A 144,179-nucleotide genomic window follows, 5' to 3' on the forward strand; every position below is an offset into this window, starting at 1 on the left:
GGTCGGTACTACCGAGTATTTGCATAAAATCAAACGGTACCCGGAATTGGTACTTGAACGCATCCTTGTAACATTATTAACATTATACATTGTATACATTTGATGCACTTTTTCTTATAAATGCCATACATGTGATGTATGTGAGGTTTTTGTACAGATTTGATGCACTTTTGTAGGCTAAAAGATGCCATGTTTCAGGGACAAATGTAAATGTTGTTAATTGTTATACACTGTGCTCAGGTATAACTGAAATAAATGTTGAACTGAGCGATAGTATTGTTGAAATTTCACATACTTTTCTTAAAAATTCTTAGGCTGTTCATGATATATTTTGTAAAAGAATAATTCATTTAATACATAGAATTTTATAATTCTTCTTCTTCGCAGTAATTAATACAAAGAAAAAAGTGGACTTATTATTACTTCGATGTTATTTTGCGATGAGTTTACTGGTCCGGCCCCCTTGAGGTCGGATAAAGCTGGATGCGTCCCCCGGACCAAAATGAGTTTGACACCCCTGGATTAGAATAAGGCCACATGTGGACCCCCAATCGATCACATACAGCCCCCCACTTAATATCAAGTTATAATGAAAACATGGCCCATGACCTCACCGTCTTTTAAAAACAGTGTGTTGCTGAGGCACAGCTGCCAGCGAGGTGATTGAATATAATACATATTTGCTAGCAATGTTTTTTATAACAGTAATAATAAGACATTTGGTCATAATTATCCCATTATTAAATGTAAATTACATATATAAATTTGGGCGAAAGAGCTCCAAGTATGAATTTTAATTACAGTTGTCCACACTATTATTTATGTAATATAAAATAATTGTAATTTTTTGATATTAATACATTAATTTTGCATCATAAATAGTATTAGTAAGTATACATGTGATATCATGATGCAACATTGTGAATAGTTCTTTAGGCCGGCCCCCTCATGACAATGATAGATGCGCATTGGCCCCCAGGTCATTTGAGTTTGAGACCCCTGTCTTACGACAACAAACTATTTTTTTGTTTTAAAGCTTATTTTACACACCATCTATGGGTAGTATACTAAATTTCGGCCAATAAAGTGCCATAAATCTTATACATCGGTCTTTTAAGCCAGAGTATGTCAATGACAGCAGTTGGTTAGCGTAGCTTAGCACAAAGACTGGACATAAGGAAGAAAATGCTAACATGGCTCTTTTCGCCAACTAGAACCTTGAGCCAGAACTTTATTGTTATTTTTATGTTGATTTGATGATCATTGAAGCCTGATTATAAGGTAATATGGCTAATACAACGAGAACATGAACAGAATGTGGTAGTAGAATGTAGTAGAAAGTAGAACTAGATCAGAAGGTTGATACCACATGGTCGTACTATGGTCGTCTTCACATACTCTGTATGTAGCCTGTATGCACAAAGCAAGGTTTTTACCTATAAATTATATAACAATGGTTTATCTTAGGGCAACAATAACCAACGGTTTTTTATTTGAAAGCTTATTTTACACTTAATGTATCCGTAGTATACTGAATTCCTGCCTCCTAAATGTTATACACCTGACCTTTAAGCCATGGATTATGTCAAGCACGTTAGCATAGCTTAGCTCAATCACTAGCACAACAGCTAACCTGGCTAACCTTTTTTTTCCAGAAACAAAACCAAATTGTGAAAATGACACCACAGGTTTTTCATGTTTAAATGTCAAACTATTTTGACCTGTAGGGACCGGCAGACACTCCAGGAAGTACACATCTCCTTCCAAAATGACCTCTAAATTGCCAGTGTTACCTTCCAGTTTTATACAAATAAACAAATCACATTACATTCTTATATTTGGACACAAGTATGGCAGCAGTTTCCCCCTATTTGTGTCAACTTTTTTATTTAAATTTAAAATAGTTACAGCTACTACTTTTTGTAACGCAGTGAGGTGTGCGAAGGTGTGTTTTAATGCTCTTGTTCATGTATGTGTCCTCACCTGCTGAATACTGGCTGCAGAAAATGCATTTCCAAGCTAGAAATAAAATGTGGCCCACCTGAGTTTGTAATTGAATAGCCCTGCTCTTTGTCTCATATCTCAAAAGTGTGTGCAAACCATTATATCAATATATATCGATTCATTTTGCAAATGAAGACCATTGTACTGTGATAGTTTTTGCTTAGTGCACTCCTCATAGAGATGAGAGCTGTATCAATTTTCTGATCTGAGTCTTGAAAAGAAAGTAAATAATCATGTTGCCTCAAATCCTCATCCTGTCATTGGTCTTCTAAACGTCACACCTGATATGTGCCACAAAACCACGTGGTTGTTGTGTCCACTTGGAAGACTGAGTGGTCAAACAGGTTGTAGCAGCTGTTTTGGACACACCAGTTGAGCTAACGTTGTGGGGGAGAAGCATCCGAGGTGGTATCCCAGCCTGTGCATCCCCTGCTGGGCTTTTTTTTCCCTCACCAGCAGGAGGTCACATCGGTGAATGGAGACCTCAAAACAAAGTGCCTTTAAAAGGTTCTGGTTTACAGTGGTTCACCCCTCACTCAGGGCTGCAGGGACACCCGGGTCCCCACAGGTTTATGGTCCAACATTAACACCTGTCGTTGAGTCTCCACCTGGCTGAATTCTCCAGTTTCTGACACCACCACCATCAGCACAGTTGACCTCTGTTTTGTGTTTGACATATCAGATTATAAAGCCCGCCGCTCATCAGGCAAAAACTTTCATCCATCTTCATGACAAGTAGCACTCACCCATGATAACAGATCAGCAAAACTATCACGTGGAAACATCTGGGCTCATGACTCAACCCGTGTTTGCGAGGAGGCGTGCGTTTGTGTGTTTGTAGTAGTGGCTTCAATTGTGTGTGAGTGTGTGTGTGTGTTTATGCGTATACCCTCAGCACATGCCCTATGCAGTATGCAGTGCTACCCCTATGGAAAATACTCACAATGCTAATGGGGGCATAGCAAAGTACAGTCTGATGCAAAAAAAGATCCTTGTGAGAAACTAGGCCACCACGAGTCTCCACCTGTTGTTTGCTTGTGCATGTGTGTTGTTCTTTTTTCCTTTTCACGACCTTCACATGTGTTCAAGTTGCAATAAAGCGTGTGTAAAAGAATACACATATGCATATTTTACAGCATTCTTTATTTATTAAGAACGCTTTATTGTTAAGTGTTCACTTGCAAGACTCGTTTTATGAACACATTTGTCATTCGCTCACTGTTCGTGTCAAGGTTTAATGCATTTTGGCAGCACACGTTATAAAATCAACATAATAAAGATGATTGTGGGAGAGAGATGGACAGCAGCCAGTCAACCAAACCACTGAGCTGCTTTCATGTGCCATCAGAATCACGTCTGAGCTTCACCTGACACCTGGTGGTCAGTCGCAGTATGACTTCACTGAAACTGAGGCTTTTCCTTAAAAAGTACACATTAAATTAAATTAAACTTGGGGCTAACATTGTGTAAAAACAACATAATTAATGCTATTATTATAGTTTCAAACCAAATATATGTTCGATTATATAATGAATCCAACTAGACACATTTTTTTAATCATTGAAATGTCATGAAGAGCATAACAAAAATATTTAAATGCTGGGATGTTAGAACTTTGTCATACTCCTTAAGGTAAAAGTTTCTATTTAATACAAATTCAGCCACGGATTAATCATTTATCACTCGAGTCTTTGTTGTTTTGTTCAGATTAGTATTTTAACCTCATCTCGATTGTATTAGGTATTAGGCCTGTATGGTTTCTATGGTTACCATGAATTGAAACGTAAAGGGACATTAAAGAGACAGATGGCAATCCTGCCTAATCATAATCCTCCCATTTATAATCTGTAGATGCAGATGTGTGGCAGGGAAGGAGTTTGTGTGTGTGTGTGTGTGTGTGTGTGTGTGTGTGTGTGTGTGTGTGTGTGTCCTTGTGTCGTAGCATTTTTCTTTTCCAAAACACAAATAATGGCAGGAGTATGAGATTATGAGTACCTCTTTATTTTGTTTTTAAACTCATCTTGAAACAGTGGTGATGTGATATAGATTAGTACCTCGAATCAAAGTAAAGCTTGGAAGACAGAAAAGTATAGATTTACACTCTTGCTATTTAGATAAATCATATTTCGTTCTACTATCTTATGTCAGTTAGAAGTATTTTGCATGCTGATTTCATCATGTCACCGTCTTCTGTTTCCATCGTCTTCTTTTACTTCACACTGTAATACTGACATGTCAGGAGGGAAACCAGTGAAATGAGAGCTTTTAAACCGACTATCTGATTTGATTGAAAACATGGCAAATCCCACGCTGGCTCAGGCATTCATCTTTGCTAAGGCACTGATGTCCCATAAACCCACTTCTTAATCCCAAAGCCTTATTTTATTTTGTGGTCAGTGTGCCACTCATTACAACAAATCCTCCACTGCCTTGCTTTCATCCTGCCTCCACACTCCCCCTCTGTGTAATACTCATGTTGTGGGGACATAAATCTGTTGACACAGTCACATCATGTGGACTTGTCTCCCTTCCCATTGTTGCATTTTTAAGAAGAGCACATGTTGTATGGTTAGGATGAGGCTGGGGTCACTCTAAGGTCAATGTAATGTCCTCTGAAGTCATGGTGTCTATGTGTGTGTGTGTGTGTGTGTGTGTGTGTGTGTGTGTGTGTGTGTATGCTGAGCGTGCTTCATCATCATGTAAACCTGTTCTCCTCTGGGCATAAATGTGAGTGCACTGGCATGAAGTGAGTACCTGGACAAGGTCAAACAGGGAAGCAGTCCGAACTGCACCGCCTGCTGGTCTGTTGTCACTGCTGTGACCTGCAGTTCTGCAGCTGGTGCAAGATTTTGAAGGACTTTCATCCTATTTCTGGGACAAGTTCAGGTCTGCGTTCTTGGAGGAAAAGAAGACGAACTGATTAACAACCCCATCTTAATGCAGCTGCACATTTGGCCAGTTGGCAAAGTGAACCAAAGGAGGATATAGGACATTCCAGAGGGGAGGATAAGAAGAGGAATATCCTTTTTTTTTTGGACCCAGACAACTTTTTTTTTTTATTATTTAACTTGTAGTTGTCTTTATAAAAAAAAAAAAAAATACGATCGACTGTGGACGTGAAAGTTTTTTTCCCTCCTCTGCGTCTAAAAAAATCCCAGACTCCTGCAGATTGAAGCAACGCAACAACATTTTTTTGCTCTCAGCTCATCGACAAGAACCTAAGCTACAACACGCTGAGTGATAAGCCACAGCCTCGCATGACAGACATGTAATAAAGCTGTACATGAAAGAATAATCACAATTATATTGAGAGGAATTGCGCGTTCTCGGGGCGCAGCATCAGCACCAGCAGCATCCGATGCGCGTCCCCGCCCCGGTAGAGGCTGCCCGCCATCCCGGGAAGAGGAGTTAAAGTTGGGCTTGAAGAAGGGTGTGAGGAGAGGATGCTGCAGAACCATCTACCGTCTCATTAACACAGCCTGTGCGGAGAAACGTGTCCTGAGTGAAGGATGACTTGCAAAATACTGAGCCTATGCCTCTTGTTTTTGGGTTTCCAACACTGCTCATCACGTAAGTCCTTGTCAAACAGCATTTATTCATCTGTTATATCTGCGAGACTCTGATTCAAATTCTGCCGAGGTGTTTTAGACATTCGTTATATTCAGATTGTTAGAGAAAAAGAGAAAAGTTGGTTATAAGTGGGGGAAATGTATCCCATAATCCTGAGATGTTGGGCTCTTTGAAGGGCAAGCACGTCTTAATCAGACATAATCTTTATTTGACACGGTTCTTTAAATGTCACTGTTTGCAATTTTCACTAATGCACTGTTGTGAGGGAACACGCCAAAAAAAAGTGCAGCATCAAACTGCGTCGGTCCCGCAGAAGGTGCGCACGATGCTCCACATTGCCCTGCGCTGTCTGCATTGCAGTGCTTTCTCTGTCTCAGCCCGGATACAAGTTTCTGCAGCGCACACTCTCTGCAAAGCACGAGCTGCTGCCGCCGTGTTCACTCTCTCCTTCGTGTTCCTGTGATTTGTGCATGTTGTTCATGTCGCTGAAAAGACACATATTTGCAAAGTGACCACAGAAGCGAGCATGCAGCAGAGCTCAGTGTCCTGACCGGGACCAGCCCACTGCAGTACTTTTTTTTTTGGGGAAGCCTGCTGTGTGTTCGCATCACCTGTGTCCAAGATGCGCTGCGCCATGCCCACGACACGCGTGGAATAACCTGGAAAATCATTACGCACTCCTCATCAATGAGGCAGTAATGATGCGGTGGCTTTAGTTCAGGACACGCATAGGTGGGGGCTGCAAAGATGCTGTTAATCCATCAACATTAACATTATTAATATGCATTGGTGCATATTAATAAGCTTCATATAGATGATGTCAGTGTGGGTTGACCTCAGGAGATCTTCCATGTTCATTAACCCCCCCGACAGTGAGTGCATTTCATGACGCATGGGTTTTTGACTTTGGGAGGGGACGTCATCATGTGACTTCTGGATAGTTTTGAATGGCAAATCCTGAAGGAGAATCAAAGTAACAGCCCTGATATTTGCCACTGTGGATTAAAAGCAGCAATTAAAGACATGAGTTTGAGATCCACAAACCTTAAATAAGATAGATGTTTCACAAAGTGTAAAGAGAGATGTCCGGCACAGCTGTTGTGTTATAGTTACTTGGTAAATACATCAGCACAGAGTTAAATTGTACTGATATTGGTGTGAGTAGATACTCATATATCGGTATCATAACTTTGTAAGATCTCTGCCACAAGTGATCTGTATCCTGTTGTAATAGAAGATTTAAAAGCAAAATGGAGAAGCGGTTGCTCTCAAGTAGAAGTTTGATAATGGATCCCACCATGAGTTGAAGCTCATGGTTTTTGTTTTGCAGTATATCCGACACTTTTATTGCAGGCCCTGTGGCCAATTATACACTATATATCTGATCTGTATGAATGTGCATGATGGAGCCATGCCAAACTAAAATGGAGCCTCCCATCACTGTGACCCAGTCTGGGGTGGGGCTGTGATTCCCTTGTGTGTGTGTGTGAGAGTTATGAAATAGCAGGGTGTGATGCACGGGCATACAGTAAATCTCAAGTTTTTTCGGCTTCGTGAATTCTGTCACGGTTGAGCAGCAGGGGGAGACGGTCTGAAATGATTTTCTTTTTCCCACAAGGAGAGGTGTTGTGTTGCTCTGTGCATCCGCCAAAGGAGGCTGCTGTTTTTGAGATCCAAATTTAAACCTGAATGAGATTCTGCTGTGCTGTATGGTTTAGGTTTTCATCCCCTGACATGCATCCAAACACCACCTACTGCGTCTGCCTGCCGGTGTATTAATAATTCAGTAAAATTGCTTTAATAGAGAAAGCTACATCGTCTTAGCCATATTTCCTGCTGCAGTATTTTGTATATATATATATATATTGATAGTGAACATGTGCACATATTATGCTGAGTGTCAGAGTCAGGATGAAGTGACAGCCCGAGGAGGATCTACTCTGCGTCACCTGCAGTAATACTGTGTCAGCCCAGACAGGCCAGCAGCATCAGGCTGATGATTCAGCAGAAATCATGCAAGTGCCACACACAGTTCCCCCACAGCTCTTTCAATGATACGTGTAAAGGAAAATTTCTGTGTGTGCTGCAGAGAAGGGAGGGCTTACGGTATATGCTGGATCTCAAGAAAAAAAAAAAAGGAGTCTGTGAATGCACTTTGGGCACACTTTAGCCACTGCAGCATGATAATGCCCTCTTTGGGAGAGCACGGTAGACGAATGATGATGAGAGAGTGTGTGAGGTAACAGGAAGAGTTGGTTTCACTGAGTCGGGATGGAGATAAAAAAAAAAGGGAGAGGCGTCAGAGTGAGGGAATAGGAGGCAAGAACGCTGAGTAATTGTGGGTGCAGAGTGCGTGGCATTTTTTACCATGAGGAGGAGCTGCAGAGCTGAAAAGCCTGGGTTAATCTGCTGCGTTCAAATCTAATCCTCACATTTATGGTGCAAGTCTTCTGCCTTTAATGAAGGAATGAAAACAAATCGATATGTTTTAAGCTATGAGCAGAGGGAAAACATAAAAAAAAGAGCTGCAGCACCAAGCCTGCAAATGTTATTGTTTGAATGCAGTGGACGACATGTGACGACATGTGACGACATGCTCCTCCTGTACACTGCTGGAATGACACAGCAGAGATCTGCTGTTATATGATCATCTGGCTGAAACACATTTCTGTGTAAAAATAGCGAGAAAGACAGACCGAGGTACATTGTCAAGGTCAAATTTCCTTTGCTCAGCACGTTTCTTCCACCTGAGTGTTCTTGCGTCAAAGCTAACAGATCTCATGGTCGTATGAATCATGGTACATTTGTGGTGTATAATGGCTGGCATACAGTGTGTTTCACAGGGCATTTAAGGTAGAGTGAGGGGTGAGAATGGATAGAGGGAAGATTTCTACTTGCTTCGTCATATTTCTTCACAACAGGGCCCAGTCCTCTTTTCTATTATTTATAATTCTGCTCCATCAGGACCTGGGAAGGGGGCCCACAGTTGGTGCAGTGGTTAGCGCTCTCGCCCGTGTGGCTCTGCGATGGCCTATCGCCCCATGTCAGCTGTGATAGGCACACAACCCAATGGATGGAGGACCTGGAAACGACAGGTCATACAAACCTCAATGAGCCCTAACACTGTCATTTACTGTGAGGAGGAGGTGAAGAAGATGATTCCGACTGAGGCGACAGTCAGATCAGATGAGAAGAGGCGATGTAGAGGAAAGGTATCCGGTACTGGGACATGATCCAACAAAGTAGGGACAAATGTTGGCAGACATGGCTGTTTCCAGCCGAGTTTGGCTGCATGGGGAAAAATGCTATGCTTTGAAATATAGAGGAAAAAGCCTTTTGTTGGTTTTGGAACAGATGAGAAGAGTTGTGCTATAGATGCCGTCATCACTGCCGAATCACGAACAAGGGCACCTGACATCTCAAAGCCAAATGTAAAGCTTATCCACATGTGTCAAATAGTGGCTTTAAACCAATTTCTGCAACTGTCTTTTGCATTTTATCTTGTATGATCTCCATGACCATAAGAACAGATCGAAACAACAGAACACCTGTTTAGGTCATACTTAAAGCCGCTTTATTCAATGATTTTTAACACATTTTCCTTCAAATAAAGCCCAATTTATCTGTATTTTTAGCCTGTTTACGTTTGAAACTCTGGGTTTATTAAACGCATACTAAAAGAAGACGTTTAGTTTATCGTGCAGCTCAACGTAAGGGCATCGCACATTTTCCCTCTGCATGGACACAAGCGAGATTAGGCCAGAAAATATCGTTCGATTTAATGGCCCCAGAAGCTGAAGAACGACACCCAGCAGATGGGCGATGGTCTTATCAGTTTAATAACCCCCATTCAGAATAATAACTCACAGTGACACTACAGCCACGGTTTGACTTACCTGTCCACCAGAAATGCATTTAGACTTAGCAGAAACACAGAAATACACAAACAAGCAAGCAATAAAGGGCAGATACATGCACACAAACATGTATGATTCTGTGTCTGCTTCACTGACCAACATACTGTAAGACCACTCCTTAGAGACACAGCAGCTGTTCATCTTTTAGTTAAAGGTGCATTACGTAATAAATCTAAAGCAACTGGCCATAAAATCCTCCTAATATGTCACAGAGACTCAGGAATAATGTTCATATAACAAACTGAACTCACCAACAACAACAGTACAGCCAAAATATTTGCATTAAAAAAAATATTTTGCAGACTGCAAATCATGTTTTGGCATGTGGCGCCACCTACCACCGTCTACCAATCATTGCAGTCAGTAGCATCTCAGCTGCCGAGCAACCACGGGTTGCCAGTTACGTCAGAAAACGAAACCTAAAAGACCTCAGTATTTTGAATTTGAATGTAGTAACCGTTTGGCCACATTCTTACATATGGCACCTTTAAGTGCTGTTCCCACCCAATCTGTGAAGAAATGAGTAGAACTCAACATTTGTAAATTGTGGTCCACCTGCTTGTAAAGAGGCTATGCTGCATCACAATGTGGAAAATGAACATCTCTTATGTTTTAACTGGTAAAAAAAAAGGTGTTTGTGCTGTGATTTGAATTCAATTGGATTCTTTTGAGTGAAACTGTATTTGTTTTTAATTTTTGTCTCATGGATGGTGAAACCTCTAATTAAACTCAGGTTACACTGCCAAGAACTGCCTTGTTTGCAGAATCTGTCGTGAATGCTGCATTAATTAATAACGCCTGATATTTCTTTCTTTTTTTTTCTTCTTTTGACTGCAGAAGAATGTGTGGATCCCCTGGTGTCGGGGCTTTATGCCTCCTCTTTCCTCGCTTCCTCCAGATACAACTTTCTGTACTCGGCCAATTTTGCCAAATTGTACGGTAAGTACTTACTATGTTATACTAGTTCATGCATAATTTTTTTATGCTCTTCTTCTTTTTTGACACCTCACTTTTTGGGATATGCGAAGCTGTTGTAATAAAAAGCACCCAAAGCAACACACTAGGGCTAAAAGTGGCAGTTGAGGTGCATTGTAGGTAATGTGGGTATCAGTTTTTGACAAGAAACAATAATTGATCTTTGATTCTACTACACAAACTGCAGACCACTACAGTGGTGTTGTGTGGTCAACAGCTTCAAGTATACTGTCAATATGCAGACTTACCATTGGATGTAACTAGTTCTCACATACTGGACCGTTAAATTTGATTTGATCTCAAAATGGCTACCATACATACAGTTAATAATCATGTTCAGTTGTGATCTCATTGCCATCAAAGTTTATCTTTTGTCCTGAAATCAAATCCCCTCTTTCTCCACTTTAGGCAGCAGCGGCTGGTCGCCAACCCCTACGGACAAGCAGCCATGGCTGCAGATTGACCTGCGCAGGAAGTACCGCCTGCTGGCCATTGCCACCCAGGGGACCTTTAACTCCTATGACTGGGTCACAAAGTACGCACTGCTCTACGGAGACAGACCGGATTCTTGGACACCGTACATCATGAAAGGAGGAAACTCTGTAGGTTGAGAGGTCGGGGTAAGGTTGGGGGGATGAGTCGAGGATTCACGAGTCAAACACAATCTTTACAGTGGATTCTAACATTCGCTGGGTGTCCCGTTTCATTGATTGTCACTTAAAACAGTGCAGCTTGTTATCTTCAACACGGACGGCGCTAATCTCATCATCAGTTCATTTTGAGTGTATTAATTAAGTGTTAACATCATTACAGCGTCTCAGTAGTTCTCTTTCTCTCTCTTTGTCCAATCCATTCACAGACGATGCCTGGAAACTGGAATTATTATCAGGTGAAGAGGAACGTCTTCCATTACGAATTTACTGCTAAACACATCCGTCTGCTCCCTCTGGCATGGAACACAGAGAATGGAGGGAAGATTGGTGTGCGGCTGGAGCTGTTTGGCTGCCCATATGGTAAAAAAAAATGGCTGAAAAATGGCGTTGTACTGGCTCTGATTTAGATCTGAGAAGATTCTACAATTGCACTGCTTAATTTTAATTGGACAATTAAATGTCACAACATCTGCGTGCCAATTATACTTCAATGGACTGAGATCAGTATCGCCTGATTCATTGCTCTCACTAAAGCTAAATGGTAACACATGTGAGATACTCCACATGCATGTGAGATGCTACATTAGGCATTTTAGGATGCATTTCTTAAACCTTATTACAATCAAATTACTATACTTTTGTAAAAAAAAACAAAAAACAAAAGTATAATATGAGACCCAAAAGCAGATTCAGACAGATAAAGATGAAACCGTCTCTTGAGTGGAATGAATTCCAAAAATAGGAAATAATTAATGATGACTGAAAAATACAAAGACATGAGCTGGGCAGGTAACAGATTTTGCTCCCTGTTTCAGATTCTCACGTGCTACAGTACAATGGGGACGATTCGGTGTCCTACTTGTACCCAGAAAAGAGGTCCCGCACTTTGCACGACCAAATCTCCATCAACTTCAAGACTCTGGAGCAGGACGGGCTGTTGTTGCACAGCGAGGGGATACAGGGAGACATTCTCACCCTGGAGCTGAAGAGAGGCCGTCTCTTCCTGCATATCAGTCTTGGTGAGTGGGGATGAGTAGCTCTCCGATAAATTGAAAACATTTTGTAGATTTGGGCTAAGCTTCTCTTACACAGGTAGTGGAGGGCTGGAAGGAAATGAAAGAGAGAAACCATCTATAAAGACCCTGTCCGCACCTCATTTCCTAAACCACACAGAGACATGATAGAATTTATGGAGAGGATTTTGTTGTATAGTTGTGGATAAAGAATATTGACCTTTTTGACAGTCACATTCATCTCAGAAATAAGCAGGCTTCTCACAATCCTGAAATCATTATTACTGTTTGTTTGACTTCAACAATTCATCTTTTTCTCTCATTTAATTTTTTTAGGAAGCAGTGTTTTGCACAAAGTGAATGGTCGGACTACTCTCATAGCCGGCAGCCTCCTTGATAATCTACACTGGCACTATGTCACCATCAAGCGCTATGGGAGACAGGTGAACTTCACGGTGGACAGTCAGAAAGTAACAGCCATCTGTAACGGAGAGTTTACACACCTGGATTTGAACACAAAGGTAAGTCAGCATTAGGGTTAAAATATCCAGTGTGTAACATTACATTTTTACTGTATTTCCCTGACGGACTTGGGTAAGAGAAGAGTGAGCGGAGGCATTCTGTCTTTTAATTTCATTATCCTTTATTATTGAATAAGGAATTTGGATTGTAACTGCTCTTACTTCTTAGCTGTATGTAGGAGGAGTAATAGAGGAAAACCTCCCGCACCTCCCTACCACACCAAATTTCCGCGGTTGCCTGGAGAACGTCTTCTTCAACGACGTCAACATCATCGACAAGGCCAAGAGAGAAGACACTGACGTCCACATACCAGGAAAGGTTAGGATACAAACCCTGTCATGACATAATCACAATCGCTGGAAATGTTTCCCCAAACAAATCAAGCATTTAATGTTTTGTTTACATGCAGAAAAAGATGCATTTTGCCTGCCGTGACATTCTCCTCCGCCCAATGACCTTCGCTGGGCCCAACAACTTCTTGCAAGTGCCGGGCTTCTTCAGAAGGTCTCGCTTGGCTGTCAAGTTCAAATTCCGTTCTTGGGACTACACGGGTCTGCTCATGTTCACGCGCTTCGCCGATGACCTCGGTGCCCTTGAGCTGGGTCTGAGTGAGGGACAGATCAACGTGACGATATTCCAGCCGGGAAAGAAGAAAATCCAGTTTGCTGCAGGTAGTCATATACACACGTTGTGGGCCTTGTAACATGCAGTGTTCCAATTACTCTACTAAACTACTAAACATGCAAAAAAGGACTCAAGAGTCAGGGTCAAAACAGAAGTTGGTTAAATACCACCAGAGTTGAGTACATGGAAAAGCAGTTCAAAATAATGAAATCAAGTCATACACTAGAAACCTGTTAAGAGGAAAAACAGTTGGAACCCTCCTTGAAAACAGATCAGACACTCACTGATGAACTGACCGACAAAAACACACCACTTAAATATACATGGGTTAACGAGACACAGGTGTGGCTCGTTAGGGCGGGGCAGACAATCACACACAGATGGAGAAGACAGGAAATCACAGGAGGGCAGGAAGGGAAGTGACCTGCAATGAGACACAAAACAGAACACAAAATACACAAAAACAGAAACTCAAACATGAGCTGTAACAGCAACAATTGTCCCTCACTACAAGTCTCACTATTTAAAGCGGACCTAGACCGGAAGTTCCATTTAACGCTGTTTTTTAGTGTGTATCTGCATCATTACCTTGTTTACGAAGCCCTGAAGGTTCTAAACAAACAGTTCAGCCACTGCTGAGAACGCTGTGTTTTATTGTAATCTCGGGCTCAGCGAGATTTCTGAAAAAACCCGATCCGGTTACGTAAAAACACCGGTTCTCCGGAACAGCAGATCGTCCTGCTCCGGGCACTAGTCCGGGTACATCCGGTTGCGTACATTGAACCACAGAAGAAGAATTACGTCCGTTGTGGAGGTGTTTCACGAGCGACAGTGTCTTCTGACTCTGGGTCTGACTCCGGGTCAAAGTCATAAAAGGGACTGCGGCGGGGAGTCGTGACGAAGCTGTTTTTAAACATTGTTAAAACAGTGTTTTGATGATGAGGAGCAGTGCATCCACCGTTCCAGAGGGGGGAGCTGCTCTTCTAAGAGCGGGTGTGCTGATTATGTCACTTCCGGGTATTGGCCAATCACAAGACAGTTGGGAAGGCTCTACGCTGGCTGGCCAATCACAACACAGTCTGTCTTCTGAGAGTTCAGTCTGAAATATCGTGGCTGAGGAACAGCATTAGAAAAGAGAGATTTCTATCGGCTCGTTTACAGCAAATAGGAGGTTTTTTCACCATAAAAACAAGTTAATGTATGTTAGTAGACCTCCATAACTAACATATATGTGGAACAGGACTCTATGTGAGCTTTAATGAATTCCTACGTATGAGACTTGTAAGACTAGAGATACTCAGTCTTGCTTCTACCTCTATTTCTACAAACCAAAGCTCAATAGACTGCTTAGAAGAGTGGAACAAGTTGAGAAATACTGTTTGCACGCTATATCACATAATGTGAAGGACGCTTTACTTCCCCGACACATTTAGGAAAGGAAGGGGTGAACGAAAGGAGTCCTGTATTTGTTGCAATCTGAGTCTCACCATTAGATGTCACTATTTCTTACTCACTGGACCTGGATATTCAGCCAATGATTTAGCCACATTGGTTACATTTGTTTGACATAAAAGTAATTTCTCCATTCTCTAGGATACCGGCTGAATAACGGGTACTGGCATACAGTGGATCTGGCTGCCAGAGACAACCTACTGACCCTCACAATTGACGAAGAGGAGGGCTCTCCACTGAAGATCACCAACCCCTTCACAGTTAGGACAGGGGACCGCTACTTTTTTGGAGGTACAGTGATGACATTTGCACATTTGCTGACCCAAATAATAATATTAATTAATTCTGTTAACTTCATACACATTTCCTTACCTTCAATCAGGTTGTCCAAAAACCAATAACACAATAAGGAAGTGTGAGACCAAGCTGAACCGCTTTCACGGTTGCATACAGCACATCTTCATAGACGACGAACAGCTTGACATTGATATAATTCTGGAACGAAAGTGGGGGCGCTATGCTGAGCTGCTGTTTGGAACCTGTGGCATCACAGACAGGTAGGAAACATCACCTGTGATAGTCATGTAATCATAGAATTCAAAGACTCACTTTCGGCATCTGTTTTTCTTCGCAGGTGCACTCCAAATCCATGTGAACATGAAGGCCGATGCATTCAATCGTGGGATGATTTTATCTGCCTCTGCGAGAACACGGGCTATAAAGGAGAAGTGTGTCACATGTGTACGTGCTGGCTGATGATCTGATTGAATGACATGTTTCTTTCACAGTTAATTACCCCTGATTCATGCATGGTTTTTTTCTTGACAACAATAATAAACGAGGTATCTCTCTCCCTCGTCAAACAGCTGTTTACAAAGAGTCGTGCGAAGCCTACAGACTCAGTGGCAAGTATTGGTCTGGAAACTACACCATCGATCCTGATCTCAGTGGACCCCTGAAGCCATTTGAGGTGTACTGCAAAATGAAGTGTAAGCAAGCACAGGCACTAATAAAATACAGCTGCAGGGTTTGCGCGATCCTCTGAAGGATTGTTAATTAAACTTGGGACAGCAAGATGTCAGGCTATCACGCTCCTGTAATGAGAAATGTAGAGTGAAGTTTCATGGGAAATCAAAAGGATTAGATCAGAAATTGCTTTTTATTCTTTTTATTTCTCTTTTCGTTCTTGACAGCTTACAAAGCTTGGACGGTGATTATGCACGACCGAGTAGATGGCACCAAGGTGTCAGGGAGTTCAATAGACCGGCCGTATATCGGTGACGTCAAATACTGGAATGCCTCCTGGGATGAAGTCACTGCTCTGGCCAACACCTCCATGTACTGCGAACAGTGGATTGACTACTCCTGCTACAAGTCCCGTCTCCTCAACACCCCGAGTGAGTTTGTAATAAGAACATTATAACACATTTTTACACTTAGAGATGAAGATTTACCTGCTGCCTCCAAAATGTGAGTTGGCATGAGTCTCAGTTGTCTGTGGATTGGTCAACATTTACAATCAATCAAGACAATGAATAATTATCAGTATAACTTATCAATTGCAGTTTATTTTCCAGAAATTAACCCTAAGTTAAACAGGGTATCCTATTTTCCTGTGAATGGGAAACGTATGCACTAAAACACCATTTCTTCTCTTAAAATAGATGGAAGACCTTTTGGTTACTGGATCGGTCGCAACAACGAGACTCACTACTACTGGGGTGGCACATTCAGAGAGGTCCATAAGTGTGGATGCTCCGTAAACCAAACCTGTGTCGACCCCAAGTTCCAGTGCAACTGTGATGCTGACTATAGACAATGGTGAGAGAAAAGGAGAGAGAGAGAGATACATGACGGAGGTTTAGCTTGAATCTGCGACATTGATGTTTTAAGCGCATCCCTCTGTGGCTTTTCAGGTACTCAGATAAAGGTTACCTGGACTTTCGAGACCATCTGCCTGTGAGGAGAGTGGTGGTCGGGGACACCAACAGAACCGGCTCTGAAGCACAGTTTACTGTTGGGCCCCTCCGCTGCCATGGAGACAGTGAGTTTTATTGCAATTGGTTCTGTTCGCACACAATTATTTGTATTAATGAAGGGCGAGAAGTTGTTTTACTTCATGTATATTACGAAATTATTCCACAGGAAACATCTGGAACACAGTAGCCTTCACCAAACCCGCCTACATCGCCTTCCCCACCTTCAGGCCAGGATCCAGCGCTGACATCTCCTTCCACTTCAAAACCTACCGTGGTAACTGCGTCTTCTTGGAGAATTCGGACGAACATCTACGAAACTTTATACGGATAGAGCTCAACAGTGAGTTGGAATGAGACTGTTCTCCTCATACTGTTAAAAGATTTATTAAAAGATCGTTATTTTTATTTTATTTTAACCAGAACCTCCTTCCTTCTCCAGGTACCCATGAACTTGTATTTATATTTATGGTCGGTGATGGCATCCTTAATGTGACCCTACACTCTCCTGTGGGGCTCAATGACAATGAGTGGCACTTTGTTCAGGTTGAGATTAACGTGAAGTTGGCCAGGATTAAGGTCGATTATCAGCCCTGGGCTGTGAAACGTTTCCCTGGTCAGACCTTTATCACCATGAACTTTACTCATCCTCTCCTAGTAGGTAGGTTGACCTCCTAAGTGAATTTGGTAGCATAACACTGGCAATATTTATTAAGTCCTTATAACTTTGACTTAAGCACTAATGAAAGTATTCTTTGTATTAGGTTCAGCGAATCGCACGCTGAGACCGTTCTTGGGGTGTATGAGAGGGTTACGGATGAATGGTGTAACTCTGGATCTAGAGGGTAGAGTAAATGAAGAACAGGGTATAAGGAGGAATTGTACAGGAGAGTGCCTCAACGCTACCATACCTTGTCGAAACAGTGGACAGTGTATTGAGGGTTACGCTTCCTACACGTGTGACTGTAACAACACAGCCTTTGATGGTTTCTACTGCCATAAAGGTGAGTTCCTGACACGATCCATCCATACTTTGAAACAAACTCAGGTTATCTTAACCCACAATGATCTTTTTTTCTCAGACATCGGAGCCTACTTTGAAATCGGTTCCTGGTTAAGGTACAACATACGAAAGAAGCCCACATCAGACGAAGCGGTGTGGGCCAACTGGATTGACCCACACTACGACAATTTCAGCCTCGGTTACAACGACACAGCAGATGACATAGAGTTCAGTTTCAGCACTGTCCACGTGCCGGCTGTGTTGCTCTACATCAGCTCCTTCGTTCAGGACTACATCGCCGTCATCCTGAAGAAGGATGGTAGGAGAAGCTCAGAGAGCGCTACATTTGTAGGGCTGTGGACGTTTCAAAAACTACCTCCAACGATCGATGCAATGCTTTGTTGTGTGTCTTCTTTACAGGAACCGTTGACCTGAGGTATAAGCTGGGACTTAGGACACAGACGTACCAGTTGACTTACCGAAACCTGGCAGATGGATACCCCCACTATATCAACATAACCAGACACAACAGAACCATCAAAACACAGGTTTAAGCTCTCACTGCTGCTACTGTGCAAAACATCCAAGACTAGAGGTGTTACATTGTCAGGTTGTCCATCCCTTTTTTGTTAACATGATCTCTGAAGAATGCCATGAGGTAATTGCATACAAATGTGGATGCAGGTTTACTCAATAGATTAGAATTTGCTAATTATAGGTCATTTAAGGAAATTATTAAATATGACGTCCTAGAAGAGGAGGCCATTATGCAACATATCAGATGCAAAGTTCTGTGAAACACCAATGAAGAAGAACAAGACATTTTCATTGCATTTACTTGAATTTAAGGTTGACCTGATTAGGAATTGTTGGTCAAAGCTCAAGGACCCTGTGACCTCAAATAACCCACAAATGAAGATTGTCTCAATAGAGTCCTTTCAAATTTGGCACAAATGTTCAGCAAGACTCACAGATTAAAGCTCACATAGAGTGGTCCTGTTGCACATTATGTAAGTTATGGAGGTCTACTTACATACATTAACTTGTTTTTATGGTCAAAAACCTCCTAGTTGCTGTAAACGAGCCGATAGAAATTCTTTTTTCTGACGGTGTTTCCGTGCCGCGAGATTTGAGACTCAACTCAACAATGTTTAAAAATAGCTTCTTCACGACTCCCCGCCGCAGTCCCTTTTATGACTTAGACCCGGAGTCAGACCCAGAGTCAGAAGACACTGTCGCTCGTGAAACACCTCCACAACAGACGTTATTCTTCTTCTGTGGTTCAACGTACGCAACCGGATGTGCCCGGACGAGTCCCCGTAGCAGGAGGATCTGCTGTTCAGGAGAACCGGTGTTTACGTAACCGGACCAAATTTTTCAGAGATCTCGCTGAGCCCGAGATTACAATAAAGCACAGTGCGTTCTTATCAGTGGCTGAACTGTTTGTTTAGAACCTTCAGGGCTTCATAAACAAGGTAATGACGCAGATACACACTAAAAAACAGCGTTAATTGGAACTTCCGGTCTAGGTCCGCTTTAAGTATTTAGTACTATTTTCATCAATTATGTGTGGTAAAGATGAAGTGTATAAAGGATTATTCTGCCTACAGGTGGATTATATGGAACCCATAGTGGATAAAATAACCTTAGTGGAGGATGCCAGGTTTGACTCTCCAAAGACCATGTTCCTTGGCAGAGTTATGGGTATGTAAATCTCTACAATTGCCATGTTGTGTGTTCATCTCAGTGCCAGTGTTATTCAGAGAGCTTATGCTTAATGTTTGCGCCTGTCCCTTCAGAGGTTGGTGACATTGACTACGAGATTCAGAGGCTTAACGCTCCAGGCTTCATTGGCTGCATATCCGGGGTGAGGTACAACGTCTATGCCCCTTTAAAGGCCTTCTTCCGTCCAAATGAAACAGATCCTCCGGTAACGACACAAGGCTACGTCTCTGAGTCCAACTGTGGCGCCTTCCCTCCTGTCTTGGGTTATGTACCATGGGAGGTAGATCCTTGGTTTACGGGCATAGGTGAGTTTTCTTGAATTCATGGCCCATTATTTGAAAAAATAAAAAGATAAAAAATTAAAAAGATTTTCCATTTATCCACTTTACTTTGTATCTCTATCTTTCAGAATATATTTATATACATGATGATCTTGGCCTGTTTTGGATAACAGGTAAGATTATATTTTAACATGTCTTCTTTCTTCATGAATTTGCTGCATGAAAAGTAAAAGCTGTTTTATTTTTTGACAATTCTCACTGCCATCACGGCTGTTTTACTCACTTTCTCCCTTTCCCAGGCAAAACAAATCAGAAACTCTCTGCCATTTTTTCACCCCGTAAAATCCCATAATCCTAAATTTGAGCAGGATTGTCTCGTTCCACTGTGAGCTTTTAGGTGTTTACTGAAGCATTTCACTGCAGACTCAAATGGGACAAAACAGAAAAGAAGAAAACTAAAAGAAATTAAAACAAGGGGCATTTCTAATTCACTGTTTTCATACCTAAGATTATATTTGATTTCTTAATCTAGTATTCTATAGTAATACTAGTGTAGTAGTGTAAGGGTTAGGGTACTTTATTTTAAACACAATATATCATATAATTCAATAACATAATATACAGTGCTGTGAACAAGTTTTGCCCCCTTCCTGATTTTTTGTATTTTGCATGTTTGTCACACTTAATTGTTTCCGGTTATCAAACAAACATAACCCAAGTAAAGACAAAATGCAGTTTTTAATTTAGGATTGTATTTATAAAAAATAATAATAAATAAAATAAATCCAAACCTACATGGCCCTATGTAAAAAAAGTAATTGTTTGCGATAACTGACAATGAGTCTTGGCCCACTCTTCTTTGCAGAACTGTTTTAATTCGGCCATATTGGAGGGCCATTTTTACCAAGTCTCTTTCTTATGGTTGAGTCATGAACACTGAGGGAAGTGAGGCCAGCAGTTCTTTAGATGTTGTTCTGGGTTCTTTTGTGACCTCTTGTATGAGTCGTCACTGTGCTTCTGGGGTAATTCTTGTAGGCCGGCCACTCCTGGGAAGATTCCCCACTGTTCGTGTTCTGTTTTCTTCATTTGTGAGTAATGGTCCTCACCGTGGTTTGCTGGAGTCCCAAAGCTTCACAAATGGCTTTGTAACCTTTTCCAGAGTGATAGATTAAGTCAATTACTTTGTTTCTCATCTGTTCCTGAATTTCTTTAGATCGTGGCATGATGTCTTCCTTTTTTGGGATATTTTGGCCTACTTCACTTTGGTGAAGACAGGTTCTATTTAAGTCAGGGTTTCCTACTTCTGGGCCTGTGGAGCCACTGTCCTGCATGTTTTTGATGTTTCCCTGTTCAAACACACCTGATTCAAATGGTCAGCTCACCAGTAAGCTCTGCTGAAGCCTGATAACGACCCATTTATTTGAATCATGTGACTTTGAGCAGGGACACACATGAAACACGCAGGACAGTAGTGGCTCCCCAGGACCAGGACTGAGAATCCCTGCAGTGATCCCTTGATTCAAAAGGTCTGGCAGTAATCAGGCCTGGGTGTGGCTCGTGAAATTGCACTCAGCTTTCCAGAAAATGTGATTAACCCCAGTTACTTCATGATTTTACAAGGAGGACAGTTACTCACATAGGCCATGTAGGTTTGGATTATTGTTTCCCTTAATAAATAAAAACTGCATTTTGTCTTTACGTGGGCTATCTTTGTCTAATATTTAAATTTGTTTGATAATCTTAACATTTAAGTGACAAACATGTAAAAAAAAAAAAAATCAAGAAATGCCAAATACTTTTTTAATTTGATATTATTTAAAAAATATTCTGTATTATTATTAAGGCTGTATATGGCACTCTAATGTCAGAAACCTCCTCGGTATGACAAGAATGTATTTTATTATTTCTGTACTATATCAGTTCTGATAAACATCAGTAATTCATACACCACATTTCCTCATGATAATATCACACCTTATTGCATGAGGGTATGCTCCTCCTGAGATGTTATAAGCACACAGTGATGCACATAGATGACGGCGAATCGTGAAAATTAGAGCAGGAGTCTCAGGATTAAAGAGCAGCACAGACTCTGTCCCTGTCTGAGACCTTTACCGGATCTGATATATTTAGTCTGCATGGGCTCAGGCTTTACTCTTCATCATTGATGCCTCAGCTTATTAGATTTTTCAGCTTCGGGGATATTATGCTAATGCTGGACATCAGTGTGTCATCAAAGATTAGTTCACCATTCAGGCATCGCAACAATGTCCCCCCCCGCTGGTTATGGACCAGTCTGAGGCAATAATCGTCTTTTGAATGCAGTTTGTGTGCAAAAAATATATATTTTTTTGCCTTCATTTGGGTTAAAACAATAACACCTGCAGCTGCAAAAACTCTGTTAGCTGCAGAAAAAGCTTTCCTGGGAAAAGAAAAATAACAGTGGATTTTATGTCTTGCCAGCAGCAGCAGCAGCAGCAGCAGCATTGACCCACTCTCTGTCTATTTATTGAGTGTATGAACCTGAGGGGCAGAGGCCTTTCGCCAGCATGTATTGGCGCATAGGCGAAACACTGCCGGTTTTGTCGGTCTATTACACACTGTAAACCCTGACTATTAGCCATTGACACACCTGCAGGAATACAACTATAACCTGTATGTTAGTGGACTGAAAGGTGGGGGGGGGGGCTTTGATAGTGGAGGTCATGTTACAGTTAGGAACAGCCATTTTGTGTGCCAATGCTCCACAATTCAAATCTAGGACACATTTTGGACATTTGGGAAACTTGACCAGATAGTTGTTTACCATGTGAAAAACACATGCAGCTCAAACATCAGGACTCCTCGGTGAATGAAAAAGTCTTACTGACCAGGCTCCACATGTTGTGTTTATCAGACAATCATTTCCATTGACAAAGCCAGCAGACCTTTTAGGTCACACCACACCAATTCCTTTCATTTCCTGAAAGCCGACTCAACATCTGAGATTATATTTACGGACTAAAACCATGGAGTAGCTGCTGATGATAATCTCTTTTAGCCTAATTTGGCAGTAAATATAGAGACTAACAGGAAACATGGACAGAGCGGTGGATGAAACGAAACTAGGTTTTTCCAGATGAGTCATAAATTCCATTTATATGACAGTTGTGTGTATATATGTGTATATTAACCATTAGACTGGGCTTCACAACACTTGTAAGTATACTTTCATGTGCAATAAAGAACAGTTTTAACTTAAAAGTAGGCAGATAGCATGAACATTGGTACTGTAGTGGTCAAGTCCCATTTTCAGCCACTACCGATTGCTAATTGGTAGATTGTTCAGACATGTAACTCGAAGAAACTGATACCGAAACTTTCTTATACCTTAACTCAAAATGCTCTGTTGCGACGTTACTTTTAATACGTTTTAAACCATACCATTCCCCAAAATTAGCAACACCTGTGATCAGTGACATGAACTTAAATTTCTTCTCGGCCTTTAACATTATGCCCCCTGGTGTTCAGGAGGAAAACCCCAGAAAATACAAATGAATATATGGTGCCTACAGGTACCATGGATGGACCGGAAAAGACACACACTAATATGACACTGAACATTGAACAGTTGAAGTGTTACTTCAACTGTTCAATGTGCAGACTTTTGGCTCAGTGCCTGATATGTACTGTATGTGTGCATACACAGTGTGTGCAGTTTAGACTCATGCTTAATATGAATCCTGACTTTAATATTGCAGAATAAAACATATATCAAGTAATTCATTATTCCTGAACCTACAGACATTAAAATTGTATGAATTAGTAGACCTTGTTATGGCCTCCCTTAAAGAATATAAGCATGTCAATAGGAGACCGAACATAAAAGGATGCCACAAAATGACCCAATTAATATTTAGATTGATTTATCAAACTCTCTCAGTCATTCCAGACAAAGTGAACAAAAAAGGGTTGGAGATCCCAGCAAAAGTAATAAAAAAGTGGCTGGTGTCTGGGCCAACCCAGCAATTGTCCGTAAGAACTGAAATGTGAAATGACAACTGAGAAAATCAAAGGCATTTCTACTTTAGCAAAATCATCTGCAGAGGGAGGACAGGAAAACAAAAAGTCCTTCAGCTGGCTGCCCATTCTCCTCCTGCTCTCTCTTTCCTCCTCCTTTTAAACGTCCCTCCCCTCGATGACACTTTCTACCAGCACAGGGATGCAATCACTGAAATGAAGCACGGAATGTGCGTATCTGGCTGAACAAAGTCTGGATGTCAAAATGACTCAAAAGCACAACTCAACAACAGTCTCAGTGTGAAGGAAAAACTAAATCTTTTACTGATCTTGAACAAAACAGGGTTCCAAAAGCACAAAGCAACAAAAGATCCAAAATTACAAAAGGCTTGTAGTAACTAATCTTTAGATGAGGGCAAGAACACTTGCTGGACAGCAGATAAGACAAACTGTAGAGTATCTTTTATCCTATTTTTAGCACAATGCAATCTGATGAAAAAGGAATTTCATTTTCATCAACTATAAACACACCTGAGCAAAAAGTACTCATAATGTTTAAAATTGGAATTGGAATTTGAGAAATGTGTAAAAACGTCACAGTTCAAAGTTCAACTTACTAATTTTTATTTTGTCATTTCTGCAGAATTATTGCTACAGTATATCACAACTAAAATGCCTTATGAAATGAATAATAACTTTGACTCAACAGCACAAGACAAAAAAAGAAACACATTTTATAAAGCCTTAATATGTGGCCTATGAACTCACCCCCCCAGGATGTCCATATAAGGAGTTGTGTAATATTCCCATGGCAAATTACCATGGGTGCACCTGCCGCACAGATCTGCATGAGCACTAAGGGTTAATGAAGTCACTCTTGTCAGTTCGGCTGCTATAGCAACAACATAAAAAAAACATACTAACCCAGCTTGACGATGACTCTGCTACTCTCCTCTTTCAGTCATTGTGATCCTGGCGCTGCTGCTGCTCTTTGCGGGCCTGTACAGCATCTATGTGTACGCGTATCAGCAGAAAGGCAGCTACCGCACCAATGAGCCCAAGAACCTGGAGTCTCCGAGCAGCGCCCGCCCTCTGACCGAAACCCTGAGAAGAGAAAAAAAGAACCTTCCACAAATCGACGAGGACTTCAGGAGTGACTAGCATCACAGGACCTGTGGGACAGTGTGGGTGGGGTTTGACCAGGGGTCGGGCAAGAGGGAAATAGATTTAGTAAATTTACAACAACCACAGATACCTGTATTAATTTTCTCTCTATTTTATTTATTTTTTTGACATTTCAGTTTGTTTTCCTTGCCCCGTGTTGAGTGGGATCTGATGCCTGGTGCTCTACTGTATATGTATTTTTGGTAAGTTCTAGTTATGTTGGGTTCAGAGTTCAAATCAAGCCCCGTGCTGCGTGGCACGTGAAATAATGAAGTGCCTCATCTGAGCAAGCTGGATCTGAAGCGACCGCAAACGCTTATTCGGACAGGGTTGTGGATCGGAAGGTTTTTGAGGTGTGTCGGAGTACAACATCGGTTTCGAAGTATTCGCGCATTTTTTCGGTCGTGTTTCTTTTCTGAGCCGTTTTTTTTGAGAGCAACTAAAGCCGCCGATACATATATCACTGCATAGATTTACCTTTTGATGACAATCTCTCATTCTTCTGTAGCTCTGAACACACCTGAGAGCTGCTTCACCAAAACAAACAAAAATTAACCCGGCGTTCCTAAATAACAACCAACCGACGAGACAGCAAACTGACAAGCATGGAGCTTTTGAGATGTTAAGCTTTTGAGATGATACATATTAAGATCGTAAAAAGGTTATATGCTTATATTTGTTGTATTCCAGCCTATAGCAGTGCATTACCTATACACAATGGCACTCGTTGAAATGACTCAGAATTGCCATATAATATAGTGTCAGTAGATAGCAGCTTTGCCAATTACAGTGCGCTCACATTCTCAGATGCTTCGGAAATGAGAGTGTGACGAGTTGTCGGATACTGTACCTCTGGGTGTGACAGTTAACAGACTGCTGGTGTACTGCAGAGTCATGCTGTGTTCCAGAGCCCATCCAAACAAATGGGATGCGGGACTTATCCTACCTGAATTGTACTAGCTCCTACTTCAAAACGTTCCAGCAATTAAAGTCGAATGTTAGAAAACAGTGACGATCGCGGTGCCTTAGATTTATGTTTGAAGAGGCATTTTGACTGTCAGCAATTCAGTCTACTTACATACACAAGCGAGCCATATATGTAAAAGCGATACATATCGACATGTAACGTCATGAGTGTACTTTTACCGTAGCCCTACATATTTTCATGCTAACGGATAACTACGACGCCATAATTTCACGCAATAACATGAAAAACAAGTTGTGATAAAATGTGTCTAAAACAAGTCTACAAGTAAAGTAAAGTTTATAGCCTATTCATGTGACAACATGGGCGCCGCCATTATTCTCCGACGTCATTTTGGTGAAGTCGGGGTAGGTCGATCAGCCCCGACTTCACGAGTAGGAGGTCCCACTTTGAGAGGCATTCCAGTGCACTTTTTCTAGTTGGAGGTTAGGAAAAGTCCCACGTCCTACTGGTTTGGATTGGCTCTGGAACGCAGCATCAGAACAGAAGAGAACGAAGAGGTGGCGCAAGAGGTCGCCAGGGACCGAGTGAGCCACATATCCAAGGTCTCGTTTCCTATTCTCTCGTCTTACTTATATCAAGAATCAAGCTGCCAATAGCTCGGTGCTACAGAGTGTTTGACTCAGCAGACGTTTTTGCTGAAAAGAGTCACAAATCCTTTTCCTGTGACCCCGATAACTGAGAAAAAAAGACAAATCCTCCAGGAAACAGCTGCTCCCTATTGCCATGTGGAGACACACGCACACACACAATAACATTATGTACAGAGGACCACACGTGTAAATGCTTGTCTTCTACTTCAAACTCACAGTGCTTGAATGTTTTAATATAACGCTGTAGGGACAGTCGCTGTCTTTGCTGCTGCTGCTTGTTTAGCTGCTACCAGTGGAAAAGTCTCGATATCGTTTTATTTTATTGGCAAGATGGCGTTTAATTTTGACGTGTGCGGTGCAACCAAAAGCGTACTGTAGTCCCACCATCGCTCACCACTAATACACTGTTGTGTTTGTGAAAAAAAAAGTTGTACATTTGCAACACATGTAGAGCATGAACGCACTTTGCAGAAACACGCAATAATACGAATACTTTCTTTCAGCCTCCAATGATGTTAACGTTTAAATTGCACATGCAAAATTAGCACATAGGATGTGACGCGTGTATATGTGAATATTGTGTAAAGCAAATTTTCTTTCATTTCTACAGTTTATACAAAAAAAAAGAAAGTGTTAAACTATGAAAAAAAAGTGGAGGTGTTTGAATGTAAACTCTGCATTGTTAGCAGTTTTGCTGTTTTCACTGACGAGCTCCTTTTTGGCGCAAACTACTCATGCTAGCTTTTAAGAGAACGCTCAGGATACAGAAAGTGCAGTACTTGTCCTCCGTAGCACGAATATACCTCCAAAATCCAACACGGTGGTGCAAACAGGGAGGATTGTTCAAAATTGTACAGCGACAGGATGTATAGTCGATGTAAAAAATACAAGATGACTGTAAAGGCACGACTTGCTAATAATGTATGTAAATGTACACATTTAGCCTCTGCTGGCAATTTACAGACTATATTTTTAAGAATGCGCTGTGAGGAGATGAATGGAAGTGAAAAAAACTGAGCATATGCAGTGAAACTGTTGGTGGCAACACTTTACATTACAGTAAAGTAACAACATTATACCAATAATAATATAATAATATTTGATCTCTTATTGCAATTTACACCTTGTTATATCCAGATAATAGCTAGCTAATAGCTAACTAATAGCTAATTACTGTAAGTTACCATCAGAGTAATGTTGATAAAAAAAGGTAATTACTATTTTTTTAGTTATAATTCATTATTCTACATGACTCACACACATTTGTCATCTTTATTACTAAATGAATCCAAATGTATGTATATAGCATGTTTGGAAACAACAGAGTTGTTAGCGCTGTTGTTAGCGCTGTACGTCGGCATAAATACATTCAACAGACAGGGTATGAAACAATGTCAACTCACAGCATTATAAATAACAATAAAAACGACATAAAAAACAAATAAAACACAGAAACTAGGTCAATAAATAAATATATAAAACATGAAAACTGCCAACTCTTATACTGTACATGGTCACTAAGCTATGACTGTAACTATAGTTATATGGTAATAATATTACTTCCCTTTACAAAATGATGACTATACTATTATACCATATTGTTACTATATTGTATTGTAAACTGTTGCCCTGTTTGTTTTCTGGTGGATGCAAAGTGTATTGCGTGTTTTGTGTTAACTGGACAATCATCAGTCAAACATCACGCTGGGTTTGAGCCAACAACGTTGGGGTCAAATTTGCTTCGTTGCCTATTAGGAAAGAGTCACCTTAAGTAGGATACACAATAAATATATGTATCTATTCATTGTGGATTATAAACATTCAGCCTAGCATTGTTTTTCATATGTGGTCCCTGGCACACGCGCGTGCCTGTGTGTGTATGTGTGAGTGACTGGCTGTTTTAACTGTTTTGTGTTTTGTGCTCACCTAATCACATCATACTGGTGTTACGTATTTATTTTGAAGTGCACCGATAACGACTTTCCAGTTCACGAACTGTCGTGCACCAATAGTAGCAGAGCAAGACAGGGACAAGGCCTTGTGAAGCTCAGTTTGCTCCAGGGTGTCCAACCTGCTTCCTTCATAACAATGGATGGATGTGGGTGAGAATTGATTAGGATAAAATTGTCCAGTAGAGGGAGCACACCAGTAGGATGAAGTTATCTGCTGAAGCAGTAGTCAAAAGAGGATTTATGAAAGAAATACATCATTAAATGAGATTTAAGTGTATTCAAAGTGGCACAAACTTACATTTTGGCCCTAAAAAAAAGTCACAACTTGCATGTAATCCTGTTCTACTCTGTACTAACACCACAAAGTTAATGAAATCATTTAGACTTTTGTGAAATAAATCAGCCGTTCACAGCGATATCATGTATGAAATCAAAATGATAAAACACCAGAGGGAGGAAGTTGGCAGGTTAGACTTCAAACTGCACCATCAAAACTCAATCCTCCTGCTACAAACATTAGACATTAAGCTGTTTGTGACCACACTCGAGTATTTCTTTTTGTTTTGTATTAACTTTCACTGTAAATGACCATTACTGTGTAAATTAAGGTAAAGCCAAATTGTCACATCAATAAAAGAAGCTTGAAGGAAAAATTGTGAACCTGTTTTGTGTCAGGTGGTGGTTTGAAGGTTGCAAACATAAAGACAAGGGCAGCGTGTTTTAATGTACAAAGTTAAAGTTTTATTTTATAGGCATATGCTGTACACATCAGTAAACTCCATTCCATGTTCATCGCTATTGAGAAGGATCTCATTTCAACATGGGACTTAATCTTTTATGAATGAAAAACAGTGGATTACAAATTTTGACACAGATAAAAAAAAATTATGATAAATGATAATTTACATTCACACAAGGGGGACTTTAATATTTGGTCAAATGCTGACAATTTAGCTTTTGTTATAATAACCGTTACATCCAAACTGTGTCAGTCTGTTTCTGCGTGGAAATATTTGGCACTTTTAAAGATTTATCTCAGAGGAAGACATTTAATCTGTGACTCATTTCTTTGTTAGTCACGTAAACACGGTGTTAAATGTTTAACGTTACCGTAAAAAAATTGTACATTGCTCATATAGGTACCAATGGGGAACTGTTTGACGAGTAAAAAAAACAAAAAAAGAGGGATGAGATCTCTTCACCATCTTCTACAGGTTACATTCAGTCAGTCGGTTTCTCGTCTGGTTGCCTATTTTTTTTTTGCAGAACAATGATATAGTAAATGCACATTAACCTATTTTTTTTTACCATAGAGATGTGACGGTGACGCTATAGCCACTGACAAAGTTCACAGAGGAACGTGTTCCTACTGAAGAACAATCCAGAGGCTTAACATCACACAACAATACTGAGTGACTGCGCGGAGCAGCAGCCGACTGAAGCTAACGCTGTGGCTAACATGTTTTTATTTTAACGGGTTACTTATTAAAGAGACGGCACATGCATTCCACTGGTCATCATTAGGTACGAAGTATATAAAGCTTGCATTATATACGTATTGAGACGTCAAAAACAAAAGCCAGTAACAAAAAAAAACTGCTGAGAGAGTAACACGCTGTACTGTATGACGGGGGTTATCGTAGCCTTTGACAAGATGTAACACAAAGAAATGTGCAATGAGCGGCGTGGAGTAATAGCGTTTCCACTTTAAATAGTTTCGTTTCATAAGCTCGGCATATGTAGTCTGGTAGAGATGAGGAGGGGGAATGAGGGAGAAGCGTGGCGGCGCGCGCGCGGGGGGGGGTTCTATTTCTGGAGGAGCAGCAGCACATCCAGCTCACTCATGAGCTGGATGTGACACTGCAGAGAGGGACAGAAGCATTAGTGAGCGGACGAGGAGGTTATGGATGAGTTGCAGAGGTAGGCAGCAGGTGCGGCTAAGTCACGTCCACCTCCCTCTCTATCCCCACGTATTTCAGGGCATCGGCTTGGCTGTATCTGTGGAGGGAATGTGAAGTAAAGACTTTTACTGAACGGCATTGACAGGAAACACTTTTTTCGGTCATAGTGTACATCTTCCTTGCATTTTTTCAAATTTACTTTGAAGCTGCTGGAGAGTCACAAAAAGGCCCGTGACTCTACCTGTAGTCAAAGAAAAGTTCCTCTCCTTGCAGGATCGCCCGTTTGGCAAAAATTCCGATGCGATGGTCTCCGTTTACCATTACCACTGCAACGGTGGAGAAAACATCAGTATACATGCAAAAAAGCAGCTTAAATCACATTATTTAAATACATTTTTGTTGTTATTCTTCTTCTGCCTCTTATGAACAAAAATACTATTTGAATACTCTGTCCTTGTGTGTGTATACACCTGTAGAGCAAGAGCAGGAGGGTCAAGAAGCATTTACAGGTGCTTCTTTGTGTTTTCAGTCATACTCAAACCAGCTTGCAATGTTGCTGTAACCCTTCTACCATCCTGTCGTCACAGACAGGATTTGGATTGGAATGGGATTGGCGTTACTGTAACTCCAGAAAATTCAAAAACTATGGACTGGCGATCTGTCCAGGGTGTGACCCCGCCTTTCTCCCTATGTCAGCTGAGATTGGCACAGCAACCCCTCGTGACCCTCATGTGGAGGATAAAGCAGAAGAAGATAAGCTAAAATCGCTGTCTTTGGCCCCCAACCTCCCTCTTCAAAAGCATCATCCAACCCATCCTAATGTACTGTTCCCCCTGCTTCTTCACCCTGCTCACTGTCACCAGCAAAAACAAAATTCTCAAAATCCCAAACACAGCAGCCAAGATAATCAACCTCCCCACCCCCAGTCTGTCAGAAGCTAATGAACTTGCAATCGTACGCCTGGCAAGAGCAATAGTTAGCAGTCCTGACCACCTTCTCAACCAATGTTTCACCCTACTCCCATCTGGCCGAAGATACAGAACACTAAACTGGAAAAAAGCACATCTTACATTACAGCACTGAACAAGAACATGTAAAACTCAATGTATCACTGTATTAAAGCCCAATTTATACTCCTGCGTAAAGTGCTCTGCGTAGTTTACACAGAGCCCTCTGCGTCGTCTCCGACTGCACAAAATATTTTCCGTCACTTCGTCAAGGGACAACGGAGACGGCACAGAGAGACTCTGGAGGAAGTGATAGGTGTAATCAGTATTGTGTGTGCGCTCACAATGGTTTGAATGTCATTTGTTTATATTATTTAAAAATTTCTGCAGGACACTGTAGATGAGATTTAAAAGCTGAGTAATCGAGTCTTACCTTTTGCGTAACAGTTGGGATTAACTGAATGATTTGCAAAGCGGATTTTGTTCCCCTTCCGCGTGGCATCCACAACAAAGTCTACTGAGAAACACACACACACACACAGTTGATCAAAGATTACTAAATACACCGCACCAGTGCGGTACGACACTGTTGTATAAATTAAGAGTGAGAGTGGGGGACACATGCCATTGTTCAAGTTGAAAAGGAAGCTGGACATGTACTTGTCGTAGATCCTGCCACGTCTGTCTGCCTCGTCCTGAGAGATCAGCTGTTTACACACACACATAAATAACACACATTTGAAATACTTCATTCAAGCTCAACTTTTTTTTAATCTGGCTGAACTGCCTGGACTTGCCTCTCCACAGTATTCTGAGATGAATTCATTCTTCTGAACGGGCTCTTTGATGAATGTGCCCCACCCGGCAACATCTGATGGAGCCAATAGCAGGTGCTAAAGAGGGAGGGGCCAATGTGAGTGATCTCAGTACAGTTTAAATACGTGTGGTTGTATGAGGTACTGGCACATAGTCAGTGTTGGCCATGTCACTTCATTTCAATGTTAGAAGATCAGGCTCTTCTAAAGGATAGCTGAAGTTTATCATGTTTTAAAAGCCACATCCTCCCCATAGAGATATTGGTGATTAAGCATCACAACACAAAGGTGCTGTTAATCCACTGCAACCTCTATTAGGGAATTCAAATGTATTATGACTTTTTGTGACTTTGGTGTTTGGAAACCTGAAATCGGATTTACCTTTTCTCTATGGACTTTGTGCGGGAGAGTGAGAAGTTTAGAAGTGCCAGTTTCCAGCTCGGAAAGGTTGTCTAATGACAACATGAAACACCACAAACATTCTTGTGATATTACAGAATCAAACAGGAGTACATTGAATTAGTGAGTCTTTCTGTGAGGTGGTTAAAATTAGTTTTTTCTTGTGTCCCGTCTGACAGGTGACTTTGTGTCTGTAACTCATACAAAGACACCTTAAAAAAACCCCAACAGCAATTTCTTTATAATGCATCCAGAATAGTAAACGTGTTGTGCTTTTCAAGTACCTTTTTCAGGCCTCTCTGGATGCTGCAGTTTTTGCAGGAGACCACTTTGCTGTCCCAGTGATCCGCGGCTCCGCAGGTCATGCACAGATCTGGGTCACACTCCCTCACGGCCAGGTAACAGGGACACTGTTTAGTGTTGCACTGAGTCTTACACCTGCAGCCTGGGAAGCGGTTTTGGCCTGGAGAATATTCACAGACACAGACTTTGCTCAGCAAGGGATAATCAGAAACATCATGTGACTTGGCAGAACACAATATGACTCCGGGAAAAGAGATTATTCTATGCTCAAGATGCAGTTGCCGCACAGATGCTGAATGGCTGAGTGGCTCATCGGAGACATCTGCTGGTACAAATGCTGAAATACAATTCTGCAGGGTGTAGCGTCACACTCTCGGCAGATGACAGAAAAGAGCTGTGCTACCAGGCAGTATTTGTCTCCACTGCTGTACCCTTTAAACCTCACATTCTCAGCCTGTGTGGGTTTTATGTGTCTGTGTCACCAAGCACTGTTTATTTGGGAGATGCCTGACTCATGCTGGGGTCGGAGATGATGTTGCACATCAGGCACAGAGCCCGTCACGGCCCTTTGATTCCTCTCCAAGTCTCTAGAGCTCGCACATGTGTGTAACCAGGGGCTGCTTCCTGTTTGGCCCGAGCTCCACTCTGCTCCGGGAAAAGGCGAGGTAATATTTGGGTTAAGGAGGAGGAAAAAGGATGAAGGAGGGGGAGGAGGTTGGAGAAGGTGACTGAAATACAAGTGAGGCAAAGAAGGCATCTTTTCTTAAAACTACAAGGAAAATGTTTACTTCTTGTTGTATTCTCGCTCAGCTGTAAACTCAAAAATACAGAGAGCATTCCTCCACCATGTGGTCATTTTGGAAAACACAGCGCTGGGTCATTTACTGCTGCAGCAACTGACTCATTGTGAATGCGGCTCTGTGTTAAACAGACACCCACCTTTCCCTGCCAGAGGACAGCTTCTCCTCTGACTGCTGCAGAATCGTTTTACATTCTGCTGCCCTGCTCTATTGTGGCCTGGCACAAAGGGGGATTTAAAGCTACCGAGAGTTTCCTTTGGAAAATGCGGTGACAAAACAGTTTTTTTCTTTTAGAGTCGCAAGAAGCAGAGCAGACTACGTGTGTGTTTCTTGTGTTTTTTTGTGTCTGATGAGAAAGAATGAAGCAAGAAGGTCACACTCACACTCTTGCTCGCACTGACAGAACTTCTCACAGAAATTCTGGGTCATCACACACGGGCAGGAGCTGTCGCACGGATGGTCGGGGTGGTCACATGGTTGGTAGTTGTACACCTGATTGGACGAATTATCTGGAGCAAACAGAGGACAAAGCTCTCAGATTGGCACAGTGAGCTGTATTATATTTCAGAGCGCACAGTAATAGCAAATGCTGTGATCTTTATTCATTCTGGGATGAATGTTACCTTTCTTCAGCTGAATCTTTGCCCATAACCTGTCACATCAAACAAACACAAGGGAAAGGGATTTATTAAAAAAAACAAAAAACAAACAAAATATAAAAATAAATCCAACAACTATTGTGCTGATTGAAGATGTATCACAAGAATATTATATTTTTTTCTCGAGTTGTCGAGTCTCTTTCCCAGTTCCTTTTTTGGGATCCAGGAACGACAGATCTTTCAAGGCAATCTTTCCATCTCTGAAATGCTGCACCAATATTGACATGCATTTTATTGTATTAATCATTTGGCTCTGTTTGCTCTCTCTTTTATTTTTGAGGTAATTTTGATGACCTGTCCACTGAAGGGACGTGTACGAGAACTTTATTGATTGGTGGAAAAAATCTGAAATTTGACAGTAAAATTTAGTGCATTGATGATAACCAACAGTGCATTATTCGTGAGTTCAGATCAACCAAAGCTCCCATTTGCATGCGATCATGTAAATTCAGTAAAAGGATTAACTAGTGATATCCTGCCTGTGTTTCCTCTTCTTCTTTTGGGGTGAAATGCCTCCATCGTCCAAAGGAACACGGTGGATCAGGACTTCTTTCACTGCAAACTCGTACACCTGGATAAACAAAAAAGTGAAAAGTTATGTACCACTGTGTGTACATTCTGTTTTCTTCACCCTAACTATGTTGTGTAACGCAGCGCTGCTCCGGCCAAAAGGCACGTCGCCTCGATTACGCCACAGAATGTCATGACACCCCCCATTTACCAACCACCGTCTATTACAAAACTCCTCAGCAGGGCCAAAACATACACAAACATCTGGACTTGGACACAGATATGCATAATGATGTAGCTGGTTTAAGTATTTCCACTTGATTAATCCTGTGGGTGATGCTGCTTCAACGTTCATTCTCAAATACATCAAAATGTGTTCTACCTGTTAGGTATTGGCTGAACACCTCTTATTTTTATGTGTTGAATTCTGAACTATGTTACATCTGGTAAGCATCCATGTTTATGGTGCCACATGCCATTCTCTCTGTAGTCAGCTCAATTATCCACACCATAAAACCACAGGCACAGGATACACGTGTTATTACACCCGCGCTGACGCAAATGCAACAGAAATCAGCGACGCGATTGTAACACAACGCGTCGGTTTCGGGAAGTTTGCGATGTACTTCCATTATTTTTATATTTATAAATCCACCAGAGCGTACACAGCCAGTAACCAGCGGTTGAAACAGCCTGTAAACCTCAAAAATCAAGACCTCATCGCTGATAAAAAACATTCTATATCTATTATCTGGATTTTAGTAGTTCATTTTTAAATCCATTTCCAGCTTTTCACTCACTGCTGATTTTACACATCGAAGATGTCTTTATGTTTAGGGGAGTCTGACTATTTATGTGACACAAAAAGGCTTTTGTGGCTTTTAGAGAGCAGCAGAAAGCCACAAGTGACACTACTTGAGTTGCACTGAAAGAAAATATGTATTTTTCATAACAAAGACCATATATATAAAAAAGTGAATTAAAAAAGCTGTTGCAAAATGAACACCCATTTTCAAACCTTGATAATTGCAATTTGACCGGCATCATAAAACTGGATGTTCACAGACGTCACCTGCAACCTTGTTGGACGGTACCAGCTGTCAATTACACCGGTGTGCACTCATGTACCATGCTTTATCACCTATTTTGTCTAAATGGGAGTGTAAGTTACAAAATTGACATTATATGCTATAGAATAAGAACGGAAACTAGAAATTAAGACCAATAACTCCTTAAGTTTACTGAGGTTTTTCAAACATACATGAGGTTTTTTTCATAAACAGTCTATGCTTATAAATCCTACATTGTCCTGGGACTGGAATGTCATCGTAGAAAGAGAAAGGCTCTTCATCACTGGCTCTACATGTCTGTGGTAATGATGACAAAGTGATTGCAAACTCCCATTTACCGCAACTTAAAAAAAAAAAAAATCCACGTTCATTTATGAATAATGAATGCAGCAAAGTAAACATTTCATCTTGCGTTAAAAGTGTCAGAATAAACATGCCGAGATAGGAAACGCGTGAAGACTTCACCTCCTTGCAGTTCTTGGTACCGATGAGGCGAGCGATGGAGCAGAAGTTGTTGAAATACGTGCCGTACAGGACCCTGAATAGTGACTCCTCGGCCCCGCTCCACTGGACCACACAGCATGCCGGCTGCTCCCCGTCTTCATCTGCTGGACGCAGTTTGGTGGGAGTCTGGCACCGCGAGTTCCCCTCTGTATCCCACAAACGCAGGAACACACTTCAGTATTCCTGACAAAATACTCTTGGCAGAATTTGGGTCACATATTTTGTATGAATCCGCACACAAGCATCGACACATGCAAATGCTTTTCGATTAGTTGGGTCTTGGCAAAAAGGTTTGGACAGCGCGCACACACACGCTAAGAAACACATTGTTATTTCTGGCTGCCATTTTGTTTTATCTGGATGTGCACACATAAACACACACGCACTACACAACAGCTTTGATTTTTTTATTTTGGGAGGGGGGGATATTCAAGACTGATGTTGCCTGGCAACAAGCTGAAAACTGCATTGCTGTGGTCACAAGCTCCAGCACTGAGTATCTTTATTAATCTGCTCAACAATCTGTTTTTTTCCACATTATCTCCGCATGTGTAAAGAGAGTCTGCTGAGTCACTGGCTAAGCATGAGCCGTTTCCAAAACTCATAGAGACTTTGAATGAGGCATTGATGGCGTTGGACAACAATCTAAGTGCTACGAGGGGGGGAGAGAAGATACAGATCCAGGGGAGACTGGCTCTTGTTTCCCTTCCTCTGCTCTCAACATGAAAATGTCAACAGAAATTAAAGAAAAGACGGAAAAAAGCCACAGTAGAAGTTGGGGGAGGGAAGTGTTTATATTGCGGATGAAGCATGCAAAACTAATGGTTGGTTTATTTGTCTTGGCAGGAGCGAGCTGATATTGAGAGGGGATGGAAGTGGGAGACACAGGAGGGAGCAGGATATGACTTGAAAGCTATAATCCCAGGCCAAATTTCACTTTTCTGACGAGCCACAGCCAGAGCTACAGTGAGGGGGAGGTTGAGAGAGGACTGATGGTAAATGATGCACCCATTCACACAGTCATACAATGACTCAGAGCCTCAGTAGCAAGTAGAAAACACTGCGCAGAGGCGTTTCAAAAGACTTAGGGGCTTTCAGCAAAAGGTGCCTGGGGGGGGCTTGACATGCCAATCCCAAACCATAAATATTAACCTATTAAATCTGCCACTGGTGCATTAACTGTTTACACAGGAGCTACTACCTAGAAAACCATCTCCAACAAAATGCATTCCCTCCACAACAACCAACCTGAACACCACACAAATGGACACATCTATCAATCAGCACAAAACTACACTTGTAAAATAATAGTGAAATTAGTGTCTAATGAGAAGGGATTGCAAACATACTATCTTAGTAATCTCCTCTACATAGTCAATAATAGAATTCAAGGGGTTTCCTCCCAACATTTTCATCACTGTGCACTAAAATAATTGTTCTGTTCTCTTCTCAGCTCAGGGCCCCAGGAGAAAACCTGCTTTTTTCAATCCTATTACAAGGCCACTGTAGCTGAGCTGATGTCCCTGACAAGCAAATTCAAAACCAAACAGCCTAAAATGTATTAGAATTATATAATTTACACAACTACCAAACCGTGCCACTGTAAACACTGGAGTCCCATACCTGAGGAGGAGGTGGTCTCATGGTCACTGTCTCCCTCTTTCCCTTCTTCAGCTGACCCAGATGGTCCGGGACAGCTGGAGCTGGTGGGACGCTGTTGCCTCCGCCGCCTCCGAGACCTCTGTGACCGTAACATATTCTGATCCACAAACTCCTTCGCCCCTTTCTTCAGATGATTGTAACGAAGGAACAAAAAGGAAGATACAACAAAAAGTGAATAACAAGACACAGCCAGTATTGCATTGTCCTGAAAACGTGTGTGCACTCAGCATACCTGTAACAGAAAGCAGTCTGCACCACATGGTTCCGTCTCAATCCGGATCTCCTTGCTCTTCCTCTTGTAAACATTAGGTGTCGCATGGAAAGCTAAATGAAAAGACAAGACACTTAAATCTCCATTGTTTAACAAGTAGTATGTAGATAGCAACTACATGCAGATGTTTTAAACCTCACAAGAAGAATGAGAAGTCTTGGTCGGATGAAATAATCAGTTAACAACACTAAAAAAAAACGACATTGAAATTGCAGGAGAAACGATAGAAACACAAATGGAGCCATTACGGTGCAGGAAACAGTCGTATTTGAAGCAACGTCTGCAGAATAGTGTGTGGAAGGAGTGCAAAGACTGCTCGCGCTGCACAGACTTAGCAAAGGGTCCGTCCAGGTTGGGGGTGCAAAGTGGGGGCAGCTTCACCGGGCTGGGGGGCTCAAGGAGGTCCTTATACCTGATGAGATGACAGGATGAAAGTTTTAGTAGTGATACGTCTTTGGCTGGGGCTCAGTGAAGCTGTACATGTTTCTCTTTCAAAATAAAACTCTTTCAGATGCTTGTTGCAAACGCTCCTTTCAGTCAGGGAGCCTAAGTGGGAACCACCATTATTACTTCACTCCCTGACAGCTTGCGTCTCCATGGTGAATACTAAGCAACGGCCTGTGCAGCATTGTGTGCATAGGTCTGTGGCTTCACTCCACTTTTCTTACTTTTCTTTCAGCTCCTCCGTGGAGCCTTTGTAGGGGAACATGGAGGCGATGGCCGTAAATATCTTATCATTGGGAATCTTCTTGCTGCTGCACAAGTCCCTCACTTTGGACACAGAAAGAGACAGTGAGCAGAGTTTGTCCACAAATCAGACTGCGATACAGTTTGACAAATACAACTTATGCAATCGGTTCTTTTCTCAAGGTCATTTAGCAATAACATGGCCTGGAAACTATTTTACTGTGCCAAAATGACAGTGTCTTTATCCATGCACGTGTTTATGTGACTGTGTATTTATTCAGGTGTGCTTCAATTTGACACAAAGTCTAAAATTGTGCAGAAAGCCAGGTACAAGAACTCTTGCAATTATGTAATTACAAATGGGACATGTGTAAATGGGTAATGTGAAAGATTTAGGACATTTTATATTAATTTAAACAATATTGAGAATCAAAGGTAATTGAGGTCAACTCCAAATTTATTTCCACTTAAAGTGCCTAAAATTATATTAACGTACACCACATCAGTTGTGAATGATTTGAACCTGAACCAGTTCCTCATAAATAAGGTTCCTATGGTCAGGGTTTCTGCCAAAAAAGGTCCTAAAGAGGTAAAAAGTACAAGTGACCCCCCCACACACACACGCGCACACACTGTGTTAGTGTAAACAATGCCAGTTGAAGAGCTGCTGTGGCAGGGCGACCTTGTGGCAGCTGTGCAGTGTCACGAGAGCAACAGTACCAGCCTTGTTCAATGCTGCAGCCGTCCTTGTGCTCTGAGCACACTGCTAAAAACCTGCTCACCCTCAGTTGTACTCCTTCTCTTCCTCCTGATAAATGCCACAGTTCCAGCTTTGGACTCTTCCGGGGCATCCACTGAACTCCTCCTCATCACTCGTTCCTCCTCCTTCTTCCCCACCTCCTCTTCCTCCTCCTCTTGGTCCGAGTACTGGCTCAAGGCCTCCACTAGCTCTTTAAAGATCTCGTCGCTGATGAACCCACCCTCTGTTGGCAAGAACATCGCACCAGAAATGTTGACTATTTTTAGGCTTTCAGAGGAAAAACAAAACATAGCATCATTGCCACTTTATTAGGTACACCTGTTCACTTCCTTGTTTATACAAAACTCTTATCAGCCAATCACATGGCAGAAACTCAGTACAGTTATGTATGCAGATGTGGTCAACATGAACTGCTGAAGTTCAGACTGAAGATCATCATAGTGAAGAAGATTTAAGGTGATTTAAGTGACTTTGAACGTGGCTTGCTTGTTGCTGCCAGACAGATTTCAGAAACTGCTGATCTCCTGGGATTTCCACGCATAAGCATCTCTAGGCTTTGGTCAGAAAAGTTTAAAATATCTAGTGAGCAGCAGTTCTCTGTGCAAAACATGCCTTGCTGATGCCAGAGGAGAATTACTCAAATAACCACTCATTACAACCTAAGTATGCAGAAGAACCATGGCACAGTTGAGCTAGAGCAGCAGAAGACCACACCATGTGCCACTCCTGCCAATTTACAGCTCCTCTGTATCTAATAAAGTGACTAGTGAGTGTATAATAATAGAAGTGGGAGTGGATCATTGAGTGCGTGATGAGATACACACCTCTGTCGCCGTGAACGCCGTCATAGTTGTCAATGAGTTCCTCCAGGAAGGCCTCGTCCTGCTCCAGCACCTCGTCGCCCATGTAAGGGATGTTGTGAAGGAATGTCTCATCCTCCACCTAGGATTCAAGACAGGTATGTGACTGCACTCTAGTCAGCAGTTCAGAAAATGTTCACATGGTCCTGACTGTGGCAGTTTAACAGTCCTACAAAACATGTACAAATGAAATGGAATCAGGTGAATGACAGAAATATTACACAGCAGCACATCGTGATGACTTCCCTACCATGAAGTTGTGCTGCAGAGGCGACCAGGAGTACATGAAGGGGATTCCAGCCACGGTCGAGAGCGGCCTCATGGCAATGGCTTGAGCTTTGAATCCTGGGAAACCAAACTCCACTGTGCACATCTACAACGGAGGAATCAATAATTTGATTGGTGCTGAGCAGATGCAAGAACAATCCTCAGCATCATCAGACAATTTCATTACTGTGTAATTGAATAAATGCACTGTTCAACGGAAAAATAATAAACTCAAAAACACAATGTAGCTGAGGCTGACAGCACATGAGAAGTGAGAGATGCGGTTGTACAATGAGGCGTTGTTCTTATTTTTAAGCTCCTAAAATGTCCTTTGTTAGGCTGCAATATGATCCATTTCTGACACGCTGGTTTCAGCTGAGTTATTTTTGGAACACCTGAGAGCCAGGTGGGAAATGGAGGATTCAACATGATGGACAGGAGAGCACAAAAGCAGACAGGACAATGGGCTGAGATGGGGTTTGACAGGGCAGGAGCATGAGGACAAAAGGAAAATGAGGAGAAAGCTGTATAGTGCACGTATGGATGTTAAATGTTATGATGTAACAGACATTATTTTTAAAGTTATAGTAACAACACTGACTATGCTGAGTGTGCCACCGCGTACAATGACCTGCTTAGGAGCTGGACAGAAGGAAAAACAGGCTTAGCCACTTAACAGAGGGCACACCTAATACAACCAATGCCTGATTAAATATCTTAAATCAGGGGTGTCAAACTCATTTTAGTTCAGGGGCCACATACAGGGCAGTTTGATCTCAAGTGGGCCATACAGTAGAATATTAGCATAATACCCTGTAAACAACAAGGACACCAAATTGTTCCTTTTGTTTCACATTCTATGAAGTGTCTTTTTTACAAAACATTATGAACAACCTGAAATTCCTTGAGAAAATTGAGGAAAAAAAGTGCAATTTTAACAGTATTACACATACGTTGACCACATACACATAACTTACAGATCACAAATAGTCACAGGTGTCTGGAATTGAAAAAAAAGTAATTTCTCATTATAATTAGATACTAATCATAATGTGAAATTTTCACAAAATCATCCCGTGGGCCTGATTGGACCCTCTGGTGGGCCGGTTCTGGCATATGTTTGACACCCCTGTCTTAAATGAAGACCTGAAAACAGACATTTGTGAACTGCTCCTGTATCTGCTGCACCAAGTACACTGAGAAAAGTCTGCGTTTTGAATTTAAAACACCAACTGAACAAGATAACACATACGATCAGGACTCACTGATGGAGGCAGGAGTGGATTAACAGCTCCTGTGTGATGTGATGTCAAAATTCCCTGATTTTTTCAATGAAAGGAGCAGTTTTAGCAACAAGACTGGCAAACATATTCTGGAGATACCAATGTTTAAGGAGGAGTAGATTTTAGGTTTGAGCTATCTGTTTTTTTTTCTGTCCTCGCTGACAGGTATGTTTTCAGTCAGAGCCAGGATGGATCCAGCTCCCACACAGGTCCATGGAAATATTGCTGAAATAAGACTATCCTTCTTTCAGATTGGATGGCACCTGAGCAACCAGTTAAATCGTATTTTTAGGTCCACAGTAATGGTGGGAGCATGGGTACATACACACACACACACACACCTTCTTATTGGCCATTGCTCCAGCAGAAGTTGACAAAGGCGTGGACTGAATCCTGAGTTTGGCCCACTCTGCATTCAGAAGATTTGTCTGCTGCTCTATCTTCTGTCTGTTGGACATGAACAGAGTCTGGAAACAAATAGAACAGAATGAACAGTGAATGTCACATGTGCATCAGCCACGGGTATCTCATATTTATCAGCACACCAGACTCCACGCACTTTGACCTCCTCGGCTTTTTTAAGGCGTTTCAGTTGGCGAAGGCGCATGTATTCAGACTTGACCCTCCGTCTCCACTCCAGCAGGCTGCGCGAGGCAGCAAACAAAGGTGGCTGAGGTCTGGGAGTTGGTGTGGCGGCACCAGTACCAGGGGCTGGATCTGCAGCAGCTGTTTCCTCCATGATTCTTTAAAAAAACAGACAGAGATCCTGAGTGGAAACCAGTGTGACATCACTGAGACACAGGCGGCACTGAATTAGATTCCACTTCCGATCATAACGTGTATAAGAGGTGCAAGGCAACTTACCAGGAAATTATTTCTATATAATTATTGCAATTCTTGTATCTTGTGTCATGACATTAACATCAAAGTCTAAAAAGGACAAGCAGCTTTTTTTTTTATTTTGCAACACAGCAAAGGAACCAATTAAGTGTATGGATGTCCATTCCATTTTCGCTTTAAAATGTCAGTTTACAATTGAATTACTGTTTAACTAACAACAAAATAAACATTATACTATTATTTTACATTTCAATTTATTATAAATAATGAACAAGTTTGAATCTTTTATAAGTAATGTACCCAAATCTCTGGAATCATGTCATATCAGAAACCATTTAACATTTCAATAATTAAGACACAATTTTTATTATTTAATGCATTGTTCCAGTATAGTTGATGTTATTATTATTATACACAGTATATAACAGTATAAAATAATAATAATATAAAAGGATGAGGTATAAATATAACTATGAGTACAATAATATGAAGTGTAACTGCAAAAAAAAGTGAATATTAGATAAGATAATTTGCATATGGAGTAGTAATTAAAGAATATTATGCGCATAACATGTGACGAGATGTAAATGTTGTCATTGTAAATGTTGCACATGTATTTGAATCTATTATCTATATCTAAATAAAAAAAAATTGGTGAGGACTTAAATAAACTTTGACCTTCCTTCGCACGGCAGTTTAATAAATGTGGCACGTCTTTTCCCCACAGGATCCGCCATCACCTCTCTCCGTGACACTGATGTCAAACTTCCCCTTTCACTCCAGTGGAAGTCTATTTCAAAGAGCGCCCCCTTCTGTTGTCAAAACAACATTGACACCTCACGTTAAATAAACCCCCTCGTTCCCCTACGCAGGTGCTTATATACGCAGAATGTTACGTTTAATTTAGCTTCTTCTCCGGCTACATGCTACAACCGACGACCCCACGGTGTTTACGAATGAACACACGTGATAATAATAAAAAGAATACGTGAATAAATAAATAAAGTGCGCCCTCGTTGCAGTGGAGTGGGCGTGCCTCTCCAGGAAAAAAAAAACAACCAACATGAAACGGAGCATAAAAAGTGCGTAGTAACAGTTTTCCGTGTGTTTCACAATCGCCTCAGTGAACAGTAACTTCCCACTGTGAGCAAAAGCAACCCACGTCACAACTGCAGCTCACAGTGTGTGTGTGTGTGTTTTTTTTTCGTCGTGGGCTGAGATTCGGACACACGTTTAAAAAAAGAAAAGAAAAGTGAACACAAGCGACAGTGTATCCATTTAAATTTGCGGGACTTCACAGACGTGCGCAGTGAGCAGCAGCAGCAGCAGCAGCACCATGACAGCACATTATTATTTTGCCTCCCCTCCCTCCCTCCCTCCCACAGCCCCTCCAGTGTCGCAGTTATTAAATACCTTCAAATCCACCACCGTCCTGCGTCCTCCCGTGCCCCGTGTCTGTCGCCTTAAAGCGGCTGCACCTCGGCGGAGCGGACAAGTCGTCCCTCTGTTTCCCCCCTTTCTCGTGTCTCTGTGTATCCAGATCGATATTAGAGGCGGCTGTTTCTTAAGGATCCCACGCAGATGTCGCGTCTCTCTGCGCCCGGAGAAACCAGCACGTTATCCGGGGACATGGTGCCCGTGCTTGTTGTTGTTGTAGCTTACAAATAGCTGCGCACTTGGCTCGGCCGAGCCAACCCCGAGCAGGAGGGTGACGTCTTTATTATGGTCACAGCCTTTTTTTTCTTCCTCCCTCGCAGCAGCAGCAGCAGCAGCAGAGGAGCAGAGGAGGATTTATTACTAGTCTATGTCCTGGGAATTAGAGAGAAAAAAAAAAAAGTAGCTCGGAGGAGCAGCCATTTACACGCACGCACGCACAGGAACTGATGCAACTGTCCACAGTGGTGGAGAGTCGCCATCTAAATGCGATGACACACACACACACGCACATTTAAATGCTTGCCTGGTATGAGTCAATGCTGTGTGTGCGCAGTTGATAATTAACATGACTTTCCAAACAAACAAAACAACATGTCCACATATTTGTCCTTAATGTATAATATGACATAAACTGCACAACTGGTGAATTCATGAGTTGTAAACCGACTAAAAAACAGTTGTTACACACGTCTGATTGAAAACAGTTGTTGTTCAACTCCCATCCTCTAGGGGGCGCTCGTCATACTGTGGTCTTCATTCCCTCGGGGACAGGGGCTGGATGACTGAGTGAAGTCAGACCAGCAACAAAATGATCAAAGTTTGAAGACATGTAGGTAATAACATAACAATCACAACATGTATTTATTTGCTTATTTAAGTTCAGATTTCCATTTTCATTAAATCCCACAATTTGCAGTGTTACAGTAGAAAACATAAATAATATGCATTAAAACAGTTTAGAACCAAAAATAGAATGACATATACAATGTAAACAGTGTTTAACCCGAAATACATCAACAAGGTCATACTATTTACACACTTGAGGGATTGCACATGTAAGATAATGCATTGATATACTTGTTTAATTCACTGTTATATAGGTTAAAAGAGTTGTAGTGCATTTATGTTCCACAGAGCAGTGGTGCTGTGCAGTCTAATGGAAGCAAGTAGACAATTATTCTATATATCAATAAATTATATTATTTTACATTGTCTAGAGCTGCAAACGCAGAATTATTATAACTGCTTTGCTACAAATCATCTTAGTTTAAAAATGCTTGTTGAGACATTTAACAAAATATATGTAATATTTATGTATTGAGTCTAAAAATGTGGAAAGACACACACTTTAACATTCTGTTATCCATCATGCTGTGCCTATCTCAGCTGACATGAGGTGATATGCGGGGTACACCCTGGACAGTCATTCTGTTATCATTGTATATAATAATACTATTTCATTACTATCTTTATACTCAGTTGGATAGCTGGTCAAGGTTTATGCCACAAATCTGGTCTGTGAAAAGACAACGTGATGTTGTCAGAGCTGCGTTATTATGAATACCTAATATAATAGACAACTGAAAAACTAAGTAGCTGTGTAAACCTACATGTGTCATAAAGATGCTGTATAAACTACTTTAGGACAACCCAGTGTTGAATTGTGTCATCACTGTTTATGTGGCGTATTATAAGAGATTTGCTGTTTATTTATTGGTTAGTTTTCACTTAAAATTGATGATAAATTTTTAATGGTATACATATCTGTTTATACACATATAATACACATATATTTATAAACATACAATCAATTATCACATGCACATACATACTCATATATTTTATAAATTATAAATTAAATATATGCCTTTTCATTGAATTTACAAGTCATTGTATGACTGTTATTTCTAAGTTATATATATATATATATATATATATATATATAAGTTATTTGGGATTTTACCCAGGGAAACAAATAATATTTAGTATTATATTAATGTAAAATGTTTGTTTTGGGGGCACATATTGGCTCGGTAAGGTCAATACTACTGTAAAGTACAACCCTGCATAAATCTCACACATTATAAGGTTTAATTATGCATTGTCTTTGCACTTCCTTTTTGTCATTTTAAACCTCTGCTGCTCCTCTGGCACACAAGATGGCACTGTTCAATCACTTTTTATCCTATGATACAGTAAATGTTTAGCTACATACACTCACTGTATGTCTAATGTGTAAATCAGATAGCATGGCGCACAAGCATTGCTTGACTGTCATCATGCAAAAGCATCACCGGTGTTAGAGCATGTGTGACGTGATCTACGGTGTCATTTGAAGTCGTCTGATTCAGATATGAACAAAGACAAACACAGCGGAAGATAAGCCCGGGGAGTGGGGCGATTATCAGCAAGAAGTTTTTAATTCTGTGTGTTAAGCTCTTGGCAGCTGTTGTTTGTTGTTTCATATCTTCTTCAAATAGGTTGTGTCACTTTTTATGGTCACGCGATGAAAGTTCAGATAAAAAGATCCACAACTGATGAAACACGCATAACTGACTGTAATTTAATACATTTAATAAAAGTAAACTTTAATTTATTTTGGCCTCCAATAGTGGTTAACAAAGCCAATCCAGGTTTGTGTTTGGGCAGCCCATGGACATGTGGGAGGGAAGTGGGCTTGTGACTGGAGGTTGTTGTTGTTTGAATCCTGTGTTTTAAGGGTTGAGGTACCCCTGAGCAAGGTAGGGTGCAGATGCTTGCTGCCCACTTCTCCTATGCCTGGTTTGTTTGTTTGTTTAATAAGGAACATAATCCATGCATCTTCTACCGCTTTATCTTCCACATGAGTCGCCAGTCCATCACAGGGGCACATAGAGACAAATCCACTCTCACACTCATGGTCCAATTTGCCTAATCTCAAAATCTGGGAGGAAACCCATGAGGAAACCCACACAAACAGGGAGAACATGCAAACCATGTAGAAAGGCCCTTGTTCTGACTGGGTCCTGAACCTGGTTCTTCTTCAAAGGCAACTTTTATCTGTAGATAACAGAAAAGGGTTAACTGATGTCAGACAGTGGGAGAGCCATTTTGGACTGAAATCATTAGTGTTTAATGTCTAACAACAAACTTTTTTATGTGTTCTCATTTTATGTTAACTCTGATATCAGTAATCACAATTTATAGTAATTATGGTAGTAGTAGCAGTAAAAGTTGTCATAGTAGCAGTGGTAGTAAAAGTTGGAGGTGGGAGTACTAGTAATAATAACTAGTATTTTACCAGAAAATGACTTTGGTAGAAGTCGCTTTTAGTAATATTGCTTAAAGGGACACTGTGTAGTATTTATGGTTATATGACCCAAAATCCACTTTTGTATACATATTATGTGCTCATGCATTGTCGCTGTATAATATCTTTTGTTTCATTTTTGTAGTGTTTCAAAAAGTCATGTAAAATAACATGGTTGCGGGCCGCTGTTGCATAGCCACGACGCCATGTTTCTACGGGAGCCTGTATAGACAAACGCGAGAGAACAAATCAAGCACTGCGTTTAGAATGAAGGACCACACGTATTTTACAGCAGATAAAGGAACACCAGTACCTGACCGTACGCCCGCACCACGGAGAACGACGACGAGGACGACATTTGACCGGCTGAGGATATCGTATCGCTCAGGGAAGGGAGGGGGTGAGCAGAGGAGCAGTTTGTTGTTGTACATTTCAGCCTCTCCTCTCGATGTCACTATAACTACTTACTTCACCTTTAAGTAAACGTCTTAAAGCATATGACATTTACTGTGCTTAAGTATCAAAAGTAATTTTCAGATATACAATGTACTTTCAATTCAGTTAAATTCCTGTCTGTATAACACCAACTGCGTGGCCCCATGAGTTCATCTGGAAATAAAATGGACCTGTGGAGGAACATCCATTCAACTATTCAATTTAGCTTGTACTTAAACAGCAGAGCAGTGTCCTTTATAAGAACTGAGGAGGCTGTTGTAGCCCCACGTTGCCTGGCACTCCGCAGCAGCTGAGACAGAGCACTCAGCACTCAGTGACGTGGAAAAGTGCATCAGCTCGACTGGAGATTCCAGCAGCGTCTCATCACAACAGAAGCTCAGTGTTCTGTCAGATGCAGATGTGCGGTGGGAAGAGAGTCGAACGTCATCACCGCTGATGGTGTAACACGGCGCGCACGCACGAACCCACACACACACACAAAAAAACTTACTCAACATTAGTCATACACGATAAATCTTGCTGCACAGCAAGTTTTATAAAAACAACAACTCTAACTCTGGAACATTTAATTGCTATTGAGGGCAAATTAAACATTATACACATCATTCTGGGAATACTACTGCATGTGTGAATAAAGTTGTGCTAATGATAAGGGGTATAGGCCCTATATCGCCTATATAGGGCACCATCTACTGGAGGGGCACCAGATGACCACAAAGATATACATAATAATAGCTAAGACAGAAAAAGTCCAGACGTGTCAAATTTAAATGATCTCTATAACAATGTTTCGTTTAATTTACTCCTTTATTCCTATATACGGTATTAATTTATTTTTCAATACTTCCATACTTCATCACTTAACTTCAGTTATTTAAAAATGTGTGCGTGTGACAGTGAATGGAGGGACAGAGGGGGCAGGGCATCAAATCCCATTTATTTTAAGTTATTAATGTTGGTTGATGTTGTTTTCTTTATACTCATCAGTATTTATTGGAATGTTGTGTAACTTGGCTGCTAGTTTTGTTCAGGAGTATTTGTTTTTATGGTGTGGACATTGTGTTTGCATGTAGGTTTCTTATGTGAGTTGATAGTTAAGAGACCAGAGTGTTTTGTTGTTGTTGTTTTTCTTTATACAGCTAACTCCACCATCAGAAACACTACTACTATTCAGTGTTGTAATGTAACGAAGTACAAATACTTCCTTACTGTACATAAGTACAACATTTACTATCTGTACTTTTACCCCACTACATTTCCTCTATCTTTATTCCTTGTATCTACCAAATACAATCAGAAGAAGAAGAAGAGTTGATAAAGGTCTGTATTTATATAGCTCTTTTCTCATCTTGACACTGTTTTGCCATTCACACACTTCAACCTGGGGTTAAGTGCCTTGCTCAAAGACACATAGACAAGCAGAGGCAGGAATTGAACTGAATTGAAAGTACATTGTATATCTGAAAATTACTTTTGATACTTAAAGGTGCCATAATGTAAGAATGTGGCCAAAAACAGTTACTACATTCAAATTCAAAATACCAAGGTCTTTTAGGTTTCATTTTCTTACGTAACTGGCAACCCGTGGTTGCTCGGCAGCTGAGACTCTACTGACTGCAATGATTGGTAGACGTCGGTAGGTGGCGCCACATGCCAAAACATGATTTGAAAACATAAACATGATTTGCAGACTGCAAAATATATTTTTTTAATGCAAATATTTTGGCTGTACTGTTGTTGTTGGTGAGTTCAGTTTGTTATATGAACATTATTCCTGAGTCTCTGTGACATATTAGGAGGATTTTATGGCCAGTTGATTTAGATTTATTACATAATGCACCTTTAAAGGTGAAGTAAGGAGTTTATAGTGCCATCTAGAGGAGAGGCTGAAATTTACAAAGAACTGCTCCTCTGCTCACCCCCTCCCTTCCCTGAGCGCTACGGTATCCTCAGCCGGTCAAATGTCATCCTCGTCGTCTTTCTCCGTGTCAGCAGATGAGAGAGAGGAGGCGGGACTTCCGCTCCAAGTAAAGAGACACTTGATTTGTTCTCTCGCGTTTGTCCTCACAGGCTCCGGTAGAAACATGGCGTCTCGCTGCTAACAGTGGCTATGCAACCATGCGACCATGTTATTTTACATGACTTTTTGAAACACTGCGAAAATGAAACAAAAACTATTATACAGCGACTAGACAATGCAGAAGCACATAATATGTATAAAAAAGTGGATTTTGGGTTATATAAACCCATAAATACTACACAGTGTCCCTTTAAGTACAGTAAATGTCATATGCTTTAAGACGTGGTAAAATGGTAAAATACTTTACTACTAGTTATTATTACTAGTACTCCCACCTCCCACTTTTACTACCACTGCTACTATGACAACTTTTACTACTACTACTACTACGACCATAATTACTATAAATTGTGATTATTGATATCAGAGTTAACATAAAATGAGAACACATATAAAAGTTTTTTGTTAAACTAACATTAAACACTAATGATTAAATATTTTCTGTTATCTACAGATAAAATCAAGTGTAGAAAGAGAGAAAGTGAACAAGGGAGAGATACTATATGGTGTGTGTGTGTGTGTGTGTGTGAGAGGGAGAGAGGGTGATTCTCGTCAACTTCTCACATTGTGACTGAAAACAGAGGGAGGGAAGAACACCGATAAATAGCGAAAGAGAGTGATGATGGTGCATCACATGGACCACAGTGTAGATCTGAGCTGATCAGTGGCTCATCTGCTCTGCTGCCTGTGTGAATCCACCCATCGTTCCTAGGAAACCGGGGCTTCCTGTTGCTTTAGAGTGGCTTCCGGGCAGAAAGGTTGAGAAATGTAATCCCTGTCCACCAGGGAAGACACAGCAGACATGAGCATTGCCACAGCCAACACTTTCTCAGTGATGTCTGCTTGGTGTTTTGTGGCTTTTCTCATCTGGGGTAAGTTACACAGTCCAGTTGTTTTCTCTCTGATATAGCTTCTATATAACTTCTATACATGTCCTCTCCCTCACCTCTAAAGGGAAATGTTAATATGTTTTAATTGGTTTTTCATGACTGAACGTTTAACTGTCACAGAGTTTGATGCAGCACAGTCTTGTGTTCATGTGTTGAGAAAGTTATCATTATTAGTTCAATTTGTTTTTGTGACTCATTCTTTTGTTCTGTATTTTTCATTTCTTATTTATTGCTCTCTTCTCTCTCTCTTTTTTTTAAAAAATTGATTTTTTTATGATTCAGCCTTCTTGAGGTCCATACTCATGCTGTTCTTATCGCTCATGTTTACAAAACCACATTTGTATTTATTATTAAATATGATGTTTTATTCCTGTAGGAAAGAGATTGACTGTGATCGTCAGTATGTTTGTGTTGAAATGTCCATAAATCAGCCACACACAAAGGGAGGATGTGAAACAGTGACCTGATTCTCCCACACAGTTAGAACTTTATTTCCATGCTCCATTACTGTCACGTGTTTTGGAAATTGTACAGACCTGATTTTTACGGAAAACTTTACGACAGCATTTCTTAGTATACCGCTCTCCCTTCTAATATTTATTTCTCCCATTGTTTTTTATTTTTCCCTCGGCAGGTTGCACGGCAGTGGATGCTCTGGTAAATGAACACTCAGCTGTGCAACTCGCCACAACAATGGGTGCGTGAAAGGAAAACAAAGTATTAGTTTACACCACAGTACAGTGACAACATGGTCGTAGTGTTATGATAATATCATCTTATTTCTGATGCAATTTTCAGCTTGGTAATAGCACTAGTTTGCTAATTGGGACAAAATATTACATTAAAACTATGTCTTTTCCAAAGTAAAAACCAAGTAAAAGCTTGGTAATGAGAATTACTATTTAATGTAATACCTTTATGGGATCATAATGTTGAAATTCATGATTTCTTATGTCCCACACACTTTGTTCAATGTTATTGCTTCAGTATTATTATTATTATTATTATTTATTATTCACACTATTATCATATTTTTACTTTACACATCATTGATTTACCCAACATTCTCTCTGTGCAGGGTATTACCCAACAGAGATGATGACTGCGGGTAAGTTTCCAACCTTTTTCTATGACTTATCACATACTTTTTTGTACATATATCTTTCCAATATGGCGGTTATATATTCTGGTCCACTGGGAGATTGTTTTGGGTCAGTTCCTTCATTTGGTTGGACTGGAGCTGACACACACACACACACACACACACACACACACACACACACACACACACACACACACACACACACACACACACACACACACACACACACACACACACACAGAAAAAAGAGCTCAGATAAGCCGTCCTGTGCCAAGATCTCCTTGTGTGTATTTTCCTGAGAATCCAAGACAAACTCGCGGGGAGGTCTCTACCAGTGTGGGGTCAACAGCAGTAGATAAAAGGTCCATAATGTTTTGGGGTTAAAGGTTAACCGAAACCTCATTATGAGCAGCCCCCCACCTGGCTCGACTTCCTGAATTTTGTTCGTCATTCACCCCATGCAACGTCTGTGATCAACGCATGAACTCAGAGTTGTGAAACAACTGGAGCTTCGGAGCAGCGCCCCTTTCACTGTTCCTCACCCCCCCCCCCTCTTTTTTTTTTCTCTTTCCCCTGACTGTCCCCCTCCTTCCCCTGCCAACCCCAGCCCCCAACCCCATGCTCCTCCTCTGCTGAAAAGACACATTTCCTGATGTCATTACTAAATCAAAATGCTGCTCCGCAAACAGATGTTGTGAGAGGCCCAACATGTGGATTCAGTGAAATAAATGAACAAGCTGGTCATGAGAAAACATGAGCCATGAATTTCTTTTTCTCTTTTTTTCATTCAATCAATGAAAGCATCCCTCTCACACACTGCTCTTTAAAGTGGTCACTGATGACTGTGAGAAACTACCTTGTAGATGAAGCTCGCCCACAGGCTCCTCGTGACATTAAAGAACAAAACATTTTCCCACACATTTGGTGGAGACAGCAACGTTTAAACAGCTGGTCAGCTGCGACTAACAGCTTGTGCCAGCTTTGGTCAAATTAACCTAGATATGAAATCATGACTGTCTGCACAGCAACACCCTGCAGAGTCATGATTACATCCATCCCAGAATGCTAAAGCCCTAAATGTTTACTTATGTTTCCTATTTGGCAGAGGTAGCCCAAAAGGCAAATAAATCACATGCTGTGAGCTGGCCAGGCCTTCGACTGTGAGAAACTGAGACTAAAAAGCAGAACAAGAGTTAAAGAGTAAGGGTTTTCAGATGTGAGTCCAGCCCAGCTTGGGTGTGCTCCCTTTTATTTGGGAGAATGGAGAGGACAATCTCTCTTGCCTCCACCCCTTTAAAAAAAGGAAGAGAAGCCTAAAGAAATGTGTGTTGGAGAGGGGAAGAGCTGCTGCCAAGGCACTGGGCTGTCAGACAGATCTCTGAAGAACATCTGGTAACCGCGGGTAACACTGTTTGGACATCTGGTAACCGAAGGTTACACTGCGTCTCTTCCATCCTGTTGGGTTTCCTGTTATGCCTCGCTGTACACAGTCTGGGACGTTCAGGTTTATTATACATGCTCATCGGTCGGGGAAAGCGCACCTTTATTCATTTTTTTCTGACATGAATGGAGCACTTGGTTTCATTGGGGTATTCCTCTCCTTCCTCTGCGGTGAGTGTGTGGTCTTCCCTTCCACAGCTGCAAATGCCTGCCTCAGCAGACAGACATGTGAAGGAGCTCACAAGCTACAACTGTTAAATGTTTTTTCTTTGTACTGAAACTTATGCTTAACTGAATTAGAGAGGATTTGCATTATGTCCTAAAATATAGTGCAGCACTGTTTGATCTAAATGTGTTTAATGTGAAAACAAATAATTTCCCTCCCTCTCAGATACCACGTATGGAGAATCTGCCTTGCCATTTGGTAGGTGACATGACCTTATAACCTATTGTAATAGTTTTGTAAGAAGTTGTATTATTTATCTTATTCATGCTTTTTCCCACCTTGGTATTAACAATATTAATAGTCTGGTAAGAATGAGAAAATCTGACTGTTATTTCCATAGTGACACACAGGTGATAGTATGTCAGAATCAAAACAACTCCATTCTGACAGGAAGTCTCACTGTTCAAATCCATAGACATGTATTGGCAACTTATTTACCAGGCAATAATGTCTCTTCACCGGATCTATTCATAAAAAGTGAAGTTGTTGGATAAGCTGTTGTATCAAAACAGTTGAGGACAAGCAAATACCAGATTGCTAAAGATCCAGAGAGATGGTAGATTTGGATCACTGCCATAAAACACAGTTGAAGTGATCACAGACAAACGGACGCAGTGATAATATCAGGAACAGAACCCAATCCTTTACTGGCTTTGATTTCTTGTTTGTTTTCATGATCTCTGGAGCATCCGGAGGAATAGTTAATCACATAGTTGCACATAAGAAATAAGAGGGTATAATATTACATCCCTATTTGAAAACTATCACTCTCCTATAACCACGTTGTCACTGTATTGTGATGTTGTTAGTGTACAGTATGTTTCATGCTTTTCTTTCTTATGCAGCTTGTGGGAACAACACTTCCACGTGCATGGACATTTGTGACCTCTGTCATCATGTGTACGGAGCGCCAACGATGACTTGCCTTTCAACGCTGTTCACCCATATGTGCTTCAACCCTTTTGAGAGTGCAATGGCATCACTGAATAGCACTGACTGGTGCATTTGGGATAAGGTGAGAGGGTAAGTGATGTGACAGATGTTTTGCAGTTAAAAAAAAATAAAACAAATAAATATTGATAAAGATTCGCTGATCATTCTCTCTGCCTCCACACTGCAGTTTGTACAGTGACCTAAGCCACTGCACAGAGGAGAAGTCAGACTGTCTCTTGATCCCATGGCCCAACCAACTGGTGGAAGAGACCTTTGTGGACATTCACTCCAGGTTCTTCAAGGACTGTCCCTCAGAGGAGCTAAGCGACCCACCGCCAGTCGTCGTCTTTGCCCTGGTGATTACGCCAATCTGCCTGATCCCAGTCATGGTCATCCTTGTGGTGCTCAAGACTAAAAACGGGGACGGCTCTTGATATACTGGAAAAATCTAAACTCAAAGTCAGAAGGGAAAACTCCCTTTTTCTCCCGACCTGAGGACTGCTCATTCACACGTAGACCGCTGCTGCTCTCATCACCAGTGACGTTGCAGAGCAGCAACTCAAGTTCAAAAGAAAAAAAACTAATCAGACAAACAGACAACTCTAATTCTGAGTTAATGTCATATTCTGTGGCTTCACAGTAATTGTTCAGTGACAAACTCCCGGGTGTTATTGATGTACTTTACTGTGTCTCATTAACACTTTTTAACAATAGATTTTTTTTCATCTGCCCGACTGGGAATCCGAACACTGATGGTGTTGGTTACATCCAAACTGGATGCACATGTTCGGAAAACAGCTTAATTTAAAATAGAGAACTTAATATTCAGGTTTAAGTTGACAAAGGCTACAGAGCTTGCAAAAGTAAGAGTAAAAGTATGTGTGTGTTATAATGCCACTCCTTAATTATGTTGGACACCATGTCGTTTTGTTGTTAAAGGTCCAGTGTGTAAGATTGTGACAAATAGAGGACTACGGGAATTTGGAAACTACGGTGGCCCTCACATTCCAGAGAGGATGTCGTTCTTCTCTGTTTGTGCTGTAAGCTTCCGTGTCAAAATGTGAAAAACATACACAGGCTGCTGTAGAAAAATGGCAGCTTATTCCAAGGCTGCAATTTTTTTTTTTTTTATTGTAAAGCGATTATACACTTCTACAAACATACTTCTGTGTAGAATAATCAATTTCCAGTCCTCCTAAATGTTACACACTGAACCTTTAAAAACCTAAACACCTCCTGAACTCTTTACTCAACTTTACTCTTGAGATAATGTGCTGTACAATCTATTCAATTCCTGTCTTAAGTGAATTCAGGTATGTGTTTGGGGGTACAAAAAAATGGCCTTATGCATGGATGTGGTTATTACAGTATGTGAGTCATAGCATATGGAAGGTTAGAGGGTTCAGAGGTCACAGATGGGACAAAATGAATGCTTACGCCCAGAAAGAGAGGGGATGTTGAATCTTTTTTGTCTGGTATTGTCTATTTTAACATAACCACACTTTCCCACGTTCAAACAACGACAATCCTCATTATCATATAATGATGAGCTAAATAATATGAAGTTGACAATGACATAATATTTGTTGATTTCAGACAAAAGACAATACATTAATTTGTCTGTGTATCAAAGTGAAAAACACTGTGCGATGACAGAAAAGATAAACATGTTATCTTTTGTCCATGATCTTGATACTGTTGATGTGTATTGTGACGATATAGCCATCGAAAAGCCATAGAAAATGTGTATTTATATACTGTGTTAGTTCCAGGACTTACTGTACTGTCTGAGCGAATGCTCTCACACCATGTACAATATGTATTTTCTTATGTTTTATACAATTAAATAAATGACAGATTCAATCTTTCAATGCCTTAAGCGTTTACTAATCTTGAATTTAGATTTGAGAAACTGGACCCTTTTTCTTTTCAGCTCAACAGAGGTGGGGCAGGCTCCATTCTTGCAAAAATGCCCTTTCACCTTTGTCAGTATTTGATTAAACGCTCATTTCCCTGGAGTGAAGTGCACATGGCATTGCTTTGTGCTTCAGGTAGTGTTTTACTCGGTATCCTGGGCCGCAAACAACGCCGCCGTGCAGTTGCTATGCAAGTGCATAGCATAGTGGATTGCACAGTCTCCACAGACATGCAGTGATGGAAGCAGTGACAGCAGACATGTATCACACCCTCATCTGGCACACACAGCTCTGCTGGGTGGGCCCTTGTTTGCGTGTATATCACTCTGTGAAAGTGTCCTGCAGCGCTGGGTGGGAAAGTGTGTTTGGTGACCTTCTTCTTCCCTGGATGTCGGGCCATCCTCATCCCCACCAACCCCCAACCCCCCTTTCTGATCTCATCCAACTCTGCGTTACTGCTCGCAGCCTCAGGCCAGAAACATGTTCTGATGGCCGTGTGCAATAAGTGATTGTGAAAACTATATCAATCATATTCTAGTCGGTTACACAGCATCAAGTGTTTCACAAAACCATATGTGTGCACATTCGGTGTAAGTTAAACATGCATGGTGCAGCAAAGGTTTCACACAGTATAGTACTTATGAATCAAGGGACTCTGCCCTCTAGTGGCTCAGTCTAAAACAATAGGAGTCAGCTTTATGAATCAGCAGTAACATTCAAATGCTCCCCAAGAAGTACTATTAACAAACATCAAGATTGTGTGTGTTTATGTAATGACAACACAATACACATTTTAATCTCTGTGGAACTTTAAATGTATTCTACAACATGCTTAATTATACATTCTCATACATATGTTCCGGTTTGAGATATCCATCCATTTTATTTACTTTATCGTTACTTTACCCACATGAGGGTACGGGGGTAGCTGGAATCATCCAACTTTTGAATTTGCAAATGTGGATATTTGCAATTTAATTGAATATGTCTGTAATGACAAACATTTGTCCTTGGGAGAACGTCTGTGAATATCCCTAATGTTTGTTTTTGAGCAGGCAGAATGGAGTTACAGAATAGCTATGACATCTTAAAATAGGTTGTCCTTCTTCTTCATATATGGGATTTTGCAGACTGCAAATCATTTATGTTTTGAAATCATGTTTTGGCATGTGGCGCCACCTACCGCCGTCTACCAATCATTGCAGTCAGTAGAGTCTCAGCTGCCGAGCAACCACGGGTTGCCAGTTACGCCAAAAAACGAAACCTAAAAGACCTCGGTATTTTGAATTTGAATGTAGTAACCGTTTCTGGCCACATTCTTACATATGGCACCTTTAACGATTACCTTGAAATTCCCAATCACATTTTGAAGTCTGAAATGACAGTTCAAAATCCTTTAACACAATTCAAGTTTGCCCTTCATTCCCATACGTAGACATCTGTATTTAATGGTACATTAAATGGAAATTCCACAGGTGCACATCACCACGCAACATGAAAGAGAAGAGTTCTGGAGCTACTCTTTGATCTTCCACCGACATCATCTCTTTGCCACCACAGAGCAAGAAAGAAAGGACTGTGAATGGCAGAATTACACCTCTCTCTGTACAACCTGACATAAATAACTAGAAGACAAAGACTGAGATAAGATTAAAAAGGAAAAATGACTAAGAGTGGAAAAGATTGTCTTGTTTCAAACAATCCCAGGATGTTTGAGGACTCCTTCCAAAGCGGATCTCTGTCAATCCTGTACAGCGTTGGCAACAAACCGCTGCAAGGCTGGGACACTAAAGTGAAAATTGGTCACATTAAGAGAATCACAGATGAAGACATTGACTCGTCAGTGTTGGAGCTTGCGGGTAACAACATCAACACCACCTTCATCACATGTCCTGCGGATCCCCACATGACACTGGGCATCAGGCTTCCATTTATGGTGATGATTATCAAAAATCTCAAGAAGCATTTCTCTTTTGAGGTCCTGGCGGTGGACGACAAGAACGTTTGCAGACGTTTTCGGGCGAGCACTTATGTGAGCACCACAAAACTGAACCCATACAACTGCACCATGCCTCTGCGCCTGACTGACGGCTGGACCTACATTCAGTTCAACCTGGCGGACTTCATTGAGAAACTTTATGGCACACAATACGTTGAGACGCAGCGCGTCCAGATCAACGGCAACTGTCGAATCAGGAGGGTTTATTTTTCGGACAAATTTGACGCCGAGGAAGACTTTCCCGAAGACTTTGAGAATGACCTGCCCATTCATAACCAGCAGGTCAAGCAGCAACTGGCACCATTACCTCAGAAAGAAAAAGAAGTATCTGGAGGAGATATGGTTGTTACGAAACACGAGAAAGGTTCTTAAGCCTTGTTTATGCTTGCGCGTGACACTGTGGCGCGGGGCCCTGCAGGACGGCTCGCATCCTACAAGCATGCACGGAGGCGTTTACGCTCAAGGTGTTGTTTGTTGCAGTATTCGCCTCAACGGCAGGGGGCGTACAACCAAATTATTCAGTGAATAAGAGAGAGTAGTAAACAACAACTTTCCGCCATTTAATGTTAGGATATCGCTTACATTGGTCTCAAAAATTGCCGTCCATCTCTCAGTGCTCCACGTATTGTGCCATCCCAGCTCCGTCAGAATCACCAGGAGGGCTTTTCCCCCTCGGTCACCACTCTTTGGGGCTCATGTTTTTCCACGTCCTATGGCAAAAATAATCTTCTTTCTTCTTTTAAGGCCATTTGACTGTCTCCGTGCTCTCGGACAGAAGAGTCATACAAATGCTTGTACAAGCGGACCTGCACGGCCAGTCTATCCTTTCCCTTTTGATGAAGAGTTGGCGTTGATGTGGTCTCCTGGAATTAATGACTAGAGCAGTTGGCATGTCCAACTGGTAGGAGACCTAGGGCAGACTTGGTGGGACCAGGTGGAGAGACATCTCCTGACTGGCCTGGGAGCACCTAGGGATTGTCCAGTCAGAGCTGAATGATGTGGCCAGGGAAAGGGAAGTCTGGGGCTCTCTGCTAGAACTGCTACCCCTGGCGACCCGATCTCGGATAAGCGGTTGAAGATGGATGGATGGAAAATAAAATGGACAGAAGACAGAAGACAGTTGTCCATATTGTTAAACTACTATTGGTGGCTTTGGAGTGGGTTGAGTCAGCCAAGTCAAGAGGAGTTTTAATTTGAAACGATTCAGCATCTGTTCTGTGGAGGCCGGAACATTTAGTAATAGGCAAAATCTGCTCTTTGAAAAAGAAAGAAAAACATTCACAAGTAAAAACTGTCCAAATCAGAGGGAGGAAAAGTACAGTGTGGAATGAAAATGATGGATGAGAGGCAGCAACTTTGGGATGAGTAGACAAGAGGAATACATATCTACATGTAGTTCAAACAAAAAGTTAAGGAACATGAAAAGAAAGCTTAGTACTGGCTAAATTCGGAGTTTATAACTCTATAAGATGATAACACAATATTTTGGATGCAAGCTGTAGCTACATCCCAGAAGAACAAGACCTGAAGAAGATCTGACCAAAGAGGGAGAACATTTTTTATGAATATTAGTCGTTCCTGCTTTCAGTCTCAGCTGTGACTAATGATTATGGATAACGTTGGATGCTGTTAAACAACACTTTTAACCAACCAGCACTTGTTTCCTTTAATTGTTTGAATTTCTGTATGAGGGACCTTCATGTTCAACACATTTGCTTCAGTGATTTAAATGTATAGTTCTGTGAATCTGCGATTTTGGATTATGAAATTTAAGGCTGAATCCTTTTTGGCATATATCGCTACAGTATTTGTTTTGCAGTGTAACTCGCGCTTCAGTAGATTTAAGACATAATAAACTGTATGTGACAATGGTTAATTGTTCAGCCCTACTTCCAACATGTAGGACTTACTTTTTCAAATGGCATAAATACTGTAAATAATACTGTATACTGTACTTTTGAACATTTTGCTTTTTGGTGCATCTTAAAGCTCCCATAGAGTGGTCCTATCGCACATATATGTTAGTTATGGAGATCTACTTACATACATTAACTTGTTTTTATGGTCAAAAACCTCCTAATTGCTGGAAACGAGCCGATTGAAATGTCTCCTCACTGAAGCTCTCGTCAGTCGCACTGTTTCAGACTAAAATCTCACCCCCAGAAGACAGACTGTGTTGTGATTGGCCAGCCAGAGTAGAGCTTTTCTAACTGTCTTTTGATTGAGTTTAGTGCTAATGTCAGCTCTCAGAAGCGCATCTCCCCCCTCTGGAACGGTGGATGCACTGCTACTCATGATCAAAACATTGTTTTAACCCTGTAAGACCCACGGTTGTAAATTTACAACGTTAACTTTAGCCATCCCAAAAAACAATCTGTTATATTTTATCTGGTTTTTTACCACATGTACATAGTCATTGGGTCTTACTGTTCAGTCTAACAATGTTAGTGGATGTAACATTTGTTTATAAGTCCCACTTTATGGCCATAAACGCACACAACTTTTCAAGATTTCCTCCGAACAAAATCTCTTTGTTTCATTGGACTGGATTCATCAGATTAAAGTAAGTAAAATGTCTCTTATATTTTTTTTGGTTGTTATTATAATGTGTAGAGCATGTACATATTTAGTTATTGTGGAATAGATGCATCAAATTTCATTTAGAGCTTGTTACATAATTGTTGTAATTTTACAACACTGGGTCTTGGTGGCAGCAAAAATAGCAGGCTTGTTTCAATGGACACAGACAGGTTGTATTCCCTCCACAACATCACTGCCTGAAACAGAGGATTTTCTTTATACATGAACAGTATACATTACATACATTATACCCTTGTGTTGTGTTCTGGTCAAATTTGACTGTTTTTAAAGTTTTACGTCTAAAAAAATATATAGTTAATTTGATCAGACTGAGCTAAAATCCCATGTCTTTGTCCACAAAGAGGATATCAACAGACAATTCAGTTCTGGGAAAGGTGTAAATGTTTCTGAATGTGGGGTGTGGATGTAAGTGGGGGTTTGCTTGTTTTTCTTTTAGTATGATAAGTAGAGACCATAGGCTCAGACAATTACATTTACATTTAGGGCATTTAGCAGATGCTTTAGTCCAAAGTGACTTACAATCAGCAGACAGTATTGTCTGCCTTGAAAGCATTTCTACCCAGAGGACTTGGTCCACCCTATCTATTCCTTCAGGTTATGTACTACAATATACAAAGCATATTTATACATGTTAATTCATTGCTTTTTTTCCAGAATGCCACCAGCAAGAGCTGTGATACAGTGTGCAGGATGTGATTGATATCATCCAAACTGGAGAGAGTGAAGTTGAGATGGAACTCAATGACACTGATGAGAGTGATGAAGACTCAGATGAAGATGTCTGTCAACAAGTGGACAAAGAAAACCAACCACCCATGGACTGTCCAGCTGATAATTACATGGACTTTGAGCCAAAAACAAACAAACACATCATGCACCGTGACAGGTGTCGCTGGCCGAAGAAATATTTCATCAGTCCCAACACTGATTTTTCTGGTCTGGATTTCATCTTCAGGCAAAGAGAGTCCAGCAACACACACAGTGACATCATGAAGCCTCTGAATGCTCAGAAGAGACCATCCAAGAGATGTGCACACCTGCCATTGGATGTACACAAGGACATGAAGACAGGGAGAGGATGCTGCAATAAAGGATTCACCAACACACAATGCAGCAAGTGTAATGTTCACCTTTGATTTTCAGAGGACAAGAACTGTTTTTAGGACTTTCACTGACAATGAAAGTTTGTCATGAAAAGAAAAAAGGAATGAAGAAGTTGCTAGAAAAAGCTAGAGTTTTATCCTTTTTATTTATTTATGTATTTATTTTTAATAAATGATTTCATAAAAATATGACTAATGTGTGATTATTTTTAAATGTTATATACATTTATAGAGCTAAGTAAGCAATCAAACTTGCAAATAAACCCTTAGTTGTTGTGAATTGTTGTTCAGACAAAGTGAGTAAAAACACAGAAATTCTGCTACCACCAAAGCCCAACGTAAAATTACAACGTTTCTGTAAAAACGTACATAAACATTTTTTTTCCAAAAACTCTTTGATTTCTACATCAAAGGCCTCCTACAACAACATCTGAATTGTCAAATAATTTTTTTTTTAGGTTTTTCTTAATTTGGGTCTTACAGGGTTAACAATGTTTAAAAATAGCTTTGTCACGTCAGAAGACACTTTCGCAAATGAAACACCTCCACAACGGATGTTATTCTTCTTTTGCGGTACAATGTACGCAACCGGATGTGCCCAGACTAGTGCCTGGAGCAGGAGGATCTGCTGTTCAGGAGAACCACTGTTTACGTAACCGGACCTGGTTTTTTCAGAAATCTCGCTGAGCCCTAGATTACAATACAACCCAGCGTTCTCAGCAATGGCTGAACTGTTTGTTTCGAACCTTCAGGGCTTCATAAACGAGGTAGTGGTGCAGATATACACCAAATAAAAAAAACAGTGTTCATTGGAACTTCCATTCCAGGTCCGCTTTATCAGTTCTAGGACTTTTTTTTATGTCAAAGTTGACTTCTGCACACACTGGTGCCCTCAGTCCAAGTTACCGACCAAGTTCGATCCATCTCACTTATATGCGACCAATAGTCAGAACTTTCAAGTGTGTGATTCACTTTGTTGCCATGGTTAAGCCCTATAATGATCAAAAGAAGGTGAGGGTGGCTTCTGTCTGTCATTCAATTCTCAAACTGATACAGGGCAGAAGTGGCTTGTTTAGTGATATATCTGTCATATTAGCCTAGGCACAAACTTGAAGCCTTTACTAAGTCACCTGCCAACTTTGAAGGCCGTCAAGTGAACTCTTTCTTTCTTTATTTCTTAATAGATCAGAACCATTGACATGTTGCACCTTTTACAGTGTGTCATTTTTTATGGATTGAAAAGACTAAAGGTTTGTGAGCACAGTAGCCATCATTTACATTCAATGCATCAAAATATCAAAAACATGTAAAAAAACAAGTGTTACACTTCTCAGTTTTGTGTATACAATAACAAGGTCAAGTTCAAACCGCTGATGTACATAGTGACTTAAATCAAGCTGTCTCTGTAAATACATCTCTAAAACATAAGATACACGGACATCTTCATGATGTCAGACGCTGTGGGGTGTTGGGTTTTGATAACCACACGTTGTGGCCTTTAGGTCTTCTCAGCGTGGGAGCTAATTGGTGTTGGTCTCAGGGCTGATGGATGGCAGGTGAGGGCAATTGTACAGCAACAGTTGTGGTTCCTTTGGCATTAGCTGCTGTTGGAGACTTTGGGAATTCAGGTGGCTCATGGTTTCATCGTCACCGCTTCATATGAAGGAGCATTGGTGACTCCACATCAAACTCCACAGCTGCCCAGACAAAGTCTGCTTCCTGGAACAGCCAACTTATTGTGGACTTGATTTATGGATATTTAACAAAGAAAGAAAAAAGTTTTGCATCATGTTTGCATCAGCGAGTGCACAGTGGAGTTTTGCCAAATTTGATAAGAATTAAGTGATTGCTCGAGTGATTACTTTGTTGTGTAAGATCCCAGCAGCTGGCCCCTGAGCTGGATGACTTCACATATTTAAGTGAGTTTGACGTGAAAACTGCTACTCAGTCGGTGGTTTGAATTAATAAAATAACAAGGCATGAGCACCAGTGAAAAAAATGACAGTAACTGAAAAATGTTACAGTGGTAAATCTTGTACTTAATGACAATTCAATAATAATGCACTCATGGATATGTTTAAAATGCCATCTCAGCAGCACCTCAAAAGTGTCATCTCTTTTGGGGAAAAATACACACTTTTAATTTAGAATTAAAGGTGCATTATGTAATAAATCTAAAGCCGCTGACCATAAAATCCTCCTAATATGTCACAGAGACTCAGGAATAATGTTCATATAACAAACTGAACTGACCAACAACAACAGCACAGACAAAATATTTGCATTAAAAAAATATTTTGCAGACTGCAAATCATGTTTATGTTTTGAAATCATGTTTTGGCATGTGGCGCCACCTACCGCCTTCTACCAATCATTGCAGTCAGTAGAGTCTCAGCTGCCGAGTGACCACGGGTTGCCAGTTACGTCAGAAAAACGAAACCCAAAAGACCTCAGTATTTTGAATTTGAATGTAGTAACTGTTTTTGCCCACATTCTTACATATGGCACCTTTAATTATATGAGCACATAAAAATGAACGAATAGATGAAATAAGGAAGAATCTGCCAGCAATAATAGACAAGGAGCAGTGCCTGCACCAACCTATGTATGATTATGAATCTTAAAAAGGAAAATTAGGCAGAGGTAGAAGGGATCATAAGATTGCAGAAATGGAACAAATTGAAGAAGCAACATAATGAACAGTGAATAGTGTAGTACACTTTGACACCCACTGTGTGAGTGTGAATGATGACGGATGGATGGATTAGCTGCACATTATATAGACATAATAAACAGAAGATATCGAGGAGGCTTGTTGTTGGAGCTCCACGACGTTCACATCACATCACCAAGGCTGATCTTGAAGCTTGAGGCTTTGTCTAAACACAAAGCATTCTGACGGACAATGATGAGGCTGTGTGGAGATTAATAAGCGGATCCTCGTGACTCATTTCTCAAACCTGAAACAACAAAATACTCTGCCACTTGGGGGCAGCGGTAACAAGATAACCCCAACGCTGACATGTTCTCGCTTTCTGCTAATATGGGGAACCTGTTAATATATGGAGGCCTGCAAGACACAGAGTTGTGTTTTGTCACTGTGCTAAAGAAAATGTGCTATTTCTTTAACTTTAACATATTTTGTTGCCCGACACTTTTTCCTCCAGGGGAAATACATGTATTTGCTAAACAGTAATTGCTCCACTGTGTTTGCTCTCTCTCTCTCTCTCTTTTCTTTCTTTCTTTCTTTCTTTCTGTCTTTCTTTCTTTATTTATTTCTTTTAAAGCTAAACCAGGTTAGGTTGATGTTAAAGTTGGAGGCCAGAAACCCCAAAAACGATGAGCTAAGAGTTGCTGGAGCAGCAATTGCTCATGGATTCATATGTGACCCAATTTAACGTAGAATTACTGATTAAATGCAGTTTTATAACTGCTTTTCTGTGTTTGCATGAAAGACATCATAATTTTTCATGAGATATATGTGATGATCACTCTGTTGTGCTAACCTTAACGTGGCTGTGATTCTTGGAAACGTACATTTATTCAGAGGGGTGATGGAAAGGTACATGGCAGCTCAGTCGCTTTTAATCATTTTAGAGCACTGTACATTTCAGGTTCACTCACTGAAGATAATATATACACACAAGATATGCAACTGTATCACTCCACATGCTGAGAAAATTAGAACACGATGAGACAATTCCTAAAGCCTGCCAGGAGTAACATGACCTTCGGACCTCGCATCGCATCCGAAACATGATCCACAGAAAATGAGAATAAATCAACAGACAGTCGGGAAAATGCGTCTCCAGTTTTGTGTCAAAAATGTTTGATTGTATTGTTTTTTACCCTATGGACTCACCGCTGTGGGAGTCTGACTGAGACTGAGGCCTGTAACTGAGCTTAGATGACGCTTAAAGTCAGCCGGACACACATCATGTCCGTCAGTGAACTTTCCAAGAACACCAGACCCAGCTGGACGTCGAGTCATGTTATGAGGCAGGAATAACACAGGAGGAGACAGGACAAACCTCATGAATACCAGTGTTTGTTTATTATAATGGGCTTTTTAGGGACATAAATAACATGTTCACCCTTACAAACATAAATGTGTACAGTGCTTAAAAAGGTATATATGTATTTCTGCATCTATTAGTTTTAAAATGTAGTTTGAACCAGTTTTTTTCAAGGCTCATGTTGTTTTCAGAGCAGTTAAACAGTTTTTTTTTTGTTTTTCTTTTAAACAGAGAGTAAGCAGTATGAGAAGTGGCCTGTAGATGGCAGTCTTTGAGAGCATATTCCCACTCAAAAAAAAACTGTCCACTTCAAAAGCACTCGACTCATCTATTGTGTCTGAGAAAGAAAACACACCTATTATTTTCCTATTTGTACCTCTGGTCACACACATGTTCAATGCTCGCAGTTTAAACTCAAACCTCAGGTCATTGACATTTATTTTATGCCTCTGTTTGGTAACTCCCAGTTTGAGTCAACACACAATACAGTTTCTCCCTCTTCACCGGGATTAATTCCAAAGCAAACACGTTAAAAGAAGTTCAAACAGCCTCGGACAATGCACCTTCAATACACAGAACACATCACATGATTCTGCACTCTTTAACTAAAACACTTGGAGCTGTGTCACAAGTGGTCAAGTGTTAACACAACATTTTGATCACACTGGAGAAGCTGCCACTGTTGCTTTGATAACAGGTGGAGAGAAAGGATAACACACACACACACACACACACACACACACACACACACACACACACACACACACACACACACACACACACACACACACACACACACACACACACACACACACACACACACACACACACACACACACACACACACACAAAGAGGATGCATGTTCTTTTATTTAATTCATTATTATTGTTGTAGCATGAAACGTTGAGTTACAGGTCCAACAACCTCCTTTTTCGGTGTCAAAATTGCAATTAAACATGCAAAATGCAAGAAGGTATAACATGTTAAGAGCTCCTGAGCTTAAAATTATGTTGTTTTTAGGTTTTATTATCAGTCAGAACAATAGTTCTCTCCCATTCACTTTCACTCATCTCTCTGCAGTGAGCTTAACTGAAGCCTTAGTGTTGTTTTAGCCTGATCACCTGGTTTAATGAGAATGGTGCACCTGCACGTTTCCACTTCGCCTGAGGACTTTTGACAGAAGCAGCTTTTAGCACGAGAAACAGCCACAGTAGATTCTCTCTGCTTGTTTGGCAAATAGCATCACTTCCAGTCCACGTATGCTGAGCTTCTTAATGTTTATCTTGACAGGAAAATACTTTTTTCCCCCTCATATTCGTTTGCCTGTTTAAGAAGTCTAATCCCACACTGTTGTTGAAATACAAATCATATCACGCACAAAGGCTTTTCCTCAATAGAAAAATATTCATATCTGCAAACGCACATGCAATTTTCCCATAGACCCTCGGAGATGCTCGTCACAAAAGCCTGCAAACACACACATACACTGTACTGTACATACCTGTGAAGACACAAACGCGGTACAGTGCAGCGTATAAACCGAGATATATGTGGAGGTATAGTAAATAAAGAAAAGAGACTCATCCAACAAACAACTTCCTGCTTAGTGTCTCCATCTGTTTATAGGGACATTGTGATCATTTCTCCAACACACTGCTCGACAGAGACGGAGCTTTAACAGGCCTTCCTCTGTATTATTATTATATACAGGTTTTATGCAAATGCAGTGTTGACAGTGAGCAAAAAAAAACCTTTGATCTACGCGTCTTTGTGGTGGGAACAGTTAATGCTGCTAAAGCGTCATGAATCTAATGGGAAAGCAGGATCAGGACTGCAGTGTAAATAGGAATCCCTGAAACTTGGCTACTAAATTTAAGAGCCAGTATTCTGTCTACCTGCCTCTGAGCGACATATTTTACAAAGGTTAATGATTGTTTCCACTCAGGATTGGTTGTGTCATTACCACAATATAAGTTCTTTGATGGTGATGTGACATGCTGAGATTGTCATTTCGGCCCAATTAAAGTATAATGCAGTTTTTAGAGTGTACAGTAATAGGGTCCTCACCTAATTCCATTCCTGTCTCAGTCGCCAGGCTCATAAAAGCCCCTCCACCCCACACAAGTGTATCTGATCATTTTCTCCTTGACTTTACTGGATCATTTTTATGAACCAGTGAGTGCGTTGTGAACAATAAGTGAGCGTTTTTTACTGTTCCCTCTGGTTCTGTCAGGATAGCAATGTGGGCAATTAAAACCCTCTTGTCTGGGTACAAACACTGCTGTGCAGAGTCTGTTCAAAGAGATTTAAATGACACAGTGTCATATAAAATTTAAGTGTTTGTCGGGACATTATTTAGGCTTATTTAGTGACTAGAGCAGAAATGGTGCGACTGCAAATATTTTTGTTTCCTTTCGAGCAATTTGTATCGGACGTTTTTTTCATTACAAAACATTTGTACATGATAAATTAAAGTGTTCTTTTAGTTTCTCGTGATTCATCTATGTAAGGAGACTGGTGTAATGGAGTTTCCGTGGTGAGGGATGTACTGACAGGGTGTGTCCCAGTGCAGCTCTCATGCAACCCTCTAACCCTTCAAACCTCAGTTCCACCCATTACATTACATTACAACACATAACACAATATGAACAAAATGTCTAATAATTGTGCATTAACATTTATTCATAAACTGAGACAACAGACACAAGTAGATTCAGATGAAATATTTATTTTATTCCTCTGTCAGAGTAAATACACACGTACTCTCAGCATGTTTTGTTAAGCCGCCATCATCTTCCAGTGAGTCACGCTTTGATTGCCATTTCAAAGATGCCATTTTAAAAAATGGGACACCACTGAGACAGATGGAGGCCCCATACAAAAGGGGTGGGGGTGGCTGGGGGGGGGATATATATTGCATCCTGGATTTATAAACAAATTAAACTCTGATCTTAAGCAGATTTACTGAGCGCTAATACCCAGGTGTACAGACACATGTCAGCAACAATACATCCGTTAGATCACTGTCTATAAAAGCAAAGGTAAGAGCCTATATGGGTGGATTGAGGAATCATGCGATATATGACAGGGAAGCATGTGTCTAGTGCTGATTTATAACCTTATCCCACACCTCCACCTTCATAATGGCGTTACCAAGAGGAGACATGGTGGCCCTGATATCTAGGTATTTGCCGCTTTTATTGATGCCTGACCCCTTGGCTTCCTCCCTGACAAACCCATCCTGGCTCTTGTTGTAGTACATTGCTTTGTACAATTTCTCGTCACAGTTGCAACCCTTATCATAGATACCCACTGCGAACCAGTTCTTGTACATGTGGTAGTCCCATGGCACCGAGAACATGATGGCCACGGTCTCGATGTAGTCGTTGCGTGACCTCTCTAAGAGGTCGTAGGTCAGGACACCGACGCTGCCAGTCGCCTTGCCGCTGGACTTGGCGAAAGTGCAAACCTCGGTCTTCAGGGGGCGCACGGTGGGCTGTGGCGGGTTGTACGTCTCCCCACTTTCAAGGAACACCCTAGAGAGTACAAAGATGTGTGAAGGTCATTCTAGTCACTGCATCTTCAGGAGTAGTTGGAATAAATAGGTATTGTTTCTTTGGAGACTTGCTAGTTGTAACCAGACTAAAGGCTAAGAACTGAAGAAGATTCTTGACAGAGAGGTAGAGCAACTCCAGAACAAAGAGAGACACATGCACTTAATCAAACTCATGCTTCAGAATCTTGAAAGTCTGACACATTCACGTCTTACCTGGGGTTGATGAGGCAGTAGTTGTTGGTCACGTTTGTGATTTCAATGACCACGCTTCTCTTGCTGGCCACATCGGCTGCGACGGCTTCAGCTGACTCTGACATGTTTGCAGTGGCTGTGAGATCTGGAAAAAAACGAGTGGTAGTCAGTTTAGCCAAGTGAATTCCACAGCTCTGACTATCACTCCCTAGCCCGCCTTCGACAGACTGAGAGTCACTCTTTGTACAAAAAAGAACACCCTGCTGACCTCGGACAGCCTGGACTGGCATAACATACGCTGCTGACCTTCAGAAGCTCACAAAGATTCGGCCATGACTGATACATTTTAGAGTCTAATGAGATTTTGTGATGTTGTTGAAGTATCAGATGGCTGCGCTCTCTCTTTTGCTCATTACAGAGTGTACCTTCAATTGCAGCACTAAGCACCGTGCAATAATGAAGTCAAAGTGAAGACTATGGAGAAAACAAATGCCCCTTTTTTTTTTTTTTTTAGATACAAGATAAAGAAATCAAACAAAAGCCCCAACTGTTAATGCTCCGACTCGGTTTGTTGCATGAGTCATGAACTAAATTTACTCTGCATTGTCATAATCCAAAAGTATCTTTTAAAATCAAAATGTTGTTTATGTCTTACCTGCCGAGAACCTCAGTTAGTGCTCCCGAGTCCTAAAATGGGAAGATGTCACCTGAAAGGGAGGGGAGGGCAGTCTTTTCTTCTTTCTTTTTTTTTTAAACAAGGGTGTATCATCACTGAGGAAAAACCCTCCCATTTGAAACCCAATCCCATTTAGTTACTGCACACACCCTCCTTCTGCACACACACACACAAAAAAAAGCGCAAACATTCCCATATTTTCCGCTCTTGGGGAAAAACAACCACACCCAAACGTGTGGTAAGTTTGAAACACTTCCAGCTGTTTCCTCTTGGATTCAAACCGGTTTGGTCGGATAGGAAAATGTTCTCAGCCTGAAGTGAACGTGGGTACTCTGAGTACTCTGGGTATCTGACTGTATACTACACCGAGGGTGATTTTGTCGCCTCACATACTATACGTTGTATTGGGTAACAGGCAGAAACCCGAACAAGTTAAGACACACGTCCCTGAATCTATTTGTTCTCTCATTTGAAACTCTTGCATTCCACACACACACAGTAGCAAAAATGTCTGGCAGCAAGAGGAGGGAGAACATTCTTGTTATTTTTTTTTTTTTTTTTGACAATGGAAAACATTGATACAGATATTCTCATCAAGATACAGGATACAAAAAAATGTTGGGTTTATTGTCACATGTTCAGTAAAAACTAAATGGTTAAGACTCACTTTGATAGTTTCCCTGTACACCCAGCATTGCAGTGACACTTTATAATTTTATTTCACTTGTTTTTAATCTGTATTTTCTTGCTTTGGCTTATGATTCATACATTTGTTTTGATACTATGTGTCTTTCATGCCGTGTGTCTGTGGTGCTTTTATTTTGATAAAGCACTTTGGTCTCCTGTGGGTGGTTTTAAAGGGCTATAGAAATAAAGTTCATCACAGAGAGAGATTCAACTCAGAAAAACCTTAACTTAATTATGTTCATTCGTTGTTTCCATATGCTTTAGTTTGAATTCATTTGGGTGTTGGACTTCATCAGTGATAATGAGAGAACATACACACACAATAACATATGAATGTGGTTTGAATGTTTTATTGCCTCAATCAAAGATAAGGGAGTGTATATAATTGACATAAAGCCAAGGAATGAGCTGACTCTCACGTATTATCATTTTTTTCAGGGACCAAATAATACAGACTTTCCGTTTATTATATATTGATCCAGAGTACAACATGCAAGAGTAGTCAAATTAAATCAGCTTTATTTATTCTTTGAACACAAAAAATCGCACTAGTGACCCATTTTATCGTACAGCTCCACTTTGACAATGGCTTTGCCAATGGAGGACATTGTTGCCCTGACATCAATATCTTTGGTTTGATAAACCACCCCAGAACCACTCGCATCGCTACGGGTGAGGCCTTTCAGGTCCTTCCCGTCGTACATTTGATCGTACAGATGTTTGTCACAGGGGCGAGAAACCTCGAACACGCCCACGGCCACCCGGTTCTTGTACATGTTGCGGTCAAAGGGCACAGAAAACATGATGGCCATGCGCTCGGAGCATGACCCGCTCTTGTGGTAGAGGTCATAGGTCATCAGGCCGACAGCTCCTGTGGCGGTGTTGTCATCCTTGGTGAACGAGCACACTTCGGTCCTGGTGGTGCGAACTGTAGGCTGGGGTGGGTGTTGAGAGAAGCCGCTGCTCATGTAGACCCTGTGCACAAGAGGTTCACTCTCATTAGAAATCGGCTCACAACTTTTCTTTGTCACACTTTACAGACTTTTGATATGAAAAATCTCCCCACAGTTTTCGAAAGTTTTGCGGAGACTGTCAGCCTATTTTTTGGGTGTCGGGCTTTCCGGGGTGAGACACCTTATGCTGATGGATGGAGTGTGACCGTGCAAGTACTGCTGCGGACTCCTAAGCAACAGTGAGTGTTACCTGCACGTGGAGTGCAATGAGGCGGTGTGTGTCACTGCATGATGGATAGGTGGATGTTCTCAGCAAAGTGATGTTACACATGAAAACCACCCATCCAAGCTGTGGTCTGTCCTGCCACAGCTAGATAAATGTAGATGCACGCAACAAACTCCAGCAGACATGGGGGAATGTTTTTATTTTTTATTTTTTTTATTTTATTGTTTTGTCATTTAATCATTTTCCCTTTTTAACATGTGACAGGAACTGACAGATTCCATTGCTGAGAAAGAGGTGGACATCACAGGTTCGCTATCATTTTATTTTTATATCGCATTGAATTAACGTGCGTTTTTTTCTATAAATATTATGCAACGAAATCTGTGGATAAAGGGTGGACCATCATAAAATCAGAAGATTTATTTTGGAGATATTTTCTGGCTCTAAAGTAGCAATAAATTAGACGTTACAAAGTATTCTACACACTAACTCTCAATGTGAGGAGACCTAAATACAGGTGTCTTTATCAACGTTGCATGATCGTTGGTGCATGTGCACACTTACTTGGGGTTGATGAGTAAGTAGTTGGAGCTGACATTGGATATTTCTATAGTGCAGTTTCTGTTGGTGGTGAGAGTGGCTGACACGGCTTCTGCTGTTTCTGGCATCTTGGCTGAAAGAGGAACATGACTTAGAGAACTTAGAGAAGTACATGTCACCATTCAGCTGGTACTAGAGTGATACAGGTTTTCTTAACAGTTGTTAAGAGAAGACAGACAACTGAAGTCATGCGTGACGAGAAAAGCACAAATCTGTAACGGTTTAAACAGAAAAATACTCTAATAATGTCTTCTCACTGCTTACTATCATCACTATAGCACACACTGTGAACACCATGCAGCACAAGTATGTGAGAACCTCTCCATTTGAGCACATTGAGAAAACAATACGACAACATGTTAACAGACTATCAAGTTACTTTTTACTTGCGCTAAAAGTAAAAAAAACAGTTATATTCACCTTTTGTAGTTGAAGACCTGAGGTTGTGCTTCACAGCGGCGTTTCAGTCCTGTCTCTCAGATCCTGCACACACACACACACACAGAGGTGGAGGGAGTCTCTCTCTCTCTTGTGTGATCACACCTTTCCACTGCTGGTTCCAACTCACAGAAAGGGTGTGTCTACAGTGGGATGAACACAAACACAGACGCTCAGTTGAAAAAAGTTCATCTCAGAGCGGAGCATTCAGTCCCACCCCAGTATCCAATATCACAGTGCACTGTGACGCAGACATCAATGCTGCCTTTAAAAGGAATCATCATTAAAGAGTCAAGAATAATGTATTTGAAGTAGTAACAACTTTACCCTGTGACTGTTTTAATTTGCCGAAGTCCAAACTGTTGCAAACATTTATCAGACTTTCCATCTCAGGCTTTATATAATTTACTGTTCTTCATTTATTTAGGCATTTCCTCTCTTTTGCTGCAAAGGGAACCTTCAGATGTCAGAGTTTGGATTTCTTTTCAAAGATCCTTACATGGATCGGTTCATGTTCTGACTCGCTCAGACTGGGAAAACCCAGACATTGCTCAACTCATACAAAGTTGGTTCTTGTGGTACGGTGAAGCCTCGTGACATATTTGTCTGAAAGCTGTGCCACATCAGTCACAAGTTTCAACACAAGACGACTCTCACATCACTGCAGTCCCAGTGGAGCGGGGAGAAGAGGAGGAGGAGGAGGAGGAAGAAGGCACTCCCTTTTTTCCAACAGCTTAAAAAAAACAAACAATGTATTGTGTAACACAATACAGTACAATGCTGTTATATTTATCCCTGTGATTCTGAAGTTTGTAGGTCTTCCAAATTAACCTGTTTTGAGATTGATTCATTATTCCAACTACTCTCTATCATACATTATGTGCCTGGAACTGGATTTAAATCCTCCAGCTTCAGTGCTTGAAGTCACCAGATGGCACCAAACATGCATTAGCAAAAAAATACATTTGCACTACACAGAATTTGTCAGTAAATGTTTTCTATCTGATGGTTCGCCAGTGGCCATGGCAGGAAATCTAACGTTACACAAACATGAAATATGCTAAAACGTGCATGGCTGTGTGCAAATGGAGGTGCACAACAATATATTAGGAGCTATGTAAGGCGTTTAATGTACATGGCCACATAATGTTCTATAAAAAAAAGCAAATCTGAAGGGCTTTTGAAGGAAATGAAGTCTTACTTTGAGAATGACTGTTCCACAATTTAATTTGTACGTGACACACCCTTTAACATGACCTCTCCTCTGCTGCCACCCTCAGGACAAACCTTGTATATCTCCATATTTTAGGGGTGGCATGGTGGTGAAGTGGCTTGGGCACTCGCCTCACATCAAGATGGATGAAGATTATATTCAAAACTTTAAGTGTAATGTTTGCATGTCCTCTACAGGCCAAGCAGGATTGCAGCTCAGGTTGATATTGCCACTAATTGGCAACATACACTCCCCAGCCACTTTATTAGGTACACCCATGCACCAGCTTGGTAACACAAATATCTAATCAGCCAATCACGTAGCAGCAGTTATGTGTTCCGGCGTGTAGATATATCAATCAATCTCAACCAATCTTTATTTATATAGCCCCCAGTTTACAAAACATAGTTTGTCTCACGGGACTTCACAGGGCTGGTAACATCCTCTGTCCTTAGACCTTCGACCAGGCTAAGGAAAAACTACCAGGGAAAAGGGTAGAAACCTAAGGGAGAACCACAGGTGAGGGATCCACTCCCTGGACGGACAGACGTGCAGTAGATGTTACCCAAAACATACAATACATAATGACAAAGAATAACATGATAATATATGATCAAGCTGACCTGCTGAAGTTCAAACTGGGCATCAGAGTGGGGAAGAAAAATGATGTCAGTGAGTTTGAATGGTTGGTGATGCCAGACGAGCATTTGGAGTATTTCAAAATCTTGAGCTCCAGTGAGGTTTTCACACTTTAAACCCATCTATACAGTTTACAGAAAAGAAAATATCCAGTGAGCAAAAGCTGTCTGGGTGAAAATGGGCTGAATGTCAGAGGAAAATGGCCAGACGGATTTGAAATGGTTGAAAGGCTGCAGTAAAATTACGACAACCCAGAAGACCGTCTCTGAGACACTCCTGAGATATTATTAGGTGTCCTCTGTACCTAATTAAGTGGCCAGTAAGTGTCAGCTTGATACATAAATGATTTATGTGATGTAAACTTGTTTTTGCCCACGTAAGGCAGACAAATTAAATGTCCAACAAAAAGCTGTGTAAAGAGATTTTGCTTCAAAGGAACAGACACACACACACCTTTGTGTAAGCAGCTCTGTTAAATGTGATCAAACTGAACTCTTATCTCTCCTTTAGTTTCCGAGAACAGTCGGTAAGAGGCAATTAGGAAGGTGACAAAAGGCTAGAATATCAGTCATCTCTATTGTAAGGCTAAGGATAATGATGACATAGATAAATGCAAGCTGAAGACGAGGCCAAATTTAATTATAGTTCCTGCCGTATCGGTATCTCAGCGTTGTGTCACTCATGTTGCTTTTTCCGTCTGTCGGACACATCGGTCTGTTCCCTCCTCTCTCCTCGGTTCTGTTATGAGAAAAGTGAGTGTCAGGTTAATGCTTTGCTGGAACTGACAGTGTAGATTCATTTTTGTCAGAATCGTAGATAATAGATGAGAGGCAGGAACATGTGTGTTTGAAGCGATACATTAACTAAGATTCTACTGAACACTCTGTCTCCATCAGCATGTGTGTTTCGTCGTGTCTCTTACTCCATTAAACTGCGAAGTGAAACTTATTTTACTGCACTGGAAATAGTGGCGTACAATGAAAGACTGTGGCATGATTGTTGAAAATATAGTAATAATTTGTTATGATGTGTTTTTGTTTTATTTCAGTAATGTTTAGTGATTTCAAATATGGCAAACGTCTGTCGTAGTCAAAAACAATGAAATGAAAACCAGATATAATACTATATTATATATATAATGCATATTGTAGTGATTGACTGTGGTTTTAAGTCTTTGTTTGAGTTTTCATCTTCCTAAGAATCTTGGTTTAATCGACAATTCCATGCTATGAAACTTGGTGCAATGTGAATATTGACAGCTGAGATTGACTCGGCTGTGATTGATCAGATTGGGGGAGGGGTTTATTGACCCTCAAAGGGTAAAGATGAGGAGGGAAAAAATATCCTCACGTACTCTCCTGTAAAGCACTTCCATATCCCTCACTTGCCTTCCTCAATCCCTCCTCAAAAAAAAAACCCCATCACACTGGGCGTTTCACCTTGAAGGACTTCAGTATACATTTGTCAACAGAGGAAATGCTTTCCATAAATGTATGGCGACCCTTTTTTGATGGATGTGAAGCTGCTGCTGCAGGATCTCCTCCTCATCCTTGTGTGCCTGAGACGGCGTCAGCCCTGAGACACGGGCACCGAAAACCCCAGCTGACGATTCTGGCTGTAGAAATAACATAGTCTGTCTGTGTAAATGTGTAGAATTTGGGATTTTGTGGATGCACATATACTGCTTATATATAGGGCTGTCAGTAAATATTACATTTACAATGAAGAAATTGGATTAGGCAAATTGGGCAGTAATTCAGAGGCCTGAAACACGTGGCCCACCACTCGATCCCATGCGTCCCGCCACTTAAATGTGTGTTTTTGATATTTACAGATTCATTTGGCATATTCTTTCTTGTGAACTATGCGAACATTTATTTAAAATGTTATGTGACACAAGCGTCGTTTATATGCTTCGTCATAATGGCTATAATAATTTCGAGCTCATATCACCCACCTCCTCTGATCAGGTGTATTGTTTTCACAATAAAGTGGGACTTTTTTTCACTTGACCGGCCCCCTACTGACTGAAGGACACTCAGTGGCCACTAGGTCAGTGAGGTTTGAGACCAACGCTCTAAATTGACCATGGGAGTGGATGGCTGTTTGTTTCTACGTGGATCTTTGATGGACTAAAGACCTGACCATGGTGTTCCCTGCTTTTGCCGTATGTCAGCTGGGATTGGCCCCCGCAAGTGGTAGAAGATGCATGGACGGACAAATCTGTTTCAAAATGACGCCCTCAAATGTTCACAGAACTTGTTTTTATCTTAAGTAATTATATCTAAAACACACCATAAACTAATTCAAAATAGTTAGCATTCGATTGATAAATCAATGAATTTGTTAATCAGTAAATCTGTACAGTGGATGACTGTAAATGGCCACTTTTCTTTCCTATGTTGCATTTTGTTCTCTTTTTCTGATTATTAACAGCAACAATTATTGATTCCCTGTGTTTTTCTTTCTTCCCCTACTTTCCTATGACCATTACCGATTCATCCCGGCTCTTATGTCCATTATCAGACACGCTGACAGCTGGTCATCCAATGCTTGATGTCTACTTTTGTTCTGACCTTTTCCCAGAATCACTCTTTCGCTTCCAAATGTGATATCGACATTATGGAGCGCTGGGATGTGGAATTGGCCACTTAGGACGTGTGAAAACAGCCATGATTGTAAATTGCTCCAATGGTGGTCGCTGAAGCAGATGTGCCAGAGTGATTTTTAGATTGATATGACTTTTTTAAAAATAAAGCTGCACTTGTGCTCAGGTTGCAAGTTCTTTGTTTGTCTTCACAGCAATCGTTTATTAGCACATTTATGATTTAAATGCTCTTACAAACTCTTGGAGCCAGGAATCGAATCCTACAAGTTGAAAGACCACTACCGTCACCCTTGTTAACACATGTTCATCTTGGATCCCATAAAAACCTTTATCAGCGCTGCATATCAAGTTCACCATATTGCAGCTCTAATGATGTCTAACAGAAGTGACACCCACCACGTCATCTTTGTACCTACTGTTATACTGGATTATATTTTCTTTGTTAGGTTTTTAAAACCAATTCCAGTTCACTGTTTTTTTTATGTATACGGTGGTCTGGAAATGCAAACTGTTATAGTGTAACACTTTTACAGAGCTTGAGACAAATTAGCATTTTTGAAAACTGAAACATGAAACACTTTTGACTGTTCTCCCCGTTTGTGTGTGTGTGTGTTTTCTCCAGGTTCTCTGGCTTCCTCCCACAGTCCAAAAACATGCTATATGGGGATGAGGAAAATTGAACGCTTGTCTCTATATGTGGCCCTGTGATGGACTGGCTAACTGTCCAGGGTGTACCCCGCCTATTGCTCTATGTCAGCTGAGATTGGTGGAAGCGGTAGACAATGGATGGATGGATGAAACACTTAAACAAATCCCAAAACAAATGAATAAATGAAATCCATCTGCCATGTTTGCGTTATTAAAGACAACTTAAGTAAAAGGCTGCTTATTTGGCAACCCCCCTGTCACCAGGCTCTTAAAACAGAAGTGGAACAATAGTTAATGTTATTGATAAAACCTGTGTTTGTCCTGTTATTGCATGTAAACAAATATCTGCTGTGAAAAAGGCCTATTACAGGTTTATTCAAGACAACCTTGAGCATTACTTACACATGTTGTATTCGTCATTTACATCATTCCAGTCACATTGTTCCAATCTAAATGTTGGAAAAGTGTCCTTCATGTTGGAAAATATCATTTACTTATTGGAGACCAAATGTACAGTATTTTTATCCCATAGTACATGGATAAACATGACTCACAGCAGCTTACTGGAACACTATTTTGACAGATGTTTCATATGTGAATGTTCTTTTGGTAATGGTTATTTTTTGGCAATCACACAAAAATGTTTATGTTCAAGAGCTTATTCATGTCTATTTTTAAGAAAACAGATGTTTTATTTGGGGTCTTGTTCTCCATTTAGGACCATACTCAATGTTCAAATGGCTGCTGCACAATTACCCCTTCTTCCACCAGCAGGAAACAGACCATTTGCCTTATTTTGAGCCACTGTGAAAACATTTTGACAAAGAATAAAATGCAGCATAAAGTTGGCACCCAGCTGCAGAACCAAGAGCTCGCCGTGATGACGTAGGGTGTGGGTGTGTCATACTTGACTGGTTGGAAAACAGAGGATAAACATGGAGGTAGGACACACAAATCACATGCAAACTATGTGATTCGTTTACATTTTTTTCCCCAAGCACTCTGCTCCTTTACAGATTTTACTGAGTTATGAATAAATAACTTCATTATTTCCACAGGTTCCTTTGAGCTCGAACAGAAAACAACACGCATAGACAGAGAAAAATTCATAATCATTAGAAGTGGGTCCATTTTTATACCACTTCAGGTTGTCTGATTAAAAATAAAAAATAATAAAGAAACCCCTGCAGGCTGCGTTCAAGGCAGCATTGCTCACGGTTATTTGACACAGGAGTTATTCAGAAGCAGAAATGTAGAAATTGCAGGTAGTCAGTTAAGCCATGAGATCCAATCACTGGATATAAATAAATATCCCCCGTTACATACATTTCCTCGGCATAAACTCGTGCAATTGTATTCGCTTTGTGAATTGGAGATTCTGATTAATCCCTTCAGTCATCCGAATGGTCTTCAAAGGTAAAGGTTCTCAAAGGTGTTGTAATGTGCGAGGAGAAGTGGAGGGGGGGATTATGCAAACTTCACAGTGATTAATTTTGGCCTGGGACGTATCTACCAGTGATGGTAGCCAGGAGAGGAGCATATTGATTGATTGCTGCTGGGGGTGCAAGGTTCTGCACATTTGCTTTTTGATGAATAGGCTGTCAGGGCTACGAACAACCAAATATGGCCCCGTAAATGAATGTTTAAGTGATTATGGTATAAGTGTAAATATTACACATCCATTAAGGAGGATTACACTTGGTGACACGTTAAAGGGGACGCAATGGCAGAAATATCCCACGGTGGAGCATGGGTTCATGGAGGGAATGTGGTTTTAATCTGCATGTGTAATGTTTCAGAATCCTAAACAGAGAAGTCCTTGACATTAATCTGTGTGCGAGAGTGTGTGAGAGTGCGTGTTTCACGAGGGCTGGAGCTTTAAGTTGACAGAGCATGCCTGCGCATCCACCTGCTCAAATTACAGTGCGATGAAACACATCTGGGGCTAACGAACAGGAGGTTGTGGGTGGGAATAAACGCCGCGGCTTCAAAGATGATTTGTGCTCAGAGCGTTTTTAATTCCCCCACGTAAGAAGAATCAATAGCAACCTGTACAACAGGAATACATTTGTGTCACATCGTGGGGACGAGGGAGCAAAAACTCTTGTGCTCAGAAGCAGATTTAGACAATAAGCATCAACATATCTAAAACCCAGCCAACACTTAAACTGGTTAGAGGGTTAATTCTAGCGAGTGGCCAGTAATTAAGAGCTCTCTCTCTCTCGCTATCTTCATCTCTAGCTTTCTATAGCTCACAGCTGAAATAATTTAATTTTTGATTTTTTAAAATAGCACTTCAGTCGTCTTTAACTCTTGATCGTTGAAAATATGCAAATGTATGCACAGGGTTCATCATTCATTGTTCAAGTAAACACTTTCCGTCTACTCGCTGGCACACAATCCCCAAACGTTTCGACCCCCATATCAGCAATCTCTTTAAATGGCAGACGGGGCTCTTGATTCATAATTATGGCAGATAAATCATTTACATTATCGTCTGAACTCACGCATGGATGGACGTAAACACCAACAGCTCATAGGTGTGTACACACACACACACACACACACACACACACACACACACACACACACACACACACACACACACACACACACAAATTACGGTGATTTCAAACACAGAGAAACTTGCTGCAAAATTTTTCAGCAGAATGTCAAACAGAATGTTACGACCCCTAGGGTCATGACAGCTTTTTCCATGTGTGTATGTGTCTGCATGCAAGGGTGAGATGAGTTTTGAGTGAATGACGTGTGTGAGTGTCAGTGGATCCTGGGAGCTGATTGGTCCTGAACAGGAGGTTCCAGTACAAGAGGCCTGATCATCCCAGCTGCAGTGGACTTCCTTGAAACACTCACAGCCAGCAGACATGTTTGTGCTTGGTTTTAATAAACCTTACAAAAATTTGCTTTACTTGTTGCTGGTGGTTTCTTGGGAGTTGGGAAGAGGGAGTCTCATTATTCATGTTGCTATCAGGTTTTCCCCTAGGCCTGGTTGTAACACAGAAAAACAAAATCTCTCATCCTCATTACGTACATTTTTATTTATCCTGAGCCCCTGAGTGGCAGGGGCTCCTGGCACAAATGTGTGCAAAGAACCTATAGTAATCCTTCAGATTATTATTATTATATCTGTGGGGGTTAGCGTGCATGAATACACTTTAAACTTTGCACGAATAGAAAAAATGTGACATTGGCATAGGGTTCTGACCCTTGCATTGCACCAAGGCTTTAAACAGTGCACAGGTGTTAAAGTATTAACAGCCAAATACCTTTGTCCATATAGTAGTAGTATATATAGTATATCTTATCTTACTTATTTCAGTCCAAACTGTCTTTTTCCAGTACATTTGTTTGGTTTATAATTCTCACAGTAATTTTTGAGTATCTGAACTTTTAATGCATTTCAGCTTCATTCACTCAAAACCTCCCTATAACATGACCTTTGCTTTCTGACGCCACTTTCTCTTTAAGACAACATCTGCATTACTGCAACATGCTGTGTTGCAGAATTTTGTGCTCATTTCCATATCCCCAGGCGAAGTATCCTCAACCTAACATGGCCTAAATGATAAACACCAGGGCCTCTGTTTGCTACTGATCTTTTGAAGAGGAGACAGACGGAAGATCAATACACTCACCACCCTCTATCCCATCTGTAGGCATTGGCTTTTCTTGTGCTCAATCCCTCCTCCCAACTCTTTCGCCCCCAAATTGTCACTCTGTCATTGCTTCTTGTGCAGCCTTTGTGATGGCTCCATCCTCTGCTGCTCGCTCACATGCCCACAACCCTGTGTCGTCCTTCCCGCTTTTACCCCACCTTCCACTGCTCCATCCTTTATTGCTTTATAAGAAATATAATCCCATTGATCCGAAAACCCGATGGGAAGCGTTGATCTGTAAACAGACGAGTGTTCAATAAGAGCTGGGAGGAGATGGAGGGTTGGTGGGTGTTTGTCAAGTGTTCTGGGTTCACCTGCTCCTGGAGAGGCTTGAGAGATGTGCTGCTGTGAGAGGAGAGGTGGTGGTGGTGGTGGGGGTGCCAGCGTCTATGCGCGTGTGTCTTGGCATCATTTATCAGTTTTATTGCTTTCTTGTCTTGTTGCAGGTTGCCGTCGCCCCTCACCTGGCCCTCCAGCTCCCGGTAAACTGCGCTCCCTTCGCTGCTGCAGCCTTCGATCAAACTATGTTCTACTTGCGCAATTAAAAGTCCACAGCTCAGGGTGAACAGATGAAAGGTGTGACATTTTGCTTCTGACTGATGATGAATTCAAAGTGACGGGCTGGACAGATGCATCCAGGCAGACATGGATATGGATTTATTTTTTCCTCATATTCATACACTTACATTACAACGCCTTACCCATGGCTTCCTCCCTCCTTCCCTGATGTCTAATTTTCCATTTTTGCCTCTTCCTGGGAGGTGATAGGTCATAGCTGCAAGGGTGTCCCCCACACCCCACTTCATCCTAAATCATTACCTGACAGTTTAAAAGGGCAGCAAGCAACGGATGGCTTTTTTGTCTGTGTTTCCATGGTTATTTTCTTTCTCTCAACCCTTTCCCTTTAGCACCTTTGATAAAGTGAGCGTGTCCATCTGTACTTATGCTGCTTCTGTGTCAAGGTCATTTGTCACTTAGTGAAGTGAAGCCAGATTTTTTTTGTCCTCTCTGGCTGATGTGTGAGAAGTGAAAAAAATAGGATTGTTTGTGTCCGTTATATTTTAGCACAGAAAGTCAGTGGGTGTCATTTTACTCCCTCTAAACTGAACTTGGGTTAACCCGGACCGTCTCTATAGCTACAGGTGGGAGGGTGTTTTTGCAGTAATGGCTTTTTGTGGTCAACCTATTGATCCAGCGCTAAAATGCTGTTACAAAGTCTTTTTTGCATGGTTAGAGTGAACAAAAAGTGAAATATTTAGAGATTACCACACATTGTCGGTGAAAAATGTTGCCATCCAAATCAATCTCTCTATAAAACAATGGGATTCTAGTGATGTAAAGAAACACTGAATGTATTTATAGCCATAAACTACCATCATATCAAGATCTTCAGACCACAACCACAATGTCTCGTTGACCTTTATAACTTTAATAATGAGTCAAGACTGAGATGATGCTACATGCCATGGGTGACACATTGGAGAGCATTTCTACTATATATATATATATATATATATATATATATATATATATATATATATATATATATATATATATATATATATATATATACATACATACACATACATATATATATATACACATATATATACACACACACACACACACTTTATATCATATAGTTAAGGTACAGTCTGAGCTGGCACCTCCAGGCGGCAAGCTTCTGCTGTGATCAAAGTTCGATTTAACCCCCCCCTCCCTTTCTCTTTCTTCCATTTAAGACAGTCATATAAAGGCACACAGGTGAGAGGAGGCACAATATGTAAAAGTCGGTTTTCAGATGCTATGTAGCGTCGACGTGCAAAGCAGGTCCTGATATTAAGATACTGAGCTTAGAACAATGGTTGTCAAACAATCAGTTCAAAAGCTAAAGATGCTTTTTTCCCTTCTTTAAGTTACATAAATGTTACAGACTGTATCGCCGATATATTCTGATTAATGAATCAAAGTATCATGCATGTGTTAAAAAAAACACAACTCTTGATTTGGTGACCCAATCAAAGATCACAGATTTAAGAAACTGCAAACAGCAAATGTTCAGCTGATTGGGTGCAAACTCTTTCACTTTCCCTGCTGTGTTCTCCTCTCAAAGTGCACTGTTGCTCTTAACTTAACTGTATTTTGTGTCTCCATCTTCCCCCTGTTCCCCATGGGTCTTTCTCTCCGCCACCCTCCCTCTCAACAAGGTTTCACCTACTTTCTAAATTCTGTGTCTCCTGTGACTTAAAACACAATTTGTGACTTTTCATTTACCAAAGACGTCTGAAACCTGGACAGCAAGTACTGTATGTCCTCTCAGCAACTTTAGACAATGTAGATGTTAAATCTATATTCCTATTGAACATTATGCATTTTAAATCAATCAAACCTATGACTCGTCTTCATATGTGGTCATAGAACAGGAGGTGTGGTGCATTAGTGCCCCCATTGATGAGCTCCCCTGAGAGGATGCAGTAAGCATACAAAAAAAATCTGTAAAATGTATTTTTTGATTAATTAGGCACCGTAAAAGCTGCAGCAGGAGAAAAAAACAACTGCTGTCCAGCAACATTAATCTTTACTCCAACACGGCACATCTAGGTTATTGATCCGAACGGTCTCGAGAACCAACACAGACCTGAAGGTCAAAGGCACATTCTTGCTGATGACCTGTAAAACCAACTGCACAGTTAAAAAGGTGGCATCGATATTGACCTCCTGAACTTTTCTATCATAGTTCCCTAACAGAGTGCGTGCCTACATGAAGCATCTCTGGAGTCCTCAATTTAAAAATCAATTGTGGCCTCAGACTGTGACTTGGAAGCATCTTGTGAAACAGGTGAGCGCAGAAATGAGCACAGTCTTGTTTGACAACCTTCCCATGACAATGAAGACAGAGGCTACACCATACCCCATCCCTTCTGGTCAGAAAAAAAACACATTTTAAATAAGTATTTAATGGGTTTTTGGGGAACTGAAGAGCCAGAAGAATACATTTATTTGCCGTTTCTTTTTGGGAGCAAATCACTGGCTATGGGAATTATGTTAATCATCTGTTTCCATCTGTGTTCTCAAATCCCAGTTATACCTGCTTATATCAGTGTGAAAGAGGCTTAAGTAATTATACCTCACGTGGTGCAGCAGTATGAATTATCTGAACTGGTGCAGTGCACTGTGTGAATGCATTCTCAAACAGCCAGTCTACACACAGAGCCCAACTTCAGTTTACAGCCTCTTGTAATGTTATAGTTCAAATACGATGCATAAACAGAGATCAGCAGGTCTCACTCTGCTCCAAAATGAGGGTCAGTGCTGGACCAAGGTCTGTGCTGCGCATACGTGCAGGACTGTTATTTCCCAATGTGACCCATGACCCAATACACATTGGGTAAGCAGTTGCTCTCTGATTCACAATAATGCAGCGATGAAAACAAACCCTGTTGGCACAAAATGCATTGTATGTAGTGTTTGTTTAGTGCAGGGGACAAGGATAGTTCCTTTCTATTGAATTAATGGACAAATCACGAGTGGCATGCCATTCATCAAACAACAACATGACCAATCAGGACGATTGATCCGCCAATTTCACCAGTCAGCGATAATCAGGTGGCTCTCCAGCTTGAAGCGTTTCGTGCTCTAGATCTGTCCCACTTTCAGAGGGGAACGGAAAATTGGTTTCCAAATAGGCAGAAAATAACAGAAAATTAGTCCAGGAAGAGCAAACGTGACTCATCAAATAAATATGCAGCACTATTATTGCCTAATTAGGATAACAACACATTATCATTTAATGTGAGAGATTTATCAAGTGTGTGTTTTTGTTTGATTTTTTTCTAAAATGGCTAGCTTTTTGTTTAACTTCGTCCAGAAAAGATTAGCTCATAAAGAGCAGAAGCCAAAAAGAAAAACAAAAATATTAAACAGATTTTCTGGGCTCAAATTGGATATTTTATTATTATGGTTGCCGAGCCAGCTGTAACCTGCCTTTATTGATGTTTATTGTGCTCTCTTAGATAGCACAATTTGACTATTCCTTACTGGAGGTGCTGCGTTTGATGAGTGGAAATCAGTCCATTTGTGTAGCCTGACCTTTTGTCTGCAGGTTTGGTGAGCATGTGGGTGCATACCTCTTTTCTTGCAAGAGCCTTTCAGTGCTGTCATCATTCCAATCCGGCTATAATTCTGTGCAGTTTGACAGGATTGCAGATTTAGATTTATTTGAAGCTAAGGGGCAGCTGCAGGCCGTGCTCAGACTATATGTAAAATTGAAAGTGTTGTCATATGTAAAGCCAATGAGAAGTGCTTGAAACCAGTGTTCTCTAGAACGGCATCAGTCCTGTTTGCAAGGGGATTTCTTTTTTTTTTTTATGTAAGGCTATATCACAATTTTTTTCCTGTGGAGTTTATGGTTTCAGTTGCTCGTTTCAAACAGCATTATTAGCATACATTTTGTAAATTAGGGTTCTATTTAGAATCAAATAGACGATGGCACTTCACACCTGGCATTAATGTATCCTGGATGTGTCTCTCCATACACACACCACATGTGTATGTGTTTTTTAAATTAGTCTGACTGTGCAGATGTGTCCACTGTTAATGTTTTAGGCTATAAACAAATTGAAAGATACACTACCGTTCAAAAATGTGGGGTCACTGAGAAATGTCCTTATTTTTTAGGGAAAATCTTTTGTTTTCAAAGAATATAACATTAAATGAATCAGAAATACACTCTATCCATTGTTAATGCGGTAAACGACTATTCTAGCTGCAAACGTCTGGTTTTTAATGGAATATGTGTACATAGGTGTATAGAGGCCCATTTCCAGTGTTCTAATGGTACATTGTGTTTGCTGATGATTAGAAAAACCTTGAAAACCCTTGTGCAATGATGATAGCACAGCTGAAAGCAGTTTTGCTGGTTCTTTAACGAAAGCAAAGTTCGAAGGGTAAAATTATTATTTTGAATAAAAATCATTATTCTAATCTTTTCAATGTCTTGACTTTATTTGACATTCGTTTTGCAACTCTTTTGATGAACAAAAAAGTGACTTTTAATGGAAAACACAAACAAATTGTATAGTTGACCACAAACCTTTGAACAGTAGTGCAGGTGCAGATTAGTGTAAAAAGACAGAAAGAAACTGCAGTCGGTGAAACGGCGTCGGCTAATTAAAATACTTGGAAAATTATTACAATTTCAACCATAGAATGTTATTATAGATCAGAGGTGTCGACCTCATTAATTCAGGGGCCACATCCAGCTCAATTTGAGCTCCAGTGGGCCTGACCACTAAAACAATAGCATATTTTGCACAATAGTATCTTTCTACAAAAACATATTATGAACAACCTGAAATATCTGAACATAAGTTCAGATATAATTTCAACAATATTATGCCTAAGTTTACCATTTACACATCCTATCACCGTTTAGTAAGCCATTTCTTGGGTACAAGCAAGTATAGCCTGACTTTACAAGCTTCCTGCTACATGTTACATTCTCCATCTTAGCTCTGGCCCCGGGGATTCCGCTCAAATATAATCAATAGACTGTGCAGTATATAAACTTTTATTTCCCTCGGTGTCACCGACTCTGTCAATTTCAGTCTATTAAAATGAGATTTGTCAACAAAATATTTCCCCCCTTCCTCAGTGTACTGTACAGTATGTTCACATCTCTATCCTCCACACTGTCAGATGTTTCTCCTTCAAGGCCGTTTTTAAAGGGCACTTCTTTATTACTGTGCAAAAACAAAATATTGTACTTGTGTTATTAGTATTATTGTTTCCGCATGTAAACAAGCTGGAAAGAAAATAATTAATCCTCAAACACTGAGGACTTATGTTTGCTTGCTTGATTTCCTTGGTAGTATAATCTCCTACTTAGTCAACAACGAATTACTGCAATCGCCAGACAGACAAAGAGTCAACTTAGCATGTAGGCAGATGGCTGGCACAGAAAAAAAAAAAAAATCATAGCTGTGCAATATTCATAAATATTAATTTGTGGTTTGGACAGGGAACGTGTTATTCTCATATTTTCAACCCTCAGCTCACAAGCATGATGTTACTGCAATGGATCTTAGCTCTTTTTTTGTGTGTTCATTTCACCCCAAGACCTGCCAGATAAAGCTGTAACCGGCACAGTGACGGAAGTGTAATGCTGTTATGGTTGAGTCCCGTGAAAAAGGAATCAAGAGGGCAATCTGAATCTGGACAAGACCAGCACACTGGCTTAGATCCCAGAGGGAGAAAGGAAAACATCTTATCTGTTGAACACCAATTCTTCAGAGTTCCACTCAACGTCAACTCAGAATCATCCATTTTATTTGCTTAAACTCAACTTCAGACACATTTCACTTGTGGCTTTTAATAGCATTAGTAGCAGACATTCAGACTTGTTGTTTGAGATATTAAGATGATGTTCTGTCAACACCAGATCGAAGCGGTGACACAAAATCAAAACAAATCTAGATCAAAACACAAATGCAGTGGTGATTTGCCTTAAAGTTTGTGAGTGTATCTTATAAGATATATATATATAAGTGAGAACGTTCTCAACGCAATCATGGTCCTATATGGATTAAATAAGAGATGCAATAAACAGTGGACCGGCTACTTCTGTTGCTTTCATTAAAATACATTGTTAAAGGTGAATTCAGGAGGACAAAATAACTAATTTGACCATAAGTAAATGCCTCCACTTGACAGCAAGTAGGCAGACAAAGGAACCGCACAACCATGAACACAACAGAACCCCACAAAGTGACCAAAGACCTGGACTTATATACAACCTTGTTAACGTGGGAATCAGCTGCAGGTGCAGAGATGGGAGGAGAAACACAGGTGGAGGCAACGAGGAAGAGAAACGAAATGACAAGTAACACTGGGAACAGGTCAGAGCTGACAAGGCAAATGAAGAGCAGGTGTGGAAGGTGAACGCAGGTAGAGCAGAAGCAAAGAAACGCAGGCACGAAAAACAATCGTCATCATCAAAAGACACGGAAAAACCAGGAAACAGGCGGTGGAAAGTTCAAATTTGACACATATGAAAATGTAACACAGGAAATAACATCACCAAAATACAAACCACGGCAATAAATAGATAAAAGACAGAAGGTGAAAACAAACACGACAGAAAAACGAAATCATGACAGAGACACATAAATAATTAGCCTTTCCCGGAAACCCAGAAAGTGTACATTGAACTTCTGTTCTTAGACAGATTAATGAACAGAGTCCAGACACTCGCCCACACAGCAGTTTGGTGTGAAACAGACAAATTGCTTGCAACATCCCTAACACTAATAATTGATATTGAGGGGTTTCACCGGTCTTTAGCCTCTTTTCACTGCCTCTGCGTGTGTTACAGAACAAATCTGTTCACAAAACAGATGAGAATATCTCTCTAAAGTAACCTCAACACAAATGCCTGAGGCTATAAAGGATATACACAGTCTTTTCTTTTACTCGTTTACCTTTTTATTTCTCTCAATCTCCAATACTCCTCCCCTCAGGCTTCTGAGCTTTAACCGAAGACTGCGGGCTTCACCTAATTATTTTGTTCACCTCAGAAAAATCATTAAGCATTTTGTGTGTGTATATGTGCTGGTATGTGTGTGTCTGTGTGTGTGTGACGGGCTGTCCTCTGAGCCAGTGGAACCTGGGGAATAATCTTAGATTGATCCACAGACATCCGGTAGAACTCCCCGGCTGTTTTGGCACCTGTGCAGATGGCAAACCTTAAAATATCAGTCTCCTCATAGAGGTGATAGCTCGAGAAAAGTGAAGCACAGCCTCCATAATAAAACTCGCACCAACACGTTGTCAGCAGAGAGAGGAAAACAATGTGCAATGTGCTGCCAAGGTTTCTTTAAGTGTATGGTAGTAGAGAAAGAGTTGGAGATCCTTGATTGTGCAATGTATAAACAGAAAGATATAGAAAATATAGATCATTAGAAACAATAGCCATGTGTCCTACATGCTTGTGTTAATAATCTTAATTTCCATTGGTAATAGCTTAACAATAATTTATAGCACTTTTCATGGAATCTTAGCCGAAAGATTGGGTTTGAGGCAAATGAAAAGCAATAATGTTAAGTGGGTGTTGCAACGGTGACACATTTACCTATAGATAATTGTTAAACTAAAGTGGGCTTAAAATAATGGGGAAAAAAACATTGTTATGAGCTCATGTTGATGCTAAAAATAAAGTGTTAAGTCTTATTATGGAGAACATGGGAATAATGTTCGTGCTAAAAGACATGGGAAGTGTGAAGGTACATTTACATGCAGCAAAGACGTAAGGATCCTGAACAGTTCATCATAAATAGCCATTATATTACAATTATATTAAACTTATGAAGAGATAGAGCATAAAGAATAACTCAATGTTGCCGTTTAATTGCTTAAAACACCATAAAACAACATCCAGACGTTCACCTAATAAGTGAGAAGACTATGACGAGAAATAAGTGATGAGTTTTTTTCACAAACGTACAGTATCTGCTGCGAGTTTGGCTTCAGCAGTTCGTGTGTAAACATCTCTGAAGTGAATAAAAAGCGGCACAGAGATGCAATCATTACTCTGCGCTGTTATTTACAACCACCTTGGCTGTCACACTCTTCCACTCCTGATTAGTTTTTGCCCTGATTAGTTTGCCAATCACGTGTAAATCATTCTGCTTGGTGTATGAAAGAGACAAAACGGCTACTGTATTGGTCATAATCACGTTATTATAATGTGCATGTACGGTAAACAGCGGTAAACAGCAGATTAACCAAAGGAAGTGTTGTCACATGGAGGGTGTGTAATAAATGGGAAATTCGATTCTCTCTGCTCTTCTCGGCTCGGTGCTGCAGACTCTTTCCTGTGTTTGACAACAGACGCGTCAGTGTGAATTGTCTTCTCCCATCACTTCTGGACATTATACCTGGCTGCAACTCCATTTCACCGGTTCAGGTCTAATAGGCAATCTGTCTGTGCCCAAATCCTCACCCTGCTGGTGATGGACGGCTAATTAATTACAATTGTGTTGTACTGCTTTATTTTTTTTATTCTATTTTTGCTTCTTCTACTGTCTACTCAGTTGTCCATTAATTGTCTTTTCAGCTGTTGTTCTGTCAGGTGGTCTGTCAGTAACACAAGAAAGTAAAATATTGAAATAGCAATTCATTTGAATTTCATGACTCCTATTCATGTTTCCCAGAGGGAAACTCCTATTATTTGGATGGATGGACGGATGGATGGGTGGGTAGATAGATAAAGGCACACTGTATATGTTTGCCTTTAACGTCAAATACTTTACAGTGTGGGTAGGTGGGTAGGTGGGTTGAAAGAAACTGTATTCCTTATCCATACTCATAGGTAGGTAGGTAGGTAGGTAGGTAGGTGGGTAGGTAGGTGGGCAGGTGGGTTGAAAGAAACATTATTCCTTATCCATACATATAGGTAGGTAGATAGGTAGGTGGGTAGGTAGGTAGGTAGGTAGGTAGGTAGGTAGGTAGGTAGGTAGGTAGGTAGGTAGGTAGGTAGGAAGGTAGGTAGGTAGGTAGGTAGGTAGGTAGGTAGGTAGGTAGGTAGGTAGGTAGGTAGGTAGGTAGGTGGGTTGAAAGAAACGTTATTCCTTATCCATACACATAGGTAGGTAGGTAGGTAGGTAGGTAGGTAGGTAGGTAGGTAGGTAGGTAGGTAGGTAGGTAGGTAGGTAGGTAGGTAGGTGGGTTGAACGAAACGTTATTCCTTATCCATACACATAGGTAGGTAGGCAGGTAGGCAGGTAGGTAGGTAGGTAGGTAGGTAGGTAGGTAGGTAGGTAGGTAGGTAGGTAGGTAGGTAGGTAGGTAGGTGGGTAGGTGGGTTGAAAGAAACGTTATTCCTTATCCATACACATAGGTAGGTAGGCAGGTAGGTAGGTAGGTAATTGGGTTGCAAGAAACGTTATTCCTTATCCATACACATAGGTAGGAAGGCAGGTAGGTAGGTAGGTAGGTAGGTAGGTAATTGGGTTGCAAGAAACTTTATTCCTTATCCATACACATAGGTAGGTAGGTAGGTAGGTAGGTAGGTAGGTAGGTAGGTAGGTTGAAAGAAATAGATTATATATTTTTGATCTTCAAGGTAATTACCGTCTGACTGTATCGTCTTCAAAGGCCTGAACTGAGAATCAGCAGCATGACATCTGTGATTTAAATGAAAGTGACACCAGACAGACAGTCAGGCAGCCCATGTCAGAGAGGAGGCGAGGTAGAAGATGCCGAAAAGCAGAAAGTGACTGAGAAAGCCGGAGACAGATGGAGGCAGGGAAGGAAAAGATAGGCAGATGAAATTACACCTGCAGGTCTGTTAGCTTTAGCAGCAAGAGTCCAGCAGTGTGATGTCCCATAACATACCCCAAGGGTCCATAAGGAATAAGGAGCGAGTAAACCTCACATATCAAAGTTTCTTTTCTCACACACTCCTGTTATTGCTCTTGTGCCTCTCCTTGACAGCCCCGCGATTCATTTCCTCCAGCCTGAACGACGGGAAATGAATAGAAAGCTTGGATATTGTCAGGCACTAAATGGAAAAGCACTTGCTCCGGAGACACAATGCAGGTGCAGGTAAGAATGGAAAGTTCAGTTTAAATGCCACTCAGTCCCATGGCACGGCACAAGGCAGCACCTGTCTCACATGGCTGCAGAGAAAAGGGAAGGATGGTTGACTGCGTGTATAACATTCACACGGCATTGTGCAGACTGTAGACTGCAGGACTCCTTACACTTGCACCTCAGCATGAGAGGTGTTTTTCCACATTCTTATTTAGCTTAGCATAATTAAGTTTAATGTCTCACGATATTTAAAACTACTGCATCATAGCCACTTGGCAAGAGAGGCCACCAGTGTGGTCTTCTGCTGCTTTAGCCCATCTGCTTCAAAAGTTTTTAAGTTTGATAGTCCTCTTCATATATTGGCTATAACAAAAAATTGGAAACTGAGCTACAGCTTCCTGGGTCATTTCAAAACAGTATCATCATTGTCCTTTTGACCTTTGGCATCAACAAAGCATTGTTTTGCCCAGAGAAATGTTGCTCACTGGATATTTTCTATTGTTCACACCATTTTCAGCAAACATCACAATCCCAGTAGATCAGCACTTTCTGGAATACTTGGTATATAATACCTTGTTTGGCACCAACAACCATGCCACTTTCAAATTCACTTAAATCACCTTTATTCCCCATTTTGATGCTCAGTTTGAACTTCAGCATGTTGTCTATAGCTAGACATGAACATCCCCATCACACCTTTGATATTTCCTTTACACCTGCTTACTGTAGATGTGCTCGGTGCAGAACCACAGAAGAGCCATGTATGTACTCACATACTGACAAACTCACGCTGTATAATTTTTCAATGCACAGGGGATGAACATCACATGAATGTGCTACAAAACTGAAATGAGCATATGGGGTTTTTGCAAGGACAATATCAGATGTCTTGTAGTTGAGTTTATAGGACTAGATAGTACAATCCCTGAGATAATCAGTACTTGGAGTAGAGGTGGGGGTAAAGGGGTAAATGCTTCACAGGGGTCTTCAGGTGGGCACCCTTCTTCATTGGTGTTTCGTTGAACGGCCCATGACACGTCCAAAGGGCTCAACGGCGACACCTAGCGTCTCAGATGTGCCCCCCTCTGCTTTTACCCCTCGGTGGTCATTTTGCAGCCCAGTTGGGGTCCTGTCTCTTGATCCATAGCTCAAGCTGAGATCCACATCTGTTGAGCTTTTTTAAAAGCTCAACTGAGAGACTTTAAAAATAAACAATTAAATGACATGCATGAAGATATATAAGAAGAGAAGTCAAGAAGGACTCCGGAGGAGCATAAAAAATAACCTCCAACCACAGAGCTTTCCAAATGTCTCCATAAAAAACATACCAGGTTTTGGGTTAGAGTTGAAAACACATTACATGTCTATAAAACACGCTGCACGAGGAAGAAATGTCTCATCTTGCTCCCTTTGTCACGCACCACCACCAACCCCTCGACACTAAGGTAACATTTATGATCTTTGTTGCACACTGCAATTGTGACACTGACGTCCATCCATCTTCTACCACTTTATCGTCAAACATGAGGGTTGAGGGGGGAGATATGCTAATCTCAGCTGACATAGGGCGACGATTGTGGGAGGAAACTGGAGAACCCGGTGAAAATCCAACCAAACTCCATGCAGAAAGGTCCTTGTTCCAACCAGGTCGTGGACCCTGGGTCTTCTTGTGCTAACCACTACACCGTACAATTGTAACATGCCAGAAACAAACAAACTGTGATCCGGGAGAATTGTTTGTCCTTTGCAAGATATCATTTAAAAATGTTGTTTTGTGGGATTAGGTTGCTGTAATTAAGGTTTGACACAAATGTTATTCCAATTCAGCATTTAAAATCAAGACTTCCCTATAAAGAAACATTTCAGTAAGAATAATAAACCTGGTAATAATAAACCCTTTCCTTGTGTGTTTGTGTCTTAAATTAAGCACGTAAGTCAGTGTGCCTAAAGCAAAATACATTCATCAGTAGGAAATTGCTATCATTACACTAATTTCCTAATTTCTGCCAAAAGCACTTGGCAGCATATTGTCATATTGTTACTTTGATATGCCCGTCTGTGGACAAATAAACAAGTTTGTTTCAGAAAATACATCCTTTATGAAAAGGTAATTGAGAATACAATTGAGTTATGTGGAAACTCAATTACCCAATTACTCAAAGACCCAAACTTTCTGAATGTGCTTTGTGTCACTGAAGCCGATGGATATTGCTCTGTTTTTATGATGAGTCAGTGAAGATCGAGGATTGAGACATCGAGGATATCACTCCAAGAAACTGTAATCATAATGCAAATAGCTTGAAGCTTTTATGTTATCAGGATGCTGAGTCTTATACTTGAGGTCACTGAGCCACACATGCTGTTTCTGAGTGAGGGTTTGCCTGGAGTAAATCTGTGATAACATATCAACTCAGAAGAAATGCTTCTTGTAAGAAGATATGCAGATGTATGCTCTCAAGCCTTGTTAGAATAACATATTTTATGTGACTTAAATGTCTCCATACATTTTCATAATGTTAAGCATTAGGCCACACAGTGCCAGAATGATGGTAATAAATATGGTTGGCCACAAAGAGACCAGGGGACATCCAGAACCTGAACCGAGGGGGTTCTGCCAGACGGGGTCTCAAACAGAGTGGACAGTGCTGTTTGTATTCGGCTGGTTCAGCACAGTTTGTGACCTTCTTTCCTCATTCATGCTCCATGGAGCCTTTCTTTGTTATAGCTTTGGTCTCTCTTGGGTGTGTTGCTCAGCATGGCTGAGCCTGAGATGACCACCACCCCAGAATTTAGACACTTCCAGATATAAGGAGTAAGTTAAAATGGATGTTTGGTAAATTAAAAGTTTCTTTCATGGTCTACATCTGGCTCCGCAAAGAAATATGAGGATTATCTATGCAGTACTGCTTTGCATGTTTGTGTGATGCTGCTGAATTGGTGTGGACAAATGCATGTGTTTGTGATTATGAATAGATGAGACCATAGAAAAGCAATGCAAATATTACAGGATATATATATATATATATATATATATATATATATATATATATATATATATATATATACATACATACACCCTGGACAGCTCACCAGTTTGTGTCCATTCATTCTGTACGGAATTTTATGAGGTCAGGCGCTGATGATGGACAAGAAGGCTCACAATCTCTGTCCCAGTTCATCCCAAAGGTGCTCGATGGGGTTAAGGGTCAGGCTTCTGTGTGGGTCAGTCAAGTTCCTCCACACCAAACCCATCAAATCATGTCTTTATAGTACTTGCTTTGTGCACTGGGACACAGTCATGTTGGAAAAAAAAGAAAAGGGCCTTCCTCAATCTGTTGCCACAAAGTTGGAAGCATACTGTCCAAAGTGTCTTTGTCAACAAGTCAAATGTAGTAATTCATTAACTAATATTAAAGATCCCATTGAGTGGTCCTATGGCACATATGCATTATGGAGATCTACTTACATACATTAACTTGTTTTCATGGTCAAAAACCAAACGAGGCGATAGAAATCTCTCCTCACTGAAGCTCTCGTCAGCCCCAGAAGATGGAGTGTGTTGTGATTGGCCAGCCAATGAGAGCTTTCTAAACTGTCTTGTGATTGGCCATGTACCTGGAAGTGACGTCATCAACACATCAGCTCTCAGAAACGCAGCTCGCCCTCTGGAACGGTGAGTCAGAAGACACTGTCGCAAGTGCAACACCTCCACAACGAATGTTCTTCTTCTTCTGCGGTACAGTGTGTGCAAGCGGATGTGCCTGGACTAGTACCTTGAGCAGGAGGATCTGCTTTTGAGGAAAAGTGATCCTTATGTAACAATACAATGCTTTTTCAGACTGCTTGCAGACCCCGAGAATACAATAAAACTCAGTGTTCTCAGCAGTGGCTGAACTGTTTGTTTCAAAACTTTAGGGCTTCATAAACAAGGTAACATACACATGACAAAACAGCGTTAATTGGAACTTCCGTTCTAGGGGAGCTTTAATGTTAGTGGCAGTGACCTTTAGCTAATCTCAGTGAAGGTTTCAAAATGGTAATCACTCTTTTTTTCATGTTTTTGATGTTTTTATCTGATGTTTTTCAGTAATTTAATCCCTCACCTTGTATAATAATCCTCAATTTGCCCTCTGCGGTCAAGGTTGAGGAAAAAACAATGCAGTGACATAGTGATAGGCTCCATCCAAATCTAGCCCCCAGGTTTGAGTGAAGCTGCCACATCAGCACACGATGGTTGTTAAATATCTCATGGCTGCGTTGACGATAAGAAATTGGTAGAGGAGGAAATGAGTGGACTGATTTATTGAAATTGAAGATTGCTCAGTTGAGAGAGAAAGAGAGAGAGCTGACGCAGGAGTAATTCAGTGGTTTTTTTTTTTGTGTTTTTTTTAAAGGCTTGTGGACACAAGCTCAGATGGAGAAATGGAGATCAAAGAAAGAGGATTGTGGTGAATGGATGCAGGAAGCGTGAGAAAAAGTTTGTGTAAAGACGTTGTTTTCAATTACTAACCCCTGACACCCTTTGGATGTCATGGATGAAATTTCACCCCGAACAAAAAGACTCAAGTGGATGAGAAACGCATGACTGGGCTGATTCACTGCTGCTGTACTGCGAGGGTTGCCGTGGTCGTCGGTTTTTATCAGTGTTACACGTTGTTCAGGCTCACAACAAGCATAACCTGTCTTTATCGAGATAAAGAGCATTTGGGGAATCTTTACACAACAGCCACATGGCATGGAATAGATAATGGATGCTTTGTAAAAATATTAGTCGTCAACACGTCGTCACACATTACTGTTATTGATTATAAGCAGAGAGTGCTCCTTGCAGCTGCGGAGGAGAATCAGATCACAGATTTCAGCTGAATGCTAAAAGAGAGCCTGATGACATTATGATGGTCTGGGCGTAACACAGTCTACACACACAAGAACACACACACATTCTTGTACAGCATCTTAGTAAGGACACACAAAGACATAATGCAATTCCTAGCCCCTTAACCTTACCTTAACTCTTATAACAAAATGCTTCCCCCTAACCGCTTAGACCAAAGTCTAACCTAAACCCAATTCTAACCCTAATGACACTGGTCGAAGGACCCCTGACATGTGTCAAGGTCCTGTAGTATCTCACCTCACCATCGGGATGGCGGTACAGGTCTGGATGTAGGGAATAGAAATCATTCCTACCACAGAAGAAGAGAAAGATGCTACAGCTCTGGTCTGGTTCGAGCAGCTCTCACAACTGAAAGGCCCATCGGGCAGGGAAGTTGGTGTGTCAGCTGGATTGTGGGTTGCCAGGTCAGGGCTTGGATGACTATCATTGGCGACTACTACTTCTGTTGTATAAATGTTTTTTCTCCTTGCAGAGGGGGGCTGAATACTCCACCTGCTGGTGGGGCGGAAATTCAGTTTGCGCATATGCACCCAACACACTCTTTGCGAGCTATATGCAGAAGTACACCATGGCTTTAACCCTAAAACACAGTAATTAGCCTAAAAAAAAATCAGTTAAAATTGCGAGCAAAATATCTTCACATGGTCAAACTGTTCGTCATTTATTTTGGACAAAATACCTTTCTGGTATAACTGCTTGCACCCTACGCGTATTCTCCCAAAACATGACCTTGGCCTTCAGAGAGGCATGTAAAATACCCAGTTGCATTTCAAGGACGTCTTATGTTCAGCTTTGACAAAGGGGTCAGTAGGAGAGAAGTGCATTGGTTATATAAAAGAGTAGGCAGTTTTTCCAAATGTACAGTCCCTGGCTGTTACTAAAAGCAACCTGTACTAATTATGCATCCTTTTACATGCATCACTGTCAAACCCCTGTATCACACAGTGGGAGAGAGCTCGCATTACTACTTACATCACGGGGTATTACAAGTAACACTAGTTTTAAGAGTCTTCATGCAGGGATGCTGTATTTAAACTTTGCATGCAAGTCATTCTTAATCTGTGCCACTTCAAACATTTTCAAGAGAGTGTAATTAAGTCACACGAGGCTGAAGTCAGGATTACCACAAATGGACAAACTGCCCTATACAAAAAAGGAAGCTCAGTTTAAAAGTTTAAAACCAAAAGCACCGTACTGCCATCACTTGGAGATGTTTCCCCACTGATTTAGCTGCTGATGCTTTTTGACAATCAACCCACCTGTCAGCGACAGGAAAAAATATGTGCATGAAGAAGAAAAGCTGCACTTTTTCTCCATCATCAGGGTAAATGGAAGTGTGGCTTCCAGATAGGAGATAGAGACCTGTGCTTCTGGTGCCACAGAGTCAGAGGAGTCAAGTAGCCCCCTGTAGACAAGCCATATGGCCTAGGCAGAGCATCATGGGCATATACGTGTGGCAGCAAGCACCATGCCAGTCCCTCTGCTGATTTCTCATTACCAAGGAATAAATAGAACAAGACAACAAAACAGTGGCCCTGTTGTGTCATACCCATTCTAACTTCGGTGTGAGACAGATGGCACAAACTAAATGGCAAGATTTGAATAGTTGGGAAACTGGGCAGTAGCACTAAGCACAACAAACAACAAACTGTGATGAAGAGAGCATTCTGTTCTGCCCTTGTGCAGACACCACCGTCATTTTCTGTCTTTGTAACCTGTCCTGTGCCTGCACAACAAATTGTCACCTTAAAGAGTAATCACCGTGACTGCACCCGCGTTAGTTCTCATTTTATTCAATGTGGCAGTGGCGTGGGAGGCTGTAGGGGAGGCGTGGGGAGCAGGAAGATGCCAGGTATATCCACTGAGGTGGCTGACGTGTGGTGGAAGAAAAGTGCAGGATGCAAAAAGCTCAGGCAGAAAGGCTACCTGTAAATATAGCACAGCAGCACAGAAGCTTTGGTTTCGATTAAACAGCCACGTATTTCCCAGCTCCTGGCTTTATTGCTCCGTTGCATCGGGAGTGGGAGCCCAGAAGGCTCTTCAACATTATTAGCAGCTCACAGTACATAATCCCACAGCAGATTCTCGTCTATCTTCAGACCAGACTGAGATATATAGAGAGATGAGGACTGAGAACAGGGGGAGGGCGGTGGATGGTGAGAGAATATGAAGGGAGGGGTTGGAGAAGGTTGCCAGTCTGTGTGAATCCAAATCATTGACACAAGGAGTCAGAGAGAGAGGCAGGCGTACGTTATAAAGCCTCTATGTTTCTCGTCAGGAGCGTCAAGCTAATTCAGTGACAGACACCAGATGGTGACCTGTCTGCAGAGGTCCCATGCGTCTCACTAAGTCATGAGACGACAAGACGCGGTGCCAGCGTCCTCCTCTGCCATTCCTTCAGAGGGGGATGAAACCACCTCATTCAGCAGCATCCCCTGTGTCTTAGCCTGGTTTCACTCGTGATGCTGCCGGACACTCTCAGGTGGAGAAAAGTATTCCCAAACGACGGAAACAAAACATCGCCCATTTAGAAAAAACTTTGGAAACGCTTTAACTCTCAAACATCCTCAATCATGATCACAGTCAGAGAGAGAAATGGCAAAGCTTGAATTCATCATGTTTCACGGGCTGCACAGTAAATCCAGCCCAGCAGAGCCGAGAGTGAGTCATCAATTTTTTTTTTTACATGGGAAACAAAAATAAGACAAGCTCACAGTGATACTTGTTGAGTGTTGTCATCTGTATACATTCATATATGCCCTTAAAGAGCAATGTTAATATATCACCAACAGTTTCGGCACCATCTAAACAGCATTAAATAAATGAAATACTTATTATTAGGATCAAACTGTACTAAAGGAAGTTGGGAAAACACAACAACATTGCAGCAACCAGAAGATGAAGCTACACAGTCACATGAGCAACGGAGCCACAACGGATGCCGACATCCCACAATTACACACTGAGCACACCAGCTCATCACATGCTGTGCCGCTGACATCTGGTGTCACTAGGTGAGGATACAATCTTAATATCCTTCAGTGAAATGTCTCATTACCATGGTTAATTTCTGTGCTAGTCATGATGCACGGCTCCAGCCTGTTATTAGATAATCACTAGATTAGAAGTGGCTGAGAACAGGATGCCAGAGAACAAGCATGGCATTACAAACATCATTCGTAAAAAAAACTGGTGTTTCTGATCCGGAGAAATTTGTTTCTGCGGCACAGAAAAAGCCATCATCCTCCTGAAAGGACTTTCTGTGCACTCTGTGATTATAGACCATCGACGGCACAAATAAACAGTGTCAAACCGTCAAAGCTCCCCACTCGCCTCACTTATTCTCCTCCTCTTGTGGAACCTGTAATCTTGCCCACACGGGTTTCTACATGTTTCCAAGTCATCTTGAATTTATGATGCACACACATTGTTATTTAGTCACACATTTTGAAAGTAGTGTTTCAAATGGGTAATGAAATGAAAGAAAGAAAAAGCAAGGAAAGCAAATACAATTATATACTGACAAAAGAGGCAAAACAATTCCATAAAACTGAAGTGCATCACTTTTATATAGTAAAACATGTGTTTTATATTCAAACTATTATCAAATCAGAACACACAACGCAGTTCAGTTCCACACGACTAGCGTCAGCAGCAGCAGCAGGCAACATTGTGCTCCCTTGGTCAGGTCTGATAGTATTGATTGACACAGCCTCTTTTACAGATGAATGACACCATTTACAAATAGTGTGACACTGTTTTGGTTGTTGAAGTCCAAACACAAGCAGAACAATAACAGCAACGATGTGTGTGTGTGTGTGTGTGTGTGTGTGTGTGTGTGTGTGTGTGTGTGTGTGTGTGTGTGTGTGTGTGTGTGAGAGAGTGAGAGAGAGAGAGAGAGTGTGTGTGTGTCATTGCTATACATGAATTTTGTCTCCTCACTCCCCTGTGGGTAGAACCCACTGCTGCATCAGGCTGCCCACTCTGCTATTCTGCTTGGCAGGATTACTATCACCACTTACCACTTAGCATTTGCCCGCTGTAGCATATCAGCAGCTTTTCACTTCTTTCCCCACTTATCCACCTTCTCCTCCACTCCGCCCCCCCCCACCTCATATTCACATGTCCTCACCCCTCTCTTGCACACTTTAGCAGCCTCACAACTGGCTGGTGTGACATTTGCCTTTTAGACGAGGGAAAAAGGGAGCGACCCTCGTCCAAACTCTGACCTTTCCACCCCCTCGTCTCTCTCTCTCTGTCTCCGTCTCCCTCTCACTGACACATTCACAGCCAATTTCACTCTCGGTGATTTGAAAGTAAAATTCAAACTGACACTCATTTACCCATTTTTCGACGTAATTGACTTGTATTAAAGTTTTGTTTTAGCAGAGTCTCTCTATCAGCGCTCTTTTTTTTTATGTGAAACCCCCGTCTAAACACCTCACTACTTAATGCAGATAAGTGCTGCAGCAGCAGTAAAGGTTAATGAATGCTCAATGAATACAGCACACTTTGGAGCATTATGCATTCAGCTTATTCAGTGCCGGGCCTACTGATGATCTACTGTACATTTTCAGTCCACAGCAGAGGAACTAAACCCTCCTGAGATGGCATAAATATCTCATTATGTCTGAACTGCGTGTGAAGGACAAGTGCTAAAATTTTATATTCACAGCATCATTTCTCCACTCCAAGTCCAGCCACCACTTTAATGCCGGCAGTTAAACAATCCAGCACAACAGGTTATACCTGCTGCTAATTTAAGTGGCGGAATGGCCTCAGAGTTCAGAATTATATGGTTTATGTGACAAGTCAAAGCAAAAGCCACCCAACAATCACCTTGTCAAAGCTGTGATCTCCTTTTCTTTCCCTCTAGCAGTGGCAGCAGCAACAGCAGCAACAGCAGCAGTGGCAGCAGCAGCAGTGGCGGCAGGGTGCTGGTGACACATGTGGCCAATTATAGGTGGAAGTGGAGAAGATGATGTGAGTTGAAAGCTTGTTCACACGTGGCAGGTGTCCAGACGGCCAAGGGCTGCATGGTGGAGAGAGGAACTTATCAATAGCTGGGCTCCTCTCCTCTCCTCTCCTCTCCTCTCCTCTCCTCTCCTCTCCTCTCCTCTCCCCTCCTCTCCTCTCCCCTCCTCTCCTCTCCTCTCCTCTCCTCTCGCGCATCTGCAGGTCTGTGGCAAATCAAACACCACTTTTTAACCAATCAATACTGCCCCTTAACTTCCCTTTATTACTTTGTAGCTAGAATAAGGGTTAGAGAGAGAGATTCAATATTTAGTTCATAAATCATGTAGTAAAAAAATGTCAGGGGGGTAATTGTGCTTTTCTAACACCCTTTACAGGAAGGCAGATTTTATTAGTGGGTTAACATAGCAGCCCGACCCTCATTCCTCCTCATTATGGGCCCGAGGAGCATCATCAAACCTTAAATGTTACAACACTTCTTAGTGGAATTTGGCCTAATTTCTTGAATTTGTGCCAACGCGAGTGGCATGAAATACTTCTATAGTAAAAGCGTGTTTATTTATAATAAATGACAGGATCATCTTGGTCAAAGCTATTTTCTGGGCTATATTTAGTCTTAAATGACTTGTTTGTTTGTTGTTGTTTTTTTGCTTATTCTTCACTGTTAGTTTCCCCAACAAATAAAAAGGCTCCTTTCCACACAGACGAATACATTGTACAGAAAAGTGGAATGATTGCCTCATTACACCGCTGCAGAGTACTGTTCTCTATGAGTCGTACTCCTTCATTCTCTCTCTCTCTCCCCCCCTCCCTCTCTCTCTCCAATGAATTTCAATTGGCCAATAATTTCCCACCACATCCCCAAGTTGCAGCGTTTTTTGTCACATCTTTTAGTGATTAAATGGATCGATTTCTGTTCTCTGTGGGTGATTAATCCCACAGGGTTAGTGAGATTACAGAGACGGAGCCAAAGAGAAGCCTTCTTAATGGATTCACACCGAGAGCCTTCCATTCATAGGGCTAATGAGATTGGATTACATGGAGCAGGGCTTCAGAGAGGACAGAGAAAACTCACACAAGGAAGCTCAGGTCCAATGGGATAGAAGTGGGGGGGAAATAAAAGGTTTTCTTGATGAGAAAAATGGAGGAGGCATGGAAAGGATGACCTCACGTGGCGTGCTGTTCGATTGACCCTCTGTCCCGTTTTTTTTTTTGGACTGAAAACTCCACACCTGCTTGGCTGATGGGGGTTCACACCTCAGCTTTTATTTTATATGTGATTTTCTTGCAGTGAGAGCTCATGACTGACCATGATTGATCATGGTCATTACTAGTCAGTGGGACGGGTGAGCAGCGTGTGGGATCGTCTCAGTGAACCACTGCAGCCGCTGCACTCATTCAGGTGCCCCATGTAGCCGGGGAGGGAGCTGGAGCGTACCCGGCGATGCTGGGGCAGTCATGTTGGTGACGGCGGGTGGGAGGTGTGTATCTCTTCCACAGCTTGACAGTAAACCAAGAAAGGAAGCTGTGTGAGACTCTTGTGTTCCAGAGCCCAACTCCATCACGCCCCATAGCCTCACGCCTCCCTCCAAAGCTTTGTCAGAGATTGTCGAGTTTTAAAAACACATGTATGACCCACAGGGGGAGGGATTAGAGGCCCCGATCACAGCTGGAGGTCGGCCATGTTACTCAGAGGAAATAAGAGCCAGGGCTAGAGGTAGCGAGTTACTCCAGGTCACTGCACAAACGCCAGATAGCCCCATTTCATCTGTAATGTACAGACTAAAAGCCAACAGAGTGCAGCAGCATACAGAGTGGAACGTGCACAGTCTTTACTCATCCTCTGGTTTCTGGATCTCTGTGGATCCCCAGTCTGGCATGTATCTGGATATGATGACTTGCTTTTGACCACACTGAGCAATGCACTGAAAGAAGCTGTTCAGCATTAAGCCATAAATAATCAAATCCTACAGTTTGTATTTGATTAATTTTTAATGCACTTGAAATGAAATAAACAAAACACACAGATTCCGCAAGGCACAACTTGGTTTGTTTACACGATATAAGTGGACAGATTATATGACAGTTTCCTTTTTAGCGAGACTGAGCATTATTCACATCAGTCACATCTCTGCGGTGCACTATAATGAGTAGTGACAGATCATGAGGGGGCAGCGAAGAGGGAAAGACGACCCTGAGGTGCTGTCTCATTCCAGAGCAAAGGGCAGCGCTGACAGCAAACTAAAAAAAGCAAAAGGAGTCACATACTGTCCACCAGCCCACTGTGTGTTTCAGCGTGGTCAGAGCAAACCCCTCCCCAACATTACCAGGGGACATCGTTGCCTACACACATACAAAAGCCTGGTCTGGTACTAAAAATAACACTTATGTAATAGAATATATGCTTTTGTTTATTTTATTTCTAGATGAAACAGAGAAGCACAGAGTGATACTAAGTAACAAATCCCAACTCCAGTTTTGAAGCCTCAACGTTCAAAAGGTGCCATGAAATTCACATATCACCTACAACCAGGTGTCTATTGGATGACAGTAGCTGCAAATCACACTGGTGTCCACTCATTTGTGCCATATATCTTCTTTTGGCTTCTCCCTGTAGGGGTCACCACAGTGGATCATGCCTCCATCTTGCCCTATCCATTGTGTCCTCTTCTGTTAGATCAGCAGTCCTTGTGTCCTCCGTCACAACTTCATGAAACTTCTCTGTGGTCTTCTTCTTTTCCTCCTGCCCAGCAGCTCCATCTTCAACGTCCTCTGTCCAATATAATCACTATGTCCCTCCATTGCACGTGACCAAACCATCTCAACCTTGCCTTACTTTAGGTCCAAACTGCTCAACCTGAGCTGTCCCTTGAACATGCTAATGTCTCTGCCACCTTTACAAAATCAGCTTTATATTCAAGACCTGAAACTACATTACATACAGTACATAATTTGAAAATGTTTGCAGATCTTAATTAATGACATCTGACAACTAGAGCCTGTTCAGTTCATCCATGAGATCAAGTGGATGTTGTACGATTTTACAACATTTCCAGACATGAGATCAAAGTGACCTTGTGATTTTGACCAAAATGTAATGAAACGTCTGTCTTCCTTTAAAATCATGTGGTACCATGCCAAAGTCTTTGGTCATTAGTAAATGTTCTGTTTTAGTTTAGTTGTACAGCCATAACATATTAAAACAAGAGAAATGATTCAGAAAAACACCGCTCCTCCTCCTCCTCCTACTACTACTATCTAAAGTGTCAGGGAGTCAGTGTGACCTCACCTTGCATGTGGAGTCCTAATGAATGTCATTTGTAACACCTGTGTTTGTCCCACTATTTCACGTCAAAAATGGCTGCTGTGAAAATGGTCTGATATGCCAGGTTTATTCAAAGCGGGCTTCGACATTGTACATGCACGTGTTGTACTAGTTTCACTCAGTGGACCCTTGTTAGGCCAACTTTCAGTCACATCATTGCATTGAAAATGCCAAAGATAACAGATTTTGACAGATGTGAAAACATGATTTTGGATGAGCATGGCCAACAACACTTGTGGTAGCTTGGGACTTTTGCAAAGAATAGGTTTTTTTATTTCAATATTTAAAAAAAAGAAAAAAAAAACTCAATTGAGTGTAATTATCAGGACTTTGAGGATGTGTTTTGAAGAGCAAATAAAATGAGAAAACCATAACTCATAATGAGATCTTTTGCCCAATGTATTATAATTTCATTTCAGTTCAATTTAATATTATTGTACAGTACAGCCCAGATTCCTGACATTATCTCAAGGCACTTCATTATTATCTTTATTATAATATAATATAAGGTATATATATATATATGATATCTAAGAAAGTCATTATTATCTATAATTATCTTTATTATTATAATTATTATCATTATTATCTTTATTATCTTCCTTATCTTTATTGTCTTGCTGCTGTAACACTGGAAATGTCCCCACTGCGGGACTAATAAAGTGCTATCTTATCTTATTATAGAGGAACCCAATAGGAGCACAATGAATTTGCTCATACAATATGACTTTAATAAAATGATGAATAATATATGCAATTAAGATAAACTCAATATGTTAAGCACTAATTATACACATACATATAAAATCATCATCTAAAGACTGAAAGAGGATGCTTTGTTTACTTTCGGCACAATTTGAATATTGCAGCAAAGCACACACATGCACACAAAGGAAATATTTGCTTTGAAACAGTGAAAATTCTCACTTTGCAAACATCCCTGAGGCGCTACCACTTAAGAGTGGTAGCTCTAAGAAAACACATTTATACTTTTATGACTCACATATCTGGGTGAGCTGTGCTACTGTGCTAACCCCCAGTGTTTTTCTTTTTTTGGGGGGGGAGTGAGGGGAGGGAAATGAGTCCAAGGTTAGTTTAGTGTCACACACTTCTGACGCGAGACACTGCAGTTATGGGGCTAATTATGGTTCAACACAGGGGGATTTCGGCCTCCACTGAAAAGCTGCATACGTGGAGGGGGTTTGTCACACCGCTGATACTTTGGCTGTATCGGTGGAGAATCGCGGTGTATATATTGTATATATACTGTATATAATATATAAATATATATATATAATATATGTACAGTACATAATATTCCATGCACACACAGACACCATGGCCCGGAAATCAAGAGTAGCCTACATTTTTTTATAGTGTAGAGTGTCTCCAGGTAGAGAGGCAAGAGTTTTCCCTCAGTGCAGAAGCCATTAGTCAGAATGGAGGTGATTTATGGGTTGTCTCCTTGCAGAATTTAAATTAACTGCCATGCTGTATGGAGGGATGAGGGAGGGAACCATTGCTTTTTGGGTTGTTGCCCTTTGCACTCTCTCTCTCTCTCTCTTTCTCGCTCTCTTCCCCTGTTTCCCTGCCTTCCTTTCACTCTGTCTCTCTTGATCTCCTGGGAGAAGTTTGGCACGATTTTAGTTCCAGGTGTGTTGTCAGGTGGTCAGTTCACTCAAGGATTTCAGCAGCTTCCACTGGAAAATGTGCCCTGCCAAATGTTTTTTCCTTCTAGGGGGAAATAAAAACCGAATCATGAAAAGACACATGCAAGGTCAAGATCAGCAGTTACAGTGCAGAAAATGGACAACGCCTGATAATACTGTCTAGAAAGCTCCAAAGTTACAGTAAAATAATTTCACACACTTATTATTTAATGATAAATAATAAATACATATCAAATGTGGATATAGTGCATCTGTAATCATGGGTTCCTCATTTCAGGATGTACTCTCTCTCTCTCTGTTCTACCAGATCCATATTAATGATTTTTCATATTAATGATGTTTTGTACTGCACTGTCTCCTCCCTGATGGCCGTGTGATGTACAGCATAAGTGAGCTGGGAGATGTGCCTGCGGTGTGACGCAGGAGCACAAGGGACAGGAACTTCATCGCGGGTTCACTGGAGATGCTCTCGAATGATTCATTGAGTTGACTTCATATACATAAATACATATTGCATAATGCTTAACATTGCATGAATGGCATGAACCGAGAGACACACAAAAAATGGCGGGGTGAGTGTTTGGCTGTCAGCTAGAGGTTGAAAGGCAGTGGGCGACTGGTGGTCAGAGGGGAAGGGGGTCCATGGATGGACGGGGGGGAGGGGTTGAGAAGAAGTGAGGATGACTCTATGTGACGTTACACTGTAAAGCACACACATAACATACTTTTGTTTAGTGTTAGTGTTAAATGATCATTATATCTGATATAAATGTGAAGTCACAGCAAACTGTTCATTTACAGTAGGGTATTACACAACATAATACCAGAGGTGGAAAAAGTACTAAAATATTGTACTGAAGTAAAAGTACCAATACTTTAAAGAAATAATACTCAAGTAGAAGTAAATGTAGTCATCTGAAAATGTACTCAAGTAAAACGGAGTTCATTTGAAATGTACTTTAAGTAAAAGTTACATAGTTACTTTGTGTGGGGTGTGAGGGTAGTAGAAATATGACAAGGGGTCAGAAATCCAAAACTATTTTGGAGCTCACACGCCCGGCGCAGCACAGGATATTACGTCACTTTTGGAGTTCGCCCTCTATGTTCACGCACCAGTGCTGGTGATAATCACATCATCATTGGTCTGGTTCTGGTGTATATTTTACCCCTGTAGGTCTTCACTGTTCTGAATTTGTATTTTTACTCAGTAACGGATAGGATTTATAAAGTAACTAAGTACAATACTTGAGTCAATACGTACTCAAGTAAAATACAAAATCCTGATTTTAAATTGTTCTTAAAAAATACACAAAAAAAGTATTCAATACAGTAACTTGAGTAAATGTATTTTGTTACTTTCCACCTCTGCATAATACAATACTGTACAGTACAGTGTCCAAGATGTAGTCATTCACAGTAAATATACACATGCTTTTAATGTACATGTCAAATACTTTACAGTGTAGGAAGGTAGAAGAAATTTTATTCCTTTTCCGTGCACATACATATTGCACTGTAGGCAGGTAGATAGATAGATAGATAGATAGATAGATAGATAGATAGATAGATAGATAGATAGATAGATAGATAGATAGATAGATAGATAGATAGATAGATAGATAGATAGATAGATAGATAGATAGATAGATAGATAGATAGATAGATAGATTCTGCTGCTCAGTGAGCTCACAGTGAAATCGTGCTGGGTTCATAATGCATCAGTTTCTCCTATAGAGCCTTGACCTTTTGTGGATTTGTGTGCGATTATTGCAGCCTCATTTAATATTAATATTAATCACCACAATGCAATACAATACTAATACAAAAAAATAACCATCAGTTTCATGGTCTTATCTAAGAGGCCTTTGCAATCAATTAAAGTGAGACAGAAAAAAGCTGTACTAAATCTCTGAATGTAGAAACACAGTCAATTCATTAAATGACATAACATTATCTTTACTTTTATCCAAAAACCTTCCACATTGTCACACGAGGCCAAATACTTGGTAGGTCTTCCACTCACGGTTAAGTGGAGCCACACATTGTTCAGGTGGACGACTGCCCTTGTTCCAAGTACACAAGTGGGGGGGGGGGGGGGGGGGGGTCGATTTATTAAATGAAGTGAGTCTGCCTCCACTAGGGACAAGAGCTTGCTAAACTGGAAATGCGGCCAGTTATTAGCACGTTGAGCACTACTCACTGTCCTGCTGTCCATTCACTTAAAAATATCCAGTTGTATACAACGCACTCAATTGGTTTTTAAAGTGTATGATATTCAAAACAGGCAAAGGTGAAATACTGTAGTTTACTACAAATAAATTACTGGATTTTGTTCCTACAAAGCGTTTCCTATATTTCAAGTCGTTGTCCTAAAGTCTGGTTAGCCAGTTGTTAGCTGTAGCTTTACATAAACGATGTACAGATAAATCCGCTCATCACACACATTTTTAAGCTTCCAATGATCACATTATTCAGATCAGAGGCACCATGGCCTTGTGTGGTTTTTTTTTCCCACTGGCTTTTTTAAACATGAAATTCTCTATATTTAATGTGATAAATGCATCAAACACATGAGATTAAAAACTCCTGACACTTTGCAACGCTTCACGATGCCTCTCCTCTGGGGATCTTTTCTTCTCTTCAGACACTTCATTCTCTTTCCAGAGGACAGAATATTCCTCTGTGGTTTCTCTGCCACAGTGCGGCCATTTTGGGGGCAAGAATGGGCCACAGAGAGTTTACACTGGACTCCAGCTGGGGTTTTTGACAGGCTCTTGTCTTCAATGCCTGGATGAAGGAAAATCACCCGGACGACTCCCATGGGTTAGACGAGCAGAAGAAGTGGAAAAAAACTATGAAAATAAATCACAAAGTAAATGTTACAGTCAGTACGTTTACAATTGAGCTAAGGCCAAGACAGGCAATCAGACAACTTGCAGAGTCTGAATATCCATGTTTAGGAGAAAATCTAATTATTTGCCGTGTAACTCCGCTGCCGTAGGGGGCGCTGTATCTTTCTATAAATGTGTGCCTATTGAATCAGTTTCCTGTTGACCTTTATGTCACAGAAAAACAAACAGCAAACGTCGAGATGGACGGTGAGATGAACTGTGCTGTGGTTCTGTATGATTCATACCTGCTGGACAACAATCAGATGGAGCATGGCTCTTGTGGTTGCTGTGTTGTCCGAAGAAAGACACCACTGCTGGATGATTTCCGACAAAAGTACTGCAGTACTGCATCTCTCAGTCTCCTTCTACTTCTGGGTCAAAGACCGGGGAGAACATGTTGGTGCATACACAGAACGCCAAGTCCGACTCGAGCCGACTAAGCATATGCAGGCAGGAGTAATCGTTATATGAACCACATTATCCAGTTTTATGTTAGTCTGACTAAGACTAGCTTGATTTGTGTTTACATGACATTAAGAAAACTGAAATATTGTCTTAGTCCGACTAAAATCTGACTTTTAACACACATGTAAACACACTGAGAGATGTGATTCTTATCTTATCTTATTTTTAGTAGCTGAAAAACACTGAAAATAACACTGACAAGACTACTCTAAATGTTTAACATGAGCAAATCATATATGTATTTAATGCCTTCGACCTACCAATAAAGTAAATACAACAAATGAAACAGTACAGAGGAAACACCATCATAAATCTCAACAAACACCAAGACAGACAAAACATATTCATAGAATAGAATAGAATTTAAATAAGAACAATACAGTTAACCTAGTTCCAATACAAAGAATGCAACTGATGTGGTGTATGGAGAGTTTATAGCTGTAGTTGGGCATTTACGTGACATATAGATGATCAAAACTCCCCTATATCACACTAGGGCTATTCTAAAACGACATAACACACTACAATAAAATACTTATGATGACTATTATTAAAGGGACACTGCGTAGTATTTATGGTTTATATGACCCAAAATCCACTTTTGTATACATATTATGTGCTCCTGCATTGTCTAGTCGCTGTATAATATTTTTTGTTTCATTTTCATAATGTTTCAAAAAGTTATGTAAGATAAAATGGTCGCGGGCCGCTGTTGCATTGCCACGACACCATGTTTCTACGGGAGCGCCGAGACAAGGCTGAGAGCGGATCTTTTTATGCGTTTAGAATGAAGGACCACACGTATTTTACAGCGGATAAAGGAACACCAGTACCTGACCGTACACCCGCACCACGGAGAAAGACGACGAGGACGACATTTGTACATTACCGTAGTGCTCAGGGAAGGGAGGGGGGGAGCAGAGGAGCAGTTTGTTGTTGTAAATTTTAGCCTCTCCTCTAGATGTCACTATAAACTACTTATTTCACCTTTAAATTATAAATATAAAACATAATCGCTACAATAAATAACCATAAAACATGCTAAAAGAAAACAAGAAAAGACCCCTTACAAATAAAAATAAACCTAAGACACCTGAAAAGAACCCACCAATATATGTTTCTTTTAGCCAACAGTTTTACATCAGATATTTATTTGATTTCAGTTGGCAATGTGTTCCAGAGTCGACAGCCTTTTTTTTTTGTAGACATTTCACCTCACTGCTGGTTCCACATGATTAACTCTCACAACTAAAATAAAAAAAAAAGTATCACATATGGTAATTTAGATGCTAATGATCATGTTTCAAATCAGACGCAAACAAAGGAGGAGCAGCAGAAAAGGAGAGAGAGATGTGAAGTGTTAAGCAAAGAGTTTGCACTTCGTGCTGTGAGTGACGCAGCAGTCCTGACCGAGGTGGAAAGGTCATCCCATCATTTGGGAGCCTGGAGGGAGAGAAGTCAAGACAGAGTGAAGCCGTAACCAGCTCGCTGCAGGCAAGACAGACGGAGGGAACGTACACATAAATCTCTCTCGCGCATAATAATTTGTCACCACATGCATTATGATACCTGGATCTATTAGTCAATCCTGCAGCAGCAGGTCAGCCAAAGAGCAACTCTGCAGTTTCTCCCTGGTCTTCAGTCTGCAGATGGAGGACAAAGAGTAAAACAACACTTTCCCTGGAGCTCTGATGTTTATTCAAGGAAAAGAAGACAACATGTAAACAGAAAGTAAAGATCACAGGCGACAAAACTTAACAGCTCAACAACAACAGCTTCACTTAATTTGTGTGTTCAGTGTCTTACTGTGGGCTGATAAACATTTCTGTGTAATCAGCGAGTGAATATTTTATATATCTCCCATACAGACGTGAGAGATGCAACAGTAATCACCTCATTGCACTGAAGAGTACGTGCAATAAGGCTGATCTGACTGCATGTGACATAACATGCAAAAGTGCTTGCAACATGTCATCATCACTTTGGTGTGAGGACGCACCGTGCAAACATGAAGCTCCCCGAACACGAGGGAGGGAACGCGAGACTGACTTCGTCTTTTAGTGGATGAGTCCTGGTCTGCAAAGTCAGTTATTATGTCTTGTGAAAATGCAACGCTGTCACATGCTTTAGTAAACAGGGCAGACGTCAGGCTTGATAGAACCGCAGCTCCTGCAGTGAGGAGGAGGAGGAGGAGGAGGAGGAGGAACACATGGCCCGAGGGTATTCTCTGTAGGTTTGTGTGTGTTGCTGTTTTCCTCGGGAGTCATGTCCTTCACTACGTCTGCATTCACCTGGATATCCTGTGCATTTTACTGCATGTCAGCAAGAAAACGCCAAGCCAGAGAACGACTTTCAGCAAATGCATATTAATTTTCTCAGCACAATACTGTAGAAAAGAACCCAGCTCTTACCCAGACACAAAAGTTCCCTTTTTCCTCCGTTCTCTCTCTCTCTCTGTCTGTCTACAACAAAACTATCACACACTTACCAATAACAATGTGGCAAATTCCTTTCCAAAAGCAGTCTTTTTTCCTTGCCCACTTTCGTTTAATGCACAAATGTACCATCTCCCCTCACTCTTTATCTTCAATTTTGACTTCCTCTGCCTTGCTGTCTTTGTTTTGAGAGCCCCCTCACCTCCCCTCCTCCCCAACTCTAAACCACCTCAGTGGGTGCCAAGCAGTCACAGCAGTGGCTTGATCCTTGCACTTATGAAAGGGGCCCTTTGATAAGCCTCGGTCAGGAGCAACACAAGGGGAAGCAATCAGAGACACAAACTCAACCAGAGATGAGGCTTCTACTGTGTGTGTGCTTGTGTGTTTGTGATGTTGCTTTGTTTCTTTGACCTGTTAAACTTTCTCCTTTTTCTTGGAAGAAAAAAAAAAATCAAATCTTTAAAAAGTCTTTTTTTCTTCTTCCCCCTCTGGTTATTCCCTTATGTACTTCTGAAACATTTGCTCTGACTCCCGATCTTTTTGTAACCAGGGAGAACAAAGTGATTCAAATCTTTTGAGGTGCGTTTAGAAGTGATGTCTGGACACGATGCTACTGAGATAAGGTGTTTCCTGTTCTGTCCTTGTCTTCACATCTGCACATCTTACTTCATTTCAAAGGCGTTGCCCTCACTGAAGCCTGTACAGGAAATGTCAACAGCTCTGCAATTCTGTATTTTATAATATTTACAGCATTTTTATCATTTTCAAACAGTTCTATTCAAATACAAACTACATTTACAGGTACATAAAGTATCTTAAATAATTGCTGTACACTGTTCAGTTCAGTTTCACTTGCTAACTTTACTACATGCAAATAAATGAAATAGAGGCAGCACGTATAAACAAATCACTTTGTTGTATTTGTTTTTTTTTTGTTTTTTTCAGGATTGCATTGAATAAGATTTTTCAGAAATGGGGTGATAAAATGTCCAGAAATACAAACTTTGCCATTGACAAATGCAGGATAATTGTCTTTGACTTCAAACACTTAAAGGTGAAGTAAGTAGTTTATAGTGACATCTAGAGGAGAGGCTGAAATTTACAACAAAGAACTACTCCTCTGCTCACCCCCTCCCTTCCTTGAGCGCTACGGTATCCTCAGCCAGTCAAATTTTGTCTTTTTTCTCCGTGTCAGCAGATGAGAGATAAAAAGAGTGGAGGTGGGACTTACGTTACAAGTAAAGTGACGCTTAATTTGTTCTCTCGCGTTTGTCTTTACAGGCTCCGGTAAAATGGCATCTCGCTGCTAACAGTGGCTATGCAAAAGCGGCCCGCGACCATGTTATTTTACACGACTTTTTGAAACACTACGAAAATGAAACAAAAACTATTATACAGCGACTAGACAATGCAGGAGCACATAATATGTATAAAAAATTGGACTTTGGGTTATATAAACCCATAAATACTACACAGTGTCCCTTTAAGCCTCTTTCACACTAAAATTACCGTAAATAACCCTTGTGAAGCCACAAAAAATAACGCTGAACACAAGTCCTATTGCCAGTGTTTGTTCTGCCACGTGGTACGTTTTATTTATCCCTGCATGTGTGAAATGTGACATCACGGACGTGCTGCAAACAAATAGCTCTCAGTGACTATTATGCACACATAAACTGTTTCAAGTTTTAAAATGTAAATATTTCTATAATAATAATGACTTTACTATATATATATATATATATATATATTGATAAATGAGCAACGCACATCTCAGAAGAAATGAATGTGTTCAGTCTTATGTTGACGCTGATCGGCGCCTAAAACCTAGGTTCATTGAAAAGTAATTTGACCCGGAATTGAATGCACATTGTGTACATTGTGTAGGTCATATCTAAAAAGCTTTTAAATTTTGTTTCTACACCATGCAGTTACTCAGTGTTCAAAACCAACACCAATGTTTTACCCTGGTTGTGGTTGACAACCGTGGATTCTCCAACAAGTCAAGCAAAACAAATCAATTTCACTTGCGTAAAGCTCAGCACAGACACAGCAGATCACTCCCTCTCCACGTCGCAACGTGCTTCCCCGTCTGCCTCTCGAACACTCGTCTCCCCCATCTTTCTCATCTCATTGCTATCGCTCACTATTTGTCCTCTCTGGTGTGCGTTGATCTCAGAGTTTCAGAGATTTAGAGATTTGGGGCAAACTGAGTGATCTGAGTGGCAGTTACAGCTGGCAGGTGCAAAGAAAGCAAACAACACCTCCCTCCACACCTAAACAAACCCCAAAACTAATTTGGGGCTTGTGTGTTTCTTCATATAGGCAAACTCCACGTCTGTTACCAGATATAAAACAAACAGGCAAATATGCACTGTACAGCAGGAACACCTGATGTGCCATGTCTCGCAGACTCATCTCAGTGATACATTGCATGTCCATGTGGTGAAGCTGCAAGTGTGCATCTTCAATGTAATGACGATGATGATGATGATGATGATGACGATGAAGAGAAAGAAATAAAAAAACAAATCCACCGAAATAGCTGGTGACACGTCAAGTGTAATATTGCGGCATCCTGCTCACTGATCCGTCTCAATTCATCACAAGCGATCGGTCCAACTCCGACACTGACAGTCTGCGGCCGTGCCAGAAAACAGGCAACTGCTGAAAGAGCCAAGAGCTTGGGGATTTATTTAATTATTTATTCGACCAAAATGAACAAAGCAGCTGATTTCACATACTGACATATTGAACATAATACACTCTGTAAGGATAAAACACAGCTCAATTATATCCATGTGTGGGATTAAAAATACTTTTTCTAGGTGTGTTGTTGTTTATGAATGCACTTGATACACCTGTGATAACATAAAAACATCTTCTTACATTTTTCAAATCTTTGGGACGTTTTGTCCAAACCAAAACGAATGTTTGTGCATGACCAAGTTGGAGCTTTTTACTGAGGTTAGCCACCATTTCACAGTGGAGTAATATGACAGCTTGTTCTTCTGTCAGTTGTACATTCAGTTTTATCTGATTTAATCTGAGTTAAACTCTCTCTCAGTCAACGCCGTCATGATTGTGCATAATAAAGCAGCTGAAGAAGGTGCACAATGTACAACTTTTTGCTGAGATGGGGCTGTTGCCATTCAGTAATGTGGCAGTTTTAAACAGTTTATTCTAATAGGTTTAACAAACGTGAGGGAAGTAGTTGAAGTGCCGGAAGTGGAGGTGCCACGGATATCGGTTTTAAACAGCAGTGAGGATCAGCGCCAAAAAGCAGAATGAACGCGGGAGAGAGCACTGTACACAGGAGAGCACAAGGATTAAAGCTCACATAGAGTCCCGTTGCACATAATATGTAAGTAGACCTCCATAACTAACATATATTATATGTTAGTTATGGAGGTCTACTTACATTCATTAACTTGTTTTTATGGTCAAAAACCTCCTTGTTGCTGTAAGCGAGCCGATAGAAATCTCTCTTTTCTAATGGTGTTCCTCAGCCGCGATATTTCAGTCTGAACTCTGATACCCAGAAGACAGAGTGTGTTGTGATTGGCCAGCCAGCGCAGAACCTTCCCAACTGTCTTGGCCAATACCCGGAAGTGACGGAAGGAATGGTGGATGCACTGCTACTCATTATCAAAACATCCCTTTTATGACTTTGACCCGGAGTCAGAAGACACTGTCGCTTGTGAAACACCTCCACAACTGACGTTATTCTTCTTCTGCGGTTCAATGTACGCAACCGGATGTGCCCGGACTAGTGCCCGAAGCAGGAGGATCTGCTGTTCAGGAGAACCGGTGTTTACGTAACCGGACCGGGTTTTTTCAGAGATCTCGCTGAGCCCGAGATTACAATAAAACACAGCGTTCTCAGCAGTGGCTGAACTGTTTGTTTTGAACCTTCAGGGCTTCATAAACAAGGTAATGACGCAGATACACACTGAAAAACAGTGTTAATTGGAACTTCCGGTCTAGGTCCGCTTTAACAAAAAAAGGGCAAAAACAACAAGCAGGGAGTCAGCACGAGAGTAAAGAGGTTTTTCAGGAGAGTCGCGACGTTAGCACTGAGTAGTCTGTTACGATCTGGCGATGAGTGACTGCAGGACCAGGAAATATGTAGGCTGAGTTGATGAGTGAATTGGGAGCAGGTGTGCTCCTGCCGCAGGTGAGATGATTGCATGCTGGAGGTGAAAGCAGGAGAGTGCAACCGCATGTTTGTGCACGACAAAGCTGCAGCTTATTAAGCAAATGTTACTGAGTTTATCTGCCATGTCATAGTGATGTAATGTCATTATCAGAATGAAAGTATTTCATGTGTTTTCCTGTGATGGAGTACATTCAGTTTTATCTTATTTAAGAAAGTAAACTCTGTCCATAGCAGCTAAAGAAGGTGTACACCTTTGCAGAAAGCCTCAACTCTTGAAGACATATTTGAATGTACATGTTCTATTATTTATGTATTTCTCTAAAAATACACTCCAGTGACTACTGAGGAAACACCATCGCTTTATTCATAATTTTATTGAATAACTTTGCACAGTAAATGATAGTAATTTGTTTCAGGAAAATCATGAAAGAAAATCAATTATTTAGTACAGATTGTACAAATGAAAGGTGATAATAAAAGTATTTACAGAGTTTTTGGTGCTTGAACTCAGAAAGAAAGTATTAAGACTGAAGTCATCAAGCCTGAGCAGCGTCTTGGTAAATCAGTCCAGACCCTGGTGGTGGTTGATGATTTGGAGGATGAAGAATGATGGATCTGATGATGGAGAGGTTCCTATAGGACAGTTCTAGCTGTCAGCCACACAGTGTCCGCTCATGTGTGTCATGCTTTATTTTCTGTTATAAAAAGATAAACTGACAGCATGTTCTCTTGAAGAAAACTAAAGATTAGAGACGTGTTTCCACCAAGTGGAACGGTTCAGTTTTGTACGTTCCCATTAGGAATAGTACTAAAATAACTGGCCCCAACCGTTACATTTTTCCGTGCCCAGAGTATGGTATTGCATGGGTGGAGCTGATTGGGTGACAGAAATGTGACCAGAGTTTCTTCAACGCCTGCAGGCTTTTCTCATACAAAGTTTGACATCTTAGTGGGACAAACAGCCACAAACTGCTGCTGGACGTCCTCCATGTTGTGTCGCGTTCATCATGCTACGTATATCTGTCTCAGTCGAAGCTCAAGACTGACCGAGAGCTTTACCGTTCCAAACCGTACCATACTGTACCAAACTCAACTGTACCATGACGGAAACACGGCTTAAGACCCCAAAAATCCTAAGGGTATTAGGTTAATTGTTGTGAGGCTTGAGAAGGAAGTGCTAAACTAGTTATTTTTTGCAACCAGCAGAGTTGCCCCCTGGTGGTTAATCAATAAAAATCAATAAAGTGTTACTCCCTGGTCTCACCCTGCAAAGCGGGGGAGACCCACAGTCTGTAGGTCTAAATGTGGACTCATTTGCAAAAACTGGACACTAAGCAGTGTGATGGAGGGGTGGGACAGGAGCAAGATCACCTTGGCATACATGACGTAGAAGCACCAGCAGGGGTTTCCGTAATTACTCACTATTCATCAGAGTGAAGCTTTGTACAGAAAGACCTGCACGCTCTTTTCCCAACTGGTCGACAGGTGAACTTTTAGCATTTCCCAGGTCCTTGATTGAATTTGTCCATATTGAGTTCTGAACTGTATTAGACCGAAAACACCAAAGACCGAGCTCTTTACAAACACAACTGCACACTTCACAGGACGACTGTGTTTGCCGTCTGCAGACTTTATTATTTGCTGTCTTACTTCACCATTCATCACTCCAAGGGATGGAAATGTCAAACAAATGACATCATTGCTGCATATAGATTTTCTCCCCCCAAGCAGGACGCTTAATTTGATAAAACCATGAAATCAACACCAATAAGGGATGGTGTCAGCACATTCAGATGGAGAAACAGTGTTATTGACATAAAGGCAAAGCAAAGAGGAGGAATAAAATAACAACAGATGTCAGTGGCTATTAACAGAAAAATAGATTTGCTGCCTTTGCCCTTAAAAAGTGTCTCGGAGTAAGAAGATCATTCTAAAAGTTTTTAAAACATCATCCACGTACTGTATGAAGATACATTTATCATTGTGATATAGACTGCAAGTCCTTGGCTCATTGTGTTCATTCTTGGCATTTGCTTTAGGTAATTAGCACCTCTTTTTTTTCTTTTTTGCCCGAGAAGCTGGCATAGCAGATTTAAGTGTTGCCTTGTGTCTTTACACATACACTGTATGCATGAATGTTTAGAGCCCACCTCCAAGAAAAGAAGAAGAAGGAAAAGAAAGGAAAAAAAAAAGACTGTCTCTCCACAGCTCCATCTTTATTTTTAGACACTGGATGCTGATGAGAGAAGAAAAAGCAAGGGAGTGAGAAATGGCATCAGAAGTGGGAGAAAGAAGAAAAGCAAGGATAGAGAGAGGGGGGGGAAAAGATCGGGATGAAAGATAAGGGGAGCAACATGGTCAGGGAGGGGGGTGGCTGTGTCGGTGCCTCTTTAGTTGAGGAGAGTGGGAGAAGGAAATGCAACGGGATGAGAGCTCTTCCTCTGAGTGAGCTGGAGAGAGCGAGAGAGAGAGAGAGGGGGACGGGGACACAGCCACACCAACCTCACACTCGATAGGGGAGCAGAGGGGAGGAGGGGGCTCAGCTGCTGCCGCCGCCACTGTATAAAAAGCCAAGCCTGAGAATCCGGCACCACAAACCCACCACACACACACACACACACACGCACACACACACACACACACACACGCACACACACACACACACACATACACACAAATCCAGTCACTGCTCTGTATCTCCCACACTCTCCCTCCCTCCCTCCTTCCCTCTCTTGCTCTCTCTCTCTCTCCCTCACTCCATCCCTTTGGGCTCTGCATCCTTCTTGCTTCTTCTCACAAGTCAGATTGTGTTTGTAAGTACACGCTGAATGTCTCCCTGTGTATGCCTGGGCTTCCTCAAGTCTTTTTGCATGTGTGAGTGACTGCCTGTCTGTTTGAGTGTGACTGAGTGGAGCAGCGAGGTGTATCAAGTGTATGAGGGTCTCTGTCTCACCCTCACACACACTCCACTCTTCCTGCAACTCTTCTCGGGATCCTTGGATCCCTTTCCTCCGCGACGGGCTCCCCACACAAAGCAGTCACCATTTCCGCTCCCGGGAGATCCACGCTGGCAGCGCAGCCCCTTCCCCGACTCAGCATCGGGAGGAAGACCCTGGTGGCGGCTGCCGTGGGGGTTATGCTGGTCCTGGTGCTGGTGGTCCTCATCCCGGTGCTCGTCAGCTCTGTGGGTACAGATGCCAGCCACTATGAGATGCTGGGCACCTGTCGCATGGTGTGTGACCCCTACCTGAACAAGGGAACACCAGCCAGCAGCACCAGTTCCACCGGTCTACAGGCTGAGGCAGAGGCGCTGAGCGACCACAGCAACGTGCTTCCACCCTCCACCTTACTGCAGGGCCCACAGGGGAAGCCTGGCAGGCCAGGCAAGCCCGGACTCCCTGGACCACCTGGACCACCAGGAGAACCAGGGCCACCGGGACCTGCTGGGCCTCCTGGTGACAGAGGGGATCAGGGAAGGACTGGGGTTTTGGGTCTGGGGGGAAATGGAGCTATCAGCACAGCCACCTACAGCACTGTGCCTCGAGTGGCTTTCTATGCAGGGCTTAAAAACCCCCACGAAGGCTACGAGATCCTCAAGTTTGACGACGTGGTCACCAACCTGGGCAACAACTATGATGGCATTTCGGGCAAATTCATCTGCAGCATCCCGGGCACATACTTCTTCATCTACCATGTGCTGATGCGAGGAGGAGACGGCACCAGCATGTGGGCAGACCTCTGCAAGAATGGCCAGGTTAGTGCTTTGAATTATATTTGTTTGACTTTCTTTTCCTCACTTTAAAGCACATACGACTTCTCTGATGCTCACCTTCTCCCTTGCTGTACGTCCGCTGTGACTCTGTTAACAAAAAAAAAAAAAAAACATCCAGACACTGCAGGAAGCTGATTATTTTTCTTAGAAAAAAAAAAAAAAAAGAAAAAAAGTCAGTGAATTTAAAAAGTGACTTTGTGAGGGAAGCGTGCGCATCTGCTGCGCTCCTCCAAAGCCCAGAGCGCACAGCTGTGACAGTGAGCGCGCCCGGAGATTAAGATGTGTTGACTAGTTGCAACCCGCGTCCCCTTCACCGCATGATGCGTCCTGACATTGCCGCGTGCAGAGGACGGTCACAGTTTGGGCTGCAGGGAGCGCGTCATGTTTGCCGTTTGGAAACGGATGAGGCGATCTGTGTTTTTTTTTTTTTCTTCCTTCCTTGTATTAAATCCAAGTTTGTGGAGTGCTGGTATTTAAACTGTTTGGAAACAGAGAAGCTTCGGGATTTGCAAAGTTTAAGTAGAATGAGAATGAAAAAAGAGATAATGCTCTCTGTAAATGTATTTCTACCGAGTATCAGTTTGTCAAAACCATCCTTGTTATTATTATTTTGAACGTTAATAATATATTCCACGAAAGACTCTTAACTTTTTAAATATATGTGACTGACCGGTGCACTGTGTGCAAAACAACGGGTAGGAAATCGAAATCATTTATAATATCTGGAGCATACAATTAAGTCGGTGCAAACTCACCGGATCTGTGCACTCGTGTTAAATGTGCATCATGACACCTGCGCGGTCTATCCACGGCTTCTTTGATGCATCGTTTTAATGGGGCGCTAATTTGGTTTTGCGCCTCCCGAGGGTCTTCTCAGGTTGGTAATGGGCGCCAGCGCAATTTGCAGCCTTCCGATCAGCCGTCAGATCGCTTACATTTTGAAGTGGCTTTGAAAAAAATATGTTTTCCTTTTTTTTACTTTGCTGTTTAAAAGATGCACAGATGATTTCAGTCTCTCTTTTTTTTTTTTGCTGTAAGCTGCAACCGTGCATCCACCAGTGTGCACAGCAAACAAACAGGAAAAATACAACTTATTAATGTAAAAAAAATACATATACATATCAGCGTGTGTCATAGTTTAAAGGGTTTAAAAATACTTTTTACTGATATCAATCACAAAAACATGTACTTTCTGAATGAATACTGAGTTCCAGTCTGTTAAAAGGAGGGATTATTGTAAAATAGATGTTAAAAGGATGCATTTTTCACATTTTATAACTATTCTATAGTATCACAAGCTCAGTTATAATTTCTGTCATTCAAGGGCTCATGTCTCATTTAATCTTAAATCTTTAATTTTCCTTTTTTTTTTTTTATCCTGGCAAATGTGACATTTTGTTAAAGATCTGTATTCATTCTCTGTATTCATTCATAAGCACACATGTATACACACATCACAAGAGACTGGAAGTGTTTTTTTATTATTTAATAATTAGATACGTCATAGAACTCTTGCTGTGTGTTTTTTTCAGTTGAATGAAAATACATTCTGGTTGGATGCTCTTCAAACAAACAGTCATTCTCAAATCTCAGCTCTAAATCCGTCTTTCTCTTCTGTCCTTCCACAAATCAGGAGTTTCATGATGGAGCCTAGTGATGCGTAAATAGTCCCATCTTTACTGTAAATTATACACGTGAAAATAACTTAATATTAAGTATTATTTATAATTGCAGGAAGAGCACAGTCATTCAGCAGGACATCAGAGCTCACCTCAGAGCCTGCAGCACACACTTGTCTAACTCTGTGTCACTTTGTCTGCTGCAGACAGGACTTTCAGAATAAAACGAAGACGTGTGTGACATCAGCAAAAAGATCAACGTGACAAGCTAAATATACCCAATAATGTTCATGTCAGAATGAAATGCAGTCATGGGGGATAATTTCAAAGAAGATACCTGCCTGGTTGATTACAATGTCATCATTAGCAGTGCTCGGATGTTACATTAACTGTAATATGCATTAAGAGATGTTTGTCATCTATCAGAGCACACATTTTAATGTCATCAAATAATTACATTTTGTCCGCTGAAGACATTTTTATTAACTTATTCACCATCAACTCCTCTGCTGCTCACTAAAATGTGACAAGTCAAAGTTGCAGCACAGACGTCACCAGTTACAAAGAGGGGGGAGAAGTTAAAATGGCAAGATCGTTTGAGGCGGGTAAATTTATCGGTGGGGACAATTCAGAAACACCTTGACATTATAGAGAGAGACACACACACACACACACACGTATTGCAGTCCCTGAAACTGCCATCAATCTTAGTACTCAAAAAGTCACCTGCGCACATGGATACACAGAAATGCTGCTGGTGACAGATGTTGTTTTACTGTATGAGTAAAACAGCATCACACTTTTCTGCAAGTCCCAGGAAGTGCTATTCATAGTCATGAACTTGCTGTGCAGTCACAAAGACTCATGATTTGTGCAGCAACATAAATCACAAATACCTTTTCTCACATTCATTTTCTGAAGTTCTTATCTATGTTTTCTTGGGGGGGAAGTGCAGTATTTAAGTAAAAGTTACTATCAACCAGAAGGGCTCTTACAAGTGTTGGAAATGTGGAGATAAAAAAGTGGTTGGCAGTGGCTCTGCATTGGCATAAATCTGCAATCTTGCCAAGGCAGCTAGAGGTTAATCCCTTTATCCTGGCCAAGTTCATAGCCAGCAAGAAAAAGAGAGTTACAGCAATCACCCTCTATATATAATGTCTCACTCAACAGGAATGTTTATGAGTAGGCGTAAAAGCATTGATATACAGTATAATAGAGGAAGAAGAACATATGTTCCAATAAAAAGCCTTCTGTTCCCGCTTCATTGTGCTCCCCAGAGGTGGGTGTGGAGGTACTTAAGTTAGACGCACACAGTGTGTCCCCAGAGCAGCGCGTAATGTTTATAAAGTGGTAACTGCTCCTCTGTCTCCGTCTTCGTCTGTCCCATGCACAGCTCGTGCATAAAAGTGGAGTCCTCTCGCTGTGGCGTTTATTAGGTCGTTGGCCCCAGAGCCTCAATCTGTGTAAATGACTTGGAATGGTTATAAATGTTGAGCCCAACTTATGCTACATCATTGATGAAGTGCTGAGGGTCAAACGGGAGCCTCCTGCAGTCACACCGGTGTTTTCCTCAGCTCATTAAGGCGGCAAAAAAGCTAGAGTGTGAGGTGGAACAGTGGAGGCCAGGGAATTGCAGACAATGCGAGCATTTTATCATCTTTTGGCTTTAGTGAAGCTGCAGGTTTCCAGTTTTTTCCTGCAGTGCTGTTTCAATCCAGCACGTGCTCCTTCCACTCCAGGGGTTCTTACAAGCAGTGTTCATCTTCCATGGGTAACTTTATGTCTTTGCCTCTTTTTTAACTTGGCAACAACAATACTCTGTCCCCAGGACTTTGACACCTCTATTAACGGGACCAAAAAGTCAGTCAGCTTCCTGGTAAACAAACAAAATAAGGAATCTATTTTCAGCACCCTCCCAGGTTTCTCGCCACAAACTCTACTCGTTGTTCTTCTACTTGCTTTCCAAATAGTCCAATAACTTCATCAATGAATTGCTATAACCTGTCTTGTAACACATCCTGAGAGACACGGCAGTGACAATGAAGATTTAGTGGAGGCAGCAGAATATGGGGGGAAAAAAGGAGGATGGAAAAGACATCGTTATTGTGCTTTTGTGCTACCGAGTCTGTTTAATTGTAATTAAAAAGCTTGAATCAGATCCAGGATGTGTTTGCGCTTCTCCTCTCCGTTCCCTTCTTAATATTGTTATTAATCTGCAAAACCGTTTCAGAGTTAATTAAAAGCAATGACTTCAGCGTCAGTCTCTCAAGAGGGCCATAGTGAATAATCACTCTGTCTCCTTCTTTAATAAGCTTCAACGTCCTTCGTGCACATGGCTCTTCCCGAGCAATTACCGCTGCTGCCTCCTCCTCAAATACACACTCATTCACACATGCTCATACACACACACACACACACTCACACACTCACAGCCCTGCTCCCCAACCCTCTGCTGTAACCCACCCCAACTGTGCTCTGCCCTCCATCTCTCCTCTATGGCGGAACTCTGGGAGCTCACTTTCCTGAAGGAGCAGAGAGTTTTTGTTTTTAAGGAGAAAACTTCTTTTTAACAAGAGAGATCACAGGATTGAGCCGCGAACACAGCCACGCCATCAATATTCCTCATCGCTTTCAAGTGATGCATTGCTCTGTAACAGAACAGGCTACGGCGACAGACTTTTATTTCAGATTTTCAGATTTCAGTTTTTTTTGAGCTCTCCTCGCTTCAGTGTCTTCCACTGTCTTTTTTTTGTTTTTTTTGTTTAAACCATGAGCTGAGCTCAACTCAGTCACGTGTCATTTTTCCTGTCAAACTCTTCGCTTCAGTCCATCTCCGCTCATGAAGGAAAGCTCCAGGAGGAGGTTTTCGGCTCTGGTGCGCATGGACGCCCATTTGTCCTGTTGCATGCGTATCCAGGTGATAACCCACACATATGTTATATTATAGCATGTGTTGTAAATCCTAACGTTAAACACGAGGGAGAAGCCATCTGGACGGTGGTGTCTGTTTGATTTGATTATTGACGTATGCTCAAAATAAACGTGTGAATAACAAAGAGAGGAATCATTCGAGGTCTCCGCAACGAGCTTATCAAAATAATACCTAGACCAGAGGAAAAAAAAAAATATCATCTTTCCTCATCTCATTTGTTACAAGCACTAACTGAAGTTCACTACCTCAACACTTAGACTTGATTGATTTTAACATTCAGGTAATGTTCGGCCCTGCTATTCGTCATCGTGGTGTGACTTCAGCACTGAGAGGCCTCTGTGTGTCTGCCGGCTGTAACAGAGAGACTCTGTCTGAAATAGACAGGCAGGGTTTTTGAGAGAGCCTCCCTCAGTCCCTCAGCATCTTTGCCCACAGTATTGATCCCCTTACGTTCGTATATGTGCATGCGTGTGTGCATGTACGCGTGTCTCTTTCCTCTGACAGACCCGCTTCTTTTTGGTGTGATGTAAACCGTGACACTCCTTCTATAATCAGCCCGTGCGGTGGTAGTGGAGGCGGACCTTTGGCCTTGATCTGCTGTGTAATTGGACATTGGATTTGACACTCTGCCGAGTGGAACATTAGAGCTGGCCTAATTAGGTGCGAGGGCTATTAAATGAAGATTGGCCCATGTTGTTAGGAAATACCACACAGATTGGAAATGTCAAGATGACATCGGGCTGTCCTCTGCAAAGCACGGTCGGGGAAAAAATCCATCATTTATTGGTGAAGTTTCTGAACTTGCTTGAGAACTGCCCTCCACCACTGCCGTGATTCAATTTACTTTTAAAACATTTCACTTCACCCTGAGCTACACAGAGAGCCATAAGAGCCCAGCAGTGTGTGCACACTGTGCTGGCATATTAGATTAAGTAGCTCATAAAATACTGCTACGATATCTCGTGTGCTGAGGGATCAGGAAAAAAAAAAAAACAGGTTAAAATAGGTTGTGGAATGTCTCCCGTGGCTCGCTGACTCAAGGATGCAGTGGCGTTGACTCACAAGGCTTCTTCACTATAATGAGGGCCACATGGGAGTCAGAGAAGTGCCCCCGGCCCTCTTATGCAAACATCCCTCTCCCCCACGCCCCTGACATTTAGCCGTACCCGAAATTGTATTACTCGGGGATACCCACGATTATCCTATCCCTCCTCACAGGAAAGCAGCAAAGACTGTGGCTTCAAATGACTCCCAGTTTGCTTCAGCTCCGAGTGTTTAACCCCCCCCCCCCTTTAAAATATGGGTAAGATTCCCACATTCACACTAAAAACGAGGGGATGAATTGGATCCTGTATGAATAATGCATGTCATAGCGGTGCTGTCAGTTTTGCCTCTCATCCAACGCTAATACAGACACTCACTTTGCCTCGTTTTAGAGGAATCACCTTTCTTTTTTTTTTATTCAAGAAAATGGGAAATCTAAGTGCCTGAGGGCTACTAGGAAGCATAAGTTGTACATTTTTGCAGTGCAAGTCTCTTTTTTAAGACAATGCTGCGAGTGGTGATTGTAGTGTCTGTGATTGTTCTCCAACTGTAGAGGCAGACGGTGCTGTGCGCCGCACTCATTAACGGAGTCTGATGAGTCAGATTCAGGAAGAGAAAAAGCGACTGAATCACAGGTCAAAGTTGATGCCTATTTTATTTATTTTATTATATCTATATATATATATCTATATAGATATATATATGTGTATTTTTTCCTTGCACAACATTTCCATTTCAAAACCTCAAAGCTGTTTTGATCTCATCCTCTGTCATCATCATCAAATTCCCCCGGCCTCTTGACACTTTCGGGCAACATTTGGATGAAGTATCAGTTGCACACAATTCAGTTTACGGCTGGGAAACACAGGGTGACTCAAGAAACAATATGATACAGCGCACAATAACGATGATATCATGTGAAACCTTATTTATTTATGTATTTAAGTAAAACATGGCAACACAGTGTGCTTTACAAAGAAATATAGTTTTGAAAATGCAGTAGTATGGATAATTATATAGTAATATCTGTCTAAGTTGCATTCTTGGTGGAAAACCACTGTATTATTTCAAGGAAAATATCAATATTTTATATGAGGATATCAATAATCATATTGCAGGAAATAGGACGCTCATATTCGGTCGATAATATTAATTCTAACCTTATTGGTACTAATGAACCGCTGCCCCACACCGGACTCACCTTTAGCATGAACATAAGCAATTTCATTAACATTTAAAAGGAAAAGTCATTCTGTTTCAAAAGCAGGCTGAGCAGGTACAAAGAGAACAGCTGGTGAATTGCATCCAGGAAGCCTCTTTTCTGCTCTCATCCAACAGATGGCAAATCTCCTGTTACCATTTCATTCCACTTATGTTTCCACTTAGATTCCTTCAACAAATAAACCTGTAACACACGAAGGGGACACGCCGCTTTCTGATTCTACAACTCTCCCCCAGCCCATCATAGTTTCTTGTCCTCATTATTTCAACAAAACGTGCTCCCATATGTATGTGTGTGCAGCAGTAAAAAAAAAAAAAAAACTGCATATGGATGTATGTGTATATGGCGTCCTGTCAGGTGCCTGTGTGTTTTATATGTGTGGTGCAAGGGAAAGTGTTGGAGCAGACTCAATAGCAGTGGCAAAGCCATCTAAGCTTCGATTACGCATGCAGTTCACGGCTGGAATGTTCAAACACAATTAGACAGCGGTACACTTTGATTTAAACAGGGCCGATGGACTCGTCGATCCAAAATGGAGGCTCAACAATCAAGTCAACAAATCCCTGTCAGAGACGCCCACGAGACATGTCCTTGTCACTGTGACAAAGCCTCTTGTAAGATCACTGTCCCAGAGAGACTTTACGAGCTCCTCCTGCTCCACACACACCAAAATAAAGCCTCACATTGTCACCATTTCCATAAACAGTTCACTTTAATGGTTCATAATGAAAGGAGCGCAGCCAAGCGTACAGTAATACCGCACACTACAGATGCCAAATGAGATGCAAACATCATATAATTGAAATTGTTGATCGTAACAAAAATCCCATAAGACCAAGCAGCAATCACAGCCTTTTTTATATATATATATATATATATATATGTGCCCACTTTGGAGCAGCCTCTTCTAATAAACACCATCATTATTGATAACTGTCACACACGTCATTCGTAATTAAACAGTGCACGAGTTAAGATAATTCACACTTCACGTTTCACGGGCACACAACATCTATCTATTAAGTCCAAAACACGGGGCCCGTGAGTTTCCGCCGTGTCTCCACGCGGAAATTTTATTCAATCAAAGTCATCACGTTGACGAAATGACGGATGCAAACACGCACGAGCAGCCACAAGGAAGACAACATCGCCCGACACCTCATTTACCATCGCTGGCGCCAGCGCTTACCGCCTCATGCTTTGTTTGTCTTGTCAAAGTTGCTCTCAATATTGCACATCAAGGTCACGCACTGCCAGTTGGCTGTTTGTCCTGCTCGTCCCTTCACTATAGATCTGCCATATCCTCCATTTGAACCTTTCCCTCATATCCCTAACAAGTTGTCTGGGTGCGAGAAACAAACAAACGAATAAATATACAATAACAACGAGTCCAAAAGTTGCTCCTTCTTCATTATTTTTAAAACAGAGTGAGAGATTTTATTCATGTGTTCACTGAAAACAAAAGATAGAGGCCTACAATTATTCTAAAAAAAAACATCCATTTGAATAAAGAAGCAGAACGAAAAAGAAATAGACACATTTCAGTGGAAGTTTACTTTCTCCACTCAAGTAAAATATTATTTATAATTGTATCTGCCCCTCCACTATAAAAAAACACACATAAAACATGCCCTTGCAGAAGTCTTAAAATGATCTCCTTAATGACTAATGAAGGTTATAATTTAAGATATATTACACATTCTCCAGAGGTTCCCAGGCTCTGTGTGAACACCTGCCAAGCAAATATTTAGCTAAAGTTTCATTAAAATCCCAACTGACAAATCCTCTTGACACCACCCCCACCACCGCCGCCAACCCAAAAGCAGTAACCGTCTAATAAGACGTTGTTGACTTTGCACACTCGTGGCACATCATATCATATTAATATGCACTGGACACGGGCATCGCGGAATCAGAACAGGAGGTTTTGTTTGCACATCGATATGAGCTGTGCTAGATTTAATCAGGAGGATAAACAACAAAAAAAGTACAATACTGAATATATTATCCGCGCACATTAAAGCCTCTCCTCGGAATTTCATTATTTTATTTCATCAAATCCAATGTGGCTGCTACTGTCCGTGTTGTGTTTTAAAAGAAAAATCCATTTCTCTCTTTTAAACCACACCAGACCAGGTGTTGCCGTAGACGGTGAAAAATAATTACGCTTTGCCTCAGTCATTTAAATCCCTTTAAATGATCATCTTCAAATGTCTGCGCATCAATAAAAAAACTTGTTGTTTTTTTTAACAGACAATGAAGTTGTTAAAAATGTCTTAATCTCTGTGCTCTGTAATTCAATGCCATGAGCTGAGGCTGAAGCGAAAACACATCTTAACTGTTTGAAAACTATTCAGAGAATGAAGTGTCTGATGGTTTGCAAGGTTGCAACGTTGGTCTCTGTGCAAAAAGTGTAACAATAATTTGACAGTTTCCAAAGTTTTCAAAGCTCTAAAATCTGTCTTTATGATAAAATTCTGAATTTATTGTAGATTTACATTGTAGACAATAAAATTGTATCATTACGGATCAATTTCAGCATAACATAATGTGTGAGAGAAGGTAATTTCTTCACCTGCTCTGGACAATTACTACAACTACTACTACTACTACTGCAAATCAAACCACAAAGATAAAGTAATAATATAATATGAAGTAGTTTGATAGTAAATCTATGAAAACATGTGTCAATATGCACAGACTATGTCAAAGATGAGAGATTATCTCATTGCCTCATATGAAGCACATGGACGTAAGTGTCAAAATTCAACAAAACACTCTGCATCATGGTATTTGTATAGTGATCATTGTGTAATAGGTCAGTAATATTATGTAAAGCCAACAGATACAGTTTCCATGGTAATAGTGTGGAAATAACACAGTAATCACACTAAGACCATGTTATTTCCAGCTTTATATGCAGGTGACAGCTTGATAATGACTACAGGCTATGATTGTGATACATTCACATGCAGAGGCGATTCTAGAGTCTGTAACTCTATAAGCAAAAGTCCCTAAGCAAAGATTCCCAGGGGGCCCTTCCTTCCAACCAGTGTTCATCACCATTACGTTATAAATAATCTGACACCAACGAAAAATATATATTTTTCTAAATGAATGAAATAACATGGAACAATTAAAAGGTATGTGAAACTATAAATGTAAAGAACAATAAAATACTGTAAATAGCTTTTAAAAAACTATATAAACTTAGTAAAAAAATACATTACACTGTAAAGAACCCACATTATAAAACAATATAACTATATAAAAAAATAAAATACTGTAAATAACTGAAAAAAACATATATAAACTGAGTAAAAAAGATATGCATTACACTGTAAATAATCCTCTTCATTTTCCAACTTGCAGAACGAGTTGGAAAACTTGCAGAACGATAACTTCACAGAAGTTAACTCGAGGTGGGGCCCCTTTAGGGAGGTTTCCTGCTGAGATGTCATTGCAAATCGCCCATTGTTTTTTTAAGGGGGACGGGGAGGCGGCTGGTCACTGCACATTTCAGTAAAAACAGCCCTCAGGCTCTGAGTGTCGGGGGCCCCCTAACAGCTCAAGGCCCCAAGCAGTTGCCTGCCTTGCCTGTTCACAAGCTGCGCCCCTGTTCACATGAGCATTTCTGTGAATCAAAATCAATAGTTACATCTGTATAAAGTTGACATTTTCACACGTAGTTATTGCCTGATGATTACAAAATAAGAGCGTATTGTAGGAGCCATATACATTGATTTGTATTTTCTTGCTTTATTCCTCCAGAACAAATTTAAGTTTGTGTTGCTGAAGCAAGCAGTTTTTTTGACCATGATTTTTATGTTTAAAGACTTTGTATGGAAAACTGATTGAAAGTAACGTTGCAACAGAGCATTTTAAGTCAAAGTATAAGAAAGTTTCTCCAAGTTACACTTCTGAACAAACTACCAATTAGACTTGGCCACTACAAGTATGACCCTATTACTTCCCTGTTGCTGTACCATTACTATTCCGTAATGTTATGAGTCAAAGATAAACACAGTGGCAACACTGACCATTTTTTAGTATTGAATATGAGCAGAAATACAGTCTCGCCTACGATATACTCTAACTGTTAAGTGATGTTGTATAATTCCCAAGTTACAAACACTGCAGCACAAAGCCTGGTTCACACAGGATCATCAAAGGTGTCACATATTTGACCACCTTACCACTTAAATGCTTTTTATACACACACAAAAACACAGTGTTCTTATTACATGACCTCACATCTTTTTGTGAGCGAATCTCTAGAGGCTTTTAATGCTCGGAAATATGTGATTTTATTATATGTGGTTCCTAAATGAAAACCATCAATCACTCTTTTCAACAGCAATTCAAACTACGGGATAAAAGCTTTACATTTTTGCTTTAAAATGGATAAATTAATAAATAAAACTCTGCACATCCTCCACAACGGCATGTTGCCAGCAGCAAGTTGTTGAAAATCAGCAGAGGATGAACTGAGAATAAAGACATTACTGAAAGAAGATTAGAACATTCCTAATGCTAAACAAAAAAAAAACTAACAAAAAAAAAACTATTTATGTCAATTTTGCCTCTTCTTTGTGGCCAATTTAACCAGTGGCTTCATTAAAGGCTGCACAGTACTTTATCTTACATCTCAAGAAAAAAATTATTATCTCGGTGTTTGATTGCATTCAATGTTAGTTTGTCCTTACATCTAATCATTAAAAATGACAGCGTTATGATCCACCGATCATCATATAGGAATGATTTAACCTCATGATCAGTGCCTAACTTTAACATGGACTCAAATTATTATGGGACCATTAATCTTATTATTTTGATTATCATGTTTAAGATAAGTAAGACAGCGTAGTCTGATTATGATGTGGCTGAGATGTCTTACTTTGATTGTTCTTACTCTTTATTATGACTTTTTCTTTGGTTTGAAACTGGGAAAGATTTACTCATCAGTCTTGTTCAGGAGTGTATATACAGTATAATGTGTTTGTACCGTATATGAAGATGACTATAATCTATGTCCTCTTCTGTGAAAAGGTCGATCTGGAGTCCAGTAGTGATACAGGAGGAGTGCATCTTCAGAGCCAGACACAACATAAATGATTGTATATGATTATTTTCATTATTTATTAAACTTCTAAATATTGTTGTTCGGATGATACCTGAAACCTGATTTGTTCTATGTGGTTTGAATGACATCATGTTAAATTCAGTTTTAGTAATAGTTCGAGTTCTAGTTTAGTTCTCGTAAATCAAGTCAATATTAGTGGTTAGGGTTAGAGGAAGAGTTTCTTCTTTTGTTTTATAGCAGGTGAAAACCACATCTGTCGTAAAAAAATAAAAAACAGGACTAGCACTCACGTGTAGAACAGATCGTGTTGCTGATATGGGTTTCAGACAGGATCCTACAGTGTTCTGACTCCAATGACTCAGACGCACAAGTGAAATCTTTCTTTTTGACATTTCCGAGCTATTTGGTCATTGACTATTAAGGCCCACTTTACATTACGCGACGTCTTTAGACACACCACCCGGAAATCTGGCAGGAAACAACATTTACCTGAGTGTTCTTGTGACTCCAGGAGGGACTGTGGGTCCAGAGCCTCCCTGCCACCCAGAAACACATTCAGTTTGTCATAGAAGGGGCAAGAGACTCTTGTTGTTGTTTTTCGCCACATTGTTGAAAGCAGCGCGCAGGTCGTGAACTTTCCTCTTTACTTGCTCGACTGTGCGATCGTAGCCGGCCTCCTGCATCCGATGTTGCATTTTTACGTAGACCATCTTGTGCCTGGATGACTCCAGCTTCTTCTGGATCTCGTCCTCCGACCAGATACTGATCAGGCACTTTGTTTCGGAGGTGCGTCCAGCGCCCTTCTTCGCGGGGGTCATATATGCTAATTAGCGCACACTATATGCTAATCGCCTAAACCCCTGACCTCCCGCTGTCGCAAGCCCGAAGCGTTCTCTTTATACGCACTTTGAAGTTGTGAGTTTTCGGGGCAACCACTTGGGAGTTGTCGAGGGAAAATGTAAAGTGGGCCTAAGTAGTTTTGGTTAAATGTGCCTGGGCCAATTGTAACAGTGTAACAGTTGTAACAGTTGTCCAGTCTTTAGTGGTTCGCGGAAGTGTCAGCAGATTTGGTCATAGTTTTTTTTTACGTAAAAGTGTCATTGACGAGCTTAGCACTTATTGACAGTGGGTCTGCCATGTTGGCTCTGAAAGCTTGGTAGAATCTGTCCACATCCAGAGTGTGACTTTTTACTGTTCATCCACCAAAGTTAAGTTTACAGTTGTATAACTTTGTATGTAACGTTACAAGGTCATTCTCACTGTATCAGGCTCTCCCTCTCTCTCTCTGCCACACACACACACATGCATGCATTAAAAAAACACATCTATTGTTTCATTTGGCATTTGGCACTGCAGCTACTCTTTCCTCCCGAGAGAGAGACAGAGAGGAAGAGGGAGAGAGAGAGAGAGAGGGAGAGAAGAGGTCTTAATTAGCCAAGACAGGTTATTTAGAAACTGCTCCAAATAACCTGCAGCCAGAATGGCAAACATCACACACACACACACATACACACGGCCAGGCAAAGGTGCTTTTCGCCTCTGTTAATCATAAAATCTCATTCCAGTGATTGTTGTCATGCTTTGCAAAACCTCACTCAAACATTTCTGCTCATATTCAGCAGTTGACCTTGATGTTTTTTCATCAGTGTGCTTCTCAGTAAAGAGCCCCTGGAGCCGCAGCGCCCGGCTCTGCTGTTAACTTTCTGAAACTTTCTTCTTTCCGTGGACCTATCGCTCTGAGGCTAAATGTTAGGTCTTCTATGAAAAGACCTTTGGCGAGATTGAAACCATAAATCTGCTTGACAGAAACAGGCCTGCAGTTTGACTGACCCTCTGATCGCTCCTGTAGATTTAATATCAATATAACGTGTGAGGTACTGTATGGACCATTGGTGTAAATATTATTTCAAGAACAGATTTTCTGGAGTTTTTATTTGGGCATTACCTCACTGGCATGTTCTCCTGTGGTCTTCCATTTTTATTACTTCCACCACCATCTAATAAAATGTTGTGTTTTGTTAGACAATCAATTTACAGAACGTCTCACAGGAAATTTTTAAAGATAAAGATTCAATTTCTTTTACAGATTTAATAGAAGTGACTTTTGGTGTAAAACTGGAAATTTGATAATTACATTTAATTTGTTATGCAATTTGTTTTGTGTTTTGGGACCCAAAGTCTGCACTGTATTATTATTATTATTACATAATAATAACTTAATTAATAACTAGTCACTCCCTGCCTGTTGACAGTGACAGGAGCATGAAAACATACACATAGAGATATTTAAAGATACTTTATGGATGGTAGTTAGTTATTTCATGAATAAGTAATATTAAGACATGTTACAATAAATATGGAACTTATTGTGTGCTTTTATGCAGGTATTGTTCCTTAATTAAATACTGTAATGCTGTATTTAAGTGTACAGGATTCCGCAGCCCTGGTAAATGGAGATTATGTTAATGCTTTCAAGCTCTAAATACTGTTCGCTAAGACAGAGGCTTGAAACAGCCGCTGCAGCATCTGCTGTGAATGTGTAAGTCGTCTTTGGGAACGGCAACCAGTTCCTCCTCCTAAAGGAGTTGATCTAATGCCCTGATATGCATCATATCTAACGAGCCCACCCATGTCTCCTCCATATTTGTCTCCCAGGTCCGTGCCAGCGCCATCGCCCAAGACGCTGACCAGAACTACGACTACGCCTCCAACAGCGTCATCCTCCATCTGGACGCGGGCGACGAGGTTTACATCAAATTGGACGGAGGCAAAGCCCATGGAGGCAACAACAACAAGTATAGCACCTTCTCTGGCTTCATCCTCTACGCAGACTGAGAACAGACAGACACAGAGACAGTCAGACAGGAAGGGATTGAGAGAAGGAGTTGTACGATGAAGGGGGGGGAGGGGTGTGTATGTGTGTTAACAGCCGGAATCCTTTCTAGTTTTCCTAATTCTCTCCATCATCACGAACACCTCTGCTTCGTATCCATCAGCCAAGACACCCAGACTCTGTAGCCAAGTCTGGATGCAAAGCTCCCGAGGGCACACTGGGAAGGGCCAGGTGGGCGGCGTGGGGAGGAAGCGGGCTGGATTTTCTGCCCTCCTAGATGTAAACGCCGACGCGTCAGAACCTCCTCCCTTTCAGTGTCTCTCCTCTTCAGCCCCTGCTCCATCGCACAGAAACACCAACGACGAAAATGAAAAACCCAGCAAGTGTGGATGGTCTTACCTCTTCTTTCCACAGTGGCAACGGTCAGCTGTATTCTCAGTGGACTCGACTGACTGAAACTTGTAGTGTTGTTTCCGTGTCCTTAGATTGTGTTTTTATTTGGTAGACCTGCATTATACTCGACTCAAAATGAGAAAAGAAAAAAGAATATATTTGTCCAGTGTGAAGATATCCTGTTTGAGTGAGAGAATGGATTTGTGAGATGTTACTTGTGATGCAGCTTGGAAACCGTCTGAATCACAAATCAAGTCAGTCTTTTCATGGCGGTGGGTGTTTGTCCTCATCACTGGCTATAGCAAGGTTATTATATATACATTGTTCATGTGGGGAATAACAATATATTCTGCACTGTACCTTCTAATGTATCTGAAAAGCGAAGCCTTTCATTACAGAGAATAAACCATTAGCCAACTCTCACAAACACACAATGTCCTGCTGCTGTTTGGATTAAACATAGAATTCAAGTCGACTCTTTTGATGTTTGCTCGTTGTGCTCGTGTAAAACGCTCGACTCGGCACAAGCAGCCATGACATGAAGCAACATGTGAGCTCAGATTCTGTGGTCACACGTGCCCATTCTTTCTTCCTCCTCGCTGTGCCAACCTCCAAGCCTTTATCTTCTTCTTCTTCTTCTGTGGTGAGGCAAAAAGAAAGGATGTGGCTTCTGAAGAAAGTCACAAAGACAGAGAGATCAAGAGCCACACGTAAGCGAGACAGCAGGGAGGTAGTGGTGGTGAGGGGGTGGGGGGGTTGGGGGGTCTGAGCATTCGGGCACAGAAACAGTGAGTGGGCAATTTTTCTGTTTCAGTGTCTCCGAGCATCACTGGATGTCATCCATTCATTAGCTGCATATTCACTGACACACAGGAATTATGGTAATATTTACTCAACGTGGCGGCCTGACAGCTTGCTTGAGAATGAAACTGATTGGGTGATTGACTCAGCCTATTATGACTGCACGTTTGTGTGTGTGAGTGTGTGTGTGAGAGTCTGGTGCGTGCCTGTTTGCACGTGGGAGTATGTATGTCTGTATGTCTATGTGTCCGTGCATACCAGTGAGCGTTTGCATTCTAGCATGTGCCGTGCCATAGCTACATTGTTCTTTTCTCTCCGAGTTATTCTGTGCTACAGCCAATGACAGATATTTTACTCAGCAGCCAATGAGATTGTGCTCTGTGGGGCGGGGAGGAGAAATATATATAGATATGATGAGAAGAAACAAACAGCTTGTAAATGAAAATCTATGACATGTTTGTCTATCTTATCTTTTGGAATTGTTGAATACATTTAAATAATAAATGGGATTTTTTTGAGTGGCTTGTCTCAATTCTTGAATCCCAAACAGGAATAATAAGGAAAGTCTCATCAGGGGTCGCTCTCACGCCAGAGTTGTTTGGCGTGCTTTAAACGGACCAGAGTTTGCTTTCCTCAGATAGTGTGCTCCATTTGGACAGGTGTGAAAGCTCATCCGAACTGAATAAGCGAACTCTGGTCTGCAAACGGACTATCTAGCAGATCCAAAACTGGACAGTTTCTTGTGGAAAAAAACAATTAAAGTAAAAGCAAAGATCCCCAAGACTGCATAAAAATGTGGTGCTCCATTGTTTATTTGCGTGGTGAATGAACAAGGTGACTGAAGGGGATGGAGTTCCGTTTTTGGTACATGGCCAATCCACGAGTCAGGGTTTCTTCTACCTCATGCTTTCTTTTCTCCACGGTCAGTGCTTATTTTCAGGCAATAACGCCCAAAACAAGCAGCTGTTTTATCTGCGTGAGGTTGTCCAGGAGGTTTAGTCCACTTACAAAAGTGCAAGTGTGATAATTTGACATTCCCTAACCAATCGGACCAAATCCCCCGGACAATCCTTACTAACTACAGTGTAAATATGGCTGGAAATGTGTGTTTGTGTGTGTTTCTTGCTCTGTTTAGACTATAAATATTTAACAATGGGCTGTCAGCGCAACGATTAAAACAAGATCCCCATGGCCAGTCCCTCATTTCTACTTTGTTCTAAAAAAGTTAAATATTTTTAGGGTGAATGAGTCTCTTTGGGAAGATGTCTGTGTTTATACTCGCACCTAAAGTGATCCTGTGGAGCTTCTCTCCATCTGTAAAGGTGCGCTCAGAGATAAGACGCTCCAACTTAGGCAACATCCTCCCAGACGAGTAAAATGCAGTTTCAGAATTCCAATGAGTCCTTAAGGAAAAGCAGGCTATTCCTCAACCGGCAATCATGGTGTCTCTTTTACAGATTCTCATCAACAGAGGCGTGATATACCCAGCGAGGAAGGGCGGAGGAGAAAAGACAGGGAGGGGAGGAAAGATTGAGCGAAATAGAAGAGGAGCAGAATATGGCTTGACAAAGACAGATGGAGACATGAGAGAAAGAGTAGGCCACAGAGAAAAGTAATGGCGAAGGAATAGCTTGGGAGGGGAGGGTAAAGAGAAATAGAAGGAAGACAGACAGACAGAAGAAGAGGGGGGATGCTGCTGCTGATTTGGGGTGGGTAGAGAGCAGGGCTGGATTGTTTTCAGGGTAGAGTGATTCTCTGTCGGGGCTGTGTGAGGTGTCAGAAGGGATTAGCCATTGTGAAGCTGGAGGAGAGAACTTGAGATAGCTTGGATTGGACAAGTGTCAAGGATTGGACATTCTTCAGACCTTGCAGGAATGGGATGTGACAATGGTTTGCTTTGCTGGGCAGCACTACTTTGCCGTTAAGGGAGGCAGTCAACCCTCCGTGTATCATTCTGTTCATCTCCCTGTAGCCTATAAAAAAAACGTAACCACATGCACACTATAGGGGGAATGAGAATGAACAAGTCCTGTTTTATGGTTGGAACATGATTTCTGGTGTGATTTTGAAGACGTCATCAAGATCAGGACTGTCGATTAAGCGTCCACCAGCTGTGTTTTAGCGTTTGACACAAGGCCTGATTTAATTTGACTCAAAACTCTTTAAAAAAATGTCATGATTGTGAAATAAGAAAGGCGGCAAAAGGAATGTTGTGTTTCATTTGGCTTTGCAAAGTTTGTAGCAAAAAGCTGTAAAAATGGAAATTCAGAAACTGAAAGATGAGTCATACTTGCGGATATATGGAAAGTGTGCAGAGGTTTTCTGAGGCCAAAACCACAAAACCATGGACCAAAATAAACAGCACTCACGAGAGGAGATGCATATCAGACTGTCACTGTCCTAGTCATGCAAAATTTGACTGTCCATTATAATCCACTTGTGCAGCACAACATGAAATACAACTTTCCAGACATGAAAACATTGAATTCATTGGGGATAAAATAATTGCATAAGCATTTCTAATGTATTCTAAACAGGTTAAGAATGATTTGATGTCCAGTTTCGTTCAGAACATGACTACAAGAGTGTGTCACAATGTGTGTAGTTACAGTATTCTACCTGACCTGAAGTCTGTTTTTACAGTTCACTGCACTGCAGGTCCTTTGTAGCAGCGTTTCCAAGTCTTTACCTCAGCATGCATCTGGCAGATGATGAGTGTTTGCTGATCTGACACACAGGAAAAAAAAGTGACTACAGCACTGTCCATGTCGGTCATGTCACCGCTGTTATCTCGAATCAGAAAAAGCAGCCAAAGTGCACCTTAGGCTACTAATGGAATAATGAATTGTATGCATCATGTAGAGGATGATGTCCCTAAGATCTACCAGCAATAGAAGAAAAAGCACATTTCTTTTCTGAGAATAAGACATAGGGTGAATTCCAATTCCTTGCTTAACCCTCAATCTCAAAAAGGTGCGCTCCCTCTAGTGCAAGTGCTGTCCCGATTCTCAGAAAAATTAGGTTGAGGGGCAAGTTTAAGGGCTGTATCGCCCTCAATATTGAGATTTTCCAAGACCACCCTTGGGAGCAAGGGCTACCCAGAATGCTTTGCGTGTTTTGATATAACAAAGATGACTCCGAAAGCAGCGAAACAAGTACGATACAAATTAAGTATTTACTTTGTTAATAGAGATATAAAAAATATGAAAACCATTGTATTATCTTAGTTTAGGCCCATATTATGGATTACTGACGTCATTGTTGCGTAACATTTATTTTTATTTTACGATATTTTGTCAATAGCCGGCCGGTGCAGACAAGCGATCGTTTGCTATGGTTTACTTTTCAATAAGCCGTGGTGTGTGGTAACTGTCAGCTGAATATGTCTGTGGTTGTGGTATTTGTATGAGTATCATCGTATAACTTACTGACAACCTAATAACTTGACCGAGAAACGGATCGTAATAAATAATCGTGATGTAATAAATGTGTTCTTCTTCTTCTTTTTTGGAGTTGACAGACTGGACGCAGCTTTCGCGTTATTCTGCCCCCTACAGTCTGAAGACGTATCTGCATTTAAGGGGTGTCCCATTTCTAAGTGACAAAATAACCCTCAACACTTGGTTTTGAGGGCCAGTTAAGATTAAGGGTTGAGCTTGAGGGTTAAGATAGGAATTGGAATTGGCCCATAATCTTGCAACCATCACTACATGCTCTGAGATTGTGTAACAATAAAGTCTGCATTTTAACAAAAATGTGTTTATCATACTTATTACATAAACTACAGATTTCACTGTATACAAACATTCAATGCAAAACTACAATGCAGTGCAACAGAAGCTTGTGTTGATCATTAAGACTTGTAATTTTCATATATAAGTCTTGTTTTTGGTTGGCCTTTTTCTGTTTTCTAATACTTCTTTGCTCCAAATTATATAATATGATGTGACAGTTAATATTGTTGCTGGATTTCCTGAAACATCAGTGGAGAGAATGAAAAATGTACTTCCAGATCTAGAGCTTAGAGTGCGGAGTCAACCTTAGGTTATGTAGAACAAATAAAATAGCATATATCAAGTCATCGGTGCACCCAACAATGGTGAACATGGTGGATAAAACATCTCCATCACTTAAACAACATTTTCATTTCTGGTCTTGTATTCGGCCATGACAGATCCGACCTGGTATCCGTCAGGTCAGCCCGACTTCAAGTGTTTTTCTTCCTTTTTTTATTTTTTTACTTCTCCTCACTGCGTCTTGCCTTAAACCTGGTATGACAAACACAAAGGTTAGCAGGACAGCTGTTAGCAGCTCGGCCCCAGAGTTTCTCCTGCACAGGCACTCACATAAGCACACGTGTGCAGTCACACATTCACACTGTCAGCCCGGGCTGTGCTTGTGCTGACCACTGCACATGATTCCTTTTGTCAGTTTGGGTTGCGGATGAGGAGGAAGCCTTTCCCAGTTTTTCCCTGGTTGGTCTGAGCTGCCAGTCCAGGTGCACTCTGCAGTCACGCAGTAGCATCGAGCTGAGCTGCCCAGGCTGTTATCTGCATGCCCACCCTCGGTCTGTGTGATGCCCATGATCCCCACTCTGCTGCTCCCCTGGCTCCTATACATGTGTTGAAAACAGAAGCGAAATCATCCTGGCTACAACGACACGACATTTAAGACCGAGACATCAAGGACCTTCCCGCACCTCTGACCTTCCTCTTCGTGTTTCTAACTTTGACTCACGACATCTACCGTTCTCCTCTTATTCTTTCCTAACCACAGCTTGTGCTGGCACTTTTACACTGCAGACAGGATGCAGGGCGCTAAATGTTTATCACTTTCCCCGTCTCCTCCTCCTCCTTCACAGAGGAAATAACACAGTATCCTCACATGTTGTAGCCACATCTCCAGAGAACTCACTATAAAGAGAGATAAAACAGAACAAACAAACATCCAACATGCCTTTTTTTCCCCCCTTAAGCAGCAAGAGTGCATTAGTGACCTTTTAAAGTGCTGTCTTCCGAGTGTTTTGCGCACACCCCAAAAGGAGAACAAACTCCTAATAGGGCTAAAAAGCTGACACACTTTAAACAAAGATCAAACCATTTCTTAGCTGCAAGGCAGCACTCACTGCATTAATGGTATTCAATTATGTAGCCAAGACAAAAAAAACAAAACATATCTGTCGGCAAACAGCTGCCAAATGTGTAAATGTTTGTGCAGAATAGAGGACATGAAACTGAAAGCTGTTTACTTTTTATTTAGTGGACTGAACTCTGTGCTGTTAATCTGGATAACTGTGTGGATCCATCCCATAATCTAACATTAAGCAACAACCACAACGTAGTATTTTGTATAAATAAAAATTATAAAAGCTTAACGTTCAAACTACAACAAAATAAGCACATGGGATACAACACACTGTAAATTATGAATTATTATTCCCAGGATTTAACATGCTGTAATTTTTACATTAAGTGACATCATTAATTTCACAGGCTTTAAGAGGGATTATTCACATTGTAATAATGCATTTGTGTGTTTTGTTGTGAAATTACATTATGTATGACTAGAACAGGAAACATTTTTACAGTACTTATACAGGAAAATACTGTGAAGAAACTGTTAAGCTGTATCTCTGCTGATACATCAAAGTAATATATGGCATAACTGTGTAGTTACAGCATGGTTTATGGCATAATACTGAGAATATGTAATAAAACAGCTGCCAATTTGCAGCAATTTACTTTAAAATGACACAGTGAACTACTGTGTCAATGCACTACCTAAACAGTAAATGGCTGTAAATGTACAGTTAAATACTGTGCAGGATTGTGAAGTACATTTGAAACTTGCAGAAATGCAAGTATGTTTTCTTCATTGGTTCATTGGTTCAAATCGTGGGAGGTGGTAAGCTCACACCACATGACTCTAATTGCAGCGAGCCTTGTATTCTGCGTTAGCGTGTACATGCTGGTGCGTTCGGCGGCGTTTGCGTGAGCGGACATCAGACAGAGCAGCGAGGCCCTACAGCAATAACTGCAGTGAGGTGGAGAAGCTCAGAATTGCCGATGCCAGATGTCAAAGAGGAGATATTACCCTCCACATTTACTCCCACCCAAACAGGATAGATTTCAAACATTAGGATGCAGATAAGATACTGAACAACAAGAGTAGGTAGTCATCTTCTGCTGGAAAATTGAGATATTGTGAATAACACAGAAAACCTCCACAAAATGTCTGAGGGAGATACGTAATTGTGCAAAACTTCTCATAAAATGTAAAAAAAAAAAAAAAAAAAAGTCACCAGATTCTTTGAAGACTTTGAGCAATCTGCTCCTTCTGAGTAATAACTCCACTATTTTAGCTCGGTTTGCCGTCTCCTGCTACTTCAGTCTGATGGACGTGTTACATGCGAGTCATGCCGTCACCTGTGCTGCCCTGGTTCTGGGCAGGGAGACACAGGAAGGGAGAGAGAACCAGAGCCATGGGAGGTCTGGAGGAGTCCGGAGTGGGAGGGAAATAGACATCC

At 41.2% G+C, this 144,179-nt stretch overlaps 7 protein-coding genes across 8 annotated transcripts; 4 read left to right on the top strand and 3 right to left on the bottom strand.

Annotated features, from left to right (window-relative positions):
• Positions 1–5,513: 5,513 nt before the first annotated feature.
• cntnap1 (contactin associated protein 1) lies at positions 5,514–24,875 on the top strand (the record flags this gene model as incomplete). Its single annotated transcript, XM_083896051.1, has 24 exons — positions 5,514–5,574; positions 10,329–10,434; positions 10,879–11,068; positions 11,326–11,479; positions 11,935–12,138; positions 12,469–12,653; positions 12,823–12,972; positions 13,064–13,325; positions 14,872–15,021; positions 15,113–15,287; positions 15,365–15,471; positions 15,597–15,719; positions 15,924–16,127; positions 16,395–16,551; positions 16,647–16,774; positions 16,876–17,049; positions 17,149–17,367; positions 17,471–17,710; positions 17,789–18,028; positions 18,130–18,257; positions 19,320–19,413; positions 19,509–19,739; positions 19,844–19,888; positions 24,676–24,875. 24 exons carry the CDS (start codon positions 5,514–5,516, stop codon positions 24,873–24,875), a joined length of 3,927 nt encoding a protein of 1,308 aa, XP_083752177.1.
• Positions 24,876–29,142: 4,267 nt separating this feature from the next.
• Positions 29,143–44,811, bottom strand: ezh1 (enhancer of zeste 1 polycomb repressive complex 2 subunit). 2 transcript variants are annotated; one of them, XM_083897148.1, is made up of 20 exons: positions 44,360–44,811; positions 42,666–42,849; positions 42,448–42,573; positions 40,807–40,929; positions 40,521–40,638; positions 39,719–39,919; positions 38,918–39,020; positions 38,498–38,661; positions 38,211–38,302; positions 37,940–38,102; positions 36,278–36,462; positions 34,712–34,803; positions 34,197–34,225; positions 33,957–34,082; positions 32,755–32,933; positions 32,054–32,149; positions 31,882–31,963; positions 31,690–31,770; positions 30,551–30,635; positions 29,143–30,406 (listed from the first exon to the last, which is right to left on the bottom strand). In XM_083897148.1, exons 2-20 carry the CDS (start codon positions 42,843–42,845, stop codon positions 30,346–30,348), a joined length of 2,286 nt encoding a protein of 761 aa, XP_083753274.1. In that variant the 5' UTR covers positions 42,846–42,849; positions 44,360–44,811; the 3' UTR covers positions 29,143–30,345. The 2 variants fall into 2 exon arrangements, with proteins under 2 accessions (XP_083753274.1, XP_083753275.1); XM_083897149.1 differs by having other exon boundaries at positions 30,509–30,635.
• Positions 44,812–54,839: 10,028 nt separating this feature from the next.
• ramp2 (receptor (G protein-coupled) activity modifying protein 2) lies at positions 54,840–55,233 on the top strand (the record flags this gene model as incomplete). The annotated part of the gene is made up of 2 exons (XM_083895886.1): positions 54,840–54,889; positions 54,987–55,233. 2 exons carry the CDS (start codon positions 54,840–54,842, stop codon positions 55,231–55,233), a joined length of 297 nt encoding a protein of 98 aa, XP_083752012.1.
• A 3,190-nt stretch (positions 55,234–58,423) lies between these two features.
• Positions 58,424–59,086, top strand: LOC310932561 (cilia- and flagella-associated protein 20-like; the record flags this gene model as incomplete). Its single annotated transcript, XM_083895887.1, has 1 exon — positions 58,424–59,086. The coding sequence occupies one exon, from the start codon at positions 58,424–58,426 to the stop codon at positions 59,084–59,086; it is 663 nt and encodes a 220-aa protein (XP_083752013.1).
• Positions 59,087–69,143: 10,057 nt separating this feature from the next.
• Positions 69,144–70,917, bottom strand: LOC310932802 (DELTA-sagatoxin-Srs1a-like). Its single transcript, XM_083896165.1, has 3 exons — positions 70,839–70,917; positions 70,205–70,328; positions 69,144–69,971 (listed from the first exon to the last, which is right to left on the bottom strand). Exons 2-3 carry the CDS (start codon positions 70,306–70,308, stop codon positions 69,536–69,538), a joined length of 540 nt encoding a protein of 179 aa, XP_083752291.1. The 5' UTR covers positions 70,309–70,328; positions 70,839–70,917; the 3' UTR covers positions 69,144–69,535.
• A 972-nt stretch (positions 70,918–71,889) lies between these two features.
• Positions 71,890–73,901, bottom strand: LOC310933285 (uncharacterized protein). The gene is made up of 3 exons (XM_083896730.1): positions 73,746–73,901; positions 73,290–73,398; positions 71,890–72,521 (listed from the first exon to the last, which is right to left on the bottom strand). Exons 2-3 carry the CDS (start codon positions 73,391–73,393, stop codon positions 72,095–72,097), a joined length of 531 nt encoding a protein of 176 aa, XP_083752856.1. The 5' UTR covers positions 73,394–73,398; positions 73,746–73,901; the 3' UTR covers positions 71,890–72,094.
• Positions 73,902–121,021: 47,120 nt separating this feature from the next.
• Positions 121,022–136,461, top strand: LOC310932616 (C1q-related factor-like; the record flags this gene model as incomplete). Its single annotated transcript, XM_083895942.1, has 2 exons — positions 121,022–121,708; positions 136,282–136,461. The coding sequence occupies exons 1-2, from the start codon at positions 121,091–121,093 to the stop codon at positions 136,459–136,461; spliced, it is 798 nt and encodes a 265-aa protein (XP_083752068.1). The 5' UTR covers positions 121,022–121,090.
• Positions 136,462–144,179: the final 7,718 nt, after the last annotated feature.

Source organism: Microchirus variegatus (genome assembly GCF_963457635.1).
Source record: "Microchirus variegatus genome assembly, chromosome: 10".
NCBI classification, from domain to species: Eukaryota; Metazoa; Chordata; class Actinopteri; order Pleuronectiformes; family Soleidae; genus Microchirus; species Microchirus variegatus.

Excerpts from the sequence above, each read along its gene's own strand:
- LOC310933285 (XM_083896730.1), bottom strand. The coding sequence starts at position 73,393 with ATGCCAGAAACAGCAGAAGCCGTGTCAGCCACTCTCACCACCAACAGA. Across the intron at positions 72,522-73,289 it reads TACTTACTCATCAACCCCAA|GGTCTACATGAGCAGCGGCT; the intron begins GTAAGTGTGCAC and ends TCTTGTGCACAG.
- ezh1 (XM_083897148.1), bottom strand. The coding sequence starts at position 42,845 with ATGGAGGAAACAGCTGCTGCAGATCCAGCCCCTGGTACTGGTGCCGCC. Across the intron at positions 42,574-42,665 it reads AAAAAGCCGAGGAGGTCAAA|ACTCTGTTCATGTCCAACAG; the intron begins GTGCGTGGAGTC and ends ATTTGTTTCCAG. Across the intron at positions 36,463-37,939 it reads TGAGACCACCTCCTCCTCAG|AGGGGAACTCGCGGTGCCAG; the intron begins GTATGGGACTCC and ends TGTGGGATACAG.
- LOC310932802 (XM_083896165.1), bottom strand. The coding sequence starts at position 70,308 with ATGTCAGAGTCAGCTGAAGCCGTCGCAGCCGATGTGGCCAGCAAGAGA. Across the intron at positions 69,972-70,204 it reads TACTGCCTCATCAACCCCAG|GGTGTTCCTTGAAAGTGGGG; the intron begins GTAAGACGTGAA and ends TGTACTCTCTAG.